Source organism: Tinamus guttatus, unplaced genomic scaffold (assembly GCF_059628265.1).
Source record: "Tinamus guttatus ecotype Peru unplaced genomic scaffold, ASM5962826v1 Tinamus_guttatus_pri_ptg000115l, whole genome shotgun sequence".
Taxonomy (NCBI): Eukaryota; Metazoa; Chordata; class Aves; order Tinamiformes; family Tinamidae; genus Tinamus; species Tinamus guttatus.
The window spans coordinates 178,021-319,820 of NW_028288649.1; the positions used below are offsets into that span (position 1 = coordinate 178,021).

The following is a 141,800-nucleotide window of genomic DNA, read 5'->3' on the forward strand; positions in this document are numbered from 1 at the left end:
TTTCCAGCTGTACAGATACAGAGCTAGAGATAACATTTGCAAATGAGAAAATACCTCATAATTCCAAACATTATAGCCTTAAAAACATTTCAAAGGCTTTTCAAGTCCAACTCTCAAGTTATATCTGAAAGAGCTTTTGCAATTATGCACTTAGCACCAGTGTTGTGAAAAGTACCACCACGTAACTGACACACGTGCTGAAAGAGGGAGCTGGCCTAATCAAATCCTAGAAGAAATCTAGCCTAATATCAGTGGAACAGACATGCATTAGCAGTGACAAGTATTTGAAGAATTTACCCACCATACCATGTCTTACATATCTCCTCTTTCTCTCCCACCCCTTTATTCTGCAGGGTACTCCCTATCTCCAAAAGAAACAAACAAACAAACAAAAGAAAAAACAACCACCAGCACTTTCACAGAAGTCCTGACACATTTTCTCCTTGCAATAATCTGCAGATTCACAGTAACTCTGCAAACACAAGAGCTACATATATTGGCTGATTCCACTCCTCCTCAACTACCCCCAGTATGGTCATTTTACTAGAAGGATTTATGGCTACTCTGAGAATTAGAAAAGGCACATAGACCATTTGGCAGGTTTTCTGTTTGTTTTTAAACCAAATTCATACTTTTGTTTATGATTAAATACACAACTTTAAACAACGCGTAATTAATGTGCCACACATAGAATGAAACTACTTTGCTTATACTGAAGAACAATTTTCTATGTTCTTCCCCATTCTCTGAAACTTTTAGCATGAACCAAAATTACGGAAGGCCTTGACATTTATAACCAAGAAACTTGTTTCAAAACAATCAGCAGAATCAGATGAAAAGTTTCAGAAACCACATTTTGGGGTCCTGAGATTGCTTCTGTGGAGATTAATTAAACTATGATAAGTATGAAAAAAAAAATCCTAATAATATTATTCAAAATAAGGGAATAGGTAGAGCTGTCTTGCTTGCCTACTTGCAACACAAGGTCTTGCATGGGCAAATTCAGATTCTTTTCTTGCAGTATCTTATACAGAAACTTCCCTCTCTCTCCCATATAATTAAATATCATCTCCAAAACTATTCAAGTATCTATCTCACAGATAAGAAAGGGCTAGATTAAACTGACCCCTCAGAGCAGACTACTCCATAGCCCTATGTAATGCAACTGAGCTTCCTACGTAAGCACAGAAGCAAAGGTGAACTGTGAACACTGTATATCACACTGAGACAGGGATCTTAATGGGGGAAGAAGAGGTCTTAAAACTATAGTCCTCCCTATGCAACAGAAATACCCAACTGCACTGCAGGAATTATCACTTGGAACTCAGAGTTGAAAGCCAACCTGGAATTCTGGGGCAGGCGTTAAATGCAGATGGAAGAAGAGGTGATATATGCGAAAACAGATTAACTTGCACATACCCTAAGGTATTCAACTCATCCTCTGCCAGAAAAGCTTCCCTACCACACCTTCTGCCTCAAGGAGCAATATGCTCCCTGCTATACTGAAATGCTCCAGTGGGATGGAAACAGTTGTAATTTTCTTTTTATTAAGAGGAGAATGGCCCATTTTCAGAGGCAAAGTCATACAATGATTCTATAACCTGAAGCTAAGAGCTCATAGTTGAGATATGATCTAGAAACCATCTTTCCTAAGTCAAAAGTCACATTTAAGTTGAGAAATAATTTCATTAAGCTTCCCCCCCCCCATTTTTTCAAGCGATAGTCCTTCTGAATGCTTGATCCAAGTTAACTATGCTCAGAATATTATTAAGGACACCAAATCTAACCTTATCCAGCAATCTCCTCTGTATCCATAGATGTCTCTGAGCTATCCTTAGTTTCAGTGACAGGACAGCTACTGTTTTGGTTACCAAGTCTGTCTGCTACTCTCCCACAGGCATTAGAAATGTAAACAACAACAGCTGGTTAGAACTATGCATGGTACTAAAAGAAGTGAAAAACAGCAAGTTTTTAAGTTGACATTTATGGGCATAATCGATGCATTGATTAATGCAAGATCTGCCTAACTGAGACACACAGATCGATTTTCAAGGTTTTCTTAAAAAAAAAAAGTTAGGACAGTTGATTTTAATGCCAAGCTTAGCTAATGTCCACAAAACCATTTAGTATCAATTTAAACCCACCTAGTTTGTTCAGTGACTTTGTAGAGTAACTACATCAACATTAGTAATTATTAAGCAGATTTAAATGTACCTTTGACTGGAGTTTATGCATATTTAGCTAAATCATTTTTTACATGTTAATCCGGTAAAAACACACACAACTACCTCAAAGCATAACTGCTCATCTGTGTACTTTAACTGGCTCCTTTTCTCAAGGCATGTTCTTAAAAGTTGGTAAATCCAAATACAGCATTTAGAGCTATCCTGAATTTATTTATTGAGAAAAATACTACCTTAACAGAAGTGCATAGCAAAACATAGCAGCTGCGAGTTGACATACGCTGGCACTTTTAAAATAGCACAGTAACAGAAGGTATTTCCAGGACTTACTGCATTCAGGGAGCGTAGCAATTTGGCTGACGAGCCTCTGACACTGTTCTGGTTTTTAAAAAAAGGCTCCTAACAGCACAAAAATTTAAACAGACTTGGAAAGAACAGTAAGACTCTGGTCAAAAATAAAGTCAAATCAAGCCAAAAATAAGCTTTTCAGTTCTATCACATATATAAAACACTACTTCCCTTCCAACATTATTACTCACTTTTAACTTGAGAGATTCTACAAAACAAAATACTGTGCTTAAATCCAATTAAAGGACAATAAACACAAATTAAATCTGAATTAGTGACAGAACTTACCCATCTTTAATGCAAAACCCAAATAATTTTGAGGATTCTGAACTACCAAGGTATGTTTTAATCATGACAAACTTATGGAGGAATAGATCAATTTCCAACAGAAGGAAGTTGTATCAGAAAATTGAAGTCTAACATCAATTGGTTGTTTAAAACCTACAATGAAACATAAAAGTCTCTCATTCATTAATAATTCTTTCTGAAACAAAACTTGGGCAAGATAACAGGATAAGTCAGAAAACTAGCAGTTAAATACATGCAGGCATTTTTCTGGAGGAAATTCTAGGGAAGAATAAGTGAAATTGTGTATTTGTTTATTTTAAAGTGGACAGGCTCCCTGAAGACAGAATTACTGACAGCAGTAATTAAATCCACAAGTTCTTAAATACTACAGGTTAACAGACCTCCAGTGTATCCAGAGACTGTTTTTTCCTGATCTCTCTGAAATGAATCCCTTCCAAACACAGAGCTACTTATTATTTATCTATGAAGTGTTTTTCAAAAGGAAATAACAATGCTAATTCTTCCATAGAACTGGGTGAACGTTTAGCGTTTACAATACAAATGCAACCTTTGCTTGATGTTTTCTAAAGCAAGGTTCAAGCCTCACATCATACTGCAACGTGAAAGCAAAGTTACTGCCTCCCTTGTAGTTTCCTGGAACAAATTCTCCTTAAAGCAAACAAATATACTGTTCTGTTCAACTGCCACTCCAAAGAGGTACGTTCTGATTTTTCTACAGCAGTATGTTTCTTTCATAGCCTTTTTAATCCTCAACTTTAGAGCTGAAAGAGCTTAGAAATGAAGCTTACTTTCCGCAGTGAAGAAACAGAGTAGATTTCTGCATTAACAGAGTTTCCAAACTTGAAACTGTCAGAGAAGTATGCAAAAAACTGACAGCATAGCAGTTTTCAGCACAACCTCGACAAACAGGCTTCCCAAGGAAAAGATTTTTGCAGAGCTTATTCAACCTCAGGTTTCAAATAATACTAAGAATAATCTATCTGTTCCATGCTCAGTGAGCTCATTAAAGTCACCTTATTTTCAGTAGTATCACATAAGCACCGTGATTATTTTAGACAGAATCCTTGCATTTACAGAAATCAGTAGTAAATTCAGGTAAGATACTTAAAATCCAGTTCTTAAGGAAAACTAACATAGCATCTAATAAGTGTTTGCAGCATTACCACCCTTCAGGATATTAAACCATGTTCTTTCTAAAGTATATGAAAGAGGTGGCTACTGGTACTTCCTGATTGAGTGGGTACACAAAACCATTACCTCCACAGACACAGTTCTTCAGAAGTAGAAGATCTTCTTTATTTATTTTCAGGAGTACATAGCACTAATACAGTTGGCCGGCCCAGAAATTACCGCAACGCCAGCCCTCACAACAAGCCCGACAACTCACCGGCTTGCTGGGGTAGACCTTGGAGAGGTGACACTTGAGCTTGCCCACCGTCCAGTGCAGGAAGCAGTTGATGGTCTGGTCCGTGTATTTCTGGTTGGGAGCCCTGATGACGAGGGTCACCGGGTGCTCCACGACGCTCTGGTCCATGCTGCTGGCGCGGGTGGCCTGTGCCCCACTGCGGCTCCCCGGGGGACGTGGAGCCTCTGGGCACTGGTGGCAGCCTCAGGCCGCGGGCACAACCTCCCCGGCCGCGCTGGGGGAGCCCATGGCGGCGCTCGCTCCTGCGGCCTCCCTCAGGGCGACGCGCAGAGAGATGGGGGGCGCCTTAGCTCGTCGCACACGGGCACCCCCCAGCCCAACAGCCGCGGCCACCGGCCCGCAGCAACGGACGAGGAGCAGGAAAGAAGAAAAGAGAAGAGGCTCAGCGCGGTACCGAGAACGAGCCCGCCCGAGTCGCGACCACCACCGCAACCGCGACCTCCACCCGCCGAGCCGCTTCGCGTAAAATGGAGACCGGAAGCGGCGGCTCCCTCCCCCGCGCGGCGGCTCCCGCGTGCGCCGCTGGGGGGCGCCGCGGGGCGCGGCGCGGGGCGCATGCGCCTCGCGGCGGGGCGGGGCTGCCGCGACCGTTGGTGGTGGGGAGGCTGCGGCCATTGGTAGTGGAGGTGCCTGTTGGGGGTTGTGCGCTGTTCCGTGGCGTTTTGCTTGGTGAACGCTGAAGAAAGGGAAGGGAAATAAACAAATCTGTAGTCAGAAACGGTTTCCGGCGTTTTGAAATGTGTGGGTTTTTTTGGTTTTTTTTGTTTGTTTGTTTGTTTGTTTTTTGTTTTTGTTTTCTTCTGTGTCTCGTGATGATAGCGTAGGGAGGGTGCCAGGGAAAATGGCCCCCAGAAAGGCAGTGCCGCCTATGCAAGGCACTGGGGGTGGTGGTGTGCCATAGAGGATGGGGGATTTTGGCAAAATGCTTGCCTTGAGGTGTTGATTCCACTGCTAGTCTTGAGAACAGAAGTGCTAAGGTCTTTAATCAGCAGCCTGGAGTGTTAACTGTGTGTTGCATGGGAACATTTCAGAGCCCCAGCTGTTACCTTTCCGAGACCTTCTTGTGAGGTCAGAAAGTGCACTTTTACCACAAGGGAATTGAGAAGCTGGTGCCCTGTGACGTGGGAGACCGGTCTCACATGGCAACAGGAGCTTCTCGAGTCCCAGGTTGTAAAATTAACATTCAGTGTGTGTGTGTTTCAGTTCCTGGGAAGAGAACCCTTAAATTTAAAAGCTAAACCTGAATCTTTACAGGCTAAAATTGGCAATGAGGCAGGGGAAATGCTCCTGGTCATAACACAGCTGCTGAAGATCCCTTCAGTAGAGGTCAGCCTAATTAATTAGATGAGAAAACAATAAATCACTAATGAACAAAACCACTTGCTCTGTTGAAAAGATGCAAGAAACAGTACTTTTTTTCTGTTGGCTACCATGCTCAAATGGTGCTTGTAAAGACGACAGGCACAACAGGAGGTTTCAGAAAGGTTTGACTTCCCAAGTCATCAGTGTTCCTGTAATGCCAAGGAATCCCTCCTGCCTGCTAACTGTAGGTGGTGAGACATAGAGAAGGCTGCTGATGGAGAGGTGACCCTGAGCAACTTCCCTGTTTGAAGGGAAGGATAAAAAGAAGAGTCTGAAGGAGTATCTCATAAGCACCAGGGACTTCATTCTGTTAAATAAAACCAGCGTACAGACAGCAGCTGATGTGAGAATGTGCAAAAGTAGAGAAAAAAAGCCTTAATTTTGCTCTATATTCACTTCCAATTATTTGCTTCTGTAACTATTCCTTCACAAGCCTTATGTTCTAGGTGGGTTGTGTGGCCTCAGTTTTCCTACAGCACCTACTAGCCTTGCTGTAGCTTATCAGCTGTATTACCAAGTGATAATGTGGACAACTGGTACTTGACAACACCTTCAAATGTAATATTTAACCTGCTTGTATCAGTTTCCCAGTTCCTTCCCATATATAAACACTTGAAATTCTGGACATGCTGTCCAAAGCGCGTCACCTGGATGCACAGGAATTTCCAAGAATAGAACAGAATTCCCAAGCACTAGACAAATATTTGTAGACAGGGTGATGCATCAAAATGAATCAGCTGGAGGAGCACCCACAAGGATTCATACACAAAAAGCAAAACAAATGATAAGATTTAAACTTTGCATTTAGAATGGTTGCAAATTTCTTGTTTGACAAATTGTCACTCTACGTATGTGCAATATTTCTTGAATACCCATATTAGCTGCTGTAAGATACTCTAGAGGTGGGATGACCAAGAAATCTCCTGAGAGGTATAGAATCTCTATGTGAGATCATTTTCGAAACTGCATGTTAAGGCCCACTGCTAGAGCTGCTGCCTGAGCTATGCACAGGCCCACAGGATCAGAAGTACACTTGGGGGCTTCTCACTGTGGCACCAAAATCTGTAACAAAACCAGATTAACGCTGATTCACATTCCATGCAACAGTATTGAGCATTATGTGCTATTATAAACTATCACATCAAAAGGCCATTTGGTATATTGTTAATACTTGTGTGACTTGACATAGTTTTGTGTTTTGTATTTCCTTTTGAAATAAATGAATTTATACTTTAAAATGTTGTGATCGTCTTCTGACCTAAAGTGTCTAAAGGAGGTACCTGACTTGAGAGTTCAGGCCTCTTATAGAAAGACAGTTCAAAGGACAGTTCAGTGCATCTAAGATCCTACATTTTTAGGCTCTTAAATAAGCTAGGTGCAGAAGATAGATTGTATGAATAGTCCATGCTGCTATCCCTTTATCAAGTTGGAATAGATCTAAATCTCAGGCTATTATCCGTTGGTTCTTTCCACCCACCCACTCCCCCCCCCCTTTTTTTTTTTCTGATAATGTGAAATCTTAAAAACTCAGCACTACCTCGTCCCTTCATTCTGCACAAACCCAGGAGCTGTATCACCAAGACTATAGTAGTTACAAGCTAGGTTTTGAGTGAGATAAATTCAGTGTGTTGTGTTCCTTGTACTAGTATTTGGGGTCATGTGAAAATAGTGACCTATTAAGTGGGATCCCACCAGAAGGAACTTGAGAATCTGTAGCCTCAGAAACAGTCTTCCTCTAAGACTTTTCAAAAACGCTGCTTTACCATGGAAAGATTACAGAGATTCCTACATTCTTCCTTTAGAATAAGTGGCTTTGGGAAAATCAATATTTTAGACGCCTCCAAGATTTTCTGTTCTGAAACACAGGATATACATTTTGTTTAATAACTTAAAGAGGACCTGCATGGAGGAAGGCGTGGGTGTGAGCTGTTTTGACTTCTTTCAGTTGCGTTTGTGAAGCTGGAGAGGTTTATTCCTTAAGAAAGCTAAGGGAAAGGTCACGTTCACATGGGTGTTTACACATGTTTACACGGAAGGCTATAGCATCTCCTCTGTGCTAGAAATTTTGCAAATTCCTAGCTATAAGGATTTCCTCCTGGAAATTTCCATGAGTAAAAATGGATCCGAAAACCCTTTTTTGTTGTTGCCTACTAGCAACACTGACTGGCAGGCTTGAGTGCATATCCAAGTCTTCCAACAGAGCCGTGCAAGTTGTTGGTCTTGATATTTCTGTAAGCAGGCAAGATGAAATGTATATGTATTTAAATACAACGGCTTCTCAGATGATAGTCAGGAGAGGACTCACACAATGATGGTCTCTGTACCTGCCAGTTTCTATATCTACCAGTCAATCCTCCCATTAACCTTGAAGCTCAGTGGCTCACTTCAGTCAAGTTTCCGAAGGGGCGTCAGGCTGCAGCACTGCGGCCTCCGCCAACGGGGTGGCCAGGGAGACACCTTGCAAGTGTCTCTGCTGAGGAGAAAGCTCGGAGGCTTTCTCCTTTCTAGCCGGCAGAGAATCCAAATGAGGGAAACACAAAACAACTTGCTTTCACTTGCAAATCATCCTCCCTTAAAGAACATCATAGTTGGAGGCCCCGGGAGGCCCCGGGAGCCAGAGCCTGCTGGCTGACAAGGCTCCATGGAAGTGCGCTACCAATGAGTTAAGCCGTCACCTTCTGGAATGAAGTGCTGCCAGACCAGCTATCCAGTTTCTAATAGGACAAGGGGATGTTTTTGCTGACAAATCCTGAAAACATGTACTACTGGGTGCAATGTTTCTAGCTCTGGTAGTCCAGCTGCCAACAAGTACGTAAGGAATACCTTCTTGAAGTGGTTGGATGAAATTGCGATTCATCTGCAAATATTTTTGCACTGGTGGTAGCTCCAAGGCGAGAGAAGAGCAACATTCAGCCATATCTTTGCCATCTTACACATGAGGTGCTCCAAGAGAGACATACAGGTAAGAGAGTATTTTTATATCTTTTTGTTTCAAGGAAAAACAAGCAGTAAATATGCTGGTTAAACACTGCAGAGCTAGAAAAGATTTAAGTGAGCAACAGCTTTCTGAGATAGAAATTGAATGGACTCTCCTTTATCCTGTAAAATTCCAGCATGTAAGCAAGCTATACTGCTGTGTTTCATGCTCTCAGATCACATCTCCAGTTTGATCTCAAGACATGGAGTGGTGCTATTTGAAAAGCTGTGAGATTTATTAAAATCATTATTAAAATGGCTACTTATGTAACGCTGAAGAAACACCATTTCAATTCAAAAACAAGTTGCTAAAATGGCCACAAGAAATTTAGCAAAACAAACCACTATGGCAATTTTTTCAAAAAGCATATTCATCTGTAAAAATGAGCATTTTCCACTTAGCAAATTCTTCATGTTTTTAAATTTCAAGTAGTCCTAAGTCTCTAACAAGAAAAACTGGAGACAAATCAACACCCCTGTAAAAGAAGATCTCTTCCGCAGAGCAGTGAACAAAAAAGAAAATCTATTAATATAATTCATCTTAACTTTCAAAAAGTGCCTGACTATTGCCCACAAGAGGCTACTAAGGAGATCATGCTCTGATCCGACTTGTTGCATCCACAGCATTCCTTATTCACCTGATTTTCTCTCATGGTTGGTTATAATGCCTTTGGGCAGAGACGCTTCCGCACTCTGTAACCAGCCCTGTTCTCCTTTGTGGAGCTGTGTGAACTCAGGTACGTGTGTACCTGACTTACCTGTCTGCAGAATCGGGGCTGTTTGTGCGTTGTGTCTTGGCACCGTGTATGGCAAGGCAGGCGGAGGCACTGGCTGCCAGGCTAATCCCTTCCACCTGCAGAAGCAGCCAGGGACTCGCCTGGATCAGTGGAAACACAAAATTTACTACGATTGGGAGGATCGCGCCTCCCTGTCATCTGACTGTGCTCAGTATGGAAAAGTTGGGAAAGAAAATGAGCAATTTGATGATAGCCAACACTCTTACCCTCAAAGCAACAGCCTGTCTGAAACCTGATCAGTTGTTGATTTATATCACAAGGACTCTGTCAGATATTTAAAAAGCATTATATCTTATTTTGTGTAAATTTTGTGCCAGCATCTCTAGTTTCAACTTAGGACATCCAGGCCAAAATGCAGATACAGGCATCTCCTGGCACATACTCAGAACTAGCACCTGCGCACTAGGCATGAAAACTGCAGATGTCTCGGATTTATTTTCCTTGGAAATGCAGTAGATCTGTAAATGCACAGCTGTCATTTATCAGGACAGGCAGCATCTGATTTGCGCTCTTGGGGATCCAGGCAGGCTGCTGCCCCCAATCCCAGACACGAGGCCAAATTCCTGTTTTTCTGTTTGAACCAAATTTAGGAGGTGGGGGGAGGAAAGGACGTGCATGGGAAGAAGTAAGATAAGTGAGTAAATGCTCAGCTTTCTTGTTACAGGAAGAACAGCTCTTCCATTAAAGCTCCAGCACTGTGGAGCTCCCTGGAAGCCTCCCCGCGGCTTCCTGCCAGGAGGACATGTCTTCCCAGCCCTGTCATGAGCACGTCACTCTCTGCTGCTGCTGTATGTCCTGTGTCAGTGCTTCTCTGGTAGCAAATTGTCACATAAATAACCTGCAAACCGGGGAGAAAGCATGCGAAGGAGAGCATGCGCCTTGGAGAGGGGCAAGTGGAAGAGCTTCAAGAACTGCCAAACTAATGGTTATGAAATGTCAAACCTTTCCTCAACCTCTGCTTTTATAGCTTTCCGTGTCCTGCTTATCGTTATTTATAACCAGATGCTTGCAGACCATGGAAGAGAAAGCATGCCACTTCAGAAGACTTTATCACTTTAATGTCCCGATCCTACAGGTTTGAAAATGTCATTTCACATGACTGGAGACTTATGGACTCTAACTAATAGCTTCACATATGAACAGTCCTAATAAACTCAATGCATCCACTCATGTGCATCACTAGGTACAGAATTGAGATCCAGCCGTTCTGAAAATCACTACACCTTGTATGTGTATTTACATACATTTTCTTCTGTCTGAGGCATTGTCTCACATCTGCTGTGTTGACACTCATTTATTTTTGAGTGGAAACAAGTTGTTTAAAGTTTTGCTTCCAAATGCTTCGAAATATTTTGCTTCCAAATGCTTCTATGTTTTTCTATCTTTTTAGGTGTCTTCCTCTCATCTTTACCCCGGTAAATATAAACTCAGCCGGAAAACCTATCCCTGCAGCTGTAAGATTTTACAGTAGCATAATGTTTATCTCTGTCCATTAAGTATCATGCTTGTATAAAGAAAATTTTACAGGTTCCTGAATATCATAAGCAGAGAGTCAAGTTTGATTTTAAAGGTAACAATACTATTTGCTGACATATGTGGAATGTTATCTGTAGTAGCATATTGCCTTATCTACAAGATAGAAAAAAAATAGGCCAGAAGTGAAATCTTGCCTGTAGTTCTTGATGACTTGGCTTTTGGCTGTTTTAAAATTTACCAAAGGTGTTTTCAACTTATATATTGTGTAGGCAGTAGGTAGGGGCACAGTTAAAATAAAACACAAGCCACGCTGAAACAGTTTCAGAAAGAAGAAAGGTCCAGTTTCCTCACAGTGACACTTCAAATAAAATTATAAACCTGGATGTTCTGGTTCCAGGAAGGGTGGATACCATGCTGTATTTTTTTGGTTGTATAGACAATCACCTAATTCCAATAGGTGCAAACAGAAGATTCCCTCTTTTGTCTATGGAGTGTTTAGTACTTTTACAGCAACTGTGCAGGTTTCCCAGTTCCTCCTAAATCTGAGGGGGATTAATGGGGCCTCACCTTATGTAGCAAACATGATTCCGTAAACTGCTGTAAGGCTCATCCTGCACAGTCGTGTGCTCTGGACAGTCTTGATCCTCACAGTCATAATGACATAAGACATTTTATGCTTGCCAGTAGCGTGCTGCATCGTGGTGTTTTCATGAGTGCCTTTTAGAGTGCTCAACCAGGTACAGGCACACCAAGCATGCCAGGCATTTCTCTGAGTTTGCTGCCACTGGCACAGTTCCTGCTGCATCTTATGTCTTCTTTTATTAAGCAAAGCTCCATTTGGTGAAAGAGGGAACTTACTGATATCCATCGAGGATCTAGGTGTTTCTGTAATACAAGACATGTTTAAAAGCAGTAGTTCATCAGTGAAACAAAGTATACTCTGATCCCACTTTCATGTCTTTCATTATAGCTGTGTGAACCAGAAATGTTGCATATTTGTTTTAATAAGAGAGTCTGCGGCAAGATGTGGACTTCCTGCAAGACTCTATGGTCTTAGAGCATACGGGCTCTCAAATCACATAGCACGCAGGGTATTGCTCGCCAGCCTGCATTTCCAAATACCTGCATCATCACAAAGCCCACAAGCAGCCCTCAGACAAACACAGTTAAATTCCGGAGTCCGGTACTCCCACCCCCTTTATTTTGCAAGGTTGCTCTATCAGCGTTATGTTGGTTTTGTCCCCCTACAAAGGAAAGCTGGAGTCTTTCTCTGACATCCACAAGAGGATTGGTGCTCAGCAACCATCACCCTGAGAAGTCGAAACAGGAACAACTGAGCCACATGCAGGTAACCTTGTTCCGATTTTGCACCAAAATGTTTTGGGGTTGCTGTTTCCTCCTAGCCTGACACAGCAGTGCAGACTGTGGGAATGGAGCCCTTGCAGCTCCACTGCATGACGTGGTGCCAAGTTACACTTTGAAAAATAGATTGCACATGTAGAGGTGATTATAGACACAGCCACCTAACCAGATGTCAAACCAGTGAGTAATACAAAGAGTCAGCAGTTACTGTGAAATATTAATTATGTGCCTCAGTAATTAGCTTCTGCCAAAAACCAGTTTTCCACAGGCCCTGGTTTCAGGACGGAAGTGGAGACGAGCACATAGACACGCTGTGGTTGACTGTGTCAGTCGGTAGGTGGCTGTATTGCTTCTAGCCATCTCAGGGAAGAAATTTCCATTTCTATAGCCAAGAAAATGAGGGCTTTTTGCCATAGATATACGAAACCACCAACAAGCCATGGAGACTTTTGCATTTTGATGTTCTATAATGTCTCCATTTGCATACAGTATTATTCCTCTGTTTTTGTCTAAGTATTTGTTAACTGCACAGAATTTTTTAACAGTGCTTGACCAGTCCCTCTGCCATTTCTTTTACCTTACCTGAAGTAAGATGATCTGCTTTTGACATCACCTTCATTTCACAACCATGGGCTGCAAAATCACAAGGAAACCCTTATGACGAAACTGGGCATTTCAGCTGTTAAAAATGGCCTGTGAGGTTTCCATGCCATGTGTTGTGGGCCCAGATCTAGTTCATCTTTATAATCTCTGTCCTGGTTTCTTCTGATTCTTACCCGCCGGCTCTGCAATAATACATTTGAGTCTCCTGTCAGTTTGTAATATACCAAAGAAACAATTGCTTCATTGATCAACCCCAGCAACAAGAGTGGATAAGTACTGAGTTGTAGCTGTTCCTTTCCAAAAAGCAGTCACACCAGATTGGAATTGCAGGGGACTGCCAGGGCAGCAGGAGGAAGCTTGCAGTGTTAGGGCCCCTCTATTCTGCAGCTAAAAAAACAACATTTCAGTTACCAAGAAAGCCTATTCATAGGTTTGCTCATGCATTAAATGACCACACAAAAAAACTTTCCCCTCTGCCCTAAAAGTAAAAGCCAGCAGGATGCCCGAAGAGTTCGGTGGTAGAGCAACTTATAAGAGGCACAAGGAAATTGTATTGACTAGAATGGAAAGAAATGGAAAAAGAGACAAATTTGTGTTTTTTTTTTGCCAATTGCAGGCAAGTACTTGAGAGTAAGCAACAGATGCAGAAAGGTCAGGAAAGAAAGAGTAAATACTTAAGAGATGCAGGTTCATAAAATAGTAACAATTCTTGGAGTGGTGTCCCCATACAGGGAAGGCAGCCGGTAGGAGGGATCTGTATTCCCCTGAAGGCGCTTGGGAATGTTTTCCTTGGTTTCAATTGTCTGTGAGAGCCACAGAGCTGCCAGTCCTGGAGCCAGCGGGACCTTCTCACGCCGGCCTGGCTCTCAGCTAGTTCCTCAGGCCGGCGCAGGGAAGCGCCACCGGCTGCTCCTGCTTGTAGTTCTGCCCTGGGGCTGCTAGGGGCCCCTGTGGCGCTTTTCTTTGGACAAGTGACCACATCCAGCCTTTAACTGGACTGCGTCCAGAAGCAGTAGACCTGATCCAGGCCAAAGGGAGCAGGATAGAGGTTCCCACGCTGGCATGTCAGGAGCCAGTTCCGACAGGACCCCCCAGCAAACATTTTACTTTATCTCTCTATATATTCTTATTCCAGGAGCCAGAGCATCCACTGACCTCCCCAGACAACTAACTACTCTTTAACCATCCAACAACTCCAGCCACTGAAATCACCTGCATATGTGGGTTCAATGCCCCTCTGCTTCCCCCCAGATAGCACCATCCTCTGCTGCAACCATCTCTCCCCATCAATCCCCTTGTTAGTTCCCAGCAGCACCCAGTGAAGAGCACCTTTGCTCTGCCACGGCTCAGACCAGGGTTTGTTGCTCATTAACCTAAAATTTGTTTACAAACGTGCACATGAGCACAATAAGCTATTTGCATACAAAGTACACAGGCACTGAGGCAGGTTTGGAAGCTCCGCTTCGGTCCCAGGCTGGGCCAATATAATGAGGAGAGCAATACTGGGCCTCCCCCCCCCCCCAAAAAAAAAATAAAAGGAATCAAAGAAATTGTAGTATATGAGGCACATCAAACATTTCAGCTTGTGGAAAATGCCTACAGCACAGTGACTGCACATTGTGTGGAAGTGAACAACCAAAATCTGGAACAAGATGATATGATTTGTATTAGAATCAGTTTCACACTGCATGGCAAAAAACTACAGGTTGAAATAGCAAGGAGATTTACCTAGAAAACGTGCCTTACAGAGCTATGAGAACATGGAACATTAAAAATTAACACAATTGTGAATTTTTGTGAAAAAAATGTGGAAATTGTGTTAGATCGTTACAGGTTTGAAAGAAAGCTGAGCCATTTTGCTGTTTAAAACAGTCTGCAAGCTCCCATACAGACTTATCTGAAGCCACCTATATATAATGACCTAGATTTTAAAAAAACAGTTGGGAAGCTGACGTCTGGAAATCTGCTGTGAATTTTAACATTTTCCATACAAGGATCGAGTGTAAAGTTACAGCTTATTCTCACTTAGGAAAGACTGGCATGCTTTTAGGACTGCTAAATTATATAATTAGAATCATCTTTTTGGGAACATGACCATGAAGTGACAGCAGAATCATCCTCTCATGGCCAAACTCCTGTCCTAGAGGATACCCGGGTAAGCAAAAGGTCTAAAGTTGTTACTACCTGATAACTGTACAATTGTCTATGATATATTTTTAAAATGTTTATTAGTAAATGGCTGTCAGCAAAGTGCACTGGCATCATTAGTGCCTGCGGGCTGGCTGAATTACCACAATGTCCAGCCAATTAAGATGCAAAGAGAATGAGTAGTTTTGTCAAGAGAAAACTTCACTCAAAGAGACACTTTTGATTATTAGGATGAAACAATTTAGAGGATGTTTCCCTCTGCCCTCAGATTAACAGACTTCAGCCTATAGGTTTGTCCTTCCAGCTGTATTCTGGAACCCATTCACCCATCTACAGCATGGACTATGTGAAGTGGCATTTCTGGAGTTCAGGAGGCAGGCTGCCAGAATCATCTCCCCTCGCGCTATTTTAACTTGAATTTTTAGGAGCTGAGGAAAGAAAATTAAGCAATGATATAAAAGGAGATTATTGGCTGAAAATATTTGGTGACAAAAAGATATGTATATACGTATATATGAAATGGAAATACATTGTTTGAGGTTTTAAATTAGGTAAAATAGCCCAGGGCCTCCTAGGTTCAGGGATCCGAAGGTCAGTAGAAACAATAAGGAGCAGTAAGCCTTACAAAATAAATAGATATTCTAGTAGGGAAAAAAAGGGAAATTTGTAAAAAAAAACAAAAGCAAGTTAAAGGCTAATTAGTGAGATAATAACACTGAATTCAAATTTTTTAAAAAAATGCAGCTGACAGCAGAGAGACACAAATATGTTTTTTGTGGAAACCAACTGAAGATAACTAAAAATTGGTCCATGGGAGCATAATTGACTTGACTGTCACAGCTATTTAAAGAAGAGTTTTGAGATGATGAAAACAGTTGTGTGATACTGCTGAAAGGGCGTATTAAAATAAACCCAGCATTTCTGTAGGCTGCTAACGAAGGTATCCTAGCAAAAGGTTTGATTTTAGTCTCTTCTTGAAAACTTCTGTACAGAGCTGCTGGAGCCCAGTGCGTACCCACAACCAGAGGACAGTGGAATTAACTATCTACACTCTTCTCCTGCAGTTTCATCGAAACTCTAGTTAATCCCAGTCTCTTTGTAAAATCAGCCCTTGCTCGAATTGCCGTCAAGGCTCACCAGTGCAATCACTGTTAGACAAACAAACCTGACTGCAGACACAACAGTTATGGCTTGAGAAATATCAAGCCAGATCATCTTTCACCAGGACAAATAAAGAACAGAAAAGATAAAAGACCATCAAAGTGTATAGTTTTAGCAAGTATCTAGGAATGATTTGCATTATAATGATAAAACTGAAGTAAGTCAGGACTGATCTTGACATGGTTATTGCAATGCAGACCGCTGCATGAGCAGACATGAATCCGAACGTACCAGAGGAGCCTTGAGGTGCATCTTTGCAAAAATGAAGCCTAGGACAATAAATAAATTGCACTGCTTCAGTGTCTCAGGAGAACATGCATTGAACTACTGCCCATAAATATTTGAGAGTTGCTCTTGCATCTCTTGTATCAAGGGCATTTGAGTGGCAAATGGGAGGACCAGATGGGAGCGCTTGGCACAGGCCGGCCTGCTGCGGCGCGGCATATGCCCAGCGAAAGGGAGACGGCAGCAGAGGCCAGGCCTGGGCAGGACAAAAATGCTGCTGGGCCCGATGCCGTAACGTCAGCCGAGCGCTCCAGCAACCTTCACTGCTTCGGCAACCTTCACTTGCTTCACTGCAACATAAAAAACCTTTGGCCAAAGCCTCAAATTCTTAAGGGCACTTTCGCAGTAGAGAATTTAAAATTCATGACAGTCAAGGTGCAATTGTACTGGTAGCAGATTTTTTTTTTAGCTGATTTTTTAAATTGAAAATGGAACTACTTTTTTGTTGTCGTTGTTTGTTAGTGTGCATTATAATTTCTACATGTGACTAGTTATTGCCAATCATACATTCCAGCTTTGTTTGAGGGGAAAAAAAAAATCAGGTGCTAAAAAGCGTATACACACTTTCCTGGCAAGAAAGAAAAAGACTTAACCATCTGATAGCTTACTAGCAACGATTTATAGTTCATTTCTTCCACAAACATGACAAGAGTCAATCCCCACAAGTTAAATGAACTACATCCTCTGTGAATATACCAGCTCCCAGCCATCTGCAAAAAAACCCTGAGAAAATCGAGGGAATAGGGTAACCCTGAAGGTCAGTAACCTCTAGCTATTTCAGACCTGCGCTATTTTGGAGCTGGAGAGATAAGCAAGGAACTCCATGACGTGAGCTTTCGGAGGCAGCTACTTCTCTATCTATAACTCTGCATAATCTATGCAAAGACAATTCAGGGCTATGTTAAGTCTTCAGCTTTTCACACTTATTTGATATTTCCTAACTAGAGTTCCAGTCAGTGACAAGCAGATTGAAATTCCTATGATCCCTGCCGTAGCTGTTTTGCAAACTTCCTTTATCTACATAAACATTTCCTGCTCTGCTTTCTCATTCTCCCCCAGTGTCTTATAATGGCTTCCTATTATCTGCTTTTTTACCATTTCTTTTGCTTGAGTCCAGATTGTTTTTGACTGGTGACAACCCATCTGTGAAATTTCTTGATCAGAAATATGTCATCATACTTGCCAGGTGGAAGTTTTCCTTTGAGCTACTAAGTTATTGTTTGAAATAAAATCTATAGCTTAATATCCAAAATTCTTGACTGCATCTTAATTTGATGAAATCTCACATCTGGTTAATTGAATTATTGGGAAGGTACCACGCTCTTTGGCGTGATTATGATATTTAGAGTCTTACTGTTGCGCAAGAGATTCAGAATTAAAATTAACTTTTTCATTATGCCTCTTTTCTCTCAAAACTGCTGTGCAGCTATTTCAGCTTGGGGGAAGTGCTGTTCAACAGGTAGACTTTTACGTCCTATCCATTTATATTTATGCGATTCATTTGTCCAGCTTGGTAGGTTATTACTCACAGAATATCATAGTTAGGCTTCAGATAATGTTTAGGTATGTTAGTAGTCTGTGCTTTATACTTTGTCACTGTAATGGTTTAGGCAACACAGTGGAAAGAGCGAGCTGTAAGACTTCAGAGAGAGCCTTGAGCACACTGTGGAGCTCACAGTCTGGCTGAGAAAACTATAGACCAAACAGCACAAAAATAAAAAAAAAATAAAGAAAAAAGTGGAAGAACAAGACTGTATAGGGGCAATATGAATGTTAGTTTGTTGAAGTTAAGTCAAAGTCAAGCCATAAAAGGAGGAATCTTGAGGAAGAAACTCTTTGTTATGTCAACCAAGGGAGGCCCTTCTTCTTAAGAAGGCTCTGGGAAGGAAGTCTGGGGATTTTTCTCTCTAAGTTTATCCTCACTGTTGTGCTCCAACACAAATGCATCCAACAGTGACCAGTTCATTCGATCCTGCCTGCCCTGTAGTACCCCTAAGCCTTATTAGGCACTTTTACAGGCTGCTCTTATTTTTATCTCCCTTTCTACCTATAAAATTTAGGAACACCCCAGACTACCACCACTGGCCCTGTTGTCCTCCTTCCCAATTCTCCCAGTCTCTCCTTCTTTTTTTTTTTTTTTTTTCCTCTGCTTTTCATGTTAGGTATCATAATATGTGCTACTAGAGTGCAATATGTTTTGTTGCCAGTCACCTAAAGTACACCAACACAACAGCTGGAGCAGTTCCAGTACGTAAACAGTGCTTTGGGCGCTCTTTTGTGCTTTTCTTTGCAAAAAGCATGAACAAGCCTGGTCTTTTCTTCTTCCCTGAAGGTCTCTCATGAAATCCTAGTTTAGAGCACCCAGTTGCATCCTTCCCTGCAGTGGAGACAAACTCCGTCCCACAGACTTGCAGACACTTCTCTTGGCAGGTCTCAGTGCTCACCATTAACTGGAATGTATTATTATCACAACTGTCATTACTGGGTAGAGCTACTACATAAAAGTAACATTTGTTTGCATCACTGTAGCAATACAAGAGCCTGATTTACCTCAGATGGGAGAGTAGATGGGATGTGGGCACTCAGGAGGCTTTTTTTAGGGCTGGCCATTTGAGTGTCATTTGAGAGGAACGTGGTGTCATTGTGCTCTGAGGGCTATTAGTCCAGCCTCAGCTGGAATGTTGATACTATAGCTCTTGTCTTCGGAAGAATTAGTGGATATAATGATGTACCTAAAGTAGGAGATGAAGGAGGTGATTTAGCAGACACGTCTCTGCTTCTGTTGAAGGAAGGCATGAGTAAACAATATGTATCTTGCAATCTTTTTTTATAAAGGAAACAAGCAATGAGCTTCTCTATTTTTAATCTTTCCTTTTTTCACTTTGCCATATGAAAGAAGCAAAGTGTTCTTCACACCCATTCTCCTCAACTTATCTGAGCTGCATTTCAATTGTGGCAGTTACATCATCTCCTCTCAGCAAATATCCCTGGAGTGGTGGGGAGGGAAATAGAGTCATTAATGGCGTTGAACCCTATGCTGTGGGAAGCTGGGGAAAAAAAATCACAGTTTTGCTTTAGAACAGTTACTGAATGTGGAGTCTCTGGGCTGTGGGGAGATATGTTCTGACATGTTGTCATTTGTCTTTGCAAGCTCAAGAGATGCACAACTGCATGTTGGATTGGTTAGTGCTTGTGAGCAGCTTCCTGTTCACTTTAAAATACAGAGCATTCCTATCACCCATCTTGGAAATAAAGAACCACAGTGAGGAATGCTGACCTCCCCACCCCAGAAGCAGATCTGATTAAGAGGGAAGAGGGTAAGGTGGCTTCCTGGATGAGCAGACACTGGTCAGTGTTAAGTATCACTTGACTGTGGTATTACTGACACTCTCATATATAATCTCTCCATAGCAACTGATGGAAGGAGGGGAAAGTCATGATTTCTTGAATGTGCTGCACCATCTGTCAGCTCTACTCATCTTTTATTCAAACTTCATTTGAGTTGGCTTGTTTTCTCCTTCTGACATTTACTGTTCGCAGACCTGGCAAAGCTGGGTGAATGTGATGACCAGTACAACTTATGATGATATAATTAAGGCATCTCATCAAATGACATCCTATTGCCACCAACATTGACAACAGACTTCCCATGAGGGGATATGAGGTAAGGAAGATATCCTTATACATGTGACTATCATCTCAGATATTTTTCCCAGGAATGCAGAGAGTTTTCATTTTTAGAATGACCCTACTGATTTCAGATAACTTCTGTGGAAAAGCGACGTGTCCAATGCTGCTGCTGCAGCCTTGCAGGCTTTCATCAGAGCTAAGAGGATCATATTCCAAAATGGCTTTAAACTATGCTAAGAAAGATTTGAGATTCTTCTGAAAGGTGTGCATTACTGGAAGTGTGTATTTTATATTCTTCTTACTTGAAAAATCCAGTGATTATACAACACAATGAATATGATTCTTTTCTATTTTAATGCAGCTCTTTTATTAAGTAACATGTGGATTATATCTGAGGAAAAAATGCAATTTTTATACCATGCCTGCTTAATTAATTTCATTATATGTGTATATTTTTTTGCTTTTTAATTTTTCTTTGATGCTATTATGACTGTTTTAGGATGTTAATGTTTGGACTTCCATTCTGCCCACTCTGTCTTCAACACAGCACTAATCACCAAGAGGTTAAAAAGACAAAAAAGGCACATCCGCATACTATCAGTATGCTCAACCCAGCCAAGCAGAGCAAAGCAGATTCAAAGACAGAAATAAACTCATACAGAAAAGAATAAAGAAGGCACTATGACAAACAGGGACGAGATCTAAACAAACACATTCAAAACACAGCCTATGAGGGAAGCAAACACACACCAAGTATAATGAAAAAAGGAAAAGTCAGGCTATGGCCATCCCAGCTCATTGGCAATACATGAAGAGAGTTAGCAAATGCAAACTGCAAACTGAAAAAAGAAAAAAAAAAGATTTGATTTTCAGAAGCATTTTTTTAGGATGGAATTTTTCTCTTTTCCCTTTAAAAAGCAGATTTTTTTAAAAAAAGTCAATTTATCCAGAAAGTTAAGGTGAGTACTGGAATGCCATTCAGTGTTTTGTCTTGTGAGAAAATGTTTATCCCCAGTAACTGGAGGTAATTAGGAAGAAAACCTTATAAATTGCTAGTGGACCTTGGAAACTTTTCTGTCGTCTTGTATTGTGTGCTGCCATGAAAGCCGGAAGTAACTTAGTGTTGGGAGTTCAGAGGGAGAAAGTTGGGACAGGAAACATCGCTAGGAGCTAGGGCGGCGAAGAGATTCCTGGGCAAAGCGGAGCTCCCGAAACGTGGGTGTCTCCGACATATGTGGAGCACCAGGTGCCCCCGATGGCATGTGGGCATGTGTGCTCCCAGCTTCTCCATGTGGACGCTGAGGCAAGAGCCAGGGATGCCACAGAGGTCCACAGAGAAGTGCCCTGGGCCTGTGTCCGCACGGCGAGGCCTCTGCCCCAAGCCCACCCACGCAGAGCCCTTTGTGTCCATTTTGCTACTCTTGAAAAATCACATTGCACCGAGCCCTGGGATTTGTGGAAAAAAACAGCGGTTTGCTAAAGCTCTTGGGGGTTGGACCACATTTTTAATCCGTTGTTAAATGTGTTTGGAGCCTAGAATAAATGTTTGTATGTGTATATCGCAAACTGAAATTAAAATAAATAAGTAGCTAAAAGGACTTCACTGGCAGATTTTCATTATCTATGTGCTGTTAGAAAGCCACTAGCAAATGAAGATTTTTTTCCCGAGGAGAGCAGACGGGATTCAGGGCTTGGAGGCACACAGGAATAAGAAGGCAAGGAGCTGCTTCCAACGTCACTAGCCCAACACCTACCAGTAAGATTTTCATACAGAAGCAACAAGTGACATGTTTGAGCTCAGGACAAAAGTCTTTCATATTTTTGTATTTTATAATCAGAACTAGATTTCAGATAATACATGACCCATAGAATGTTGTATATGCATTCTTCCATATTCCAGAAAACCAAGAAATATTCAGAAACCTGAATAAACCTACCTCTCCACCTAGTTTCAATTCTTCCAAAGTTTTTACAACCAGAATAATTTAATGGGAAATTATCACAAGTCACCAGTGCAGCAAAAGGCTGAGTGTCAGATGGTGAGAAAAAAGAAGACTAAAACCATCCAGTGGCTCTACTATCAAGTGAGCCAGAGGCGTGCGCTTCCCTGAAGCAAATGCTGTCTATGAGCAGCTCTCCCAGCATTTGAAATAGGGGAACTGATTATGTAAACAAGGCAAAGCAAAATGAAGTTCAAGCAGAGCCCGACTGCCGAGGAGTAGAAAGGTTTAAGCACAACAAACGCTCAAGCTCGACAATGTAAATTCTGCAAAGGCTCAAAGAGAAAGGGGCAATTACTGCCTTATGTTCCAATTCTAATCTTAAATTATAGGAGAGGTTTCTAATGAGGGGGAACATTCTTGGAGAATGTGGTGGATGGAAGGGAACATTCTTGTAATTAGAGATCCTTACACACTGGTGACAGAAGTTCCCAAACTCCAAGAGGAAACACCTTCATAATGTTTGTTTTCACAGAATCAAATAACACTCTCAATTTGCAATGGAATGGAAACATTCAAGTATGTGAGCGTTTAAACCAGGCTGCAGCGCTGCCTGGTACACGTCAGGAGCTAGACTGAAGCATCAGAGGTGACCTGGTGCACTGGGATCCTAATTCTGACTGGTATTTAGGGATACAAATTATTTCTAATACAAATCATCAACTATAGCAAATGCCAGCTATCTCTGTAATAGCTGTCTTAAAGAAGAGGGAGAGAAGTCAAATAAAGAGAACAAGAAGACACAGTCTTAGGCAGAACATCTGATAGGGCAAAGTCTAAACAAACTTGTTCTTTTCTTTCAAGATTACTGCTAGCAGCAAGGGCGTTGAATGTTTCATTCACTTTCTTACTACACAGAGCCTGTTACTGGAAAGACCAAGAAAATGATGCTTGATTTAACAGTGTTTTTGCCTCTGTGAGCGATCCAGCCGGAGGCAGTGGCTTACAGCACGCGCCTGCAGCCTCCTAGGGACCGGCGCCTGGCTCCTGAGGAGTGCGTGAGGTAACTGAGGAACAAACCAACTCTCCTGTCCCGATCCAAGGGTCTGCAACTCTCCCACAAAGTTTTTAAGGATCTACAAATGAAGAAAAGTGGAAAACCACTGCTCTTACACTATTGCTACTACATGAAAGGAAATTAATGGTATTTTTCCAATTAGTACCTCCATGAATATACTGTGACTCAGCTCCTGGTGACATCCTACACTATTATTTTTTTTCTGGAGTAACTCTGCCTCAGACACCTCAGACAGTGTGTTCAGCCAGAGTGTGGTGTGGCCGCTCTGCCACACCAGAGGTGCTCACATAATGAGCAGCTAGTCCACAATTCGTGTTCTCCCGGTTCTTTAATGTGGCTTCAGACTTTACTCTTCTGTATTCTTTTATTTTGCTCTAAAGACAGAACTGTTAATTCCTCAAGTGTTTTTTTATGGCATGTAACATTTTAAAACTAGTATTTCACAAATATTAATTATTTTTTCTCACAGTGCTCTGAAGTGAGTAAATGAAAAAAAAGGCTAAATTAAGTATTGTCATCCAATCTGAATTATTAAAACTTCTTCCTTTCAAGTACTTAACATTTTAGGGATATTACAGACTAAAAGCACAGCCCCTCTGACTTCACTTACAGCTCTGAGGACTCAGCACTTCTTCACGTCAGGTACCATGTTGCCCACCAAGGAAATGAGGACCACCCAGATAACCATGTGTAGAGTTGGTCCAGCACACCAGGACTTCTGGAGCAGTAGGACAACATTCAAGGCAAGACCCAGAGGAAGCTGTTGCTCTCGGTTCATACTGGAGCATCCAGCATGAGACGGTCTCTCATAAATGCTGCATGAAAAATCTTAAATTTGGGCCCAGGTGTGCTCAGAGCAGACAAAACCACTGGGGAGGTTAGCTGCTAACATGTGAGAAGTTTCTGCTGAACACATGCGAGCTGCAAACTTCCAAATGCTTCTCTCTTTGCTAGCCATGGCTGAACTTGCTCAAGGATGGCCTGACAGAGCTCTTTAAGAACAACCACCTCCTTCCTCTGGCCCCTCTCCGCACCTCCCAACACCCAGCGCCAAATAGTCATTCCAACAGCCTTCGGCCTGGGCAAGACACCCTTCGCTTACACCGTTCATCCAAGAGGTACATTCACATGTACCTGTGCATGAACACGTGTGTGCCTCACACGGCCCATCGGCTTCAAATTCTTCCATTGCAGCAGCTAAACCTAGAAAAAGATACAAGCTACAGAGACCAGGGCCTTATAATGAGATGTGTAGACAACTTTAATAACACATGGAGCTACCAGCCTCACCTACAGCAACTGATTTAATTTGGAGAAATCTATACCAAAACTGTTTTGCAGAAGCCTACAGTAAACAAGTCTTTGTTTTATCCTCCTCCTCCCCATTTTAATTGTGACAGATACAGCCTGACATCATTGTAATCTGGGAACCAGATACTTAGGAGCAGAATTACAACCACACCGGCACCTAACTTTTATCTGACATATTTTTTTTCTCTTTGATCTCTTTAGGTGGCTAATTAAGCAGTTTGAATCAGCACCCTGTCAAAATAGGTTTTGCCTTTTTCTATGCCTGTGATCCTCAGAAAGAGCATCCACTGTACTCTCAGGCGGTAAGAAATGTATCGCCCTTGATGCTTTCAGATCGGTTTAGTTGACTGTATAAATGTGTGCTGCCTCTGTTAGAAACCTTACTCTCTCTGAGTTTCCTATTTTAAGATGAATTGAGAAAAAAATCTATAAACCTTGACTCACATTTTACAAAGGAAGCAAATGCACTCCTCCCTAAACGCTAAATGAATGGCCTTTTAAGGTGACTGCTGAATTAAATTCCTGACTGATGAAATCAACTGGCATGAGAAGGTTCTTATTTCCGAAAAAGAAAAAAAAAAAAAAAAGCTGCAGAAAAAAAAAAGAAAGAAAAAGCTCAATAGTGTAATTGCAGAGTTGAGAGTTATAGAGGACCTTTTTTACAGTGACTCAGTAAAAATAATTTACTCAGCTTTAGTAGTAATGCAGCTTCACAGGCCAAAGGGAAATAGGGATATACATATTCTGATCCTGATAAGCTTTTCTGGTCAGACATGTGCATTTAGTTCAAGTCCCAAAATACCTCACTAGGAAGAAAGACATTAGAAACTCCAAGCAAATTTTGTGCTTATCATATATTACATATTTCTGAAATGTTTCATGCAATACTGTATGGAGCTAACATCCGCCTTTGCAAATAAAAGCATAAATAATATTCTTGCATAGTATGCAACTAAAACCCGGTGAAGACCTAAAATACCCTTAAGACAAAGTAAAAATAATCTCATTAGGGGTTTGGAGCACGTCTGGACATCCTCAGGAAAGAAGCTCGACTGCAGCACAGCCCACTCCTCGGGGGTGGTGGTGGGAAAGCGCAGCTAATCAAAGCATCATGAAGCACAGACACGAAACAATATCCCTGTGATCTGGGAAAAAAGAGCCAGAGAGCTACACGAGAGCTGTGTGTTCCCTAGTGCTAGGGCGCTGATAGTCGGTGAAGAATACCTAAGTGCTTTTCTATCATTTCCACATGAATATTACAGAAAGATAAGACAAGTAAGCATGAAATCTAGTTCCACTTTTTCTCTGCTATCCCACTGTCCCTCTAAAACCTTCCTCCACAAGATTTTGTGTTGTTGCGACTTCCCTTGTGGCTGGATTGTCAAGAGCAATAACATGAGCTTTAGGGGAGGAGAGGTACTGTTAGGAGCTGGTATTTTTCTTCATCATCACATTGGCCAGACTTGCTCTGAGCAGGGTAAGACCACACGGTGATAAAATTCTGATGTCTTATCTTAGTCGTGCTCCGTGCTGCTAGAGGCAGCGGTGCTACCCCAGAGATAACCAACCATGTGTGAGGGAGGATGGCTATTTCAGACAAGCCTCCATCTGCAGGAGGGAAGGGAATGTGACACTTCTGTGGGATTTTGTTTTAAGAAAAACAAAGAATAATCTGGGTGGTTTTCTTCTTAAGATCAATTCCTCCTAATATTACAAAATTACAGGTAGCAAGTGAATTACTTGGACAGTGGAAATAGGGACTAAAGAGGGAGCTGAATGATGACTTGGAGACCTTCCATACTTTAGTCACTTTGATGGAGCAGAAGGACATGAGGATCAGGAATCATGACAAGCAGGAGAATACTGCAGTCAGAGCTACTTTCCATGAGATGATAACCTGGAACTGACCCTGAACTGGATACCTCGGTGGGACATGACAGCACCAACTCATAATTTCCTCTGCTTTCCTTGCTGTTCATCTATTAAAAAAGTGGATTCTAAGTTTTGGACTCTGAATATATTTTATCCTCAACAACTGCAACAATTGCCTGCGATTGCTAAAACACACATCTTCAGTTTAGAAGCGCGAAGATGGATCTTCCTGCTGATATTCTACTTCTGAGTTTAACTGAAACCTGGAAGTCAGCATCCTTGTTAGATCAACACTTTCAGATGACCCTTCCCATCTTAGAGTGTCAAACCACTGGCCAAGGAACCCATGACCTTTGCTAGCAGTCACTGGGAAAGCACTGAGGAAAAATTTCTGAGTGATGACTCATTCTGCCACAGTTTGGTTGCTTTAGCATTTTCTAATGCTGCTGATGGGAAGATTTCTTGTGTGAGAGGCTTGTTTTCCTGCTCCATAGGAACAACCATCCATAAGTATTTCCTGAGGAGTGATTTTTCCTGACAGAGTGTGAGGGTTCTTGTCTCCTAGCTCCTGGAAGGCTAATTTAATAAATCGGCAGCTGGCTACTTATTGCCTTCCTGTTCCCTCTTGCCTTTTCAACACCTACTTTAACGCAGAGCTCTCCTCGCCACACATACACTGGGAAGCAGAGTGCGACTAATGAAAAGCCATCATAAATAAGCAGTGAAGGAGGAAGTGTGTAGAAGAAGGTGACAGCAATCAGAGGCCCCACGTAGACAGCAGTGTGGGCATTGCAGATGGGAGAAAGCACTACTGAGCTTCTGTGTTAACTTCAGTTTGGAGTGGAAGTGGCTGGAAATTGGGATCACAGCAGTGAGCCTCCTTCTTCTCCAGTCAGAAACAGCAGTCGGGTCCTCTTATAGCAGTAAAGGAGCCATAGGAGCTAAGGTTTGCGTGCTTGGTCAGTAGGCCTCAAGTCACTGCCCTCTTCTCTTAGTTACAGTCTTCTGCGAGGACCCCTCTCCCCTGATTGTTCCAGGTTTTAACATTTTATTGCAACGACACTGGGCTATTTTGGGTTGCCTGCAGACATTGGTGTTCCTGGTAGACTCGATGCTTAAAAAAGTGGTGTTTGGATAGATACAGTAATATTGCTCAGTGATTGACTGTACAGCCAAAAGGAGCTGTTGTGACCATCCTGTATGACCTTCTGCCCATACAGGAATTCCACAGTCTGATTCTGTCACGAACCTATTTGCTCCTGGTTGGGTGACAGAAAGTCCTTCAAGATGATAGTAAAAAAATAGAGCAGAAATTACTCTGCTCTGATGGCAGATATGGGTAATTATATGTGAATGCTTCTAGGGTGATGGGGTAGAAGAGATGTTCCTCACACTGCATAGCCTGCTATTGTCCCTTTCCCGGCTCCCAGGAGTCTGGGAGAAACAGCTGTACTGCAGGGATGCCAGCCACCAGCAAAATGCAGCAATTGTTTTATGAGTTTAATGCTCTTTATCTCCTAATTTATTTACCAGGGGCATGTGTAATGCTCAGTGAAAGCCAGTTTGCTGAGGAGATGTCTTTAAAAGTCCTTTTTGTTTTACATAAAGTGTTTTGTTTTAGAATAGCTTTTTTTATTTTCCTCCCTCCCAAAAAAACTGAGGGAAAGGGAAGGGACAGACAGGCAAATTCAAAAATATCAAAATACCTTCTCAGCTCACACTGATAGCAACAGGTAGAATACAAAGCCTGCTGGCCCAGTACCACCTTCTTTTTATAACTACTTGCTACATGAAACACCCCAGTGAGGACGGGGACCCCGTTTCGCCGGGCGTGATGCAGTGCAGCCCTCGCCCTGAAGGTTAAATGGTGGCTTGTGTAATCGGATCTGAGCAAGGTCAATCTATCTCCCTCCTCATGTGAGAGAAAGCTGCCAGCTGGTATTGGTAGCTCAGGTATTGCTATCCCCTTTGTGTTTGTGTAAAGATATCTGCAGCGGCTGGGGCTCCAGGCTGAGCTCTGCCGACCAGGAGGAATTAACTGCAGGACAGGAACCCACTATTAAGCAGATAAGGGAGGAAAGATCTAGAAAAGTGTTGGAGCTCAGACAGAGTTAGATAAATGGTGGTGAGAAAGCCTGCATTAACAGCCCTAACGCAGCTGTGTGTTTGCTGGAAGAGAGCAAGAAATTCCCTAGTGTAGGCATACTTATTGTTGGCCAAAAAGCATGCTGAATTCCTCAATAATCAGGCAGGAAGTGGTAAAATCCGTCAGATAAAATAAGCAATATGCTATTTTTCCTATATCAAAAATATATTTTAGGTCATTAGTATTAGAGAAAAATATTTTGTAGCCAGTCTGATTTCTTTTTTCTTTTTCACTTTTGTCCATGATATACAAGAAATGGAATTTCTGTACACAAAAAATGTCCTTTGTTTCAATTTAAGTCAGATTTTCATTATTTTATAGGTTCATTATTATTGATTAGCACTGTTTCAAAGATATGCACAAATGGAAATTATATTTTAGTATTTTTCCAGTCAAATAATCGGAGAGAAAAGTGTAACTATAAGAACTGTAAGTTTTGTGATGCCTATAAACAGGTGTATTTTCTTATCGCAAGCCAATGCAAAAGGTGAGTCTGATTCAGTTTGTCACATCTATGTGATCGCTCTTGTTTAGTTTCCCTTGTGACTAAAGTCAAAGTGAGGATGCCCTCCTATCAAAACAGGTCAGCAATCTCATGCCTAGCTTGCTTTGGCCACTCCAAGAACGTTTCCTGCTCTCTCCACTTTGGATTTGCTCTGCCCATTCCCTCATGAATGGTCTTTACTCTGAGGAGGGCTGGGCAGGAAGACCCACCTGGTGTTGCAGCCTGAGGGAGTCAGCAGCTCTGCACTGCGATTCCTCCCAGCTGGATACGCTTCCTTGCGCGTAGATAAAGGAGACTGCTGCCTTAATAACTTTTCCTCATCGTGTCCCAGAGGTTAGGCACCTTGCCATGTACAGATGTTATCAAAAAAATGAATCATTTTATAAATAAACTGTGAGTTAACAGCAGTCTGGTTAAATGTATTCTGTAGTTTGAGACTGATGTATTCCATTCCCTAAGAATGTTCTCTAAATAAACTGCATGTTTTCATTTTGTAGTTTGTTATGATTTATCACGTTGTGGTTTAGTTAAGTCTTTGAATGCTCTCTCTTCCATTTGCTGAACTTTGAATATGGAATTAAAAGTCCCTTGACTGCACAGACTCCTCTCTGGGTTTTGAAGAAGCCACGTAGCTATCAAAATGGATTAAGCTTTCCTGCATTAAAAACCTGTGTCACTTGTGCAACGGTGTGCATTTATGCATTGAGACATCAGTAGCTAATGGGACCATCTAAGACATTAAGTTGAATGGACACTTTTTCAGAACTGTGATAATTATGAATACACTGAGAAAGGTGTCTGCCAACTGTGGCCCCAGAAAACTGAATATTGTTCTCTTGCAAAAAAATGCGAGTATTCACAGAACCACAGAGTGGCTGAGGTTGGAAGGGATCTCTAGAGATCTCAGCCACCTTGTTCTGTTACTTGGCATTACAAAAAATACAGTGACTAGTTTACTCATTGGAAGCTAAATGTATGTACAGTAAATCTTTTGAAGGCACATAATTCTGCTTTCATCTGCAGCACGTCAAAGGCATGGCCTCAAACTGAGGACCTTTTTGGAGCGTTACTACCTGCTATGAACAGCATACCTGCATTAATGGATCACGAGTCTTCAAAATTCAATGATCCCAGACAGATCCCTTCAAAGAGATTTCCGACAGCCACTTTTTCTCTCTGGACTTTTCCACTACAGAGTTGCAGAGTGATCTACCTCTTCAACAAGGAAAGGTTTCCATTCCCCTTCATGACCAAGGAAAGATCCCCAAAATATCAGGACCAAACGCTCAAGTTTGCCCAGACCAGTATTTTCTAAAACTTGGGTTTTCCAGGAATTAATATATTCACAGTAAACACCTTGTGCTGTTACCAAATATATCACCTTCCTTTTGGCATTTGGTTATGCCTTAAACCACTTATTTACTGTCTAGTTGTGATTCATATAACTATACATTGCTGCCAAGAGAATTTTATTACCATGGGGATATTTGCAGACATTTTAAATAGTGGAGATAAATACAATAAGCTAGTAAAATGCCAAGAAATAAATTGATATGAAATGGGCGTTCACTACCTTGGAAACTTGAATTAAATACACTGACTTTTTGGACCAGCAATAGTAATCAAGCCAAGAGTAACTACGTCAGCTGTACAATCATAAACTACAGGTAGAACAATACTACGATTCTTCTTGCAATAAAAGGAGTCAGAACACTTTTTCAAGAAAGGTTAAGTTAGGCAAATATCTACTTCCTACCCAATTGAACCTTCTTTCAGTAAGAATCAATTTTTCGGCAAGAAATTTCAAGGAAATAGAGAGCGTGCTGCAACTAGACTGTGAGTACATGTCATATCCAGTAGACTACTTCTATCGCGGTGTCTTTGATGAAGAGAAATAATATCTGAAAAAAAGACATCACTATCACAAATATTGGTATGGTATGCCACATGGTATGAGTGAATATGGTATACTCACAAAGCAGAAAGTCAGGCAACTAGGCTTTCCAAGTATATATATAAAAGCTTTTTTTGTTGTTATTGTTTTTTTGCTTAGCATATTGTATAATGGAGGTGCTTCATATATTCAATCACAGTTTTTACAGAACACTGGGCATCACATTAACAACTGTTAAAAAAAAGAAGAAATATGGGCAAAGAACTTAGAAATATCCTGTGTAGGGAAAGTTCTGTTACTACCAGTTACTCCTAATGGAAGGGAAAAAAAAGCTTTTCCATAAAATGCATCTCTTACATTATGCAAATAACCCCAATGCTATTTTTTTTTCTGTACTAACACAGATTATATAATTTGTATTAAAATATACACATTTACAAGAATGTAGCATGAAGTTCAGCTCTAGAAAAGTTACATGATTTCTTTCAAAAACTCTCTAACACTATAACTTTCTGATGTAAGGATTTTTTCTTTCTAATCAAGAAGACCAAGGAGATGTCTTGGGTTATGCTAATGGATGGATTGAAACAAGCTCTTGAAATATTCTTGGCTGATATAGTGGATTCATCATCAAAAAGACCATTATCTGCCATTATGAATCCCAAATGTCTACATAACTGATTCCTTGAGAACTAAGCTTTATTTCTAGTATTGCTCAGTCATCATAGCAAGATCACTAAGTACTATTCTACTTATGCCAAAGAGCAGTTCAGCATTTTGCAATACAGAGCACAAAAAAACGAAAAGTAATCTGAATTAAATTTTAGTATCCTCTTTGATCTACATTTCAGGTTTTTTTTTTCCATGTTATGCACCGATTCTTTGATTAACTGGGATGAACTAGCAGGTGCTTCTAGTACTTCTACACTTTTATATTCAGATTTTAGATGCTTATTGTTTTCTTAAAACATGGTTTGAATAAATGTTTTCTGGTAATAGATATTTGACTATAAGAGATAGACAGTATAATCCTCAAAACCAATTAGAAAATTCTCACTGACATCAGTGGAAGCAAGATTCAGTCCCAAGTGCAAACAAAAAGACACTGACCCTTACATATGGTTTAGAGAAAATGACTTTTGCTTTTTAGATATGCATAAGTATTTCATATCACATTTTATTGCAAGGAATAGGTAGTGAGTAGTATATGGGGTTAACTGGAGGTGTGTGTTCAGTTTAATAGCTGCTGCTAGATAAACTATCAGCAAAGCTCAAACAGCATGTACAAATAAGCCATCTTTTGACAAAAGCAGGCGATAACGCCAAACAATGTCCTGTAAAGAACATACTTGATGATTGTAGTCAAGGGCTCAACAACTATCTTACCAACCTAAAGAACAAAAGTATATTGAAAATTAAAGAAGTGAAATTGAGTATTTGAGAAGCGGCTTTTGAGATGTGGAAGGTAGATGTTCTCGTGCCAAGGTAGCGATCATTTTGCTCAGGAAAAGCAGGTGGTCAGAAAACCAGCAAAGATGCTAGTACTGCATTGGATGAGTTACCAAAGTGTAATACACATGTGTATACCTGCTGGAGTAGTGTGATGGTTCAGGTTCGGGTCCCTCCTCGGGCAGTGCCGTGATCCTTCTGTGATGGGAAGAGAAGCAACACGTCCTCACTGCTAGGTGCTGGGGGGCCAAGGCACACGTGGGGGTCAAGGCACACACACATCTGAAGGGTAAATAGCCATAGGCTCCGCAGGGTGCAGCCTGGTCTGATCTGAGATACGAAGGAAGAGACTCTTCCCTTTGGGAGAGAGCTTGGAGAGACCTCAGAGAGCATCCGGATTGCAGCTAGCCCAGTAACCGTGGCAGAAGGTAGAGTCACATTTTAATAGATAAACTGAATGGGATAAAGTGAGAAAGTGAAGCAAATGACTTTGCTTCATTTGCTCCAAATTTGTGCCTAAGGCCTTGATTTCCCATACTGCTACATAAAAGTCCCATTTCGAGTACCTGCCATACTACCGCTTCAGTGTGTGCGAGGACGAAGCTTGATTCAATATTCCTGGTGTGATGTAGCTGTTCTTTAATCAAAAAGGTAAAGTTGGGAAAACACAAAGGCAGAATACTGGAATAGTAATGGTACAGAGTACACAGCGCTACTTTCCTATCAGAACCAATCATTTGCTACTTTCATAGAAACAATGTTCAGAAATGACTAAAGAGCATAAGGAGGTGATTACTGTGCATCGAGAATTCATCTGTTTTCATTCTGTAATATCTTTCTTTTAAAGGGAGAAAACTGTACCAAAAACTGTATTTTGCACAGGCAATTATTTTCAAGCTCAGAAATGCTACTTTTCTTGCATAGAGCACAACTACTTTCTTAAATAAAAACTACATAATAAAATGCCAAAATCCATTTTTTTTTTCCTACTGTAACATGCAAAGAATGACAGCAATATCTCATACTGCACTTCCTTGCTAGTGAAAACAGGCAGTAAGTCTAAACTCTCCCAAGACCTCGCTCCTACAGTGGCATCAGCCTATGCAGACCCTTTAGGTCTATGGGACTTGGCTCAACACAACAGTTCATGGCTACAGGTTCAGCCGCAGGATCGGCTATACAAAAAGCCTAACGATTTACAGAGACTTGCCCAACCCCACCAGGGTTTACTTATTAACAAATAAACAAACAGAAACTGGAATTACAGGACGTGCACTGCACATGTTCGCATTGCTTCTGGTCATCCTGAACAGTCTCTCCGTTTGCTTGCATAGAGGCAAGCGGAGGGGCGGTAGAGGAAAAGGAACCTTTGTTTAAGGTTACTACAGGTACTAAATGTATCTTCAAGTTCCCTGACTTGAGTACTGTGAATGTTGTATGAACAACATACTAGATGGAGCTTTCTTTCAAATAGCTTACAATAAATCTTTTCTATTTCCCAGGACACTCAAGTCCCTCACACGGAACAAAACAGTGCAGAGTACCAGATAAACTTCCAAGAAGGTTGTATCTCACCTCATTGAATTAAGCAATCGTGACCGATAAGAATACATGAGTAAGAAGTGGCTGCCTTCCTGCTTTTACTGATCCATATTCTCCAGTGCCCAAGCATAACTGCACAAAGCAACCATTTTCTACCTTAAACAATAAGTGCATGTGTGTGCCTCTCACAACCATCATCACATCACTGGGCTGTAATCTATCAAAGCCTCTTTCTTTAGATAACTGAAGTAATGCATGTATACCAGCACGATACAGTAAACACACTACAAAACAAGAGATGCTGTATTTTTCCCATAGCAATTGTTCAATGGAAGCCTCTGTTCATAACTTTCACGGAATTTTATAAGCATTTGCTGATGAATATGGCTCTTTCTTACTGTTACGAAGCATTTTTTTAAAAAACAACACATTGTAAGATTTAAAACAGGTCCCAAGAGGTTTACATTTGATGTTATTCCATTTGCATATTCCTAGAGTAATGCTATAGGTAGCATCCCAGGACAACAGCTGACAGCGAGGGCAGTAACACCAGTTTATAGAATAGCTAGTTGTTGTGCTGCTTGTGGGTTTGCAAGGGTTTTCTAGTTCACGGCAGCCCTGTCAACACTGCAGCACAAAAGAACAGCTTTTGTCAACACAGAAAAGCTATGCAAACATTGGCACAATACTGGGAACCTTTATTCAAAGAAGTGGTCCTACGGACTCAGAATAAGGAATAGGAAAAGGCTGATGGACAAGAAAGACAGGAGAAGACAATTAGATGTCACAGCAGGTGCCTCATGCTATAGTTAGCATTTGTATTACCATCGTGTTAGACTGTTAGGAAATGTACAAAGCAAAATGGCAATTTTTATACACAGTCTGTCAAAGGTAAAAGGCAAAAGATGGTCAGGGAGACAGCAAAGGACAAGAGACACTATCAGTCAACATGAGAAGCATTGCCCCAAGAGCGGTCACTGCATTCATGGGTATTACAGCAACACTGATGTCTAAGGATGGATTTGAAGGAAGATGCTTAGTATTTACTGATGAGCACCCCCAGCTTCATGTGTTGCAAGAACTAGATTGCTTATGAGAGTGGGAGTTCAGGATTTCACTCAGCTGGCGTAAGGAAACCGGCCATCTTGGCACATGAGCACTTTCAGTGGGGTGCAATTCAGTCTGGAGATGAACCGCCTACCCAGTAGCTATTAAAGGTGCAATGGAATGGCAAGCCAAGGTGATACAAGCACAGTCATTCCACCACATCCCATGATGGAGCTAACGCTGTGTGCAAATTCACCTAGTGACTCATGTCAGCTCACATGAAAAAAACAATCCCAACAGTGATCCCATGTCTCACTGGCAAGAGGACACCGAAACTGGCCAGGCTGGTTGGAAACCAACCTGACAGCAACTCTACTTAGTAAAACTTGTAAATAAGGCGAGTGGGGTTTATTTCTTACATCTTAATGTCTTAGGATATTAACAGGTTCAGAGTTATGGCAAGTAGTATTCTATATTTACCTTTTCAGTGTTGTGTTAACATCACCGAAAGTAGCCAAAAAACTGAACCTTGTTTTCTTTTGACTTAATCCATATAACAGAATCTGGAGAGGTTTGAAATTTACTGGGGTTTTTTTTCCCCCCCAAGTTTTGTGACAGGCCTAGTTATTAAGTGCTTTCTTTTGGCAAGAACATCAGACTTCTACTAAGCTGGAAAAGGATGGATTCATTATAATTTACACAGAATGCAGTATTCTTTAAACTTTGGGGATCCATTGGCATTTGCTTTATTTCTTCTTAAAATGCACACAATTTTGCAGAATCTTCCTAGCCCCATAAATTACTGTATGAAAGGAGGAAAACCTCTCTTATTCACAACACAGAAAAATGGGACGTTAACCTCACATAAAACCCACTAGCTTGAATCTTGCTTCCTCATTAAGTCTGTGCTAGTTTTGCACAGGATTTCAAAGGCACAAACGTACTTTTTTTTTCTCCATTATCAATCCATGTTGTAATGTCTTACTTAAAAGAAAATTACTTAAAAAAACATCCCACACTTTTTAAAGACATCTCCATCAGTTAAATAGCTAGTCTTTCTCAAGATAACATATCCAAAGACCAAGATAAATGTTTCTGGACAATCTGAAGGCCTTAATACAAGACAAGTGCTTTTTTGTATTGTTTATTTTCCTGCACTGCACTGCAATAACTGTTGGGTGTATATTTTGTATTCAGCGAACAACTTCTGTGGTATAAAATGTCTTTTTTGGTATTCAAATAACCACAACAGCAATGTAGCTATACCTCATTGCCATGGACATTACCACGTAAAATAACCAGAATGAGAAAAGGTTATTTCTTACCTCATCCATTGTGAAAGACACAGATTTATGAGATAACATTTGTCAGTTCTGTGACCAAAGATAATAAAAAACTCTTTCCCTTGGGCATTTGAGAACCACAGTATATTGTAACACTTCCAATCCTTAAGCAGCTCTGAACCACACTGCGCAGTGCCGCATACCTTTCTGAAAAGATGACGCGTTTTCACTGTTGTCATAAAAAGTATTTGCTTGTCAAATGCACACGAAAAAGGAAAGCAGGGCACATTTTTATCCAGAATTGGAAAGAAACAAGGACAGTCTTAATGTCTTTGTTGTTGCTCAACTCAACCTACGGGAATAGTGCATTACTAAATCTCCACTTTTGCTGCTGGAATGGAACTTGCTCTCTACATCCTTCTAGTACCAGGTTATCCTCTAGAAATGTGTTATTAATAACCGCAAGCACACATTATATATATAAATACTATAAATTCATATGCTTTTCCCTTTTTGCCAAATACCAGTCCCCGCTAGAGAAATGTACTGGGCCTCGTGTGAAAGGAAAGACAAGGGACGGACCATACTCTATGAAATCCTTAACACAAAAGAAAGTATGTTAGGTTTCAAATCACACATCATAAATATAGATATACAGTATTTTAGTTTGGGCATGAAAGAAAAAAAAATCAATGGGATTTTTAAAGGCTCCAAAAACAATCTGTCACAAATACAACAAAGATATGTAATATTGAAATCTGTGTTTCAGTAAGAAAGGCAAAAGCCTTTCTATTTCTCACAGTGTTCACCCTTCTTGAATATTGCTTCCTCACCAGAGATAAAGTACACGCTGACTCAAAATATTATTTCTAAGGATGGGAATTTTTAGTCTCAGGAATGGGGCTAGACCAAGGCAAATGGTAGGTCTTAGCAAAATGATTCTTTGGGGATATGGGCATCCTTTTGTCCTCTAGAAAGATTGCATCTGCCATCTGCAAACAGCTGCATTCAAACAGCAATCTAGTTTTTGCTTTTTTAGTAAGTTTTCATTCATTGGCAGGTTGCATGCACCAAATCATGACTTGCCACTGGCCCTCGTCTTCAGACCCACATACGGGATCCGGACGTGAAAAGTGAGCGACTTAACGGCCCAAATCTTTGCTTCTTTACTTTCCTCAGTGGCTTCAGCATGCTCTGCGAGTTCAAAAGAGCTCCTGCCCTATGAATAAAATAAACTATTTGACAAAAAGGTGAATACTCCAGCAGCGCAGGGCCGCACGGGGGCGGACAGGCGTGTTGCTCCGCGCCGAGGCGGGCATGGCGAGCGGGGCTGGGGTGCCTCGGTCCGGCCCGGGCTGCACGGCCGGGGCGCGCAGCAGCCGGAGGGGGGAAGAGGTGCCCCCAAAACGGGCCTGGGGCCTCCCTGAGGCGGGGCGGGCGACTAGCGGGAAACGGCTTCCCGCCTCGCCGCTTCCCGGTTGGGGAATAAGAATAAAATAATAAGTTAATAAAATATCGATTCAAAAATACGGGCAGGTAGCCCGTATCCTGGCGTTTGCCACCCAAACGCGGCTAAAGAGCAGCGCCCGAATCTCCCCGCCGGAGCCTAACGGCTGTGAGCTACCCCTCTCCACCCGTCCGCCGTTTCCAGCCGCTGCCGCGCGCTTTCCCCTACGCCAACTGCGTAAGCGGCGAGCGCGCGGCCCCGGAGCGCGCAATGGGCTCCACAAGCCGCACAGACTAAGGGCGCTCTGAGAATAGCCCGAGCGGAGTGGCGCGGAGCGGCGGGGGGATTGTAACCGCCTCGCTCAGCCCCGGCAGCCATCTTTGTTGCGGGCGCGCCCCGCGGCCGGCGGCACTTTCCCGCTGCGGAGCGTGCCCGGCCTCAAGATGGCGGCCGCGAGGCCTGCCCGCCTCTGACGCGGCGCGGGGCGGAGGCGGCGGCGGGCGGAGCGGCCGCGGCGCGCGCGGCGGGCGGCGGGGGAGGGGGCAGACGCGGCAGAGGCAGCGGGCGCTTTGCGAGCGCCGCGCCGGGCGCACGGGCCGAGCCGGAAGCCGCCGCTGTCGCCGCCGCGCGCTGGGGAGGCAGGCAGGGCCGCGAGCGCGTGCGGAGCGCGGCGCGGCGGGGCCGCTACGTGCGCGCGTGGGCGCCGCGGGAGAGGCCGGCGGGCGTTGGGGAGGCGCCGAGCGGGCCGGGCACGGAGCGCAGCGTCGGCGGCGGCCGCCACAGCAGCACCGGCGCCATGGGTGAGTCTCCAGCCCGCGGCCGCGCCGTGACAGCCGCCGGGGGCGCCGTGCGGGGGCGGCGGTGCCGGCGCGGGGCGGTTCATTTTTTTGGTGGGGGGAAATTCGCGGGCCGGGGCCGCGGCCCCATCGCGGGGCCCCCATCCCCACGGCCGCCCCCCGCCTTCCTGCGCCGCGGCGCTGCCTCTGGCCTCCCCGCCACTTCCTGCCGCGCCGAAATCGTGTAAGGCGCTAATTTAGCTGGGAGGGGGGGACGAAAATGCCGCGGATATTTCCTCTCTCTCTTCAATTTTTTTTTCCCCTCTTTCTCCTTTTCCCTCCTCTTCGCTACCCCGCCATCCCTCTCTTCCTTCCCTCCTCCCCCGCCCCCCCCCCCCCCTTTCCTCCTTTTGCGCCCAAATTTGGGAGGGAGGAATTTGCTGCAGGAATTAAAGCAGCCTTGAAAATATGCAGGAGCGGGGCGGGGGGGATCGGGATCGCGGCGCGGGGAGGAGGGAGGAAGGGCGGGAGGGGGCGGCTCGCGGGGCGCCGTGTGCGCGGGCGGCGGCAGCCCGGGAGCCCCTCGCCTATTTGATCCGCTTCTTTATTTATTTTTTTGCGCTATTTTCTTAGGCGGGGAGCGGCGCCAGGGCCGCGCCCGCGCAACCGCCTCCCCCCAGCGCCTCCAGAAAGAAAGAAAAGGCTCATAAGTGCCTGTATCCACCCCCCCCCAAAAAAAAATCCTTCTGAAATGCCCTGTGACCGTTTTCTGCGCGCCTTTCTCCTTCAAGAAATCCCTTCTCCCGCCTTCCTCCCATCCCACCCCTCCTGCAAGGAAATGGGAAGGGCGCTTTATGTGTGGGGCTGAGCCGTACCAGGGAAATGGTAGCCGGCAACTCGAGGCAAAGCAGCCAAAAGTTACCTTGCGCGGAGGCGTGCGGCTCCCTTGAACGCATCCTTCAGGAATCTTCCACGCGCGGAAGCGCAGGGAGCCGCCGGCTGTCACGCGCGGCCGGCACGGCCCCAGGAACATCCCGCTGCTTCTAGGCGAGGTTCCGCGGAAGAAACGCTTCCTTATGTAGGAGTGCTTAACATCCCTGTTAATACTGAAACCAAAAATATGTCAGCCCGGGTGTATGTGCAGGCGCAGCTCCTTGGGAAGCTGGATGGGCTGCTCCTGTGTGCCCAAGGGAAAAGGTGGACTATGGCTTCTGTGCAAGGTTTTTGTAGTGGTGACTCTTGCCTAGTAGGTGCTAATTTACTTGCTGATGGCAACTCTCGCTGAGATATCAAACTAGTGCTGTTGTAAAAATATTTCTTCTTTATCCGTTCTTCCTATGTGTATCTTGAAGTCCTTACCTTCTCAGACATTAGGAAATTTGAAGGGGAAAAATGTGTTTATGTGTTTATTAAACATCTCATATTTGATACCTGCTTAATTTACAATGTTTTGCATTGTTTGGTTCTGTCAGATTACTGGCGTCATTGACTTTTGAGCATAAGAGCATTATTTCCTTCTGGCTTTAGATGACTCTGTTTTTAGCTGACACGTGGACTACAAAACCCAATAAATAAAAATTCTACTTAGGAAAGCAGATTTTGAGAAGACTTGTTATAAAGGTCACTAACTGCCTTGTCCCATGCTGAAATCCAAATTGAAAGCGAAGCTGCTCACCTGTTCTGCGGTTCCTGCTGTGGAAGAGGGGCTGCTACTTAGTCCTTTTGAAAATGAAGCAAACGCCCCCAGAATGGTGCTCGTCAGCCTGCGCTCTGATAACAGCGTCTGGCACTTCCTTTGCTTCAGCCACAAGGATGAGTGACCTGTCTCAGCCAAAATTGTGCTTGAGACGTGTCCACAATATGACAGGCAGACCTGTTTGTACGCCCCTGTGTGCATATTTACTTATAAAAACGTAGTTGATTGTTTATCTTCACACCAGAAATAAAGGATCCAGTTTGTGATCTTTGTAAGACAAAATTCAATAGATCTTGCTTTTTTTTTTTTTTCTTTCTGCATATGAACTATGTCTTGACAAGCACAGGTTTTTCTGTAGCAGATTGGCAACCTGATGGTACTTTGTTTAATCTGCTCTTTTTTTTTTTTTTTTTTTTTTTTTGTTAGTATGTTTGAGTATACATTAAGACCACAAATTATGTTTAAAATGAAGTTTTGGACCTGTAGCTGTTGCACTTCATAACTTAGTCAGTGGAGGAACTTTTCCTTTGGAAAAGTGTGTAGGAGAATGCTATCCTCAGAAGTGCATCCTGACATACATTTTTCACTTAATCTATTGCGAGCCTCTTCACTTAGCCCATTTAGACTGGAGATGTGTATGTATGAGCGATGCTCTGCTCTCCGTGACTTGGTACTGCAGCTCCTGCAATAAGCTACTTAATTACAAATGTGTCCTCTGTAATTAGGAGGGCATTTAGTCACCATTTAAGTAGTTTAGTTAGGCCTTGTTTAAATTATTAATTCAGATTCTGGTAGTGTTAGACTGTAGGCAAACACCAACTATTCTGAGAGAGAGTTTGAGAGTCCTGGAGCCAAGAGGGCTGAGCCGGTGACACAGGTGAGATGAGGATGTTTCCCAGTTGCAAGGGCAAGAAACTCAGTTTGTAGAAACCACCGGCTTCCTGCTCACCTCACAAGAGAGAGTTTCACAGGTTCAAGCGCTGAGTCAAGCCAGTGCTTTTATTTCAGTCCCTTACTTTAATCTTCCTCTTAGGATAACTCCATAATGTCATCTCTCAAGTAGCTTTTATAGGCAACTCATTTAAGTTATTTTTATTTGGAAAAAACAATTTATTAGTTATTTCTGCAATTTGTAGCTTTATCTTCTGCTTTAATCTAATGCAGCTATTCTGGGTGCTGCCTTGAAAGAGTGTGAGGCTGCTGTAAGTTATGACACTTTGTGTTACATTAAAAGCAAAAAAGTAGCGATGGGCTGATGAGCATGTTGGAAAACAACATGTATCCACATTCCTCTTGAGAGAGTTCTGAGCTGGAGACACATGAAATGGGAGTTTGACTAAACGTTGTTCTAAGGGGTGTGCTAGACTTCCTTTCTGAAAAAGCTACTTGATGTTACTTCTGCTTTTGGTGCAGCGGCACTTTCCTGCGCTATAACGGTGATCTCAGGTACCAGTACAGTACCAGTAACAGTGATCTCAGGTACCAGTATCCAGATCCCAGGCCAGATGCAGTCGCACAGATCAGTACGTTGCGTTGCAGCCATTTTTCAAAGCCGCCTGAGGAGATCTTCTCCACTGGCTCTAGTGCTATATCCTTACAAATTGCTCTTTATATTGTCATTTTTATGCCAGTGTTCAGAGCTATGATAGTTCAGAATGTGTTTGCCAATAATTTTGGAAACAATATTACTGAACAGTAACACTGAGTGTTAGAAGATATGTTTTATTTCAGAAGCTAGTAATTGTCAGCAACCAAACATAAATTGAGTAGTTTCTCAGTAGCCTAGCAGATTAAAAAAAAAAAAAAAAAAAAAAAAAAAAAAAAAACAGGACAGTATCTACACTCAAGATCCCATTTCAAGGTTTAGATATTTTAATTTATACATATAAAAATTTACCTGCATAATATAGATGAATAGGCAATGGAGTACTAGGACTTACAGGCAGGGAGAGGAAAGATTAATGCATTAGGGAGATTTCTGCCTTCCCAACCCCCACAGCTTTAGAAGGATCGATGTTAAGAGGTAGCACCTAGTTTTAGTGTCAGCATTTTTCGAGTTTGTAAATGGAAAAAGGGCATCACAATCACAAGAGAGGTGAAACCTGGAGGGAGTTTGAAAAGGAATCTGACTTCAGGCTCTTCTGGCATTTATTTGAAGAAAGAAAGAAAGAAAAAAAAGAAACCCAAACCAAGAAAACCCTCAAGCCCCAAGGGTTGATAGTGGTCTAGAAGCCTGCTCTCGAGAGAGAGAAAATATCCCATGCAAAGCTTTTTTTCAGTGTTTTCAGTTAAAGCGTGACAAGAACAGTGACCAGAAAAGAGAAATGCAAGCTGGCTGTACTGCGTCTCTTTAGCAATGCTGGTGATTACCAGGGTGTTGACCTACAAAGTAGTAGTTTATCGAATTCCGATCAAGATAGCCTTATTGTATGTAGAAATCGGTCTGCCATGCAGTGATATAATTGCAACAGCGATGGATCTGAAAGATGAAATTGTGGATGGCAGAGTTGTTGCTGTGACATTTGTGTGAAGAAGCACTGCAGGTCTCTGCACTTGACACAGAGGAAAATTAAGCTGGCATGAACGTTTGGCATTGGTGCCAGTGGTTGTCACTAGAGGGTGGACAGCAGTTTATTAGAAGCTATTACTTCTTCTATATTTCCTGCATTAAAATAGTACTTATATAATGATTTAAGTTTTTTAAAAAATTCTGGTTAGATGGTCAGAAGTGAAGTGGGTTTGCTCTTCTGGTCGGCTGGGATAGGGTCTTTTCAGCTGGATCTCTGAGCAGATCAGGCTTGCTCCCTGGCAGTGCAGTTGCCAGAACGGATACAGCGAAGCCCCCATGGCGCAATTTCTTGCAACCCCTTTGCTGTGCAGCTGGATCAGCTGCCTGCAAGGAGACAGCTCTGCTGCCCACCCTGCCCTTGTCTTGGTGCCTGGCTGGTCTCACAACATGCCAGATCACGGAGCTCACGTGGAAAACCAAACAGGAAACTTCTGCCAGCTTGGTTGGCTTGTGCATTTTCCCCCATCACTTGAGTTCCCTGCATCTTTCTCACTGTAGGGTCACAGAAGCTCTGACACGAGAAGGAAGGTATGGCGGAGAAGTGGGGTATGGACGAGCCCTTTCCGCAGCAGCCGGCCAAGTGCACCCTCAGTTTGGTGCCTGTTTCAGAGAGGTGTGAGCCAGCCCTGCTGCCGAGAGAAGCAAGCTTGGCTTTCTGTTCTGTTCCCAGCTTTCTGTTTCTCACTTTTCCTGTCCCTCTCTGTGCAGTCCTAGCGTGGGCTGAGCTGGGAGGGTGACCCCAGGCCTCAGAAATACCTGGTAGTTAATCTGGTCGCTCAGCTTGTCTGTTTCCACTCTAGCAGAGGTGAAGATAGGGAGAGAGGAAAACCCTCTCCACCTGGAGGAATTGAGGCTTGTGGTTGCTCATCTCCCAAGGCTCAGTTGGTGACCGCGTTGAGGATAAAGAAGGGAGAGCAAATCTCACCAGCTTTGGTTTTGGGCACCGTATCCTGTCAGTCGTGAATGGCTGAGGTGACCGGCTTCATATTCTCTGCCGCTCTATCGTTACCTACCACGCTCATGGTAGCACTAACGTTAGTACGAGGGCTTTCTTGAGGAGGTGCAAAGCTAACAAATGCAGAAATCCTGCTGTGCAGAGAGTCTTACAGTGAAGACCAGGTTTTAATTCTGGTGCTAACTTCTTGTGAAAAACAAAGCAATTTTGAAGTGTTAAACAGCTGCTGCTACAGAAATTGAAATTCTTGGGGAAACTTTCTGACAGCAAAGACTTTTTGTTTGTTTGTTTCCTTTTTCCCTGGATGTACAGTCTTTTCAGTGCTCGCTATAGCTTTCAAAAACAAGAATGTAAAGCCTGGAATATAATGCTGAAGATCTGAGTTCCAGATGCTGGCTGAAATGTAGCTGAATGGGAAAGTTTGGGACATTAAATATTTCTGAAGGAGAACAAATCCAAGAAACCCATCTCAGTTTATTTATCTTTCTCTCACTGTGCCTCCCTTCCCCACCCCCTCCCAAAAAAGAAAAAAACCCACAAGCAAATGGCACTTCCTAATTAGAATTACTGAATGCATACTACTAAACCAAGGGAATCAAGATTAAATTAGTTTCTTATTTTCCCATTATTATTCCGATTAGTTTGCCAGATGGTGTGAAATCAAAGTCAGAGAAATCCCTTTATCACCAGTAAAATGTAGACAAACTACTGCCATGCTTAGTGTTCTTTATATTTTTAGCTTTTAGCTGAGAGACAACCTGGATAGTTCCAAGGAGAGGATGCTTTGAGGGGAAGACTGTAGGAGGATAGTTTGTGAGCTGCTGCTGGGCTATTTACTGAAGTTCACGGACATCTCCGGTTCTGCTGTGCCAAGTCCTGACGTTCGGGGCGGCTCTTTGGGATTCTGTGTGTATCTGCGAACCTGCGAGTTTTCAGAGCAGTGAGAGGAACCTGCAGTTCCTAAGAAACAGACAGAAGGAACAAGACCTCAAAGGGACAAGGACAAAAATCAGAGGAAATAGTTATTCAGTCCTCTTGCTGATGTTGGGAAATGTGGGAGAACATACAGGGAATCTCCTTTGAATCAGTTAAAGGAGAAACATATTGAAGACTAGATGCTCTAAAGGAGGAAAAGTAGGGATGGGGAACCTCCATCCTACAAAAATTTGGCAAGGTAAATTGGGAATTCCAGCAGGCAGTCGTTCCTTGCTTGTGTTTATTTTAAATTTAGTTTACTTTCAAAGTGTCTTGTATCTGTCCCTTTGAAGTGTTTTAAAGCCTTTACGTATATGTCCCCCTTAGATTTGTTGTGTTCTGATTCATTTAACAGTTTAGATTTTTAGCATACGACTTCAAAATGATAATAAATAATGTTAAGTGATCTATATGGGCCACGTTATTTCAGTCCTGACAGCTTAGTAATGAAAATACACTGACATCTTGTTTGTCCACGTCTATGGCAAGAGCTGATTTTGGAGAAGACTTGGAGAGTGATTAAGGTCTGGCCTCTCCAAGGAAATGTCTGGTGAGAGACTGCAGTCCTGGATGCTGAAGGAATTTCACTTGGCCCTCACTTTGTGCCGCTGGCTTCTTGGCCAGCAGTTTGTCTGCCAGGGTCCAGTATTCCCATGGGTGAATCACGGCTCCTTTCTCAGCAGTGTGTCCAGCTCCTCGTCACTCCGGTAATGAGGACGGACCCGACTTCCTTCTCGCTTTGGCGTTCCTGCCTGTGAGTTTTGGCCATTGAGTGTTTCGGCGTGTCAGCCAACAGGGAGCTGGGCTTGATTGCGAGGAGTTGCTGATATGCTGGTTAATGCAGTATTTGACCGTATAATGCAGCCAGCCTCTGAAGAGTGAGAGTTGGCATTAGATCCTGCCTTTTCAGCCTGCTTCTCGCAGCTGGCTTTGTTCTTAATGCCAAAAATAAAAGTACTTGGAAAGAGTCTGGAAGAGGAAGAAAGTTGACAGAGGTACAGATCTGGTGCTCTGGATCCTTTAGGGCTGTGACATTAGTTCTCGCAGTCTTCGGCTTCGCCATCTAGAGCAACCAGGCGCTGGGCTCTTGTGTGCGGTTTTTGTGCGGCGGGTCGTCTTCTGCCTTGAAAAAATGTGTGCAGGAACTGCCAACTCAAAAATGAATTCTTGCATGCGGAATAAATGATGTAAAAGCTTAGGTTCTAACTACTGCCAATTTATCTTATAGATTAATGGGAATTATGCCAACCATATATTGCACTTGTCCAACATTAAACCTGGATGGTAAATTTTGTTATTGGTGTGGACCATTCTTTGGTGTAAGATTGTTTCCCCGCTGGTTACTGTGGTATGAGATCTTGATGCAGCTCTGTTTTCCCTACACAGTAATTACAATGGGAACCATCTTCCTGCGGTATCTCTCCAGCTTAAAAATAAAGACAGTCTAAAAAGACTGCAGACAACCAGCTGTGCTTCAGAGCTTGCGAGGCCCAAAGTCTAGCACACTCAGGGTTTTTTATTAATTGGCATCACTCTTTAAGTAGCAGCTGAATCACTTTTTTTTTTTCATCTTTCAGACCAGAAATTATTGTTTTTTATATTGTAAATATAGAACTCCTCAGGCAGTGAGGAACTAGTTTGGAAAAGTCTTTTCACTTCATTGTTGTAATATATGTAAAATCCTCTAAATATTATGAATTTAGTAATCTCCTGAAGTGCTTTTCCTGAGACTTTGATGCGCCTGCTAGAAGAAGTATTGAGGCATAAACATGATTTCAGAGTTCCCCTGGAAATTCAGTTTATGAGGGTGACTTCTTCCTTTTAGTATCATTAAAGGATGGGGATTAAAGGCTCCTGTGGGGAGAAATTAATGCTCGTGAAAAACTTTTAACCTGCTGCAAGTGAACAAAAAGACAATAATTTAACTTTGAACTGCAGACTGCTATTGCTATGCCCTTTTCAAAAGAAAAGAAGGAGAAAAAAAAAAAAAGAATGATTGGCTGGTATCTTGTTAATCACAAGCTATTCTTGTGGTTTATGTTTGGTTGCCAGAGGAGTTGCTCGTCTGAGACAAAGGGACTGGTGCTTTCACAGAAAAATCAGGTTTTCACTTTTCGGAGGTGCAGAAAGTACCACAGTGCAAAAATGTAATAAGCGTGAAAGGAAAAATGTCAGGGATGTGTCTCTTAAAAAGTTTAGCTCCAAGTGACTTCCTTGGTGAAACCTCAAGTACTGATGTCTTCTGTAAGTCAGAACATAGGGTATTAGTATAGAAACTAGTATAGGAAAATAAGAGACAATACAGAAAAACAGATGGCTTCCATATGGGAACAAGTTGTATCCCCTATTCAGAAGTTTGTGTGTGTAATGTGAAGCCTGCTCTTCCAAGCTATTTTAAATGAGAATTTTCCATGTTAGCAGGCACACCACAGGTAGCTGTTGCAACTTTCACCCAGGCTGAAGGGGACATCCTTCAGAGTGAGTCTGGAAGGTAGTGGAGTATTTCTGAACTCTCACTAGCTTTTCTTCAGCTACATGCCCAATAACTTGTAATAGCTGAAATAGTATTGTTGCATTCTCTACTCTCATTGACTACTGTATATTATATATATATATATATAATGTGTCAACGTTATAGCTTCTCAGCAGGAAAATGGGGTGCACTGCTAGTCAAGTAACTTTTGTGCGCGTACAAGCTCAGACCAGAAGTGAGCACAGAGAGCACATCTGAAAATGCCTCTTTCTAAACACCTCAGCCCAGGTATGGTGAGATGGATTGCAAGAACCTGCTGCACTTGAAAACCTCCCTCCTGTGTTTAGGCTGCCGAAACCTGTCCTTGCTGTTGCTGCCACTCTGCTCAGAGATGTGACATTGGCGCAGAGGGAATCGATACTTTTTTAAATAAAAGTTTAAACCTATAAACTCTCCTTATCCCCACCTGCTGCCGCTCTGTTAACTGAATGATCCGTACGCAACTTAGGAAGTAAATGAGCTGTTTCTTGGAATATTTGAACAGGAGGATCTGAAAAAAAGGCTCAGTGGTGGCTTACATTAAAGTAAATGTTGAAGGAACAGAACTGATACAAAATTTATACTTGATAATGTCACCCTTAGAAAATGCCTTCTGGTTTGTTGCATCTTCTTTCTGTGTTTCTAGGGCCAACAAGACTTCTGAAATGGTTGGTGTTCAGGTTGAGGTATTAACCTTGCGGAGAATTTCTGTCTTCTTAAAAAAGGTTCTGCTATAAAATCAACTGAATTGTGGGTTTGAGGAGTTTAAAGTAATGAGGTGAAATTGTCTGAAAATTCCCACTGTTTTTAGTAGGGTTTTTTTTGTATTTTTCTTTTTATTATTTACATCTCTCTGAGAAACTTTCAGAAACTAAATATGCAATGGAAATGTCAAATAGGAAGCTGAATAGAGGTTTTTTGTTATGGAGTTTTTATGCAGGAGCATCATTCACAGATCTTCATTTCAGCGTATTTTTCCTTTTCATCTTTCCTCTTCAGCCCTTGGATCAGTGATTGCATCAAAATAGCTTTGCAGTGATGGCGCAGCTGAGGAGAAGGAAGGATAAAACTGTGGTGATAGATACACCAAGTGACGTGTGATTTGATGCTTGGTCTGCCTCGGTTATTCCTGCTGGCTCCCCAGGCCCCCCTTCAGATGGGCCTTTTCTGTAGCCTTCCCTGTGTCCTTTTTGACTACCCTGCTTTATGGAGCAGAAGATAAGCGGTCACTTTATTGTCATGTTTAATTTAGAATTGTCATTTTAGTTGCTCTTAATTCTAGGTGCAAGTTGCTAGTCTAGTGTTTTGTGTGTCCGTATTGTCTGGGGGGGGGGTATTTTTTTCTTTTTTATCGTTTTGTTTTTAATAAGGACCTTTCTTTTGCTTGCAGGAAAAAAAGTGGAAAAACACATCAAGTGCAAGAAGCTTGAAACGGACATCTGTGTGTTATCTAAATCGGTTAATGGCAGTGGCAGTTTTGATGCACTGGAGCATCAAAATGTTTGATATAAGCATGAGCGTTTTACAGTATCTGCTAACTAGCAGACAAATGCCTTTGAATATGATAGTTGCTTTTCAGATAGATTATTAACTTAGATAATATTGGTAGTGAGGTATTACTAAAAACTCGCACAGAAATAGCTTACTGCTCCTTCAAGGAGCAGTTCTTGTGGATTTCTTCCTGGGTCCTTCAAGGACCCAGTTCTTGTGGATTCCAGTGAAGGCTGGAGTACGGCATGAGACCTGTCGGTAGGGGCAGCAGCTCTGAATGTTTCGTAGAATCACCAGGTGTAGAGGAACAACTTTTGATCTTGTCCTCTGCAGCTTTACAGGCTGGGCTTCCATGCTTTGGCAACATTCATTTTTCACCAGTCCATGATTAGTTTTGGTTTTCTAATCCCTTCCATGACTCCGTTTTTCTGCAGTTGTCTGCTTTCTTGCACTTGTATGGCGGTTCCAAGAGCCGAAGCACTGTCCATGTTCACTCTAGCTGCCGCAGCGTGTTTGTAGTTTTCTCATGAAAACACATAGTGCATGAGCTCCTGAGCTTGACGGGGGGTTTTGTTTGTTTGCTTTGACAGGCAAGCTATCGTTTAGTGACGCACCTGTTGCATCCCTTAGTTTTTTCTTCCAGCTTTTCCATTCTCCTTAAGGACAGACTGCCCCAGAGCTCAACATGGGTTGTGCTGTCTGCTCTTTCTGGTCTCTGCAGTGCCAAAGCCTTCCGGCAGGATCTTCTTGCTCTTAGAAATTGCAGGTGTTTCAGTGCTATCTGCTAATAAACTCTAGATGATGGTATCTGGCACAGGAAAAGAGAGCAAGAGAGAGCACCTGGAGCTAAGTTTAGCCTGATGCCTATTCAGACACCCATTCAGGTGAAATTCTGATGAAGAGTAGATTTGAAACTGCATTCATTGGTTGAATGTTATTGAGCATTGACTTAATCAGCTTATTTCTAGGGACTGAACGAGAGCTTGATTTCAAGGGTTTTATAGGAAATCATTTCTGAGAATTACTTCCCCCCCCCCCCCCCAAATGCAAGCAAGACCTGAAGTTCTCACTTGCATGACAGGTTATCTTGCTGTAAAGGAAGGTTTGTAATGGGCTTCTGCAGTTGATGGCTGTCTGTGAGAATAAAAGTGGATATTTCCTTTGCAGAGGTGCTAGACTTGTGGCTTGTAAATTAAAATTAACCTTGTTGACTCAGTAGATGCTCTTAATTTACTCTGAGTAGTGAAAGGAAAAACATGCTTGTAGATGTTTGGCATAAATTTAATTGTAATATTTAGAACTGAGGGGTTTCTTTTTCTGTGCTGTTATTTCCATGCTCCTAAAAAGAAGGTGTTAGGAGCTGTATTGAAAGCAACGTGCAGAGCAAGTGCAGAATGTTTTGGAAACTCTGAGATCTTTTCAAAGTAAACGTGGGAAAAGGGAACTTGCCCGATATCTAGGTATCTAACAAGAAGAAATTGACTGTGTGGCATCCTAAATTTGTGGAGAAGCACTGTGTTCAGAAGGTGCTCCCTGTTCCCAAACTTGTGCAAGATAAGTTAAAATGACGAGCTCTTGTTTGCACTGCTGATGACAGATACCATTGCTATCGAGTACCTAATTACAGAGAGAGTAGCTGCTGTTTCTAAGACAGTTTTATGTTGCTTATAGTATGTTCATTGTCAACAGTCCTGGTTAATCTCTATTGCTTCTTGAGAATTTTTAAAATAATGGTAGTTGGAATGAGGCTAAGGAAAAATCTATTGCATCCATTATTTTTGGAATAAATTTGACTAGGAAGCTCCAAAACCTCTATTTAAAGGAGAAACTTTGTTTGCAATGGACAGTGACTCAGCCAATGTCCAAGGTTTTTTGCTTTGTTTTGCCTTTCTTCCTCTCCAACAGTCTTCACGAATACTTGCCGCTGATTGCCTAAGTCATAAATCTTTGAAAAGTTTTGCTAACATCTTGTAACAAACTGCCAGTTCCTAGCAGAGCACCTCGCCTTGCAGGCTGCGAGCTGAGCTCTCTAGGTGCGTGCAGGAGGGACATAGAATAGCCTTGGGGTTTGCAGTTGGGAGCCTGGCTTGGTGTTGAACCCCCTGTTTTTTCAGGTAGCGGACCTGATGCCAGAAAGGGCCCAGATAGTTTAGGTTTAGATTTGGTTTAGATTTAGGTTTCTAGTTTCTGGACACAGTCTGTACAGGTGAGAGAGCTGTAAATTACAAGGACTGGACAGCAGCAGAAGCGGCGAGCAGACTTGAGGGGACACTAGGAAATGAGGATGTTTGAATGTTAATAATCTTCCTAAAACTTTCTTGGGCAATCATTGATGATACTTCTTTCATTCATCTGCACAAATGTAGCTGCTTGCTGCTGGCTTTTAGTCATCAGTTCAGATGATGGATTGAAAATACCAGCACGGCTGCTGGCTTATGTGGGCTTTGACGTTTTGCTTGGGGGTTACCTATATTAGAATAGTACTGAGTGAACAAAGCGGATGCAAAAGAAGGCAGCTAATGCCAGAATTGTAATTCCCTGCATGACTTCCAGTTATTTGTGCCAAGTTATTCAGAGTAGTAGAGGTGATGGACAGTAGTAGAACTGTGAGGACTTGTAGAAAAACAGTAGAAGGCTGATACAAAATGATAGTTCAAAAGGTCAGTGTAAAGTGATGCACACATGGTAGTGTAAGAAGGGGCTGCTCTAATTCTGTACACCAATAAGCTGTGAAATTCTGCTAAGGCTCAGGAGCAAGATCTTGGCCTGTGATGCAGTTCCATGGAAACTCGATACTCAGTTGGGGTCAGAAAAGCCGGTTTTACTTTTGGGAACTGAAGAATTTGGGGAATCGCTGAGAAGGGAGCCGAGGACAAGAATAAGAACGTGATGCTGCTACATAGATCTGTGACTGACGTGCCTTTTGGATGCTGTGTAGCGTTCTCATCCTCGCTACTGCAGAGGATGGCAGAACTAGAAGAGCTTTGCAGGAGAGCAGAAAGGGTGATTGGCGGCAGGAGATGGCCTCACGGCAGGCTCTTGTGCTGTGCTCCTAAGCCTGTCTTCCAATGCAGATCATACCAGGCACCCGGGAAGCTCCCCGGTGGTGATATTGAAATGTGAGACTGGTTTTAGCATCGAGTAGGTAATTAGAGGGAGCCCTCGCCAAGGGCTTTTCGTGGATACTGAATTTACATGGCTCTCAGGAGGGAGTATACGAGCCCATGGAAGAGGGATTAGCCAAATACTGTTCAGGTGTGAAAATATTCCCATTTTAGGCGATGCCTGAAAGGTAAAGATTTTGGTGGCTTGTACGGTGTTACTGCCTGTGATCAGGAGCTCTGAGGTGACCTGTGTGGGTGTTCTTAGTGGAGTTACTGGTTTCCACCGGGCTTTGAGGCCTCCTCTCTCCTAGCTGAGCCGGTGTGGAAGTTTTCTTTTCTCAACAAGGCTGCCCTGATGCTGCAAAGCTGAAAGCAGCAATGAGCAACGTGCTAAATGGCCATGATAAGGTAATGCCTAACGCACTTGCTATGGAAATCTGTGGGCGTTTTGCTGCAGGGGCAGTTTGCGTCCCAGCCTGCGCAGCTCGCCCTGGTTCTGCTGCCTGCGCATCTGGCCCTGCGTTTTGCGCCGCCTCCTCGTTGAGCAGGACATGGGGAAGAGCACTGGGGCCTGTGTGCAGGGCTCTCCTGAGCTCCTGGGGCCCTGGGCACTAATACAGAGTAAGAAGTCTTGAATCCTGCTAGTTAGTAGAAGCGGAAAAGGGTCTCGTTGCTGCTTTGAACTACAGTCTGCCATCACAGCGTGTATTTTTAACAGGCTCTGGGAGTGTGGGACTTACTGAAAGATCTGATACGAGGGCTCAGGAGTACCGCTGGTTGCTGGCCTAGAACTTGGTGTTGGTTTGGGGTGGGGTTTTTTTGTTCATTTGCTTGTTTTGGTATCAGTATAGCAAAATCCTTGTGTTGGAGGATTTCTGGTAAGAATCAAGTTTAAAGGGTCTCCGCGATGGCTTTGAGGTTACTGTATGTAAGTGCTGTTGGAGAACTCGCTGCGGGTCCCTCATCATCCACAAATGGAGGCAATGCCAGCATCAGGCACTTACCTCGTACCTTCTTTGCTATCTGGTTGTTCAGCTGAGACAGCTCTACCAAAATCTGCAGCAGTGCTTTTAATTCTTAATTTTTCAAATGAAATGAAATGTTCATTGAGTGTAGAAAGTCATACAAAAATATAAAATTATCTAGGAGATGTTTACAGTGGTGAGATCTTTCTTTTCTTCTCTTTATTTTGTTGTGTCTTTTCCACTGTAAAATGAGAATAATATTCAGTACTGTAATAGAATGAGATTATATGTTCTGGAGAACATCTCAGAGGAAAATAAATACCTTTAAATATATTGCAGGCCTGGCTGGTAAACAAATGGTAAACAAAAGCTCTCTGAACAAACAGAATAAGAAGAAATATTGAATAACTCTGTGTGTTGGGCACTAAATGGCATGAAGGTCGTATAGTGAATCATGAAATGAAGCCCTCTCGTACAAGAGTGCATAAATCGATGTTGCATTAAACATTGTATACTAGATTAAAAATATAGCGGGCAACTTTGTTGATCAATGTAAGTAACTTTTCCTTTCCCTGTCTTTCTCCCCTCACCATCACCCCGTGCTGTTGTACCTGCATGAATTCATTGCTGCAATGGTGCAAACTCATCATCTTGCCTGGACTGCTTTTGGATATTTCCCACGTGTTCCACGCTGGAAATGATGGAAATATGTTGTTTACAAAGTAGCTGTAAGTATCATTTTCTAATAGCTATACCACAAGTGCTGCAGGGCTGAAAGAAACATTGAGGTTTTGGTAGCTGAGCTGCAACTGAGCTTAGGTAGCAGAGAGCCAAAGCCAGACAGGGATAAAAGTCAAGGAGGAGCTAATGTTAAGTGTTAGAAACACGATATCTCACCTGGCACAATGATCAGTGGAATCAGTAGAAGTTAACACTTCAAAAGAAAGAGTAATAAGTTACTTCTAACGGCTGTTGTAGGGTTTTAGGAAGCTTAATTCCTAGTTCACATAAGTAGGAACTCTGTGAACAAAGGCGATCTTTTAAAAATCACTATTTCAGAAGTTTCAGTTTTGATTGGTATTGGCGTGCCAGAAATCTGCATCTAGTAACTGATTTCAGTTTTTTAAAAGGTAGTTTCCTATTGATAAGGAATAAGTGCTGATGTTAATACAGCATTGTTGCCACATATGGCACTTTATACATCTTTCTGATTAGTAGCTTTTCTATTTCATTAAAATAAATTAAACTATAGATGAAAATATGTTTTAGACTTCTTGTAGACTTGTAGAGTTGCTTGACAAATTTTAAAAAGTTGTTATCTGTTCTTATTCAACATTAAGTAGTCAGTGTTTTTTAAAGCTCTTAGTAGTAAATTATCCTAAATGTGAAATATGTGTGAAGGGGAGTGTAGAGAAAGAAAAATAACTTAATCAAAACAACAATTACATTTCAAAACAATCTTTTAAGCAAAAGTATTACCTACAACTAATGAGGGGGGTGAGCTGATTCTGGTAAACATGACATACTTTAAAAGGTATGTAGGTATTAAAGATGCAGCTGATTGACAAGTAAAACTCTAAGGAGTGTCTGAGTATGACTACCCCGACACCAGTTTATACCTGGTAGCAATTGCAGTCTTAATATGTGTGAAGGATAAAGAACGTGTCAGGTAATTTGCCTGAAGCATTGGCTCCTGTTTAGGGCTTTAGAATATGCTTGTATTTTTTGTACATAGTTGTAGTAATAGGAAAATGAAACAGACTTTCTGGACTTACAAATTCCTAGCTGACTTTCTAAACATTTTGAAGCCTTTCAGATGAGGCTGTTGCTAAACATCTGGGTATTTGAAAGGAAAAGCATCTTAGAATAAGAGATTTCCTTGATGAAGCAAGGCCAGCATTCATGTTCTGGAAAAGATTAACATTTGTTGTTAGCTGGTTGTCTTTAGATGTTCCTCATTTGATATCTATGTGAGTTGAGGAATTAAGTGATCCTCAGACTGCTGTGACATCAAATGCATTTCCAGGAATCTACTAGATGGATAGTTAAGAAGTAGCATGACTGATCTCTGGAGGATTGCAAGATACGGTATGGAGAGGGAGAGGCATTTTGAGCTCTGGCAACATTTTTGCTGATGTGAGGATAAGGAGAGGTGAAATGTTGCAGTAATGGCTAATATTCAAACTTCTCAGCTCTTTCCACAGTAGGAAACTTTTGAATAACTATTTCAAAGGAATTGAAGTTTTGTCTTTGAGAAGAGGTTGTTGAAGTGTGTGCTGCATTACCAGAGGTTTAGATTTAGATTTACCATGAAGGCCTTACTAAAAGCCTCCAAATATGTGACTCAGGAGGAAGAGGGTGTCAAGTTAGTCACCACAATATTGCAGTGGTGCCACTCTCAGGAATATAGAAAAGCTACAGAGATGCTACTTGTCTGAGTTTTAGATGCCAGTTGGAACAAAGTTGATTGTTTTAATCTGTTTGCACTTGTACACTGCTTTTGTTGTCCAGGCATAACATAGTGATTGTACTTACTCACAACACTGTTGGCATAGCTAGCCTTCTGTGTCAGACTGCATAGCTAGTCAAAAAACCACAATTTTTTTCTGCTCGTTTTTTCTTGCTAAAGTTCATTATATTGTCTGATATAGGCAGCTTAGGATGTTGGTAAGTAGTAGGAATAAATAACATCTTTCTGTAAGTGTAAGAATGAGGTTAACACTTATATAACTGAGCCAAAAATTAATGCAAGCAGAGGAATAAGTTACCAACTTGTCTTTTTCTCCCTAAAATGTTTTCTGCTTTAGCAACAGAAGAACCTTGAAGGATATGTGGGGTTTGCAAATCTTCCGAATCAAGTATACAGGAAGTCTGTGAAGAGAGGATTTGAATTCACACTCATGGTAGTAGGTAAGTTGCTTTCTGTGTCCATTTCGAGTAGTGATCATTGGAAGTGTTTTGGAATAGCTTTTAGAATTTACCCCAACAGAGTATATATTTGCTTTGCACGGTCTTATTAACAAAGACGCATATTTTCTAGAATGTTTTTAAAGTCCCGAATGTTTAAAAATAGCATGTCATCTGTTATGCAAGTAGACAAAGAGCAGGAGGAGAATAATAGCTGTATAGCTCATATAGCCTAAGGAAAAAACAGATTGGTGTAGATCTAGTCTAAAAATTGACTGCCTATATGACATAATAGAGGTAATTTGAACTCATTCTCATTAAAATAATAATAAAAAAGAATACTTTTTTATTACTGCAAGCACAACATGGCAGTTCAGGACTCAAGTGTAAAGTTAATCTTTCCTTGCACATTACCAGTCACCATGATCAGGCATATCCTGCATTTCTGTGGCCACAAAACTGTGTTGCAAGGTCAAAGCTTTAATTTAAACAAACCTTTGTAGTTTGTATGGTTGCAAAGAAAACCAAATGTAAACATGGAGTTTCATATGGACTACAGAGAATTTGAACAGCAGTTAGTATGGATGAATAGTGCTGCTCATAAATTTGTGTGCTTCTTATTCCCAATCTGTTATCTGCCCTTCTTGGGCATCAGGTTTTCCTCTTTCTCTTCTCCTGATTACTTTTCTGATATGTATATGTGATGGTCAAACAGTTAAAGCATCTTAAGCTCTGGGGATAATGAAATTAAAATAATAAAAATACAAATCACGCTATCAATATATGTGTAGTTTGGATAGATAGATAATGCTTCAATGTTTTATTATCGATAGAATTGATGTTCTGTGCAGCCATTATGCCCACGTAATAGGTTATACAATGGTACTATTGGCGGAGTTAAAAATCTGGGTTCAAAATGATAAAAACTCTCAATAGATCATTAAGTTATTAATTTGCTTTGCAATGACGAAAATAATAATTTTTGAGGGTTTCCTTTATTCTCAAACATTCAGTTACATAATTCGTCATTTGTTGCAAAACTGTTTAGTCTTAACAATAAAATTTTGATTTCTGCTATTTGCCATGGAGGGAGAAAGGAGTTTCATAACTGAAGAAGGTGAAAACAGCCTAAGTGTTTTACCAGAATGGGTTAAAATTTGCACTTTTGTGTTTCATTCTCATGACAAACAGGTTAGTTAAGGCACAAAGAGATGCCATATTAGAGCTGTAGAAAGTGTATAATTTTACCCTAGTGTTCTTACCGTCTGTAGTAAAGTGCAATCACATTAGACTGATGTGAACTGTAGAAAATAGTGGCCCTTAAGAGGAAAAGTTGGCCTGGACAGGAAATAAGATGTTGATCAGAAAGCTTTGGTACTAGTCCTATTTTTAGTACCTCTTTTATTACTTACTACTAAGACTATTTCATCTGTAAGCATATTTGTGCCCTTGTCAGGAAGTTTACAGGGAGAATTGTCAATAATCTATAGAAGAGTGCTTTTCAACATGCCCTCCCACACCCCATGGCCCTTCTTGGGGAGTGTAGAAGTGTCGGGTATTTGTCTTGGACAATGCCAGCGCTTCTAGGTATCAAAATCAGCAGGACAATTGCAGGATACATGCTCAATGGCTCTGTGCAGTGTTACTCGCTCTGATTTTCCACTTTGCTTTAGTTGAGTTAACAGGAAACAATGCCCCTCAGAGTGCTTTAAAGTGAGTGTTTAACGTCTTGGGGAAAAATAATTTTGTTCTGTGACTTCAAATTGATGCTTCTGTCAGTAGTATGCCCTGGTAAGGGACATCTGTTTTAAATATGAAGATAAAAAAGTTTGTGTTTTACTGAACACTTTTTATTGCTGAATGCTGGAGTTTTAGGAATGACCTTATCAGTTGCTGCATTCATGCTTTGTGGAGGTGTGTTCTGGCTTGAATTGAGGCCCGTAGGTGATGCTACAATATAGTTCTGTAATAGTGAAGGGAGTTATCCATAAACCTGAAATATTCCTCTCTTTCGACTACTCAAATTCATGTTTGCATCGCTTCCTGTTTACTGGAGGCTTCACATTGCTGGTCTGCTGGCTGTGCTTTATTTGTAGATACTTCAATATGCTGCATTGCCCATTTGTTCTGAAGAGAGAAATGAGAAGAAATGCATGTGGTGCTAAACAGATACAAGGAAGAAAACAGGTCGTGTTTGGGATCTGTGATTTCAGTGTCTGGCTTTTCAGATGGTTGTGAGGCTTGACACTGCAGCTAGTGTATTTCTTTTAAAGTTGTTTCCCAGTTGTTCAGTTAGTCTGGAATGGTCATTTAAACTTCAATGGACTTGTATAGTAAGATAACTGGTTTCTCAGTCTTAAAACATTTGCTGTGTCAGTATTTTGAGTGACATGCCAATATAGTTGTGTAACCACACTGACTTGCAGAAGCAATGCATTTTTCAGTGTAACTGTGTATGGCATTCACCTCTTGTCACTAAGTAGTAAGTACAGACTCCAACAAAATCTAAAATTCTTTTTCTTCTGGTAAGAATTTTTAGAGGGAAATCAGTTTTACACTCTTCCCGTTTTTTTCCTGTATGTGCAAAACATGAACGTATTTGTCAGGCGTGTGTTCCTCAGGCTGCTGAGTTCCTGTTCGTGCCCTGTAGAAGACAGGCCTGTCCATAGCAGCATGTAGTAAAATCACCCGACTTCACCCACTTGGTTTGTGCAAGGGAAGTTGGAGAGCTTCAAACCTGGCTGTCCACAAGATCTACTGATCTTTAATAGCCTGGGGTAAAGTTGTGGGCCCAGGTCCTGCTCTCTGTTGGTTTGACCTAAGCTGGTTGGGGTGCAGCTTTGGAAGCGGCTGCATTTCAGCCATGTGGACAGATCACTGGCCTGGAGGTTGATCGGTGGGCAGGATTATATTCAAGCCTTACGTTGCTAATGAAACGTTTGTGGTCAATATTGTTGCTAATTGCTAAGTGTTCTGGTGTTTACATTAATTCTAACTAAAATGAGAAATATTTGTGAAATATGCATGTAGATAAAAACATAAATGATTGATGTTCAAGTATCGTTTTTTTGTACTTTAATATTTTATTAACCATTAAAAAATTATTCCTAGCAGAAGCTGGGGCTCCTATATAATTGTCCATAGTACCCATTTCGTACGACTCCTTGAACATCTGTACTTGCTTTCTTTTCTAAACTGCCTTGTTTGCTTTTGTAATATTTTTTAAACTTTTCTTGAGAAAATGAAGTCTGAGAAGCAGTTTGTTTTCATACGTGATCCGTTGTAATTTACTTGGCATATAGAACTTCACAGGACCAAAAATTTAATGTTACTCCTATTCTGAAAGGCTAATCAGTAGTTTAAATTACACTTTTTTTTTTTTTTTAATATTACTTGGTTTTGTAGAGTAAGAGCTAGGAGGCGGTTCCTCTGGGGACAAAATATGAATTGCAGTAGGCTCAGCCTATGATTTGATTCTTGATGCTTTCAACAGCAGAGCTCCGAGTAGCAGTCCCAAGCAGCTAATTCTGCATCTCACCAGCATGGGGGAAGAAGATCAACGTTGTCTCTGCCAGCTGTTTTCCTTGCAATCTTGTGTCATTTCTTCAAGTATAAGATACTTGTTAAAACACTTGAGAACCCAGTGTAAATATTTAGTCTGTTTAAAATCAAAATTGGAGTCTCTGTATTTCTCTGCCGTGTAGCTTTTTTGGAGGAAAGTGCCTGCCCAAGTCAAACTCTTAAGAAAAGCAAACTTCAAAAGCAATCCTGTCATGATTAGTAGCTCATGGCTAAAGGAAACTCCAATTATGAAATGGAAGTTAAGTCTGTTTATTAGTCTGGTTATACTGATATAAGTAGTAGGTGTGGTTTCTCCTTTTTGTTTTAATGTGATGAGACATGGAAAAAAAGCAGTTACTTTTCACTGAGTTGTTTTTCTAAATACTGAATCAGGAAATCCCTCTTCTGTTCTAACTGTTGTTCTGAAATTAATACTGGTAACATCCAATTTTAACAAGAGCCAAAGTAGATGCAAAGTCATAATTACTAATTTTTTTCCTCTCTCAGACTCTACCTTCTGAAGAATAGCTAGTTGGGGTGGGTTTGCATAGAGTTGCTTGCTTTAAGATGCTGATGAGCTTCCTGAGCCTTACGAGAATTTGAATTGCTGTGTGTTTTTTTTTGTTTTTTTTTTTTTTTTTCTTCTGACTTGAAGAGCAGCATCCATGCAGCCAGGTAACTTTCCAGAAGCCCCTTCCATGTTTTCCTGTTTTCTCGAGTGGCTCTTTGGTAACTTGCTCTGTCTCCGACAGCAGTTTGGAAACCTCTGCTGTAGTAAAGTGTCTGTTTAGTTTTCTAAGTGTTGCTTTAGCCTTGTAGGTCACCAGCAGATTACAGCTTAAAGGAAAGTGTCAGACAGAACTGCTTTTGTGTTTCATTGGTAATTATATAGCCACACTAAAATGCTTTGGTTTAAGCATGACTTTTTGGCCTGGACACCGGGGAAAGGACTGTATTTTGCAGGCCTTGGAGTGAACACCATTTTTGAGAAAAAGAACACACTGACTTTAAAATGGCTTTATTGGTCACAGAAGAAAGTAGAAATTGGTTTGATGTTAGTATCTTCCAGTGATTGATCATGTTCTGATTAGAATTACCCTCTTAATTTGTTCACTTTCTGGTACAGTTTATTCAACTGGCCAACAAGTGTATGGCCCATTTTGGATGCTTATATTTACCTTTTACTTCCCCTAGTCTAATAGCTTTTTTTTTCTTGCCCACACAACTGTATTTTAAAGGCAGAAACAAAACTATTAAACATACGGGGTCGGACAGGGTTCTAATTATGTGTAAAATAGCCTGTAGACAGGCAGTACAATCAGTGCATAGTGTTTTGGGATGTTCCCAGTCCTTGCTGACCTGCTGTGGTTTGAAAACTCAGTGCCCCTCTTAAGGTTTCTCTAATGCACTTACTATCACAGTATCTGAATATGTGTTTGTCCTTTGGTGTGTCCTTTATTTCAAATCCATGGAGAAACCACTGAATATTCAGTGCCAAACTCAGCCCTTATCTTCAAGGCCTCTAGGCTCTGCTGCAGTACAGATAAAGCATAAATTAAATCACACTTTAAACCTTGTGGAGAAAAAAAAAAGAAAAAAAAGTTCTGATCTTTACAGTCAATTCTTAGCTTCTCTAGGCTATATTATTTCATTTTCAGTTTTTTGGCTTTTTCTTGTAGCCAGAGGTGTATACACTGGTGTCATAATTTGGAAATGAAAAGCTTCCTAAGGAAAGGAACTAGCAGAGACTGTTTTGACTGTTCTGTCTCCCTGCTCCCTTTCTCCATGTAACTTCACTTCCTCAAAGCACCTCAATTCCTCTAATTTCTTCACATCCTCCACAAAGGTCATGTTTTCTTCCATCACCATGAGCTACTTGCAAGATAGCTGACTGTCCAGTACTGCCACTTGCAAGACAGCTGAGTGTCCCCATGGCACATTGGGCCACAGCCCAACCCTTCTGTGGAGGAAACTGCTTGCTCACATTCATGTGTTGTACAGACAGCTTTTTTTTTTTTTTTTTTTCCTTTTTAATGATCATTGTAGAAACTTGCAGATGAAACTTTCCCTCAGGAAACTAGATTAAAAAATTAGGATTTGAAGCTACAAGCATTTCATTCACAGGATTATGAGCTGTCAGCAAAGTGCAGAAATATAAAGGTTCTGTGAAGATTTTTTTAAATGAAAAAAGAAGTGCATATATATTACACTTCAGGTGCTGGCTCTGTGGATACAGCCCGTTCTGGCAGTGACCACAGGATGTTAGTATTGACAGTCGTGAGGATGACAGAGCACTGAAGGGAGCTTAATGGAGTTTCCTTCTCTGGGGATACTCGGAACCCACCTGCATGTGGGTTTGTCTGTAACAATTTAACTGAAATGAAATTGATTTTTTGCTAGTAGAGTAAAAATGCTTCACCACTGCATGTTACTGCAAATGCTGATAGATAATGGTGGTTAACATATAAATCGAAACTCTTTTTAAAGGAGGTACTTACCCACTAGGTGTGTTTGCTGCTTACGTTGCTTATCACTTGGAGAATGGTTGTTTGACCCTGAAAGTCACCGCTTGTCCTTGGTTTTGGTGGCACAGAGTAACACAACGTTGCACCTCTTGTAAGTCGAGAGGTGCAAGGAAGTCTTGGAGTCAGTGTCACCTCTGCCGCCTGTCGCTCCGTAGCCTGGGTAGTCGGGTGCTGCCTGCTGGGCTGCTCCCGGGACCTCCTCTGCCTCAGGTCTGGAGGGAGATCCAGGCTTGTGTTGATTTATTCTTGGCCAGTTCGGTGCATTTCAACAGTGCCGCTTCTCTCGCCACTGCACAGGGGTTTCTTCTGTAGTTTACGGGGTCTGCCTTGCCTATTTCTTATCAGTAAAGGGTTGGAAGTCAGAATTTTGTATAGGTGAGTGTACTGGTATGAGTTGAAAATCGTTTGTCTTGCTGTTGGCTGAAAATGCTACTCCTACTTGTTGTATCAGGAAATGCCAACAATTTCAGGAATGAATAGGTTAATCTTGTAACTAAAGTGGTGTTTTTGGATAGAGTGTTTGTGGGTTTAACTTCCCATTGTAGTAAAGCCACAGTGACCCACTGAACATGACTTTTCTGGTTCAATATATGTGTTTTCCCTCTGACTTGGCAATAGCCAACATAGGTCCTCGCTCACAATCCATTTGAAGCTGCTGAATTTTTGTTTCTCCTGTGTTTGTCTGAATATAGTGTGGCTGTTTTGAGCAGCTGTTTCATTTGGGGTTTTTGATGCTTTTGTCTTGAACTTCTGAGCACTATTGCTGATAAGTTACATATTATACTGTATCCTTTTCTGGATTTTTTTAAGGGAACAATTATATTCTTAGAACCTTTTTCTTTAGCTTTGGTTTCTTTTTATAATAAACCATTCAGAATTTTTTCTCCTTATCTGTATTTTGCGATGTTATAGTCATTTGCCAGAATCAAATACTTTAGGCAGAATATTTAGATTGTATGACTGGCTGGGGAGGGAGCAGGAAGGAAGGTTGCTGGAGTCAACTGTTGTATCAGATCAGTTTTTCTGTTTGGATTGTTGTCATCTCCTACTTCCCAGCCCGCCTTCTCACTCCATGGAGCTGTTGCAAAGCCATCTCCAGGAGGGCGGCAGGAGCCGGTGCTCTCAGGGCATTCAGCTCCTGGCCTTCGTCGGCGTGAGCGGTGGCCCAGCTGAAGGGTGGCGCAAACAGAACGGGGCAAGGGCAATGGGGCAGAGTCCTGCTCGTGGGGTTTATCTCTGGGGCTGCGGGGAACAGTGCTGCTTTCTGTGGTGGGAGGCAGCTTGGTTATTTGGGAAGAAGCTGAAGCATTTCCAGATGAGCTCTCTAGTTACGAACAGCAGGGTTTTTTGTTGTTTTGTTTCTGCGTTTTTTTTTTTATCGTAATTTTGCAATCTAAAATCATTGTATGTTAGATTGCATTTTGAATGTAGGGACTGGTTGCTTTACCCTGAATTCTGGGCACTTTTTCTATTGCTAGCTTTAGTCACTTGACCTGGCAAATTCATGGTCTGAAGGCAGTTCTTGGAACATCTATAGAGCAATTTCTAGAGGTAATTTTGTCCAGAGGTAATTTACATTTTCTTTTTTTGATGAAAAACTGTAAAACAAACCACTGTTGAAAAATATAATGATCAGATAAGTAGTTGGTGACACTTGATAACATGAATTTAAGCAACAAATAAGTGAATGGAAAATAATTTTACACATGCACTGATAGTATTGCTGCTTTCATCCACATTGCCTTTGTTTTCAATGTAGAAATAATACACTTTGTATTCAAAACCACACCAGTGTTTTGCTCAAACACTGTGATTTTGTCTAGGCTATTAGCAGGTGAAACTTAAGTGGAACCTGGCTTACATGTCCTAAGCCTTTTTAAAGAGTGAAATAAGCCTTTTCAAGTTCAACGTGTGGAAGTGAGCAATTGTCTTGCTTCACGTTCATCTGAAAGAGCAGTTGTGTTAGAGTTAGTATTTCTTGTAGTTGGGATCACACTTGATACTGAAATTTTCTCAAAGGTCTTTCGTATTTCACCTATGGCTACGTAATACTCATCAGAACAGTGTGTGTTTTAGGTGGAGGAGATCAGGGAAAGAGCCAAAACTTGCGTTTGGGCACTATGGCAATTCACTTTTCTGTAGGTTGTTTTAGTATTATGTGCCACTGTTCGGAAAGTCGGTAGTCAAATCTGTTTTACCAGTGCTCACAAGCCAGCCATATTCTAGTGCTTACGTAAGTGTGCTATAGGGCGTATTTTGTCCAATATTTGCATGTGTTTCACTGTGTGCATTAATGGGTGCTGCTGTCTGGTATGTGTTACATGCTTGAACTTCTTTCTGATGAAGCAGAGGTGCCTCAGTCTAGTCAAAAATATTTGTCAAATATTTTCATGTCAGATCAGTTAGTGATGTTTGCTTTGTAGTTCAACCAGTTCCAGAGACAGATAGATAAGGCCGAGGTATTCATCATATGCTCAGCATACTGCATCTGACTCATTACAGTTCAGCTTTTATATTTTACCATTTAGTCTTTTTTTTTGTTTTGTTTTAAAATGTTGTCTCAGGGAATAATGAACTAAAAAAGCCCTTTATACCATTTGAACCAAAGTAGATTTGGGAAGACAGAAAAAGTTGTTCAGAGACCTTTCAAACTATGTAATCTTTATGAATCTAAAATCCTTTACAATGTTTCTCTGATGAAATTTGTGTCCTGACATGCTATGAGGTGGCAAATCAGGTGACGTTAGGCCACTTTTCTTAGTGATTGATTTTTATTTGTTGCAGCTATTTGGTTCAGCGGCTCATTTCCCATTTTATTAGAATTATATTTTAGCTAAAAGTAAAATAGAATTGTTTCAGATGGAAGCTAGAATTCAATTAAATCACACCTTATGGCAATTCTTATTTGAATGGCACTAATTTGCATATGTTAAGAGATTTATCAATGTATATTTTTAAAGCATTCTAGTGTTAAAGATCTTGCAGTTAATAAATAAAATTGATCTTGTTTCTTTAGCATTTTTCAACGGATATGCTTTGTGGTGTATCTTTCCCGACTAATGTTTTTGCGTTCCCTTGTTGCATTATCTTCCTCTGAGAGCATTTTTGGGGCCGGCATTTCATACTTTGCCCTGTGCTGTTCGTTCTTGTGCTTCATGGAATGCTCAACCTGAAGAAATCCCTTCATCTTCTGAGGGGAATGATTAAAAACTTAAACCGCTTTTCTCATCCATATCCTTGGCTGTAAAACCTTAGTTCTCCAGAATCACCTTTGCTGTCCATTCAGGCAGTGTGGGGTCGTTTTTGTGAAGTGAGCCTTTAGTTTCTAGGAAAACGCTACACATTCTACATATTCTAAAATGCTCTTTTTAATTTTCTTCATATAGTTGTATGTGCGACACCAACTGTCAACCTGTTTTTGATCACAGTTGAGACTAGCTCTTAGCATTGCTAAGAGCTTAAGAGCCTCCAGCACTTTGAACTCTATGGAAAAGATAGGAAATTGCCTCCGACACAATTAGAAATACTGCAAACTCTGGTGCCTTTTGAAGCATTGGATGTTAAATTTAGATTGGCCGTGATTACTATATAATTTCTGTGCATTTTGCAATGAAACGTCTGTCTTTGAAAACATGTTCTTCCATGTGAGATATATTTTGGTCTATGTGCTAACATTAACATCGTTCTTCCTATGACCTAAATGCTTCAGTGAGTGTTACCAATTCCTCCTCGTTTGCATTTGCTCTGGAGATGCTTCAATACACAGCTTCTCTGCTTCCAGGGAACTCAATTTTCTTTGTAAGATTTTCTTTTTTTTTCTTTTCTTTTTTTTTTTTTTTTTTTTTGGCTCTTTACCTGAATCCAGATATTGTTGTGGCTGAAGCTGTCTGTTAGTCTCTGTTACCTACAGAACAGAAGTATTTCACAAATTCAACTGGCTTTTTTACGATGTAAAGCTTTTAAGTGGCTTAAAAATATAATAAATAAGAAATTGTGGAATATTTTCATTGTCCATTTAAGAAAACAGTACTATAATACAACTATCTTTGTTTCTGTGGATATTTATGCCTGGTTTTGTTTAGCATGTGCCCTGGTGATGTTAAAAACGCCCCTGAGAATGGGAGTGCGAGGACCCTGTCCTCACCTGCATTTTTGCCTGTTTTGTTCCCGATGCTGTGTCATAGTGCTGCTACAGAGCACATTTAGCACCGTTTCTTGTCCTGTAAGATGCAGAGATCCCGTTTCTGATGTCTCTGGCTCTTTTGTGGATGCTTTGGACCTTTTCTGGAAGGCTTCCTGTTGCTTGCTGTTCAGAAAGGCCCTTTAGCTCTTTCTGCATGTTCTAACAGAGCAACTGCTATGTCAGAGCAGATGTAGAGCTTCAAATTTATCTGCCTCCAGAAGACAGCAGAGGCCGGAAAGGCTTGAAACTATTGTGGGTGAAAGTAAGGACCCTAGGGTGCTTGGTTGTAAGGCGAGAACATTAAGGTTAAGGTGAAGCCAGAAGGCAAAGGTAGCTTACTTGTTTTACTACTTAATTTTGAAACAGTATATTCAGTTTGGATTTGCAAAAATAATTAGTGTTTGACTTTATGGATAAGATGATGGAAAAATCAGGAAGATTGCCTGGGACAGGTGTTGCAGCCATGTGTTGCCTTCTTGGTTAGGGCTGCACAATTTGGGTGATTTGATGCTGCGCGCAGCTGAGGAAGCCTCTGGCTGGGGATATGGTAGAGTGGGACTGCAAGGAGCTGTGGCTCGTGGGGAAGCAGCCCTCAGATTTGCTCGTGAAGGACAATTTCTGTTGAGTCTCTTGCAGTCCGCCCCAAGAGGCTCTTGGGCAGCACATCACTTACTGCCAGAGTTTCTGAGCTTCCACATTTTTCTGGTTTTCAGAGCTATTTGTGACCTCTTTTGAGTTGTCTGAAGCCCTTGCAATAAGGGACAGGGTGCACTGGAATCATGCAGTGAAAGGGTGGTAGTGTGAAATATTTCCTTAAGGATAAGTTCAGTTGCTGATTGCTACTGCTTAAGCTTTTGGGATTGATCTGAATATCATGGATGCCTTTTTACAAGCCTATTTTCTGGTCCTTAACTCTTTGATTAGAGGTTTCTCCTTTTCCAGCCTACATGTTAGCTCACTGGGTGTTTCCTCTTGAAGACTTGAATGTGTTTTGGTCCCTCCCTTTCTTTAGTCAAAGTATTACTATAAAAATTTTGTAATCTCCTGAGTAGCTCTTCTTTCTTTCTGGCTTGTCTTATGTGACGCATATCTAACAAAGATTGGCACCTTAGAGGGTAAGTACGAAATTAGTGCTTGCAGAGGCATGATACTCCATCCACTATAAATCAATCTGTAGATAAACTGAATATTGTCGTTCTGAAGATAAACAGAATCTGACCAGATAAACCTGAATTCAGGCTCTGTTTAAAATGACGGATCACAGTATATTAGCCATGTCCAGAAGAGCAGAACATTCCTTCTTTTTTTTTCTCCTCAGAGCCCAGGATTGCTGAGAAAAATGCTGGGCTGTGATACCGAAGTATCCCAGTATTCCCAGGCTCTTTGCCATGGTCAGCTAGTCTGAGAGACTTAATGTCACTCTAGAGCTATAAAAACCTTCAGTAGAGGAAAATGGAGCTTGTACGCTTTCCTGAACAAAACCTGGATATGGAAATTATGGTTGTATATTTTGGCAATTTTTGTAAGTATCCTGTAAAATAACAAGGAGAGCTTTGAGTACTTAAACAGAGTACAACATTCACTAAAATGCAGTAAAATATTACCTCTTTTATTGCAGTTAAGTTTTGCTGCATTATGTTAATTTTGAAAGACAGTATTTTTGAGCATTTCCGGTATTTTTGGCAGCTGTTTTTTACTGTCTATTGTGTTTTGACAGTATATGATTTTATGCATTGTAACCAACTTAGTTTCAACAAGTTTGAGGAGTTATTCTGGCTTGCCCTTCAGAACAGACTTCTTAAAATCTCAGGTCTAAGCCTGCTAATGAGTAGTTAGCATTGGTCATAAATCGGTACTAAAGACTATTTGTGTATGCTGTGAATAGTATAGATTAGTAGAGCTTTCTGACTTGCTATAGGAATATTTTTCTTGGCACTTGTTGTTGGAGGATTTATGAAATGTAATATTTGCTTAACACTGATACTGCTCTGTTAAATTCACTGAAGTTCTAAAATAGTATTTGGTGTGTGCTTTGGCTTGAATAATGAGTTATTTATTTTAGAAGGAGCAAGTAAGAAAAAGATGAGGACAATTTTCAAGTTAGATTATTGATTTTCTAATAGTGATTTTTATATAATTTGACATAAAATGCATACAAAAAGATTCTCAGGTGTGTTGACTTCTTAGGAAGCCTTGCAATAGGAGATCTTGTGGCGCACGGTGCCATGCGACAGGGATGACAGCTGTGACAGGCCTGTGACAGCAGTGTGTTGCTGTCCTTCCTGCTTGGAGGTGGGAGGACAGAGACTGCACTGAGTTTCCTCCTGGATGATCCAGAAGTGCTAAATGCCTCTTCTTGGCAAGCATCAGTGTTCATCTTGCAAAGTAGTATTCAGAAGAGTGTTGCCCTTGTCTGCAGCTTATTGCTGTCTGGTTTAATGGACTAATGACAGAATTGTAGATACAACATGCTCAGTGGGTTATAATGTCTCTGAGATCTGAGAGTAGGAGTCTGATTACTGAATTGCGTAGTTTTACATAGGCTACTTCAGATTTGTTTTCTTGGGCAGGGTTCGTGAGTAGGAAGGAACTATTTTTTTGTCCCTGTTTGAGTAGTTGCTCCCGATACTTTTGCTTTGCACTTTAAAAGGCACCCCTCTCCCGGGAACGTTGCAGCGCTGAGCCTGTGCGGGCAGCATCTCTGCTCTCCCGCGCGGGTCTGGCTGCGTGGCCGCCACGTGGGCTTGGGGTGGCCCTGGGAGCGCTGCCCTCGAGCGCGGACTGGGTGAACAGAGAGGCTCTGTGTGAGGAAATGGGAGGCCAGAAGCAATTAGCACAAATGCGTCTGAAATACGACATCAGGAAAAACTGTTATGGGTGTGTTCCTCTCTTGGCTGAATTGGTGCTTACTTGCTCAAAAGCTTTCTGCACTCCCGTCCCTGTGGGTGGGACGAGAGAATCTTAGGCTTTGAGGAGAGGGAAATTTACGGTTCAACCCTCAAAGGAAACACGAGCCTTACCTGTACGGTTGGATCTTCTATCTAGGAAACATCTTGCAGACAGCTAAGGCCAGAGGTGATTGGGCAGAAGAGAGTGAGAGGGAAAAGAGAAGTATGTAATGTTTAGGTTTGAGGATTAGCGCTTTTAGTTCTTAACTCAGAATTACAGATGTCTGTAAAACATCAATGCTGTTTTGTCCCATGCCTCTTGTCCGGCATCAGAAAACATGTTCTCCCTCCTTATGGGTGGGGGACTCTGATCAATCACCTTTTGAGACATCTTGACCAGTTTGAAGTGGTGCCAGAGTTTAGAAATCTCAGATAATTACTCAGACACTGTTTTTATAGAACTTAAATAGGATTATTTGACTTTCTCTCACGGGGCATAAATAAGCTTTTATATTTAACAGTTGCTGTTGGTTGGCTGATGTTACAGGCTGACAAGAGACGCTTCTGGTCTGGCCACATCACATGTTACATGGTTACATCTGCAGTGGAGTTTTAGTTTGGATCTAAATTTCGCTTTGGAAGTGAATCTCCATGTTGTTCCTGTTTACTGTGCTCCCATCACAGAGCAGCCTTGCAGCATGTGAAGCAGCTTCTTTCAGATAAAGCTGGAGCTGAAGATGCTGTCTCTGAATCCATGTGGTAGACCTCACTGTCAGTAGGCATTTGGTCTGCCTGGCTGGAAGCTTGCATAGGAGACCATGTTCTGAGGAAGAGAAGAAACTGAGGCAAGAGGCATGAAAGAGGAACTGAGGTAATTAATTGCCTGGGAGGAAATGACAGGCGCCAGTGTCTAGAAAACCCAGTGTGGTTCTGCTAGTTATGGAACAAATGGTTCCACACACCAAACTCTATAAAAGCAGTATTGTCAGTTAATGCTGCTCTGGAGCATTCAGCCCTCCAGCACTGGTGCGTGTGTGCAGACCGGCCTTGATGCACCTCATTGCTGAGTGATGAAGAAGGGGCAGTAGAAGGTGGTGGGCTTGCAGGTTGGGAAGGTGAGGAAGTTGGTTTTGGGTTTGGTGATTTTGGGGTCTCTCTCTGCCCAGTGAAATTCACTGAAGGAAAAAGAAATGCTCTGTCTCCCAGCAATGCAGGCAGCTTTGCATAGGGGCCATTAAACCAGAAGAGCTGCGAGCGCTTTGCTGATGGGCTGCCTTGTCAGCTGAGGCAAACTTGGCACCGGCAGGAGCCGCAGACCTGCCGATCTGAACGCGGTAAATGCCTAGCCTTGATGTTCAGCACAGACAGATAAGAAGCCCTCAGCAGGTCCCGAGGGCTACCTTTGCTTTTCCTAATGAGGAAGTTGGCAGTTAACTCTTCCTTCTCTCTCATGGAATGTGTGTGGGTTTTTTTGTTTTTTATGACTTTCTTGCCTGATGGTTCCCGTTCCTGACATTTGAAGATGGCCAGTTAAGCATTAAAAAATAGGTGCGCAGGGAGGTATGGTGTATCTTCTACAGTAGACTTGACATTGTTCAAAATGCACACGGAGTAAAGGCCATCAGAGCGATATAGGCAGTGGCAATGAGCTTTAAGAAAGGATCCTAGCAGAAGAATGAAAGAGATACAAATCTCTTTAAAATCTGGTCTGTAGGAAAGATGTGACCACTTTTTTTTTTTTTTTTTTTTTTTCTTCTGGGAAAACGACCCAACTTTGAACACATTTGGGCAGATTTGAAATATCAAATTTAATGATAGAGTATCATACATCTGCCATGGGAGGCAGGGAGGCTGAAAAGGTCCTTTGTATTTCTTCCTGTGCTGCAGCTAGCGCTCTTGTCTAACTGCCTTAAAGATCTGAATGTAGCTCTCTCTGGGCTATTTATATTTCCGAATGCTTCTAGGTAAAGCTTCAGCTTTAAAATATCTACCTTTGCTTTGGACTGGAAGAAGCCATGCAGGACACACGTGCAGCCTCTTTCTTCCTTGCAGGCAGTTTCATGGTAGCCAGAGTTTTTCTTTATTTGCTCTTTACCAAGTACAACTGGTATATGAGGAGCATCAGGTTAAAACCGATTATTTTTAAAGAGGTGTTTTAACTCAAATTTTCAGCTGACTACACTTTCAGTGGATTACCTTTCAGAAGCATAGATGGGCACATGTGTGGAAATGTTTTGACCCAGGAACGTGTGGGCTTTGTTTAGGCTTTCAGGTGTGTGTCAAGCTGTAACAATGACAGTTTTGGATCGTGATGGCAGGGGGAGAAGGGGAAGCCATCAAATTGAAGAAGAGAAAAGAGAATATATCTCCTGCTCCTCAACAGGAGAGGTCTCCCTTCCCAATAACTAGAACATTAGCCAAAGGATCCCCTCCTCCCTCTGAATTTTCTGTACGATCTACATATAAAATCTGAGTTTTCTGTATGGCAGAGGAGCACCCTGCTTGCAGTGTTGCCTAGCAGACTGAGGGGAGATAGACTCTTATAGGGAACTCTGATAGGAAAAGTGGCAAGATATTTCAATTATGATCAGGTACTGAGATGGCACTAATAGATCTAAACTCTCTGGAGCAATCTAGACCCATAATTTTAGTTAAGTTACTATTAGGATGACAGATTTTTCCTGGAAATGTAGAAGGAAATAAATTGTTTTGGAGAGTGATAGCGATCACTTTGATCTTGCTTTCCAGTATAGCTGATTTTGGAGCAAACACTAACAGTTTAGCCTGAAATACGTAACGTAAAGATGATGTATGTTGCAGTAGTTTCTGATGAGTTTATTTTGGGAATGAATATTCCAGGGAGAGTACGCATTTATTGACGTATTTTCTAATACAATTCACTGTAGCCGGGAGACAATTTTATTTTATTTTTATTCTGAAATCTTAATCTTGCCTGCAGCTATTTTCCACAGATTGGATTGATTTTTCTGTGGGACTATTTAACTTCAATGCAATTACATGCAGAGGTGGCTAGTGCTGCTTTCCCTCTATGATACCCAGTTTACACTCTGTTCATTTGCCTGTCCTTGTTTTACCTCTTCCTGGTCCGCCCATGTTTTCAGTGCTGAGATGTTACATTCACTAGCAGTGTAGGTCAGGCCTGTCCCATATCTATCTGCTGTTTCCAGAGAGAAACTTTTTTATTATTCCAACTTCCTTGCACTTTTTAGGAAGCTTTTGAGTTTGAGATTTTGATGTTTAAGACCTCTTGCAGTCAACATGATTGTTAACTATTTTTTTGTTTGTTTGGGGGTTTTTTTGGTTTGTTTTTGTTTTTTTTTTGTTTTTTTTGTTTGTTTTTGGTTTGATTGCATTGTGGTAAGCTAGAATAACAACCGTTTTACTAAAATTGTAAATATTTTCATCATACAAGGGGGTTGACTACAATGTCTTATATTAACCATAGCATTTGAATATAGGATTTGAATATAGGAAGAATCCAGATTTGCATTACTTTGTTTGTATTCAAATTTATTAGAACGGCAGTTTCTTACCTTGTCTGGTTGTTTTTTTCGTACTGATATTAGTGGATTTCCTGGACACGGCTGCCCTTCCACTAACCAGTCTAATGTGGCAAACTGTCTTTTCTGGTCCTCCTTGAGCATTTTTATGCTGGTAGGCCTGTAATGTGACTAGCATGAAATCCACTGACAAATACCTAGAGCTGCTGTGTCTAAGATCTCGGGTGCATTTCAGAGATTTTTGCATCAGAACATGGCAAGGACAATTAGTGTTGCCGAGATGAATGGATAAAACACCCCACAGAAAAACACTTTGTGATGTGGCATTACAGTCGGCGTTAGACTTGTTTATTCCAAGATTTCTGCTTTTTTTCTAGCCCTTTTGTTACTTACACACCTTCAAAAAAATAAATAAAATCAAGTTTCAGGACAATACTTGAGTATTTTTCATTGCAAAAATTTTGAAGAGGTTTTTTCTCTTTTAATGCAAAAGAAAATTAAGTGAAGAGGAAAAATAAATTATGCATTCCATATATGTGTATCTTTTGTTGTCTCTGGAGAGCTTTTTCATTTTTATTTACAGATACTGGAATTCCCTTTCTCACACAGTGTTTTTTAGGGTAGTGGGCAACCTTTTGAAGATGCTTCGATGAGAAAGCTCGGTTGACTCAAAGGGTGTCAGTTGCATAAATAAGACTATGGATACGATTGTCCATAATTTTAAAGTATTTAAAGAGATAAATCGGCATCAGAGGTATTTATGAAGTGTTGCTGTGGTTTAATTATGGAAAAAAAAAAAGTGATCTAACCCTAGTAACTCTTCCCTTAGGCTGTAGCTCCGACTTTAACCTGCAGCCTCTGCTGTTTTGAAAGAGCTAATGGTGCTGGGTGCAAATGGGATTAGTCTATGAATCCAGCTGGAGATTCCCTGGGAGCAGTAAGAAAGATTAGTCTTCAGTCAGGTTGCAGCACGACAAGAGAGAAAGACTAAGGGTGGCATGGAAGCTGAGATTTCATTTTTCTAGTGGCAGTATTGGCTGGTAGGAGTTAGGGTTTGGGTCAGCTGTTACAGAAACTTGTGAGAATGAACTTCAGTTCTGTTGGATTTGCATGCTTGATTTCTTCAGCTATACTACAGTGGTTGAAATGAAAAGTCCATTTTTGAGGTACTCTTTTCTTATAAGAGAAACTCTATAAGAGTTTAAGTCTTCTGTAATGGGAAGAACAGCTTATCCTATTAATTGGATATTCATCCTATTCATTCAAAAAATTTGTATTAAAAATACTCAATAAGTTGGTTCTCTAGGATATCATTAAAAGCTATTCCTAAGTAGCTGTTTAAAAATTATATGTTTTAGACTCAGTAGTCAGCTGCCTAAAATTTTTGAGAGCCCAAGGGAGGAGAACAGACTGTAGCACTGTCCTGCTCAAGTCATGCATCAGATGGCTGCTGCCAAGGAATGCACGTATAACTCCAATGTTTAGGTAACGTGCCCCTGAGGTTAACCTCATGCAGTTCAACAAAAACAAAGTGCAAAGACGTGCACCTGAGGAGGAATAACCTCAAGTACCAGAACAGGCTGCAGATCCACCAGCCCAGGGGAGCTTTTCAGAGAAGGACCTGGGTGGGCAACAAGGAGAACATGAGCCAGCAAGGCTCCCTTGTGACAGAGAAGGCCAGTGATGCCCTGGGCTGCATTAGGAAGAGCGTTGCCAGCTGGTGGACGGGGGTGACCTTCCCCTCTGCTCAGCACCGGCGAGGACATGTCTGGCATCTGGGCTCCCGGTACATGAAGGACATGGACCTCCCAGAGCAAATCCAACAAAGGGCCACAGACATGATTAAGGAGCTGGAGCACCTTTCACGTGAGATGATGCTGAGGGAGCTGGGGGTATTCAGCTTGGAGAAGAGAAAGCTTGGGGAGATTTTATCAATGGGTACAAATATCTGATGAGAGAGTGTCAAGACACCAAAGCCGAATTCTGCTCGGTGGTTCCAGTGACAGGATGAGAGACTCTGGGCACAGACTGAAACACAGGAAGGTGCTGAATGCAAAACACTGCCTCACCGTGAGGACGGCTGGACACTGGAGCGGGTTGCTCCAAGGGGTGGTGGAGTCTCTGTCCTGGGGATGCTCAGAATCCATCCGCACCCTGCTGTAGGGGACTCTGCTGAGCAAGCAGGCTTGCACCAGATGGTATCTAGAGGTCCTTTCCAGCCCCAGCTGGTCTCGGAGATGGCACCTCGAGCTGAAGCACTGATTCGTGTAGTTGCCTGTTTTTTGTTTAATAAATAAACTATCAATTTTATAAATAACATCTCATCAGGCACAGTCTTGGGTGTAAATCAATTATTTAGGGTGCACATTTCAAACTTGAGACATTCTTTTGGGAATGGAAATCTTGCTCATGTGTTTTTCAAGTGACTCTTCAAGCCTTCATCAAGTGGAGGGCTTTTACATGTTTTAAATTGTAAACCGCTTTGGTATTAACCAAATGTGCCTTTCTTTGGACTTGCCACACATCACTAAAGCTTTTGTTATTATTATTATTTTGGGCATCAGGGGAAGGCTCAATAATCAAAGTCTAGTGTCTGAAAATTGCCCATGGGGGAATGGGAAACTTTCTGCTCTGGGAGAACAAGATAAGACTCTACCTTTCAGTGTGGACTTTGCAGTTCAAATGACTTGAAAATCTATACTACTGCAAAGCTGCTATCCTAATATTCTGGCTAGAATATAGAGATTACGGGAATATTTTTTGCGCTCCTAGCCGTACAAAAGCAAACAGCTTCAAAATCCTCAGTGAAACCCACAGCCTTAGAATAGTACAAACATTGAAATAGGAGATTCATCCAGAATTTTGTTACATTTTATGTTATAAAAACTGTAAGGGATGCCATGACACTGTAGCAGAGGAGAAATAGCAAGAGTTTTCCTTTTTTTGGGTCTTGGAGGCACATGTTGCCGACAAATGCGGAATGTTTCCAAGGTTGCCAATTTAGAGGGAAGTGACTATTGGCAAGTATTGACTCCCTACTTTATTTTAGTGTCACATTAGCGCCAGGCATAGCAGAGACCAAGTGCTGAGCGCTCCAGCAGGCACCGAGAGGGAAGAGAAGGTGTCAAACCTTCACTAACTTGTCAACTCAGTATTTTTTTGCATGTTGCATTTGACTAAACGATGTAAGAATTTACATGAGAACACGCTCTAAAATGTGTTTTTATTTTTTCATTTGTCTGAACTTGCTGTATTACATCTTCACCTGTAGCGAAGTACAAGCCCAGGTGACTTCCTTGGTTCTGCTTTCTTGGCTCGGGGCTGCATCCTCCCTCGCTGTCGGGAATTCCAAGAGGAATGCTGGGCTGCTTCCCAGATCTGTCTTTCACATTCGTCTATTGCAAAACATACCCAGTGCTCTAGGTGGTTCTGAGGGTGTTGTCTTATTAAGAGACCTCTCCACTTTCCTCTCGGCTTGCTAAGTGTACGCTCCTGTTGTTGCCCACAGAATGGCTCAGTTTTCCCCTAAATATTTAGTGGAAAGCTAAATAGTGCTGGAGACCAGCTGCAAGTAATGGCTTAGCATTTAAGCAAAATAAACTTTTCTCACCATATTGAAAATAACATAATCTTGATGACAGAAGCTTGTCCCAACCTCTTTCAGCTTCCTTGCACCTTCATTAGAGAAGAGTCACTCACTTTATGGACTGGCTTGCCTATGGAAACAACATAAAACCACTCACAAGTATTTGAAATATCAAATTTATGTATTTTGCCAAGATGACTTAGAATTGTTGGCATCATTTCCAGCAGAACACATCTCTGCTCGTTTTGATCATTTAGTAAGACAAGACAAAACTAAATACTGAATAGTATTATTAGCCCACAGATCCTAACACACCTTTATTTCTTAAGCTGGCGGATTCTAGAAATTGTTGGAAAGCATTTCTAGTCTGTACGATTAGTCATCAATAGTAATGTTCAGATTTGACTGTAGTCATTGCTCTGTCTTTCCGGAGAACAGGTCTAACGCTGCAGCTTTGTCTCTAGGTGCGTGGTTCTTCCAGCCCCACAACTGTGTTCTCAGGTATGTGCTTCCTTAGCCTTAAAGACAGCAGTCTCCGTTCAGTGCTTTTCACATCATTCCTCCTGCATTTCTGCATCTTCAATTGAATCCTAAAGCGCAGTTATTTCACAAATCAGTTGTGTGCTCAGGTTTTCATGTAGGTCGTTTTTGACAACTCTTTGTTGGTTGCGGTATCTTTGCAGCTGCGTTGCAGGAGGACTGTGGCTTGCTTGGCCGTAGGAATTAGCCTTCTTTCAATTTGCATAGAGAAAAAAGCAAGTCTCGTGTTCGGTTAAATATTTCATCCTAGTTGAATGTCTCCTTTGCGGAGATGCTGTTTTTATCAGGATCAAAGCTTATATGGATTAGAGCAAAAGTGGCTCTTAGTTAAGGGCCACAGGCTTTCTAACTTACGAATTGTCACTGCTTGCTCTGTTGCAGAAAAGAGGTCTGGTTTTACATACAGATCTTGTATTTAATCCCTCCTTTCTTTAGAAGCTTGTAGATTTGACTTACCTCATCAGTCTGGTGTTGACTTTCCCTCCTTAATGCCCTAGTTAGCTGGGCCACTTCTTGCCTCACCATGTTGCATTAGAGAGCCTGGTGCAAGCAGTGGGTTGGGGCTGGGAAGCCGTCTTGTTTGGCTGGAGACAAATTCTAACCTGTTAAACTGCTGTTTCACAGCTGCTTTAATCTGTCATAGAGCGCTAGAATCACTTCTTTGAAAATAATACTGCTTTTAAGGCACTGCCTTGAATCTGTTAGAATATTCTTATGCAATCTTTTCCTTCTTTTAATGCGTTTTCTGAATTATTTAAATGGCATCTCTGATCAGAATAATACACCAACAGTCTCTTTCCAGTGCACTTCAGTTTAAACTGTGCTCACGAAAAACTGATGAAGCTGTGCTGTTTTGTACTGTTGATTGTCTCCAGTATTCTTCCTTACTGCTGTGCTCCTTTGGGATCAGCTTTGAGAACCTAACAGATGTTACTTGATTTTGGAGCAGAAATTATGAAACGGTGGAGCTTTGGCTTTCTTCCCTATAAAAACAACATAAAACCCAAGTTAAATGTGTTGCAACGCTGCCCCGTGTGGGATGGTAGATCTGTGGGAGGATCTGTGGAACGCGGTGCTGTTCCCACTCCTCATCGCAATAGTTTTTATTCTACATCCTTGTATGTTTATCAAAGCGTGTTCGTATTTTGCAGAGTGAGGAAGACAAGAAATGGCTTTTATGAATGCTTTTATAATGAGACTTAAAAAGCATCTTGTAGTCTCTGTTTTGTGGCCATCATCTGTAATGACATGGCAGAGCATCTCTCCCACTTTGAGAGCTCTGCTCTGTCTCGTTGTGCCATGTTTTTCAGGATTCTGGGCATTTCTCTTGCTTTTTCTTATCTGTTCTCAGCATTTATGTTAATCAGTGGTCTCCTATGCAACTTGGATTATTTCTGTAGCTTTCCTTTTATATAAAAGCTAACAAGTACCTGCTGCAGCAGCATCCACGTCGCTGCGCGCGTGCGTAACACTGCGGGTGCCGGTGCGCGCGTGTGCCACGAGCTGTGCAGCAGGGAGGGTGAAATGCTTTATTTTTATGTCTTCTGACAAGCTTTCCCCAGCCAGCTTTAAATCCCCATTATGAAACTAATGGGATTATTTCTTAAGCAAAAATGATCAAAATCATTAAAGCTTATGAAAAGGGAGGGCGCTGGGAGGGGAGAATGCACCCAAAAACTAACCCACATGCGGGAAATAAAATATATATACAGAATGTTTACATCAAAACCTATACAAGCTATAAGAGGAAAACCAGTTTTATATTGGAGTTGATCTATTCACAATAACTTTGTCATGATACGTTTGTATACAGGATTATCAAATGTACTGAAAGTCTCAGCCTTCTCAAATCTGAAAAGAAGTGTGCGGCTGGGTATCTTCCTAATGATAAAGCAGTAAATCATCTTGAGACTGCACTTTTGCTATTAATGTTTTAAGTAACTCTAAATACTGGCTTCTGTTCTGTAATGGAAACTTTGAGAAACAGTGTAGTTGGCAGGAAGTGTATTTACGTTTGCATGGCAGATTTGGGGGACTCGTCTCCAGAAAGCTGCTAGCCACAGTAGAGTCACTTTTGTTCTTGGTCACCACAGCTGTTAGGCTCAGAAGAGATGAGTTAACTGCTAAAGCTCAAACGATTCTGAATTAATAGGTAGAATGACTAGGACTGGGTGGCAATACATGAAGCAGACTTAGAGCAGCTTAACTGAGGTCTTAGTTTACAAGGCTGGGATGGCCAGAAGCCTGTTCCTCGCAGGTGGGTGCTTCCTAGGCATTCCTGTGGTCCCACTTTCGTAAGTGCGAGTAGCCTGTGCGGGCACGTTCCCACCCGTGTAACTGTCACAGGGCAGGAACATAAAATACTATGTGGCTGGTAGACAGACGAGGAATGGAGTTGTTTTTGGTGAAGAGTCTGCAAATAAACTTCTGGTGAGATGAGCAAGAGTAATTTTTTTATTCTTTAATGAAGAGGTTGAAAATGCTGTAACTTGCAGATAGTGCGCTGAGATGGCCAAATAACAGTTAAGTTATTTAGATCATGATATGTTCAAGGAGCTCTCATATGAGGTCGTAAGTCTAAGAACATTTGTCATGTTTACATGTTCTGTGGTTGGATTTCAGAAAACAAGATCCTAAAAATACTAGGGGTCATGATGGAAAACTGGTCCTGGCTTTCCAGAGCAGCATGGCAGCCAGAAAATGTGTTGTTTCATCAGGAAATAACATAAATCATAACATATCCAATGGATAGAAGTTGAACTGAAGCACTTCAGCCTGAGCACTTCCAGTTTTGCTGTGGGTAAAGTCTGTACCTGGTTGTCCCAGAATGGGCTTTTTTAACAACTAGTTATCCTTTTGCTTAGGAAGAGCGAAGTACTTGATCAGGGTTTCCTTCAATGAAGGAGAAAAAAATTCAGTTATCCAAGATCACGTTTAAGTGACATGTGATGTGCTGTCTGAATAAAAATGCTGTTTGCTAACAAAAGTTAACCAAAGTATGAGAAGTTCTAGTATTTGTCCAGCCATTTAGATGTTCACAGTCCTGAAGAGCTGGAGCTTTTGGTTCCAGTGCCAGTTGTTCCGCTCGGACAAAGACCTGTATTTGGTGAAGCCAACAGGAGTATGTTGATAAAAGAACATGCTTATTTCTACCAACAGATGTGGCTAACTGTGTAATTGGATATGTCTACAGAGAAAAACAGCATAAGAAAATGTTGCAAATTTGAAACATTAATTTGCAGTTGGACACAAGGCATGAAGTAATGAAGGAAAAGAAGCTTCTATTTGTTTGGGAGAGGGCTGAAAAGCTTAGTGGGAGAGTGAGGGCATGGTAAAGGCACTCAGCAGCAGTCGGGAACTGCAAATAAAGCTCTTGGGTTCAGAATTACTCTGCAAAGTAACCCTGCATTTTTAATTTGTTTGTTTGCTCCCGAAAACCCCATGTGCTCCCATTCACATTTTGTTCTGAAACCAGAAAACTCAGGATATCTCTGAAAGTCACTCGCTCTGAGCTAGGAACTAGATCTAACAGTGTTATGCTGAGAATGTTTGATTGCAAGCTACTACTGAATAAGTGGTTTTATCATGCAGTCTTTTGCTATCTCTTACAATGATGAAGTAACCAGAAATGGGTACTAAGACTGGCAGGGTGCATTTTTTTTTGTAAATCTAGCTTTTTGTCATGATAGGCAAAGTAAGTTCAGTTTGTTTTCCCTGTAACTTCAAAGCTCAGGCACTCAAGCTGCTTTTCAAGCTTTTCCAGGAGGGAGAATTTAGGTTGAGCAAACTTCTACATAAAGAACAAACACTGCTTTTCCTAACGTATTTTTTCTACGATCAGAATATTTTAAATATTTTATGTGCAAAAAGGTGGCCAGGTTTGGTCAAGTACACCTGGAGTTTCTCCAATTCTGCTTCCGCTGTAGTCAGCAGAGGAAATTCTCTTTTGAGTACAGTGGAAGAGTTGCTCTTGTTCAGTACTGAACTTTTGTTCAGTATTGAAAGTTTCAGGTGTGCTTTCTTGTGGTTTCAGTGTAACTGTTTTGTTTGATATTCTAGCTATAGCCTTTTGCTACCATCATAGGTGTTGAGTAAATTGTTATCTAAGGCACATTAGTGGCCGGAATAGGCTAACTCTTAAGTGTAATATTCCAACTGGGAACAGGTAAGCAGTCTGTCCTGACTGATGGCAGTTAGTATGGGCACACGCATCTCGGAGCCCGGGTGCCTCTGAGAAGGGAATGGGAATGAAGTCGGCACATTTGACCTTTCAGGGACATGAGCTCAAAACTGCCATCCCATCCTCACTGTAGTAAGGGAGGGGGAAAAACCTAGGTATGCCAGAGCTTCACTGCTGCACTGATTTGGGAGCAGCTCTGTATGGACAATTATAGCTGTGGCTACCAGCTGGGCTGAGCAACTAGGTTTTTTTTCCATCAGATGCCCTTGAAATTTCAAAATCTTATTTCCTCATGTTGAATTTCAATGGCAACTTCGCCAGCAGTGTAATCTTTGGGCAAAGTGGCTGTTCTCTGTGTGAGATCCGCTATGAAGCTTGTAAAGTTTTGTGGCCTGCAATAGGTGCAATAAGTGGGAGGAGGAACACGGCCAACCTTTGGTGTATTGAAGTCCTTCCAGAATCTGATGCACAAATGTTCTGCCGCGGCCCATAAATCTTCTTTACTAATGCAGAAGAAAACCTTTTGAGAGGTTTTGGTCAACTAAAAACGTGCTCTTCACAGAAAGAGTGTGAACTGTACCTTGCAAAGTTGGGGGGCTGGTAGGGTGGGCCCAACAGCTCTGGTTTAACTGGAACGATGCGTGTACCCCGAGCAGAGCTGTGAGCTCAAGACTGAGCTTCCCAGTGGCTGCAGCTGTGGAGCCGGGAGCTTCTCTGGGGAGCTGCTTCCTTCTGCTGTAAATTTAGCAGGGAAACATCTGAACTGCAGCTGACCTTGCCCTCAAGCGCTTACCCAGTTAAGAGGAGAATACGTGCATCTCTTGCACTCCCATTCCAGGAGGCGTTGCATTGACCAAATAGTTCAGAAACGCGCAAATCTGACTGCAGAAAAAGGCCACGTCTGTAGTGGTGGCAATGAAATGCTCACCAGCAAACCTGTCTGCTCCTGCTCACCCAGAGCTGTGGTTCTGGGAGCTGTTCCCAGCTGGAGGTTATAATAGGAGTGAGGCTTCCCCTGGCCGTAGCCAGGGCCCGGCTCCTCGGTGCGGCAGGAGGCCTGGGAAGCGCTCCCAGCCGCGGGCGCTCCGTGAGCCGCTAGTCCCCGTAGCGGGGCGCGAGCCCTCGCTGGTAACCGAGAGGGCTCCGCCGCGACACCCAGCCGGCTGCTACACCAGAGATAAGGTCTGGGCCGCTCAGGTTCGCGGCCACGCGCGCTAATAGGAGCTGCTTGTTTCGTAACTCCTGCTTACTCGTGTTTCTGCGGCGCGTGGGTCTCCAGGCACTCTCGTTCAGCCTTTGAATTAGCCATAGCAGCCTAAGGATGGGCGAAGCAGCATGTTTTCCTTGCAGGGGCGGCGGCGGTGCGGCTTGCTCTCCTCCTTTAGGAGAACGATTCTCAGCAGTTGTTTGTGTCCAAATCCACTTGCCCGTGAGCACCTTTCTCCAGCCCTGTCTCTGTTTAGGCTTAACAGCACATTAAAATGGGAGACGTGGTTATTATACACCTTCATGGTTTCTTTCTTGTGCCACTGTGAATTGGTGTGCTGAAACAGTTTCTTTAGAAAATTGTGGAAAAGCAGCTAAAAGATTTGTCATTTAAAATATTGCAATAAGTATTGTATTTGGAATTCTTCTCATTTCATCTATGTAGAGCTAGAAATGGATGATATCTTTTGCTGTGGGATTCATAGCTATATTCATTTGGATTGTCATGGAAATAACATGTCACGGGCTTTTAATAAGGCTGCCTTCTTTTAGTAAAATCTTTTAGTAAGGATGTTTATGAACAAGTTACCAAAAAAAAAAGAAAGAAAACGCTCATGCGGAGAAAATTGCAACTCCTTCTGCCCCAATAAAAATAATAATAATATTAATAATTTCCATGCAAACCACAAAGTTTTGGAAATTCATTTTAACTCTTTGGATTTCATAATTGGACCAAAATAATCTTGATCTTTCTCCCCATGTGCCCCTTACAGAAAGACTCTCAAATGATCCATGAAATAAAGGAGACCGTCATGATAGAAAGTTTTACTAGGAAAGTAGCTAGTTTATAAAAGTTTCACATGGGTAATATCTTCTTGGTGTGCCTTAGAGGCAGGAGGAAAAACCCTAATTGCATTCAATATTTAGCAGCTTCCTAAATTCTGATCTGAAAAACAAATGTCTTGAGAATCAATCAGTGACGGTTAGATTTTTTTCTGTATAATATATTCAGATTTTTTTCCTTGGAATTGAAAAAGATTACAGGTTCTGGAAACCTCAGAAAGTAGAGAATGTCTTCAAGTGCTATATTTTAAGACTATTTGAAATATAGACTTTAAATGCTTACAGTATGCATGATGCTTCCAGTTTTACTGAAACTATTTTGTTTTCTTCCAGGTGAATCTGGATTGGGAAAATCAACATTAATCAACTCACTATTCTTAACAGAATTGTATTCCCCGGAGTATCCAGGTCCTTCACACAGAATTAAAAAGACTGTACAGGTATGTGGAGGGGGAGAATTGCAACTTTAACAATGTAACTTGCAATTTAGTGACATAGGCAATACATTATGTAAGTACATTTGTTTAAATGAGATCAGCCATAATTTGGAACTCTAGGAAATATATAATAAGCGTCATTCAGTGTATGTTAGCTACACAAAACTTAGCGTTGTGGAACTTGTAGCCCACTGAAGTGCAGGATCCCTTGTATGCTGCCTGTATTCTGGAAAAATCAACATGGATGCAGTCCCATTAGAAAATGTAAGGTTTTAAAGTGGTCAAATGGTTGCAAACTTCTATAGAAATACTAAAATGTGCACTAAAACTTGAGTGCTTAAGGCAGGCTTGCAGAAAGTTTTCTTTTAAAGGGCGTGAGACAAGTGCAAAGATCTATTTTATAAAGGTAGGCAACAGTCTTCTGCAACCTGGATCCACTGTTACCTCCTAAAAATAGTTACTCTGAAACTTAACTGGGTCTGGGGTAAAAATGGCAGATCTCAAGTGCTAAACTTACTTAGGCAAAGAAAATGTTACCACAAGTACATGACAAACTGTAATATTAAAGCCAAAGCCTGAAAAATTAACACAATCCATTAATTTGTATAATATTTTGCTGCTAGCTTTATTTCTCAAGAGAAGCAGCGTGCTTTTTGTATTACAGAAAGATCGCTTTTGTAATCTATAGTTAAATAACCTCTTGATGTTGTGACTAGTATAGGAAATGACTACTTTTCAGTGGGGTATTTTTCTACCTACGCAGCTGAACAACTGAGTAAGATGATGTGAGCTCTGTTCATCTTTCTTGGTGCAAGTCTGACTTGCTTTTCTTTAAGTGCTTTTCTTTAAGCACTTAGCCTTCAATTAATCTAATTTTATACTGATATGGACCAGGGGGTGCTCACGACTGCTGCCCTTGTCCTGCAGTCCTTCCTCTGACTGTGAAACATGGCAGGGTCTCAGATCACCTCAACTGTTGGAAGTAATTATGTCCTTATAAAGTTGTTATAAAGTGATTAGGCATTAAGTTTGAATTAGTAAGTACTCTGGACATTAAGTAATAGCTTTCAAACTTGATGCGTTTTTTTTCAATCTCAATTTCATTGAATAACTGCTTCAGTGCTGTGATCTCCTGGCTTCAGTGTTGGGGCGGGGAAAAAGGGGATTATTTTATTATGCAGTCTTAGCTCCTTCGGTAATTACCAAAGAGCCAAGAAGTTAGTTATGCTGTTATTTAAGATGGCTGAACTAAATTGCTTGTCAGTTAGTTAAAGATCAGCCTTGAGAATCCTAATACAAAATGTTTGTTGCAGAATATCAGGGTTTGGGTGTTTGTTTTTTGAAGAAAAGTTTTGGAAATCCTTATTTGACTATATATTTAAATTTGTCTAAGGTTTGATCATGTGTGTATTAGCCTAGTTTATCATTTTGATAGAAAACCACAATAAAATTGACTCAAAATTATTAAAAGAGGTATTTGACTTATTTGAATTGAGTGTTACATTTATGTACCTTTTTCAGAGAGATGTGTAGAGGGATGCAAATAGTTAAGCTCTGACTTACCACACTTTAACGCAAGATAGTGAAGCTCTGTGAACACTGGAAGAACTTTGTAAAAGAATAACTTGTTCTTTTTAGTGGAAGAGAGATTTACTGTGATTTCATTATTGTTGATTAAACACTGGTGGTTGAAGCTAAACCAATTCAGGTTATAGTCACCTAAACTTTGGCTTAAGGAACTGAAGGGGATCTTGGATTCCCTGCTATTGGAAAATTTCTAATTGGGAAAAATCATAGGAAGAAATTGAATAAAAATGAGCAGCAAAAGTTGCAGGACACTTTTTAAAGATAACACCATCCAGCCAACTCTGACTAGTAGTAGTTTGTTGAGAGGAAAGCTAAAGTTAAGCTGTGTATATGCTGATTTGGGAATCTGAATTAAATTCTTCCATTGGGTAGGTAGCAGGATTAGATGATGGGGAGGGGTTGTTTGTTTTCTTCTTTGTTTGTTTTCCTCTTTCCTCCCCTTCCGTTGTGTAGACAAAAGCCTTGGAGGGTCATGGAGAGTTAGCTGAAATTGTTTACAGTAGTGATTTAGAGTCTATTAGGATTTAGCAAATAACTGACTGGCTTACAGAATGTGTAAAGGCAACCCCTGTCTTGGGGACCGTTGCTTACTTTATATAGCAAGGGCATTTAATATTCTGATCAAATAAACTTGTAGTGCAACTTTGCTTTGCTTTACTTGCAGCAACTTCTTGTGATGACTGAAAAATCAGTAAGCATAGCATGTGTATTGAAAAATAAAACTGTCTTTCAGTGTGAGTATTTAAGTGAGCATAAAACTATTTCCTACCACAACCTTAGCAATTGCCTGTGCCAGCAACTGTGGCTGATGTGCATGTGATTCTAGTCAAATATTAAGTCAAAGAATTAACGGTGAGAACCACTGTTAGTATTCAGGGGTTTTGTACTGTGTGCCAGATCTTTCTAAGCTGAAATTCAGGACATTAAGGTTTTTCTACAGTTATTTACCCTTAGGTACCAGGTACCGAGTTGCTCAATGTTTAGGTGGATTAGAACAACCCTTGGTTGAAGAGGACAAGAAGAAGAAAATTTTTTTTTGCTCTCAGTGACCTAAATTTTGGTAGACCCTTGGGTGAAACTGTAGTGATACTAAAAGATACAGTGGTGACCTATTGATTTGTTTTGTAGAACACAAATGAGACAGGCCGCCAGAGCACCCTAAAATCTTGGTGGTAATAATTCCCTACTCTTAATGAAATGGGAACCACTTATTGATGGATAAATACATTCCATTCCACTTGGATAATTACAATCTGTGGTTTGGACAGTGCTTGAAAGCAACAGTTTAATGTTGTTTTATGATCCTATTCATTTCATGGAAAAAATAGCAAAAACAGTTGATAGTAGCTGACCTGATGTCAGATGAATTCAAAGGAAACTCCTTCAGAAATGATGAGGTATGAAATGTTTTCTCTGAACATCATTTAACTATCTGAAATGGGAGCACGGTAAAGGATCGTTTAATCCGTTCAAAGTGGTCAAGCTCCAACTATGCAACTGCACAGAATTCTGTGCAGTGCTGCGAAACAGGCAGGGTGACCCAGTTAACTGGAGTGCATGGGAAAATGGCCATTTGGAATAGATTTTTTTAAATAAAAGTTTTAAATTCCAAGACTCGAACTAATGTTTTCCATGAATCCCTTGGGGATACTTGTAAAGCCAGATGATAGGATGCATTTGGAGTCTTAAGCATGAATGACACTAGTTTACAGTGATTTTTCTGGATCTTTTCCAGATGTTGCTGCTTTCTGTGTCTTTGACCATATATGGACATATTAATTTAGGTCACAACAAAAAATAACTTTACAGAGACTTTGAGGGCAGGTTTTCCTTAAGTTTCTTATCAACTCTCTCTTATAGTATATAGTGGATACAGTCTAACCATCCATAACCCAGGTGTAGGGCACTGAATTTGACCCATTAATCTTTCTTGTTCTGTAAGTAATAGAAAGCCCTGCTCTGATAGCAAGATACCCACCTGAGTTTATGAAAATCTTTATTTTTGTGGGGATGAAGATAAAATCCTCATCTAGATGCCCTACGTAAGAGATGAGGACTGTCTGCAGAGATACACAGAGATACAGTTGACTTCACAGATTTACTCACCCTGAAATTTTACAAGCATACAGAATCAGGAAAAACACTTGATCTGGCATTTCTAAAAATCTCCTTGCTTTCCTTTGTCTTTGTTATAAATACGCATTCAAGATACATATTTTTTTCCTTTGCAAACGCATGCTACTGTGAGCGCCTAGTTACTTAATGGGTTTGTTTTTGGGGTAAGTCTGTGATGAATAAGACTGAGATCTTGTAGTGCTGGGCAAAAGTAGAAACATGAACATTATCTGTAGTATTTTGAAAGTGTTACGGCCTTGTATACTTTAAGAGAGCTTGATTATATTGAGGATTGTGTGTTTACTGTATACAAGATAGCAAGAAAAATTCAAGGGATCAGAAGTTAATCTCCTTCATGCTAAAGTTTATGAGTAGTAACCTCTTGGCTGGGTTGCCTGCGTGGCTGGGGATTACGGCCCCGAGTTCTGGCAAAAACTTTGTGCAAAAACTTTTGTCTGTAGAACTCCTGAAGGAAAAAATACATTCACCAAGCAATGACAATTTAAGTTTAAAAAAGTTTCATACACTCCCAGGTTCTCACTTCCAGCTTTGGGCTGGATGCTTGTGGAAGGCTAGGTGTTTTACAGACAGTGGAAGGGTGACTTGGTGTTGTCTAAGCCTGGTTGCTTAAGGGCTTTTTAACTTTGCAGCTAGGTCTGCTTGGGTAGAAGGTTGGACTAGCTGGTCTCTAGCTGGTCTGTAGCAGTGACTGCCATCCCGATAGCGCGGTGCTGGGGATCCTTGTTCCATCAGTATGTTTGTTTATGAAGCTCGTGCCACAGCTTGTGCTGTAGACACCCATGGTAGCACTGAATTCATTTGCTGAGACCCAGGAGCAAAATGGATTGATCTGGCTTGGCACATAGGGCCAGCAGAACTGCTACTGCTGAGTAGCAGAAAATAGCAGATGGATTCTACATACCCAGAGGTTAAATATGTCCAGTTCTGGGCTCCACAGTACAAGAGGGATGTGCAGCTGCTGGAGAGAGTCTACCGCAGAGCTATGAGATTGATCAGAGGCCTGGACATCTGCCCTATGAGGAGAGACTGAGGGAGCTGGGCCTGTTCAGCCTGGAGAAGAGAAGGCTGAGAGGGGATCTCGTCAGTGTCTATAAGGACCTCAAGGGAGGCAGTGAGGAGGATGGTGCTGGCCTCTTTTCAGTGGTGGCCACCGACAGAACTAGAGGAAACGGCCAGAAACTGAAGCATCAAAAGTTCCACAGGAACCTAAGGAAAAATTTATTAGCACTGAGGGTGACAGCACTGGAACAGGCTGCCCAGGGAGGTTGTGGAGTCTCCTTCTCTGGAGATCTTCAAAACCCGCTTGGACGCAGTCCTGTGCCACGTGCTTTAGGTGACCCTACGTGTGCAGGGGGGTTGGACTAGATGACCTCTAGAGGTCCCTTCCAATCCTAAGCATTCTATGATTCTATTCTGTGAAACAGGGAGCTTTTTCAGCAGTGATTTCTGTTTTTTTCTGTATCCTCTTTTGAACTTTGGTCAGTGTTTTACTTGTGCAGGAGCTGGATTCAGCTTTCCACAGCGGTGTTCACCTTGCAGATTTAGGCAGCACTCGCAACGTGTTTTCAGGTGTGCTTGTGAGCTCGTCCTTCTAGGCTGTTTAATGTCAGGAGTGAGTGCAAGCAGCTGGGTGACATTGGCACCATCTCTGTGAAACCTCCAGGAGCTGGTCCAGAGGCCCTCCAGACAGGACTGGCTGCCGAGTTTCTGCTCTCCATAACTTAACTAGTGGGTGGTGTTATTGCAGAGGTTCACTCCAAGTTATTTGCTATATATTTCTTTTCTCCCCCTAGCTGGGGATTGAGGGGGTAAGACTGACAATTGATAGTTTGCCATAAATGTCTCCCTACTCAGTCGTGTAGGGCCACTTCCAATCACAAACAAGTGCCTAGCTCGGTTGATACCAGTATTCACAACCTCTTAATGCTGGGGTGTGTTTTTGATTAGATATCTGGAAAAGTGTCACTAATAATTTAATAGAAATTGTTTTAGCATCAGAAGAACCACGATTAAATGCATGAGCACTTTGGAAAGAGTCAAAATTCTGATATGAACTTGTCATTTCCTATGGTCAGGGATCCACACGGAAAACACTGTGGTTAGAATTGGTTGTTGTTGTGGGTTGTTTTTTTGTGATGAGGTTGGAAGGCATCACAGGAAGGCATCACTTTCTAGGATTTCCAAAATGTTGTTATGTAATTTTGACAAGTATTATGTCTAGAATTAGAATTATCAGAATATCGGAATATATCATAATACTTGCTTGCATACTAGTGTGAATTTTTGTTCAGGATTTTCCTCTTTCAACAAGAGATAAAATCTTAAGGCACACTATATACCTAGACAAGTTCCTTTATCACTAATATATATTTAAAGAATGACCCATTTTTAAATGTAAAAATATAATTAATATCAAAATAATTGGGATTTCTTCCCCAAAGAAGCAATCAGAACCCCTGCGAAGCGGAAGGGTTGGCTCTTCTGTGTAAGAATTCTAATTCATTGAATGCTTTTCCTAGTGTTAAAATGAAGTGGCTAAATTGCTAAATACTTAATCTTATTCATTTTGCAGGTCGAGCAGTCGAAAGTTTTAATCAAAGAAGGTGGTGTGCAGTTACTACTTACAATAGTTGACACACCAGGGTTTGGCGATGCTGTGGATAATAGTAATTGGTAAGAATTTTTTTGTGTGTGTTTGCTTAAAAAATATTTTGAATTATGTTTTTTATATATATATATATATATATATATATGTATTTCCTGGTGGTGTTTTTAAAATGCACACTTCAATCTTCAGTTTAAGTGTTGATGCCTTTAAATTTGTGTAATTCCATTAGCTTAAAACTTTGAGTACTGTAGTTCTGATCATATTTTAATCAAATTACAATAGCAATTGGCTTCTCTCTAACTGCATTTAAAGTAAACAGAATATCTAGTTCTTTGGAATATTGGATTCAGTACTCACAATATACTGAGCCTGCTTGCATCCTTCACAAGAATTGTCCAGTAAAGCATATTCCTGTGGTTGCTGTTCTTAAGTGTTCTGTTTAATGCTATTACAGTAAAAGTAATTGTGTTTGAAAGTTTTTTTTTGTTGGTTGTTTGGTTGTGAACTCACAGATAGTAGCTCAGAACTAGATGATTTGATTGTCTGTTGAGGAGACTTAAACTAGACCTAGCTGAATATCTTAATTTAAAAAAAAAAAAAAAAAAGAGTCTCAGGAAAATAGTGTGCATCTATTTCTTTGCAAAGTTGGACTTTTTCACCTAAGTGATCTAACATTTTTATTCATGTAATCTCTGCAGTTGGCAGCCTGTTATCGACTACATTGACAGTAAATTTGAGGACTACCTGAATGCAGAATCCCGAGTGAACAGACGGCAGATGCCAGATAATAGAGTGCAGTGTTGTTTATATTTCATTGCTCCTTCAGGACATGGGTTAGTATCCGGGTGTTTCATGTTCCCTCCCTCTGGCTTTATCTCGGAAGAACATCCAGACTTTGGCATTCTTAATTACGCAAAGTCCCAGATAGGATTTTCTTAATGGCCTGCAGACCATGTTTAAGTTTGAAGACGAGTTTACTTTGGTTTGTCAAACATAAGCAAGGCAAGCTAGTAATAAGTTAGAATACCAGAGAACATGATCACACTTTAATTACATAGCAAGAAAAATGGTCCTGGCACTTGTGAGTAGTTGTGTATTTTTAACTGCTCCAGTACTCCTTGTGTGATGTATTTCTCTTTTGTCCAAAAGACAATTTTGTCCAGTTTATTTATATTGAAGTGTAGAAGCTGGTTTGCAGCATTTTTTTTCCAGGGATTTCCAGCATTTTTGCATGGATTTTTCCTTTTGATCGTCAAACCCTTCCTCCGAGTTTAATGATAAATCGAATATGGGAAGTTTCATGCATCTTTGGCACTAAAGGATGCTTTAATTCGGCTGGCACTTAATTCTGTGTCTAGTGAGTTGAAAATTCCAGTATAGATGTTCTGCATTTTTTTTCCTGCTATTATGCAATCTGCTACCCACTTTATGTTTTTAACTTGATCAGGCCTCTATCTAGTGGTAGAGCAAGAGAACTGCATTTCCAGTGCATGCTGGATACAGGTTGTATTATATCTGCAGTTGGTTGCTTAGCGTTTGGTCATGGTATTATAATTAGTTACATTTGTCAGAGACATTTTAATGTATATCTTGATAACTAGAAAGAGGATGAGTAGCCTTATGCAAACTCTTCTATCATGTGTATCAAAAGCAGCAAAACCTACTTGAAGAAAATAATGAACTTTTAAGGAATATTCCTGAAGCAGTAGAAAATGCCAGCCATTACATTCAGTTTTTGTAGCTGACATCACAATGCTTTCACTCCTTCTCACCTTCAGAATCTGGAAAGAAATCAACTTTGGAGGGTGATAGAAAAAGTTTCTTATGTGAACACGTCTTAATCATTTGACATTTTGGTCACAAGTAATAAATAGCACTTTTTGGCTACTTACATATAGGATAGCCAGTTTTAAATGCAAACATCTGAGTTCTCGGTAGATACTGTTTTATTACTTGTGCCAAATTATAATATTGTTTAAGTACGGAGAAAACGGTGCATTTTTTGTTTTTCTCATTTTTGGAGGGAGTGTAGCTTTCAGATGTTTTTCCAGAAAAAAAAAAGTCTTTCAATTCCTGTAGTAAATGATAGGAATTGTCATGTAATTGAGGAACTAAGCTGGGCACCGAGGACATTGGTGCCTCTGTTGCCCTCCATTTGCTCCTGAACTAGCAGTTTAGCTGTGAGGCTTTTAGTTTTGGGGCTTTTGGGGGAGCAAGGAGAGACACCTGCGTGTAGGTGGCTTTCCGAGCGCGGGCACAGGGGAAAGCACATCAAGGTAAAAACATGGCCAGACCTGCCTTTTTAAACTCTACGTGCATTATTGTTAGCAATTGAATGGAAATATTTTGTGAAGCCGAAAAACTCGGTGGCCCACAGAAAATGTTGAAGTGCAGCTAAATACGTTTTCCTTAACAGGGAAAAGAGGTTAGACTCTTTGAGTACTTATATATCTTTGAGGAGTTCCAATTCCTGCTACGAACTCAGAATGCTGTAGTCATTGTTAGCACATCTGGCTTTCATAACACTGGAAAACTTGGTATTTGTTTGTGGGAAGAAACAACTTTTCCTTTTCACAGACAAAGGTTACAAGGTGATTGGGAATGTGTAATCATTCTGTTGCAAGAATCAAGCTTCTTGCATTGTATGAAGCAAATTGTGTAAATTGGGTCTTGGAGGAGCTATTTAAGTGCCTGCCAGTCTTGCTTAGTTGTCTTGCAAAACCTTAGCGTGAAAGTTAAACGTGCAGGAATCCTGCACATTTATCTTGAGGGAATGGGGAAGCCTGCGTGGCCTTTGCTAGTGTATCCTCCCCACGGCCTGACAGTCCCCGAAATAGGCCTGCCTGAACCTATTTTTAACAGATTTTTTTTCTTAACCAGTACAAGACTTGAAGTGTTTTTGTTCGGTTTTTGATAGGGCCTGAAGAATACGGTGGGAAAATGAGGAATGTCAGAGTGTCTTTTTTTTAGTGACACTAATATTACTGTGGAACTTGTTTTAAGACGACTGTCTCTTTTGCTTAGCAGTAATTTGCTGCATCTCCCTATTGCCATTTGCAGTCACATATTGTGTGTGTGCCTGTTTAATGGGTGATAAATGGATCTGTCCTTAGTGTTCAAGGTAACATGCCATTAACTTGTTTGGTTACTCATCAATCCTTTTCTTTCTTTCTTTTTTTTTTTTTTTTTTTTTTTTCAATGTGTGAAATAATCTTGCTTAAATTCTTTAATGACTCCCTTAGGGCCAAAAATATGCTGTAATTCTAGAGCATTATTATATTAAAACCAGTGGCTTTACTTTAGCAAGCAGAGGAAGTTGACCGCTTGGTACATATTAGTGGTGTTTGCGTATGTGTTAGGTGTTTTTTTGCTGTATTTGGGTTTTTTTAGATAATATGCTTGACTCTTGTCATCCACTTTTCTAATTTTTTTTTTTTTTTTGCTGTGCACGGTGAATTAGAGGTGAGGTGATACATGTATGTGCAGGCTACAGTGTTAGTTCTCTCCGTCAGTTTAAAGAATAAAAAAAAAACCCTTGCAGCTTGCTTTCAGAAAAGAGCATATCAATAAACGTGTTTTTCAGAAAATGAAACCCATGTATGTGAACAGAGAACGATTCAGAATCATAAACTCATACCAGGCAGGTGTTAGATGAGAACATCCTCCATTTGGGGACATAAGGACTCTCTATGAAGCTAGTAACCTTAGCTCTTTCTTAAATGAATATAATTTCAGCTAGCAAAGATCTCGTGACTGCTAGTATCTTTAATTTATTACTCTCTAATAGTGTGTAGTGCTTGAAGATTTCCTATACGAATTGCAAGTAGCCTTTTAAATTTTATTCAACCATTTATAACTCATAAATCAGTGTCTTAAAACTAGTTCTCAAGACAAACCTTGGCTCATTTGTATATTCTTGATTAATATTAACTGCAAGGCTTTAATACTGTCTTTCAGACTTAAGCCTTTGGATATAGAGTTTATGAAGCGCCTGCATGAAAAAGTGAATATCATTCCACTTATTGCCAAAGCAGACACACTTACACCTGAGGAATGCCAACAGTTTAAAAAACAGGTAAGTTAAAAGATCAATATTTACAGCATGAGATAGTTCAGCAAGTTGGTCCCTATGGAAATGGTGAGATTTAACTTCTCCTATGCTAAGTTTAAACCCTGAAGCAACAACTTGAGACAGCAAAGCTAAGTAATTTATATCTCTAGACTTAATTACACTTCTTGGCGAAATAATCTTGCTCCTTTTCCTTAGGGGAAGAGGTTTTAAGTGTAGTACGATTCTTGGCAATGGAAGTATTTCATTGTTGAAGATAAAAATCAGTAAGGTAGAAGAGAACATTCAACATCTAGGAGCTTAACAAAAATGTTTAAAAAAAAGTAGAAAAAGGGGGTTTTGTTCATTGTATTAAAGCATTCACTTCCAGGTTGGTGTGCTATATATATTAAAAAAAAAAAAAACACATCAGGCACCAGATGAATAACAGTATATTGTGCTGTAAAACAACTCTTGCAATGCATTTTAAAGATACTGAGAGAATATTAACATTGATGCAACTGAAATAGTTTATTCTCTGTATTTGTAGAATAAACTTGGTATGGATTTTTTCCAAGTGGTTTATATTTATTTCAGTTATGTGATCAGAGTAGAACACTTAGTTCTTTCCTGTGTTTTAGGATGAGGAGGAGGAGGACACACAGCAGGACAAGACAAGGCATGAAGCTCTCTTTATTAAACTGTGTCCAGTTCTAGTTTAAAAGCACAGGGTTTCTGAAAAGAAATTGGCGTGAGGACATGATGTGTGCAAAGCTGTTAAAGTCTGAAAATGAAATGATATTTTCTCCCTGGGAGAAATATAGGCCAGATGCTATAGACATAAAGTTCTCTTTGGTTGCATTCCATGTTTTTGATATAATTTAATATGGAGGAAAGAGGAGAGAAAGCAAATATTTATTAATGCATATTGTTGCTTTATAAACAAGTTGAAATTATGTAGGACAGACTAACTTAAATCAAAGTTTTAAAATAAATCATTGCATACTTTGCAAACTTACCTTCTTTCCAGGTTTGCAAATGCATGAACCAAAAATAACCCCCAAGGCACCGCCATGTAACTGTCAGCTAAATTGTCTTTTTTTTTTTTTTTTTCCATTTTAAAATTCTGGCAAACTAATCAGACCTGTTTTAAAAATAACCTTCAGACAAGTCAGAAACCAAAACAGTAACAGGCTTATTTTTGGTGGCACTGTCAGTTATTCTTAAATTTTCTTTGGTGCTTAGAAATATTAGAAAAAAAAGTAGCTAGAGCCAGTTCATCCATCACAAGCTCTACTGAAATAGGCAGGTGATCCTGCTTCAAGCAGTTGATGCTCAGGTGAGCCAGAAGCAGAAAAGAACAGCAGTGACAGCAGTAGCTATTACGGCAATTCAAAGAGCTGAGGTATGCCTGCAGTTACTTATTAAAAATCTTTTTTTTTTATTCATTTTTCTTAAGAGAAAAAAAAGCATTCAATTGCTATATTAATTTGGAGATCTGAGTTGTGTTGTTTTAGTTTTTACATGCGCCAGTGAAATGTCATGAGTGTCAAACTCCGTGTGCTGAGACATAGGAAAATAATTCAGTTTTGCTGCCTTGTATAGGTGGGTAGTCCTTTGAATGTGGATCAGCCTGAAGTATTCTGTGAGCTGTGAGGTGCCTGGCTCTCATGCTGTTGTGCTGGCCAAGGAGTGGTGGTTATGCTAATAATCCCCTGAAATAGCCAGATGGTGTTAACCATGTGAGCAAGTTCTGTGATGCAATTTAGTTACCTTAAAAGGCAAAGAGTTTACAAGTGAAACAGAAGAAGTAACAGATTGCAGAAAAAAGCAGTCACTGCAAAGTATGAATTTCTCAGACAATTGAATAATGTTCTTTTTTTTCTTTAGATAATGAAAGAAATCCAAGAACACAAAATTAAAATATATGAATTTCCAGAAACAGACGATGAAGAAGAAAATAAGATTGTTAAAAAGATAAAGGTAAAGAATTTTGTCTTGAAAAGCTGTTTGTTCCAGGACAATACCCCTTTGACTTGGGACAGGGGGGAAGTGAAAAGCATTGTCTTTATTGAAGAATCCATCCAATTTTTTTTAAGATCAAGCCAAATGTCAGGCTGTTCTAAGAATAAGTTTCACAGCTGAGGAAATGAAGGACTATCTTCTCAGCATTAATGACTAAAATTCAGAATGAAAGCACTGCACCATGTACCCGTTAATAAACTCTTAAGTGTGTTCACTTTACTCCTGTTCTTCTGTTCCATCCCTATTTTACATCTATCCACCTGCCACGTCTTGATTGTGAACTTGGAAGGAAACTGGGTTGTCTTTCATACAGAGGTGTGTAGTGGCACAACATACACGCACTGGAGTTGATAGAAGTACTGTCTGGCTAAATGATGCACTGAAACGGAGAGGAATGACTAAATAAAACCAAGTGGGCTGTCAGGTTATTGAAACATTGTTCTGTTTACTCTTGCTTTTGGTTTATTCTTTCTCATGCTCTTCTTGAGCCTTGCTTCTTTCTGCTCCCTGGTTTTAACAGCTTGTAAAAGCTTTTATGTTTTTGTTTCTGTGGGAATCACCTAGGATAGATAAAATACACATAGCACAAATGGAAGTTATTCTGGAACTAATGCTTGCTAGCCTAAAGGAGAGGAACAGAATAAAAGCAAGGAGGAAAGTGCAAAATACTTAGCTTTGTAAGCTGTTCCTTTCAGCTATTTAAAGATGTTCTTGGCTACTTTGTTGCTTCAGCTGAAAACAAGAGCTTACAGTACAAGTTCTTTGGCAAATCCTTGAGAACTTGGATGCAAGATCCTGTCAAAGTAATAATCCTTGTAGTCAATTGGAATATGAATTGAAATTACATTACTGAGCAAGTTTATTAGGAAAAAAATAGGAAAGAGTTGCCCGTTTAGTTTACTAAGTAGCAAAAATATCTTTTTAAATCATTTACAAAATACATCTGAATGTAGAGAATTTAAAAGGTGATTAAATAAAAAAATAAATAAAATTGTATATAAATAAACTATATGTCATATATATAATAACATCATTAACCTAGTTAAAAATGAGTAAATATGTATCTGTGCTTGCACTTCGGGCAAGCTGATTGCCGTGCGATATCATCTAGGTCACGTTACTCCTCGGGCATGGTTTCCTTATCCTCTGGCAGTAGGAATGTTTGATTTTTTGAAGCAATCCTTTACCTTGCAGGACCGTTTGCCTCTTGCTGTGGTAGGTAGTAATACGATCATTGAAGTCAATGGCAAGAGAGTGAGAGGAAGGCAGTACCCATGGGGCGTTGCAGAAGGTAAGGCTTTCTCGTTGTCCGTGTCCTTATTAAAGGTGTTAGGGCATGAGACTTTATCTGAAATGTTTAAAATACTTAGTTTGAATGTACTTTCGTCTGGAAGTTTGCTACATGTAACATTTTTGTTATTCTGACATATTTGGAAGAGCAGTAAAAGTTTCAGCAGCGGGTAATTTTATGTGCAGATTCCTGCTGGAACTTCACTGAGGAATTGTCAAACCTGTTGTAATTTACTATAATTGCTGCACAAAATGATGAGGCTTAAATTGCAACTCTTCGCTAGTGTTCTTATTTTATTTTGTATAAAAAAATTCATTTCTTAAATTCTTGTTTTCAGGGAATTCGTATTAGAAATGGTAACGTGATCTGCTTGACTAGCATAAAATAATTTAAAGTATCTGGGAAAATGTATTTTTTCTCCAAGAATATATTTGCCTTAATTGCTGGTGTGCAGCAACAGGAAGGTATCTTGTATTGAACTGAATACTTGTTCCCTTTCTGTGGTTATTTAAAACTTATTTTCTCCTGTCGTAGAGATTAGAAGGTAATTGGGTATTCTTCTGGCAATAATTGTTTATGCTTTAACACTCTTCACCTATTACAAATGCCACATGAAAAGTAGAGCTTGCACCATACCATATTTTGAAGCAAGCACTACAAACTTGCAATGTTTTTTCCATAATGACTGCCCTTTTTCCCAGTAGTTATGTAGAATAAAGAGAAGATTCTTGCTTACTTTTCCCTACCAAGGGAGCAACTGTCTAAGTTTACAGTGCAAAACGGAGTGTGTGTGCTGGTGGGGAGAGCCCAGTATGGATAAATGCTTTAAAGAGAAATGCTGTAGTTCTTTGAAGTGCATGTCTGGCAGGAAATGAGGTTTGGCACAAAGTAAAAACCAGCTGCACTAGAAAATCAAACTTTATTTTAAGGCTCTTGCGTTAGCATTTTGAAATGTACAAAATGGTGCTGTTCTGAATTTTTAAAACAAACCTTACAAATGTTTCACACTTGTGTGATTGTAACTTTTGTAAGGGCGAAAACTACCACCTAACTAAAAGGAACTGCCTGAATTGCTTTGTGAGGTTGTCACCTATGGATAGAATATAGAGGACTTAGAAATAACGCTTTTCTGAGGATAGGACTTGATACACTATGAGCCATACCCACCTTCTGTAAAACTGTGAAATAAAATAACTGCAGGAGAGTAGACATGGCAAGATATTACATGCTGCCTCTTTTTTTTTTTTTTTTTTTTTTTGAGATCACTTAGGTTATTTGTAATTCCTTTTTATTCTCTTCTTTTCTCCCTATTTCTCCCCACCTTGCCTCCCTCAAAAAAAGCCTGTCCCCCTTCCCAGGGCGCTTTGGCATCAGCCTCCTGCCTTCCTTTTGTGTGCCAGGTGCTTTGTGCTCTCCCTCAGCAGTCTGTGCACCAGAGGATTGAGTGTGGCATGCAGTTCCTTTAGTAATATTTCATTATCTGTCAGCAAAACACCATTTGCAGCACCGTCTTCTATGACAAAAACAAGATGATGGGCACAGCAAAATAGGTGGAAATCTTATGACAACTTCCAGACGTCCCTTATGATCTGTAGACAACTGCATCAACATGAATATACAGCCTTCCTTTATTTAGTGAATGAATATTTGAGTCCACACTAAAATGAAGACTTTTGTTGAGGAGGTGGGAGATGGGCTGTGTCTTTTAAAGGTCTTGGATGTAACTGGATCAAGATTGAAGTCTTTAGTATCTGAACCTTAATTACACAGTTGTGCTGACAGGGCCTCCCAAGGAGCATCTAGCTCAACAGGCAAAACTGTTTCTGCTGCTGCAGCTTATTCTGCCTTATTGGCTCAGGGTGCAGTTTACTAGTGGGGCTTGCAAAGCGTAAGAATTTTGCCAGTGAGATGCAGTGACCCAGGTGCATAAACACAAAGTAAAGAAAGGTCGAGAAGGGTCTGTTGTTGGAATGAATGTAGTGGTTGGGTGATGTCCGAAAGTCTTGCCTTGGTGTAAGGTGTGTATTTTCATGGGTGGCTGTCATGTAAATCTGTTTCCTTTTGCAGTTGAAAATGGTGAGCACTGTGACTTCACGATTCTGAGGAACATGTTGATAAGGTGAGCAGCTTACAGGTGACATTGGGCTTGCTAGTGTGACTAACCGATTGGAAGGTCTTGCATTGGAGGAAAGGAGACTTCACCAGTTCATATTAATCACCCTATTTTTAATTATAAACAGTATCTTACTCCTTATGATAACATCTCATTCAAGCACGTAACTAGTGAGTCATGGCAGTGATGGTCATTTTGTAATAGTTCTTAATGATTATTTGTTTTTGAAAATTGTGGAACCTGAGTTGTCTGTCGGTGTCACGTGTACTTGATTGTAGGTATGCTTTAATTTTCAAAGCCAGCAGTTTGTTCAAGCAAGACTGCATTTGCTTTTCTGTGTCAGGTACTGATCTTTAGTTATTCTTCCTATGTTCGTGGCAGTTTAGCAAGTTGCATCTGCTGCAACAGTTTGAATTCTAAGTTGTGCTTTGCTTCAAGCCCATAGTGAGAGAGGACTGCAGCTAATGTTTGTACATTAGTCTGGAACTTTACATTTACTTTTGGCAGATTTCAAATGCAGAACCTGGGAAGTTTTGACATATATTTGTTGCTTCTTGCTCGACAAACTTCAGTGCATCTGCTCCAGTATAATATACAACTTTTATATGTGTTCTCTAAATATTTACATATTTTTCTACAAAACTTTCTGGAATTTTCTGAATGTTGGTCCTTTAAACTAGTGCTAAAAATACTGCAAACTTGAAATAGTTCATTTCCAAATAGTAAATTATTTCTGTTGTCTCTTGACCACTCTGATTTAAATGGGCAAATGACAACCTTGTGGGGAACAGAACACGAATGGAGCGAGAGAGATGATTAAGTAAACCTGCAAAACAAACACAGACTCATATTTTTGAGATGGTATTTAATATCCATGCACTAAGCTTATAAATTGCCTTTATTGACAGAACTCACATGCAGGACCTGAAGGATGTCACTAACAATGTACATTACGAGAACTACAGAAGCAGAAAACTGGCAGCTGTTACGTACAACGGTGTTGACAACAACAAAAATAAAGGGCAGCTAACAAAGTAAGTTCTAATTAAGGTTATATTGCTCTCTGTTCATTCCATTTTGTTTGTTTTGGTTGGTTGGGATTTATTTTGGTGGTTTTGGTGTCTTGGCGTGTTGGGTGTTTTTATTTTTTTATCTATTCATTTTTATTTCCTCCACCCCACTCCCTTCTCCTCCTTCTTGGTCCACTGCCTGAGTTCTGGTCTGAATACTATGTCTGGTTTAATTATGATTTCCTTGGTCTTTTTCTTTACACTTTTATTAAGCTTTGCACTAGCGTAACTGAATAGGTTAAATAATTGGTTTTCATTGGATTTAATTCTCAAGAGAATCCATAAGCTTAGAGTTTCTGTTTATAAGTTTTGTTTCAGTGGTTCTTTTTGTGAAGTTTTTCTGTGTTAGCTTTTCTGTTTTGGTATATATGTTACTCTTGACCTTATTGTCTCCTTTGGTTTCTCTTCTGTGATCTCAATAGTCAGTGTTGGGGGCGTTTTCGAGAGCAATAGGTACATATTTGGTTAGAAACTTCCAAAGTAAAAATCCAGATATGCTATTGTCCTTATTGAAAGGCTGCCCTGGCATCTTCTAAGCTGCTTATGTGAGGGAAATTATAGTAAAGCATGATGGTCTGTCTGTCCCCGTCTCATGGGAGGAAAGTTGGCACTGCAGGGTTGTTTTAAGCTTAGTATGATACTCCAGCTACCTTTGACAGCAAGTTGTTTGCCAGCTTGGTGAAATTATTGGAAACTTTAAAAGTAGACTCTGTGGTATTCCCATTGTACAATGATGTTTGAAATACCGTATCTAAATAAAATCCTTCTACGTCTAAATACAATTTTCTCAACCAAAACATAGGATGGCTTTTGGTTAGTTTACTGACACACCAAGTTACACTCGTTTCTCCAGAAATATCTCTGAAATTAGACAATAACCGCTATTTCTGTTTGTTTGAGAGCTGCAAAGCTATTTTTTCATGAAAGCAAGTGTCAGTTCTGCAATATCCTCTTGCTTTGAAAGTGCCTATGACAGAACGATTAAAGGGGGCTTGATTTACTCTCGGCATGAAACTGCGCGAAGTTTCCTTGCTCAGCAGTGACAGAAAATGTAACAGGATGTGTCAGGTCAATCAACTCTTCAAACGAGCGCTCAGATTTAGGCTAGATTAGCAGTGAGGTCAGGTGCTGGAGAGAGCAGGCTCCAACGCGGCCTCCCGAACGCCGCGGTTTGCGCTCGCGCCATCGCGCGGCCTCGCGCGCCAAGGGCCCTGGAGGGGCCAGGAGGAGCGTTCGGAGCAGTGCCAAGGCCGTGCTCACCCTCCTGACAGCACCGTGCCCTTGGCCGGCCACTTTGAAGAAGTAAAATCGCTTCGTGGGGTAGAAACTGTGGGCGAGGAAGGAAAAAAAAAGAAAATTTGCAAGCTTGCAAAAAGATTGCATGTTGGAGAACAAAACAGTTTGGAAATGGGGAGCAGATGGGCAGGTGAGAGACAAAAATGTCGCTGTCCTCTAACAGACCAATCTGCAGGATTCGTCTAACCTGCTGTTGCTGTCCTTGTAAAAATGAAACTTTGTTTCTGTCACCACAGAAAGTTGTGTTGCTTTTGTTTTGTGGTGCTTCATAGCAATTTTTTCTTCTTTTCGAAATCTTACTATGTTTTACTTAGATTTGGAAAAATCTAAATTTTAACATTTCTGTAACTGCATGCTTTGTGTTTGCTTACATTTGTGTTGCTTTGCACCTGCAAACTGAATCTGTTACCTAATCCGAGGACTCTGTATACTATTAAAAAAAGAATAATGCAGTGATTTTAATTTTCCTATTGCAAACATGACAAGAGATTCCTATGTAAATACCTATACCAGGAGGTTCCCAAAGCGCGTGTTTCCTCTGTCCCCATCCATTGCTGCTGATATTGCTGAGATATTGATTTTCAGGAAAACCTATGCCCTGAGTGCCCAGAATGGCTCTGCTTTTAGGCGCCTGCTTGCTTGTGCTGCCTCCTGTCCTCCTGTCCCGCTTGGGAATTTAAAGATAAAAATATCTTTTGGGACAGTTTGCTTTGTGTGAGACTTGCTGTTCAGAACATTTTAGGACTGGATCACAGGGTGAACAAACTCAGCCGGGGCACTTAGCTGTCTCCTCCCTTCAGGAGAGGACATGAACTATCACAGCTCGGGATTCAGCCCTTTGGAAGACAGGGATGTCCGTGGGGAATATTTTGAGCCTTTCTTTAGTGAACGTCTGACTTTGTGACTTACTCAAGATTGATTATTTTATATTGGCCATGAAGCAGCTGATGCTTTTCTTCTCTTACCTTTCTGCGTGCTGAGCTGCGGCATTTTATTTAAACTTTATGCTTTTTTCTTGCCTTTATTACTTAAATATATTTTTAGTTTTGAATCTAGGATAATTGAAGCAGCATAGAGAATTTTCATAGTAACTATGCATATCTTTGTAGAAATTAGTTGCAAGGTCGGGAAGAATAAATATTAACACTTTAGCTGTGCATTCCCTTGGGAATCTGATGCCGGCCTGGTTCCTGCAGGGCTCTGAGAATGGTGCAGTAGGAGTTGATCCCTGGAAATGGGAGTCGTTAGTGGGAGGCAGCCCCTTAGAGAGGCTGGGGATGTGCTCTGGTGCTCCCTGGCGCTGCTACGAGCGCTTTGCTGCGCACAGACACAGCCTCTGGCTGGGGGAAGCTGGCACAAGTTTTAAAAATACCGTACAGATGAATTGAAGCAATTCCTTCTCGGCAGTGATTAATTCCCTGAGATTTCTTCTCTGTGGCAAAACAGATAACAAGCTGCCCTATGGGAAATACAAGACACATTTGCCATGAATATGTAGCCTAGTTTCTGGCTTAGGTTTCATGTCACAGTTCTTCAAACTTTCAACACCAACCCGTCTCTTAATTAAAATACATATAAATATATATATATATATATATATAAAGGTAACTTTTAATTCTAGGGCTCATTTCTCTTCAGACTATGCAGTAAATGTAGCTCAATATAAGCATTATCGCATGTGCTAAAACCGATGTTTGTTCCGAAATTTGAAATTAAGTGAAAACTAAATTTCTTTTAATTTTTATATTTGAAATTGATATTTTCAGTGAGCTTAAAACTTTTATTAAAAGATAGATCTTGATGATGGTAGAGATGAGTCTTGCCTGCCAGTATGTTCCATAAACTGTCGCAAGGGTGACAAAACATGAAATATCTAGGTCCTGCTGCGCTGAGGCCCTTTCTCGCTCCTCTTTACTGCATTCTTCCTATTTCAGTAGCTTTCCCTAACCCGAGATTCGCCGCTTCCTTTTCAGCAGAACAGGGACTCGGATGCAGCCCTTCTGAGAGTATTAAAGCCCTTCAAGTTCAATATCAGAGTCTCACCGGGCTCATGTTGCACGTGTGCTCAGTTCGGGCCTTGGTCATGCAGCGTGTGCTCAGGCGGAGGTGCCCGCTGGCCAGGAGGCCTCCTGCAGCCCCGCGGCACCGCTGCCGCCCACCGACACCCGGGCTCTTCTTGCTGCGCAGGCCCGCGTGGAACTTAGCAATGTAATGTCCTTTCTGAGGTGACAGCCTTGGTTTTAATGAGCAGAGAAGCGTAGAGATGGCTTGGGTTTCAGAAAACTGGCTTCTGAGGAAAGCTTAGAGTCCCTCACGTACCTCGAATCACTTAAAAAGCAGGCGTATTTTAAGTACACTTTAGGTAAAACTGTTCCTGGAAATGCATTTGCACCTCATTAATATTCACACGGTGTAGTGATTTACTAACTAGATTTGAAATAAAAATAACCGGCTCTAACTAACAGTCTATCATTCTACTGTGAAAAATTTTCTTTTGGGAGCATATAATTAGCTTTAGGAATCTATTTATAATGAATTTGCTTTTTTAATTATTGCTTCTTGCTTTTGTGGTTTTATTTAAGCATGTTAAGCTAAGCCTCTGTATTTTTTGTTTTTTAGATTTGACACAGTTGAAGGCATGTAAGTGGTCATTTAAATTTTTCCAAAAATTTAAGAAAAAAATTCTTTTAACACAGAAAGAGTTTTACTGTGTAACGTATCAAATTTAAAACAGTTCCCTGTTATCCAACTCTTGGCATTGTTTCCCCACCCTGTCCCCCTCTTCCTGTGTTTTTTTTTTTCCCCTAAAGCTGTGCTGACATAAACTTGAACAAGTTCCAAATATTTTCAGTGACAAAAAACTTTCACTATTCAAAATGCTTTGGTCAAACCTTAAGACACATTTGTTTAAATTTCAACAATGAGAAGATAGCTTCAGCATATAAATTACGAAATTCCCCCAGTTTGGATCTGCAGCCTCTTAGTAGTTCCATGGTACATATATATAGATGCTTTAAAAATCAGTCAAATTATACTTATCTGTAAATTTAAAAACCTTGAATTGGAAAACTAGGTATTTTAATCTTTTTTGGACATGGTTTTATTCTGTTGTTGGCTTGCAGATGTTCTAGTTGTGTCTGTCTAGAATAATTTTAACTTTTGCAAATCTTAGAGGTCAGTTTTAACATACATCCTATTAAACCAGATAAGTATTTTTTTTTCTTTTGTGGATTTGTGTGTGTATGTGTGGTGGTCCTTTTGTTGTTGTTTTCCTTCCTTGAGCTTTTCATCCTGTTGAAGTCCTTTGCATTATTTTATCCTGGAGCAAGGGATAATGTGCACTTACCAATGCCAAATACTTGCATGATGATAACTACGGGGTCATCCACAGGAGGACAGTCGTGCTCCCTTTCAAGTCTGTAGAAACTGTAGCAATGATTCATTGGCATTTAGATCTACTCCCTAGGTTAAATTTGAAGGGCAGACACATCTGAGTACTTTAAAAACTTCTAAAAGGTAGACTGGCAATGAAAAAATAAAACAGGCTTTGGATGGTTTGCCTACTCCAATCCTCTCACTTGTTTCTTACCTGAGTTGGTTGTGTGCATTACAGTACTCGACCCAAGCTCAACCAATTTTGTTTTCTTGATAAAAGTTGCTTGCAGTTGGCATTTTCAACACTTAAACATTACCCCGATGAGCAGTTTCAGTCCAATGAGTAGTACTGAAGCATTTTACTAGCCAATTCAAGCTTTGCAGCTATTAGTTCAGGCTCATTTAATTTACTTTTTGTGTGTGTGGAAATGCCATCCTCTTTACCACATCCAGTTGTCACCTTTAAAGCACATTTCAAACTACTGTTTTCAGAAAACTTGAAAAATTGTTCATGTGGCCTTGAGTTCATATGACTTTGCTTTCACTGATTAACTCTTGCAGTGCACAAGCAAGAGGATAAAAAGAAGCCGTTAATGGTCAAAATGATTCTTAACTATGTTTGACGTATAAACGCTTTCAAGAATGAGTTGCAAATTCTGAATGAAAATGGATGTTTTTTACTATTCTGATGTTTTAATCTTTTCTAAAATCTAGTCAATTCATTTTCCTTCTAGAATACTTTTTCTGCCTGAATTTAATCAGAACAGTTTTTGCATACATTCTAAAGAATAAAAAAACCCCTTTGGACAAGGCTTAGACTTGCCACCTTTAATTTATTTTTAGGTCTGACCTTGAATATATTAGAGTAGATATTCTCTGCTTGTTGATTTTTATTCTCTTTTTAGGGTCTTCTGCATATTCAACTCATTTCTTTATCTATCTATTTATTTATTTATTACCAAAAAGGTAGTTGAAAATGAATCCCTTCTAAAAACCATGCATATTCATCCTGAAACAAGAAGACAGTAATTTTTGATTATTCTTTTAAAAGTCTTATGGTAGACTGTGTGCAGAAATCATCACTAGATTAAAATTATCCTGTTTTGTCAACGATGCTTAATGTGAAACTTGCTTTTTAAAGACAGTATCACTTTAACATGGATAGCAGGCTAATAGAATTTTCCAAATTTTGTGGAATTTAGCAAATCAGTTAAAGGGTACGAAAGTTAAGAATCATGTAGGTTTTTTAAATTAAGTTTATTAATACTTCTAAGTCTTCCAACTAATACTTTCATGAACAACTGATGTTCCGCTGCCCATATTTTTTTCCAAAATTACCTGTTCAGAAGAATGACCACTGTTATTCAACCGACTTCTAATGTTAGTTTATATTTAGCATGCTCTTGAACCATAAGGGTTTAGAGTTCTTTTGCCAGAAACATTTTGAATGATCAGTTTTAAATAAAGGTTCTGTCTGGTAGTTTTTCTATCTGTGTTTTCTATCTGTTTATATTTGAAGGAAAACAGTGCCTGAAGGTCATTTGAAATACAGTGATTAAAAAAAAATGCTTATTACATATGTATATATAGTTGCAAGTAACTTTGATTTCCTCTTTTCCCATGATCAGGTTTTACTAAAGATAGAAAGTAAAGAGTTTCATAAACAGTTTCTGTAATAACCTAAATATAATATAAATCTAATGGGAGGAGGGGCATTGTATGAAATATCTTTTTGTAAAATGCTTATGTAGTAAGCAATGTAGTAAGACAAATTGAATTTAAGCTAGTAGTACATGCAGCTATATTATTCATTCTAATGTTTAGGTGCTTTTATCCTGTTTTCTGCAGATGTCCTAATGCAACAATATTTTTTTTTAAAAAAAGACTTCTTAGCTAACTTTTTCTTCTGGATTCATGGCAGGAGCCCATTGGCACAGATGGAGGAGGAAAGGAGAGAGCATGTAGCCAAAATGAAGAAAATGGAAATGGAAATGGAACAGGTGTTTGAGATGAAAGTCAAAGAAAAAGTTCAGAAACTGAAGGACTCAGAAGCTGAGGTGAACAAATTTTCTCAAATGTCATGGGGTTGTTACAGAACCAGTGTAGAGATGGCTCTTTTTCCAAGATTTGGCAACATAACATCTGTTTAAAAATTGGTTCTGTAGTTGGGTCTTAGATTTAAAGAAAATCATGTTACTTTTTCCCCAACTTCTGCTTTATTAGTGAAATAAATTTAAAATGTAATTTTCATGTCCACATGCTTAGAGCAACTCTTGAAGTCATGTTTTTAACAGACTAGGATAAAATTATATTTAAAAAGAAAAAAGACTTTTAAGTTTTAGAAAGGCAGCTTCGCTCAGGATCTATACCCAATAGAGAAGTTCCAAATCACAAACAACGATTTGGCTCCCAATCGGAGAGCAAGTGCGAAGAGTTGGCAAGGCAGGTGCCAGGCCTGCCAGCCTAGGCAGTATGAGGAGCCAAGCAGCAGGTAGCAAAGGAGAATTCAGGTACTGGCTTACAGGAAAAAAAAAATGAACCTGATTTTCAAAGTAGTCAAAAATAGGTAGATACAGAAAAGAATATAAATGCTAGCTATTCCAGTCAGTTGTGTCAAGTGATTTCTAAGCTAGAAGTTGTATTTGGATCATAGTGTTTAATTACAGATGAATTTATCTTTTCTGTTTATCTGTCTCATATCTTCTTTAGCCTATTTATACTTCTGGCCTCTACCATGCCTTGTGCAATAAGTCTCTAGTTAAAGAAAAATAAACAAACAGGAATATTCCATCTTGTTTTATTTCTGCTACCTCATGATGGTTTCACTGAGTGCACTCTGCTAATTAATGTTTTAGTTGTCCATGCAGTTCATTTTGTGTTTTTTCTATTTTGTTTTTCCCTTCACCATTCAAGACTTCAGTAACTTCTCTTGGATTTTCCCATTTGCAGAAAGTAGATGGCAGTGTTGAGTATAAAATCTGTAAAGGGAAAATATCTTCTGAAGGAGTTTCTGAAGAGAAGGATATGGGGGAGAGAAAGGGCAGAGAGTTTTCTAACTCGGGTTTTAAAAATCCTGTTACACAGCACAAATGAAATCACTTTTCCCAACACTGTCTCCATTCCCATGTCCAACATATTTGATTGTTTTTCAGTCTGTCCCATCAACAAAAGCTTGCAAGAGAGACTCCTTATACTGGTCTGTCAGTGCAGGCAATTGATTTCAATAATAGTGATTCTTTTAGTAAGCGAATAAATCCATTTAATAATAATGCTTTCCTGAATAAATTTTTAGTAAGATAGGCTGAAATCTATGGTGTTTTCCTTTTCGTTCTTTCAGAAATGTTGCCAATTCAGGCATTATTGATCCAGATGTTTTACAATTTGCAAAACATTTACATCAAATGTCAAAGTATTCTTGAATTTCCTTTTGTTTGCAGTACGTACCTGCATACGGCCCCTAGTTGTACTCATGCTTTACTTTGGGCGGGCTTTAATAAAAGTGGGATTATGGAATTAATAAATTCTTTGTTAAATAAAGAAACCTTGTAAATGATAGAACTTTGGGTCTAATTAGCTTTATCACTCTAGTACAGTAGCTGAAGAGATGTTTGGTGACTCTTTTGGTAACTTTCTATAGCTGCAACGACGCCATGAACAGATGAAAAAGAATTTAGAGGCACAACACAAAGAATTAGAGGAAAAGCGTCGCCAGTTTGAGGATGAAAAAGCAAACTGGGAAGCTCAACAACGTATTTTGGAACAACAGAATTCTTCCAGGTAAACTGAATTCTTGCTTTGCAATTATATGTTGCAAATAATGTTCTTTGGCTTTCTGTAAAAGGAAATTTCTCTGATAATAGCTATTAATAGTGCCTGGCCATTTTGAAAACCTAATTTAAAATTAAGGAAAATCTTAAACTGCTTTATGTTACAGATGAGCATAAATCAGAGATATTTGGCATGTTACCATACTCTTAAGCAAGCTTTATTATGGGAAAACTTGTAACCATACATGGCTAGATCTATCTAGAAAAACTGTGTTTGATTTTGAAAGCTGGATAACATTAGATGCTGCAGGATAATGATAAAAGCTTTTATAAAATGTGAAAGGCTTTATGTGTCCCAGGCCTCAAAAAGGAGCATAGCTATAAAAGCAGTGATTGACTCTGCATACTAGTACTGCATATATAGTAAGTTTTTATACATTGTATTGCAACCAGTAAGACTTTATAAATGCATATTTAGAACACATACATAGGCTTTTTTTAATTGGATCATGCTTTCTTTTACTATTTAACAAAACTCTTTTTTATCATTTCAGAACCTTGGAAAAGAATAAGAAGAAAGGGAAGATATTTTAAATGCATCATTTTGACCACCAGTTACGTATTAGTTGCCAATATGCCAGCCTGGACATCAGTGTTTGTTGGATCCGTTTGACCAATTTTGCACCAGTTGTATCCATAGCCATGGATTTAACAGCATGACAAATTTTTGTTAATTTTGATGGAGAATGAGATGCCTTGAATTGTCTAGGGTGTTGTGTACTTGGAAAAAAAACAGCTCTAAGTACCTTTTTTTTTTCCTTTTTTTTTAAACAGATGTCATTTTAATGCAAAAGAAAACATTTTACTGTTGTACAATCATGTTCTGGTGGTTTGACAGTTTACAGGATATTCAAGAATGCAAGGACTCTAGACGGTTTTTAGTGAGGATAAATTGCCATAATATGATGCAAACAATGCTTCTCTATTATTATAATACAAGAACTCCATTCAGTGCAGCATATACAATAATGTAATTTAGTCTAACACAGTTGACCCTATTTTTGACACTTCCATTGTTTAAAAGTACACATGGAAAAACAGAAGTTGTAGGCTTACAGTGCACCTAAGCTTTTTATAACAGCCCTTTTATGTTTTGGATTCTTTAAATATATGCTATTCTCATTTAGTAACTTCTTTAGCCAGAAGGATCTCATTACTGCTTCATTTTTGTAATAACATTTAATTTAGATATTTTTCCATATATTGGCCCTTCTAAATAGAATATAGCTTCTTTCATATGGTAGGAACCAGTGAGTAAAACTTTCCTTTAACTCCCTTTTTACATTTTATGGTAAGTAGCAGGAAAATGCATTTATAGGTCATTTCTAGGCAAAATTGTGGAGTTAACTACCAACCTGTTTCTACCTGTGTGCAGTCTCTTTATTTTACTAGAAATGGGAATATGGCCTCAAGAAAAACATCACCGTTTCGCATTTAGCTGTATTCATATACTGCATTTCTGTATTTTTGTTTGTATTGTAAAAAGTCACATAATAAACAATGTTGTGATGTAACGTGCTGCTGCGTGAGGAACCTGGGAGGAGTTCTGTAGCCAGGTACTTCTTGGGAAATATTTGAAGTTTTCCTTCCGCCTGCACTTGATAAACCTACGTCTTTGAAAGAGAGACTTTTTCTAGCAATTTAGAGGTGTTTTCTGTCTTGCCGTGCCCGAGAGCTGCTGCCACGAGCTGTGCTCCAAAACAGGGCCCTGACTTGCCCGGGAGAGGGCCCCGGCTCTCCGGGCCCTCCCTCCCTCCTGGCAGCGCCGCTCAGACGGGGAAGACGTTCCCTATGGATCTGTGCAAGGGGGTGGCTGTGCTGCAAGTTTGCCCTGCTCCCAGGACTGCTGTTGGGCTCCCTGGCACGGGGGATTGTGAATCCAAGTGCGTTATAATAAAGGTAAGAGGAACTTGTGGCTGAAAGAACCGTCTGTAACTTGGTAAAAATGTGGTGGAAAGTTTTTAGGTATTTATTTGTGAAACAATGAAGACTTTTTGCTCCCTGCTTCGGACAGTCTCAGCCACTGCGCACTCCGTAACTTGTATTGGCCTGAAGCGCTCCTCTAGGCTTGATAAAAAGGTTACTTAAGATGAAAATACCAACACATGCTTTGATAGGGTGGCTACACTTCCTAAATGGCAAGTTTGCAAGTTGCACTGAAGTTTTCAGACCTTCCCTTTGCCACCAAATGTTTCTGAAAACCTCACCTGAACTGTAGCTTTCTTCAGGTTTCAATCAGAAATTCCTGTCTCCATGCAGAATCACATTAAGAGCAGAGATATCAGGATAGAGGGGCTACTTCACAGAACTGCTGATTTCCACTGCCTCCCCAGTGGGAAGAAGTTCAGGCCCTGTGAAGATGGCTGCAACTAATAGATCCTTCCTCAAAGAGAGCTCACTAGGAAAAGCAATTCGGCATTGTAGGCTCTATTAGTACTGCCTGCAAAACAAAAACATCCTGGGAAGATATTTTTTTTTCTGCTTTTCTCTCTTTCTTTCTAGGTGCTGGATCCGCAGACTCACAGAACTGCTGGCCTTTTTTCTTTAATCCTGCCCTAAGTGTGCACGCTCTAATCTTCCCACTATGACCCGGTTCTTTGGAATACGCTACCTAAACATTGCATGTTTAGGTTAGATACTTACTTTTTGTAGTTCTTAATAATTTTGAATTTGCTTTTACAACCCCCGGAACAGCTCCAGGCACAAAATACCCAAGATCTGTCCCACCTGGATCCTCATTTTCCCCGTAGACTTGCACCTTGAACTAACAGGTACTAGGGAAGAAGTGACGCCAAGCAGGTACCTCTGCTCTTCTGCAGTTCTTCCCTGCTCCGTGCCTCATCCTATTCCCATCAACCAGGCTCGCCAGTCTGCAAAAGAACTTGGAAACAAACAAGCAGAAAAGCACTGACCCAAAGCCCAGTGGGACTAATGTCCGTCTGGTTTTGAACAGTAGGTGGCAACATCCTCTACCTTGTGAAATCCTGTTTGCATGTTCACGACAGGTTTATCTGTGAGCAGAAGCTTCAGGCTCTGCTTGCAGCCTCCACACTTCTGAGGAGCACCGTGTCACCAGCTTCAAAACCAGCCTTGTGGAAGTGCAGCTGGGAAAGATCTTGGGCTAAAGCCACAGCTGCCCCTTAGGGAAGCTGTTTTGTTCTGGGGGGGCACATAGAGGGCAACCCGAAATGCGTCGAGGTGCGTGGGCCGGCAGGGCCAGATCTCTCTATTTACTGACAGGAGTTTTCTCCATATCGCAGCTTTGCTAGGTTTGGAGGAAGATTCAGGGAAAAATAGTCATTGAATGCAAGGATGAGTTTGTGCTTTTGTGGCTTCCCCAGCAAGCTATCTGGGAAAACATCTGCACTTCCTCCTGCATTTCCTCAGTGTTCTGCTCTCCTGCCACCCCCCCTTCCTCCCCGTCACTGTGCCGGGCTTTCCAGGCCCGGCCTTTGCCACCTCCGTGGTGCTCGGAGACGGGCTGAGCTCCAGCCTGGGCCAGCTGAGGCAGGAGCCCTCAGGAAACCCTCCCTTCCCCATCTCCCTGCCACGTGGTCAGGGCTGTTCCTCACGGGGTTCGGTTCCCTGCGTGTTTTTCCAGTGCTCAGGCACCGGGACTGCTCCAACGAGGCCGACTGCCCTACCAGGTGGCGCTTCCTGATGCCTCCTGCTCAAGCTTGGGAATCAGAAGTGTGGGAATCCTCAAGTGAATCACAAGCAATTAATTTAAAATAGGAATTCAACCACTTAATTGAAATATCCTGTCATCATGTTGACATCACTAGGGTTAGACCAGTGATACAGTGACTTCATCAGCATTGGCTGTGTCATGCTTACCTTTCATCACCACCCTCGGGACCATAAACTCAAAATTAATTCCGAGTTGATAATTCAGGCATGATTTAACTCCTGTTAACTCCTGGAAGAGCTGCTGCATACCAGCAGAGCCATCGCCCTGCCTGTTTGCACATGCTCTATCCACCATAGGTGTGGATGGCAGAAGTCTTCTTTGGACATTGCTCGTCCTTGGATTGGTGTGACTGGGAAGAACATTTAGGCCTACACCCAAAAAGGAGAAAGCCTCCTCTTAATTTTTATATGGGAGCTGTTTGACATTCCTGGCAAAGAAGGATACAGGCAAAGGTTTCAACATCCAGATAGAATGGTTTCATAGTGTTATCTCCAATTAATCAAAGAGGAGACCTTCAAAGAGAAGGTAGCACCTCTGTGGTGCTACCTTCGCGTTACCGCTGGTGGCTTCTCCGGAGCATACTCATTTTCTGCCATCCAGCTCTTCCGTGACTCCAGCTCACAAAAGCAGAAGGTTTGTGGATATAAAGGGCAAGGAGTCTGGTGACATCCAAAGATGTAGTGATTAAAATAATAATGATAATAACACTAAAAGGCCAATGTGAAAAAAGATATATCCTTCTCTAAAGTCAGTATAATTTGGTGTAGTGTTCTTAGATTTCAGATCTGTTGGTGCCTGCTTATGGTGAAGAAGAGGAGTCACTTACCAGAATGGTGCAAAACCTACATAGTAAGGTTGAACCCTGAGAAAGATTAGAAGTAGTGCTTAGAAGAAGCAGAAAATTGAAAAATCAAAAGAAGTAGGAAAACGGTCTGCAGAAGTCATCTTTTTGGGGCATTGACATTCTTGAGGAAGGATCACGTTTTATTTTAAACAGAGAAGAACTGAAAATGCAAGTGAGCCTATTGGGGAGAAGATAGCCAGAAAAATCAGGTTGCAGGATTTTGGTACAACAACAGGTCTGCTCAGTAGCTGTGCAAACAATAAATGCTGGCACTGAAATTCCTGGAAATTACAGGAGAGGCTCATCAAGAACTGATTTAAAAAATACCAATATACTACTTTAAAAAGGTGGAGAGTTAACTGACAGCTGGAAGACTGCAGATTTCATTTGATACAGGTGAGGAGGCCAGTTTAATATGTGAAAAAGCGATTTTAACTAGTCGAGTTCAGTATATTTATCAGAAATAAAAATGCTTCTGCTTTCCATTTAATCTTGTGTTCCTATAAGGGTCATAGTTCTGGGATATGATTCATGTTAATCTTTGATTAATTTTCCGTTTCCTCAATCTTTTGCCTTAAAACATGCTCTTACCATTAACATTGTTTTCCTAAATACCAGGTTTATATGTCTTCCTGTCTTTTGATCTGCAAGGACAATCCCCAACCATGTAAAGCTATGGAAATATGATTGCATGGAGAAAGTATGCAAACAAATGGCCCCATTTACTTGGAAAATTAATTTCCCACGACAAGAAGAGACACATGCTTAGCACCTGCTGCTTTTTACTTGAATTCAGTTCCTCTCTTACATGCTCTTCCTGCACCAGAACACAGAATCAATAGTCACAGCAAGACCACAGTTCGGTCTGGGTTGATGTAGTCACGTTTTCTGAGAGTCCAGAAGAGCTGGATTTGTTGGTGCTTTTCTTTTTTTGCCATTAGGAAGGTAGAATTAACAGAGGATGTGGGAATCAATAGCAAGCTTGGCTGGAGTGACCGCGGAAGAGCAGAGTTCAAGATCCTGGGGAGAGTGCGGAGGAGGCGTGTGAGATACAGGTGCTGGTCTTTGGGGGAGCAGGGTGCCGCTTATGCAGGAAGCTGGTAGGTGGGAGCCTGCAGGAGGCAGCTCGGCAGTGCAGAGGAGAGCTATCTCGGGAAAGCTGGCAAGTCTTTAAAGACCAACTCTGCTGAGCACAAGAATTGTTCATCCCAGTACTCAGGAAAGCAAACAGAGGTATCAGGAGACTGGCTTTTGGCCAAGCAGGGAACTCATGATTGAGCTATGCTCCTAAAAAAAAGGTAGTATACAGAAGGTGGAAGCAAGGGTGGGACACAAAGGAGCAATTTGGAATTACAGCCCAAACATGTGGGGGTGGTGTCAGGAAAGCCAGTGCTCAAATGGAGTCAAGACTTGGAAGGGATGTGTGAGGCAATGAGAAGAGTGTTCACCACAAAAGGCTCCACAAGCAAAATGTGCTGGCAGGTGAGTTAGTGGCAGTGAGCAGAGACCAGGCTGAGGTACTCTGTGTCTTCACTAGCAAGGTCCTCTGGGCTTAGTAAAAGGGTTCAAGGCAGAGGAGAAAGATTGGGATTGCTTAGAGAACCCGACCCATGCAAGTCCACGTGTCCCAGATGGCCTGATCCAAGGTTGCTGAGAACAGTGGCTGGACACTCTCCTTTGGAAGGTCAGAGAGGTCTCAGTGACTGTAGAGACGCACGGGTCGTGTCCGTCTTCAAAAATGGCCAAAAGGACAACCCTAGAAACTACAAGCTGGTCAACCTCAGTTTAGCTCCTGGGAAAACCATGAAGAAAGTCCTCTTATAACTCATTTCTATGCACATCAAGGTAAAAAGGGGGACATCAAGGGAGCAATCAGCATGGATTCCTCAAGAAAAAGCCGTATCTGACCAACCTGATTGCCTCTGTGACAGTGAAGGGATCTGTGGATGAAGGGACAGCAGTGGATGCTACTTGCCTGTACTTAACCAGGCCTTTTGATTCCAGCTTCTCACAATATCTTTGGATCTAAGTGATAGTCTGGATGGGTGGACAACTACATAGATAGGAAATTGGTTGAAGGGTTGAGCTCAGAGGGCCCTGGTTAACGGGTCACACTCTACTTGGAGGCCAGTGACAAGCAGGGTGTTTTTGATGCTGCCACTAGTCGGGGACTCATCCCTTGCTCCAAGGACCCAGGGTAAATCTCATCCGTTTTAGGTAATTGGCTCATTAGTAGCAATTTCTGTCAGTCGTCCTGGAGAAAACTTGCTTTTTGCCTTTTCTGTAATTTCTTCCAGGCTGTGGCAATGCCTTATTGAATCTGCCACAAAAATCTTTGGGAAAGGCAATGCACCTTGGGGAGAGGCCTGGGAAATGTCTGGAGGAGAGCTGAAAAGTGCCAGGGAAGCTCTTTTGTCCAGGCCGGGGAGCGTAGCTGGGGACACAGCGGGACACAGGCGGGTGGGATGGAGCAGGAGCTCAGGACTTTGTCCATCCCTGGTACAGGAGGACCACTGGCATCTACAGCAGTCAGAGCTAGCAGTGCATTTGGTGCTTCTGCTTTTATTCCATATACTTTTATTCCATGTTCCACCAAATCCTGCCTGACAAAGGTCTCCGATGATAACAACAACCGATGAGTGTGAAATGAGGAATTACAGCGTGTGCTCCGTAAGCCGGGAGGGATCACAGCACAGATGTCCGGCCCCACCAACATCCGCAGGCGGCATCTCAGGGTATTTACGTAACAGCATCCGAGCAGCCTTTGCACCTAATCCCCCCCGAAAGACAGCGACACTGCCAGATGTCACAGCCCCACTGACCTGATTGGGACGGCGGGCTCTGGGCTCCGAGATGCGTCGATGAGCGGTGCGAGGAAGGGCACGATATTTCTGCACCATTCAAGTTTCTGGGTGGCAGCTCCCAGAACTGCCCGTTGCCCCATCCTGGGATCTTCCTCTTGGCCTTGACCTGAGATTGGAGCTCTGCTCTGAGCTTCCTGCTCGGGAGCAGAAGGACAGAAACCCGGGATGCTGGGGGGTTTCTTTCCCTTTGAGTAAACAGTCTTCCATAAACCGTGAGCACCATCAATCCTCATTTCCGTTTTAAGGAATTTTTAACAATGAAATCCACTTAGAATAGAGCAAGTGAAGGAAAACCAGCCAAAAAGCATAAAGAAAAATTCACATGATCTGACTCTGATTAATTGCAGGAGTCGGTGTAGCCAAAGAGGCCATCTCCAGAAAGCTCAAAGCAATGCTCATGTGACAGGGATTTACTCCTGGAGATTTCTGAGACGCTGTGGAGCAATGAGCAGGGGTGGGTGTTGCACCCTTCCACAGCACACCCTTACAATAAGAAAAAGTGACCTGGTATCTCTCCACCCCTCAGAAAGCAGCAGGCTCCTTAGGTTTCTTCTTGACAGGTGATAGACTTTAATGTTTCCAGTCAATGAGAAAGAAACAACAAAAATATTCTGTGCTTGAGAAGAGGGTGAGGAGCATAGGTGGAACCTTCTCAACTGATGAAAAGGGAAACACTAAATGACCTGGCTGTGGTGGCACCTGGGCCCACGGTGTCCCAGGCTGCACTGGGATGTTGGAGCTTGGCAGAGCCAGGATGCTCCAGCCTTTGCTTTGCTGCTGGCATTTGGGGTTGGAGCTGGGACACTGCAGAGAGGTCAGGCTGGCTTGTGCTCAGCAGGATGAGTCCTGTAAATAGAGCAGAAACCTCCGGGTGGCCTTGGCTTTGCTTCGCTCTGGCTTCCTGCATATTCCTTCAGCAGCTACTCAGAGCCTGAAATCGGGCGGTTTTCTGGCCACAATGCAAAGTCCTTTTTTGCTAGGTCCTCAGTGCTTAGCAACCTGGACTAGAGGGCTTGGAAACTCCACCCTTTTCATGTGATCTGCCCTGGGTTTAGCATGTATAGGGTTTCCAGCCGAAAGGCAGCCTTCTGAAATGCAGCAGGCTCAGCTGGTGCATCTTCCTCTCAGGTGCATGTGAGAGTAATTGCAGATGACAGGGCCTATGTCCCTCCAAGACCCTCCAAGTCTGGGTTTGGAGTCTGCAAGGGTATCACACTTTAGCAGACATCTCATGTATTGATTCATGAAACCTGAAGATTTTGGAGTCAGCAGGAGGTTTTCGTGCAAATAAAACTGTTGGGGAACAATTCCCATGCAACCTGTCTCTTCGCTCCTGCTCTGGGTCACATTTATCTGGTGTCAGCATCAGCTTCCAACACTTCTCCTGAAATAACATCCAATTCTGGCCAGCCCTTGCCAGAGAAGCACCGAAACGAGCAGGTGTTTGTTGCCTGCCATCATTTGTATTAAATCTCTGTAAGTGATAGATTCCCGTGGCAGGTGTTGAATGACCAGCCAATTCGGATGAAGAAGACCTGCTAGGATGACTAGTCGGTTTTATGCCTTTACCACTGGTATAATAAGGATAAAGGCAGCAGCATATTTACTTGACAAACCTCCTTGGCTTCCCCTTTGGCCATCAGTGGGTGGTGGTATTTCTTGAATGCAGTTACTGCCAGAAACGAGCAGTAACACAAAGAGCATGAATGCCAATACATAAGTTTTTATGGTTGCTTCTCTAGCCCCAAAAAAGAACAAGCAGCAGCTCACTGAAAGGAGTGTTGTGAGGCTGATTTATTAGCGCTGGACTTCTCATTAACCTTCTCAAAAAATAGGTTGGCCCCTTTCCAAGCAGGGGAAGGTAACGGGGCCCAAGCAAAGAAAACAACAGGATGAACTCTGTGTTCTTGGCAGCTGGGGATTTTGAGTGTCTACCTTGGGGAGGCATCAGCTCATGCAAAATACACGTGAAATTCAGTCACCAGGTAATCATCAGGCAAAGCAAGTAATGTCTTGGGTCACCTGCCTTTAGGCTCAGTAATAGGTTTTCTTTCCACAGCTGAAACTCCCAACACACATGTGACGGTCCCCTCCTGCAGAGTGACTCCAAGCATGAGGTCCATTAAAAGAAAAATACGTATTTTTTTCTGTTTTAGATGGACTCTTGCAAGCAGGTGTTGATCTGGGCCCAAAACCAAGTACTATTTCAGTGGCTGTTGCATCCGGTGGGATGTGGGTGTCTCAGTTCCCTTGGGCCTGACTCTAAAACCGCATCCAGCCCCGCTCAGGTGCTGCATGAGCGAGGGAGAGCCGAGACGCCGTCCTGCGGGATGCCTGTGTGTGAGCTGGGGCCTCGCTTTCCCTCTGCGCTTCAGCACATGGTGTTTTATAGCGGCACTAATCTACCTCATCTTAACGAACATGCAAAGACAAAATAATCCGGGTAAGTTTACATATGTATATATATATATATGTATATATATGTATATGTGTGTGCGTGTGTCATGTGATGTCAGTTTGCTGAACTCTGGGAATAACTGCTACCTAAGAGTCCTTCCCCAGAGCACAGGCGTGCGCCAGGAGATGCAAAATCTCAGGAAGGAACACTAAATTAGGAAACAGTGCCCTTCCAATCTAATTTTAGCAGTAGCCAGTGGTGTTTACGGGAATTTCTCTTCTTCCTACTCCTTCCTGTTGATTTCCTTCTGGGTGACATTATGGCTTTGGTCAGTGTGACCTGCAGGCAGATGAAAAGCCCACAGTGAATGAGTCTTTTCCCCTTGCTATGGCAGGACTTGGGATGGGGAGATCTGAAGTGGTGAGGGCTGTGGGATGCCTAGGCCACCTTGTGCCCACACTTATCCCAAAGGGTTTAGTTCTCAGGGCAGCTGATCACAGTTTTCTTCAAATCAGGCCTTGTAAGGAATTCAAATTAGACATCCAACGTTGTAAATATCCCCACATTGTTGTCCACACCTGCCCACAAGAGCCAGTGATGGCCCAGGAGAGTATCCCCATCAAGTGGCACCCACACCGGCATTGGATGCAGGAGCTCCTTGTGTCTGAGCTTTCAGCCACCGCCACAGGGCACTTTGGCAAAGATGCATTCCCTCCATACACATGTGGAAAAACACATGTGATTTCTTGATCTGCTCTCATGCTGCTGCAGTTGGTGCAACTTCACTGCTGCTCAGTGACACAGCATGTCCAATAGCACCCTGCTAAGCCATGAGAAAGGCCCACACCATGTTTCTCAAGGCCACTACCAAACACCACCCAAACCTCCTCAGCCTGTGCCCTAGCAGCCATAGGAGACCAACCCCCCGCTCAGGTGCTAGTTGTTGGTCATAGTTATATCCATCTGCCTGGACCTGGGTGCCAGGGCTTAATTGCCAACACCTGCCTGTTCTGGGAGTTGGGTGGCAGAAGAGGCTGTCTACCACCTAGAGGGTGAGTTGGGTTGTTGTGATATTGTGTTTTTCCAGTCTGTCTGGGGTGTTGTTGGATTGGTGACCTCCCAAGGGTTTTTTTTTTTTTTTCCCCCAATGTTTGAGAGCTTGTGGATAACCAGTAAGTGACCCTGAAGCAAGCTAGCGATGAGGAGGCTGGGTGGGGGAAGATGGAGTGTTTTAGAATTTTTTGTTTATTTCTTAAAGATGAAAATGTAGTATTCTAGCTGCTAAAGTTGTTGCTCAAAACACTTCTCTGGATAAGTTTTTTGGGTATAAGCTCTTCCAGGCAGCCTCATTTGCTCCCTGGGTATGTCTAGGAGTAACTACCCCTGAAACGGAAACCAAAGCACAAGCAGGTTATGTCCTTAAAACTACGGGATGGGTTGCTGGCAAAATGAGAAACGGAGGTTTCAAATGCGCCTCTCGGGAGCAGTCTGATCTGCGATGGGTGCAGTGTGGCTGGGGTGACTCTGCTCCCATGCCTGAGGATAGTGCAGAAGAGGGGCAGCTGCTGGGTAAGGGAGGTGCTAAGGTGCTTTATGAAAAACCATTTCAGATAGATACAGAGAGTAACAATTTTCTGACTGTAAGAGGAGCAGAAAGCAGTTATTCAGCCTTTGGGGATGGATGGGAGGTTTTTGCGTACGCCAAACCACTCGTAGGAGCATGCTTTGGCCTCAAAACCCTTTGAAGTGGGTTTGGCAGCGCTCCTGGCTAGGATGTGTAAGAAGTTGCATACCTGGATGTGTATTTCTGTGCAGATGAACTCTGAAAGCCACCAGTCCACCTGCTCAAATGACCTGGTCTAACTGGGTCATGCAGCCACACAAACTTTCCCTGCACTGTGGAAAACCTTCTACTTGATCGGTGGATTTTTTTTTCTTTTTTGCTTTCCTTTTCCCTCTGTCTTTTCTCTTATAAAACAGTAAAAGTGCAGCTTCAAGCACAGCCATGTCAATGTGAACCTTATGAGTAGGCTCTAGGGCAGAAGTGGTCTACACTTCAATCCCTTTGTCCCCTCTGGACACATTGTAAAGGGAGGACAGAGTCATGTCTTCAGGTAGTGAATTATGTGGCCTATTTGTATAATTCCTGATGCATTTCTGCTTGGTCCAGTGCAAAAGATTCTCTGACAGGTGTGGGTCTTTGAATGCAAGTAATCATGTTATTAATGGCTGTGTCCCCTTGACTGCGGAGATTTTCATTTGCTAGGCTTATGTACAGCACCTAGAAGCCAGTTCTGGGTGATGGTTTTAGGTTGCCTTTGTAATAGCAACAATGAACAGCCTCCTCTGCTATTGCACAGAGTGAAAAATGATCCTCTATCAAAAGCTTCAAGGGCGGAAAATGGAGCAGCATTTCTCTTATTCAGATATCACAATGGCAAAGCACGTTCTTCGGGAAGGTGATGTTCACGCGCCTTCCCCCACACGGTGGAGGAAAGGGACATGCTCCCTGTGGCTGTCCCTGTGCTTGGGGCATCCCAGTGTTAGTCTGAACTAGCAAAGACGTTACACCAGCCGGGCAGGAACGTACATCGTGAGCAGTTTCTCAGGGGTAGGGTATTAAGAGTTGCTCTGGTGAAAGAGGCTGGCCAGGTTATTCCCTTTTCCAAAAGTGGTTTTGGCTCATCATGTGAGAAGTCACCGTCAATATGAGGGCGAGGGGCTTGAAAGGCAGCCATGCCGGGGTGACTCGGTGCTTGACCGAGCAGGCGAAGCAACGAGCTGCCCCGTGCTCAGCCGTGGGCGGACGAGACCAAACATTGCCTCAGCCGCTGGCCCCGCAGCGCTGCTCCGCGCAGGCCTCTGCTGAGCCCTCTGTGCCAGCAAGAGCAGGGCTCTGGGTGACCTTGTGTCTCTTCATGGGAACAAAACTAGCGTCAAAAAAAGGAGAAAAAGAAAAAAAATCTTGTCTGGGCAATAACCCTGCAGTTTTTCCTCATTTGCCCGTTCACAGGCTTTTGGCATCTGTATCTCTCTCACAAGTGAGCTGTGCTGACTTGTTTTTGAGAAAGCACCAGTGTTTTGTAATCTGCTTTGGCAAATGAGATAAGCTCTTTGCACTTGTCTGAACTTTGCTTTTGTTTAAGCAATTTACAGCTGTGTCCCTTGGAGGGGTCATTTGTCGAGACCTGTCAGCGCAGCGAATAGCAGCAGGGTAGACCACGGGCTTCCCTGCCCTCTCCATCCATGCATTGGATAACCGCAGATGATGCGAGATGAGCCTAGTGTCAAGCTGTTTGCTCAACAAGTCAACGAACCTAATATCTCTTGTGGCTTCTGCAATGACCTTTAAAATCAAGGCCATCCTTGCCTTGAGATGGAGCAAAGCCCCCTGCCTTAACTGTGCCATTAAAAAACAAATAAAAGGTTACTTTACAGTTAGGACATCAGACTCATTACCTCTGGCAAGGAACAGCAATTACACCTCAGGTATCTATTTTTTCACTCAAAATGCTCCTCGATATTAACCAATTGTTTGCCAATTGCTTCCTTTGTTGTTTTATTTTATTTTCTTTTTAATCCCACCATCTGGCACCTTTCTGCATGAAGCACTGCAACGGCTTAGTTCCCTATACATATGGCTTAGTGACATATACAAGTGGCCTACTGGAAATGGAGGAAGGAAACTGCACCATGCTACAGTAAACTCTTTTTTATTATTCATAAATTACGTTTTGGATGAGCTTCTCCAGCCTGGTAGAGCTGAGGGAGCTACAGGGCTTTGGCAATGGGAGATGGCCGTAGGCTGCCTTGACCTGTGAGGGGTCAGATGAGGGGTGGGCAGCACGGAGAGCCCAGCCTGGGCTCATTGGGTCTCTGAGCACTGCAGAGGCCAGGCTGGAGGCTACGCTTGAACTTGCCCAGGATGTTCACGATTGCAAAGCGAAGGACGGGCTGAGCTGACCAGTGCTGGGCTGCTCGGATGATCTGCATGCTGAGGAGACCTTGGGCTTCCCAAAAATACCTTCCGTGTGCCTTGCTGCTGCCGCTACAGGGAAATGAAACTGTTCTCAGACACCTATGCTATCACACATGTGTGTACGTGTCCATCTCCTGTGAGCTGTGGTAGCAGGGGCTGCCCTCGCTGTGTACAATGTGCGTTGAGGCCTCCTTCTCTGTCCTGACCTGAATTTCTGCTTCCCATCACGTCCAGTGGCACCGCTCTGCTGTCCTGTTTGAGGTCACAAAACCCGAACCCATGGGTGTGGTGCACAGAGCTACCACCCTGCGAGTGACCCGTGATGACTTTACTGTGAATGTGTTAAAACACAGCATAAGTGGTGTGCACACCTTTGCTCTCTAAACGCGCATGTGAGACGTCTGGGCTGGGTGAAGAAGAAAGCAGGATGTGCTGGAGGAGGGATTGGTCCTTGTGGGAGGGCAGCGAGGGCCTTGGGTCTGGTGGGGAAGAGTGCAGAGTGCCCTGCAGCAAGATCTGCCTTTTCTATGTGGTGCTGCAAAAACTGCACAAAGTTATGTCCAAGGCAATGCTCTAACTGGAGCACGTCTTTCTGTTATCCTGATGCAATAAGGAAACAGGGGCATTTATGTCATCAAAATCCCCACAAAAGTCCCAGATTTTTCTTTTTTTCCAACAGATCTGGAAACCTCCCAAACTCAGAGCACAGCCCCAGCCTCACGTAGGGCCCAAAGGTGTTTTTGTGTGCCCCCGGCTGAGCCGCTGCATTATGTCCTCAACTAAAGCCGCCTCTTCCCTCCTTCCTTGCCGCCCTGCCCGAGCCCTGTGAAGAATTTTGGCCACGCTGCCCTGCATGGCTTTGACTGGGGAAAAAAATCTCAGTTCCCCCTCTCACTCCCTGTTGCTCCCCGGTCCCGCTCCAGCACCCACCAGGGCACACAACCTCCTGGGCCATGTGCTGGCTGGGCAGGTAAGGTCTTCCAGGCATTTTCTCTGTTGTGGGATTTACTGGTGCTCCTGCCCAGCTGGCCTTGCTGAGGTAGCCTGACTAGAGCTGCTGCTGGTCACTGCTCCCAAGCAAAAGCCGCTGTCCTCTCTTATGGAGCAACACAGTGGGTCCATGTGTTGATGCTTCTTAATTAACAGAATTGTCTGTGTTTATTTGCTGCCACTAAAATGTATTCTTTACATAGCTGTCCTCTCTGCACTGTAAAATGATCACTTCTACTATTTTTAGATGTGTTTTCCTGACAGACTTTAATTTTCCTGTGCGTCTGCTGCTCACCTGATTGTGCTGAATGACCAGGAATGAGGACAAAACAAGCCAAGGGAAAATGCCCAAGTTTTCCATTTGGACAGCCATCTGGAGGCACCCCGGCAGGACTGTGTCTTTTCAGAAGGTTGGGCACCCACTGAAAGTCAGCCTCCATATTCTCAGGAGAAGCACTAGAGCTCTTCAGTCTTGGCAAAGCCTTGGTGGGAAGCACAAGCAGCGGGGCCATGGCACAGAGCGGAGCTGCTTGGTTCCTTGGCTCTACCACCATACACGGTGGTAGAGGTGTCGTTGCACAGATGTATGTGGCAATAAGGTCCTAAGAGAAATGGAGCTAGAGGCTAGTTGCGCAGCAGCAGCAGTTAACACCTGGAATTGTTTGTAGAACCTAGGAGAGCTGTGTTTTAAACAGCAGTGATGATACCTGGAGGGAAAGTATTGGGTGCTCTCCCTTGTAATTCTGTCCCCATCTCACATCTGATGGGAAGCTCTTTCTTTATCTAGCCTGTATGATCATGTAGACTGAGATTTCAAACTTAATTCTGAGCAAGAGGCAAACTAGGTAAAATACTGAGCAGTTCCACAGCATAAACTCCATCTTGGGTTAGTTCAGAGTGACTTTTTTCCTTCTGCTTTGACATTAAGGGCTTTTTTTGCACCCACTCTGGGCAAATCACCAGTGCATTAGAATTTGTCTTGAGTTGCCTTTTCAGGGAAGCTCACAAAGTCAGTTTTGTTCCTTCAGGACAAAAGGACAAAGAATCTAAAGTCCTTTACCCACATGCATATACAGTGCCTATAAATTTTAGCTTTTCTCCTGCTTGTATTTTGCTCACTGATTCTGAGCTGGTTCATGAGACAAAGGGTTTGATATAGACGTTGGTTCTGGAAGACCACTTGAACCTTTCTCGTGAGAGTAGAGAATAAAATCCTATCCTCTAGTGCTGTATCTGTGGAGCTCCTCATGCATGTCGCCATCTTCAGTACTATAAATCCCCTAGGGAACAGCACTGATTTTAGCATTTTCAGGTTAAAGGGGAGGGAGCAGGAAGGAGAAGACAGTATCTCCTGCCCCTGCCCTTGGAGGAAGCAGGTTTCTGAACTCAAGGAAAATGTTTGGAAAGCACAAAGTATTGGCTAGACTCTGGTCCTGGTAAAGCCAGGTGTAAAACTAGCTGACACCACTGGAAACGGGCCTATGGGCCAATGCTGAGCAGATCTGAAAACATCCTGCTCTGAAGAAGCAACAGACTCTCTTCTCCATAAGCATCTCTGGTTGCAGAGACTAGTTCCAGACAGAAAGTAATTCAAGTCTTTCCAGTCCTGCAAAGATAAGCATTTGAGATATCGCCTCTGGTCGCCTCATGGCAAGCCATCTGGCATGGGAAGTGATAAGGCCCTAAAAGACATTCAGCCTCTCTTTATCTGCAGTAGCAGGAAGCAGAGAAGTGCTTGGGGCTGGGATGCAAAGGGCAGCAGTACCCACACATGAGCAGCCTCTGCCAGAGCCTGTAAAGTTGGGCTCATCAGTCCATGGGGGTGACAGCTGATCCTTGTGGACCTGGTGTTCACGGGGCTTGTCCATGGGAAGCAGGACAGCACTGGACTCGGAGGACTTGGAGATGCTCTTCAGCTCCTCATGGAAGAGCACATGCTCTTCCATGTGGTGTTTTGGTGGTGGCAAGCCACCCCTACTCAGCAACGAAATGTCTAGAGCATGAGGGAGAGAGGGTAAGGCTGTGCCTCTTGGAAGCTGAAAGGGAGGGTGAGTTTCACCAGGGTTTATTTAATCAGAAATGATTACTCTTTCCCTGCTGGTGAAGCTCCTCTGGGGCTTTTCCTCCCAGCCTTTATTTTCATTTAGCCTCTTTAATGCACTCTTTATATATATCTGCTGTCTCTATCAGAGTGGCACCTGCCAACATGCAGCAAACAGAAAAACGAAACCCTGGTGAGGAGGAGGATGGCAAGGAACCAGCACAGATGCCTTTTCAGGCTGCAGTGCATGGGTGACACTGCTGGAGAGGACTGGGCAGTGCTGGGAAACTGGCGACAGCCTTTCTGCACCACACGTGTTGGAGGGCAGCGGGTGTTTTGCAATGTCCCTGCTGACATCTGGTGCAGGGAAGGGCTGGGGAAAAAAAGGCCATCTGTTTTCCTGGAGCTGGATGTAGCTTCTTGGCTCCCATAGCCTCACCAGCTCCCAGCTTCCAACATCGTGAGGCAGCCCACCCTTCCCCAAACCATGAGGCTGCTGTGAAAACACCCTCATCTCCACAGCAACAAGCAATAATAAATACTTGGCTCTTCCTGGTTGCTCTCTTGGATGAGGAGATGAGGGACCGTTTTCAAGGTTCACCCAGCACTGGGAAAGGCAGATTTCAGACAATATATCCCACTTTGGCCTCTGGACCCTACAAGATGCCCATGGGGTTCTTGTGGTTCAGTGAGTCGAAGCCAGAAGTCTGATGCAGTCGAACTCTGATGTTGTGCATAGAGTTTCTCCAAGCTGGGTTGAGTGGAGAAACGTGACCTCTCTTCCATGCTCAAACTAACACCCTGAGTCAAGCAAGTTGTGACTGCAATTTTGTGATTAAAATCTCTTTGCTCTACACAAAAACTAAAGGGGATATTCCAGCGGTGTTTGGACCTTGCATTCTGGCTCTGATATTTTGTCTCCAAGGGGTAAATACAATCCTTGGTCAAATGTTCCTGCCCATCCTCTCACTATCATCTTATGTTTCTGGCACCTGCCAGCTCAGCAAAATGCCCTGAGAGCAGAAGCCCGAGTGCACTTGCTGACCCACCAGCCTGCTCAAAACATCCTTGCCATCCCAGCTGCCTTTCCTCAGCTTTTGCCAGGGGCTTAGGGAAGGAGATACATCCCTCCCTGTCAGTGTCAGGGCCTGTGTAACTCCCCATATAATGCCTGTGACCCTTGTGTGGGCCTTAAAATGGAACGGTAAAAAATACACGTTGGCAGCTAGGTTTCCTCTCCTAATGGCTATTACGTTGTCACTGTTGTCACAGGTAACCATTGCTGAAAATGCTGTGGCCCTTCCTTGCGACTTGTGAATGAATTTGCCCCTTCAGCTCTTTACAGGTTCCTTCTGTTCACTGCACATGGATAATCTGACTAACACCAACCATTGCTTGAGACATCTGCACTATTTTGGATGATAAGGACACTACCCAGACATACGGATGGGCACGTGTATACATGTGCTTACTGTGGATGTTATACCTGCAGCACAGATATAAAAGGTGTCTTTTGCAGATACCCGTATGCCTGTAAAACTGCATCCTGGAGGACAAGGAAGCTTTTGAGAAGAGAGGTACCAAGAATACCTTAATAACTAACCCAAATTTGCAGTGGGTTTGCAGCTGCTCATAAAAGAATCAGCAGTAACTTTATATCTCCTACTGCTCTCTGGGCTGGAATGCTGAGAGCAAAGATTTGGTTCAAGGAACCATGATATTTTGAGTTCTTGGCCACATACTGAAAAACAAACATTTGGTCATTCATTAACCTGGAAGAAGCAAATAAAATAGAAGATTGTTCATTCAAGAGACAATTTATGCCCACTGAGTTGAAACAAATGTCTTTATTTCATTCTATGAAGTCATTTTCTAAGTAATTAGTTTCATCCTTAGCCCATACAGTTGTAATACGCTGGCAAATACTTTCCTGCAGCCCAAGTATTTATCACTGGCAAATGACTTCTTAACCTTCCAGTTGCCTTTCTGGAAATGTTGTTTTGTTGGTAGATAGCAGCTGAGTGAAATATGCTTCCTCAAACCATTTTTTACAGTTTTAGCTTGATTGGACACCATCATTTTGAGGCAATAAATTTGTTCATCAGACTTTTAAGAATCCCAGTAGGCTCACAAGCTTGTGGGATAATGAGGAATACAGTTTGAAGCTGCATCCAGCAGAGGTACCTGTGGCTATTTGCATCAGCGCTTTGGGGTACAGGGAAAGGTCCGGGCTTTGTTTATCAGCATATAAGTAATTCATGTGCTCAGTGGGGTACTGGAGTGATGAAGCACTTGAGCATGCTCATTCACCAGCTGTTTTAGCCCCAAAAATGTAAGGTCGTATTTACCACCCCACTGGGGTCTTGCAAGAAACTTTTACTTCTAAGAACTTTGCTTTGGAATTAAAGCTAAGCGGGTGCTCGAGTGCCTTGCTGGGCCAGGCCTCAAGCAAGCACAGAAGTGAGCATGTGTTTCCTGTCACAGGCTTGCTGCAGTGGCTCTTGCAGGGAATTCCTTACCCTGTGTGTTGTATAAAGCTCTTGTGTGTGGCTAAGGAAGCATTCAATACCAAAATGGTGCTCCTTAAGAGGGGCGGCCAGATTTCGGGCAGTTTGGTGAATGCTGGGGATACATAATGCTGGCTTCTGGTATGTCATACATGTCTTTCTCCTGAGAAGATTAAATGTGGGCAACTTCTGAAGGAGTAAGTAGAAAAGAAAGGGTTGGATCTATATGGCAGCTGGGAGTGGGTTTAGTGGCTGCTGGTGCTTGATGAAGGAGTTGTGTGCTCTAGGTGTCCCTGCTGGAGCAGGGGGGTTGGACTAGATGATCTCTAGAGGTCCCTTCTAACCTTAACCATTTTGTAATTCTGCGATTCTGTGATCCAGAACTAGCTGCATTTCACTGTTTAAATTGTGAATTACCTTATTTTGAGAAACTAGCTATGTCTTAGCTGTTGCCTAGGAGCTATAAAAGGGCAGGATTGTGCCTTTGGGGTTTGCATGACTCCGTTTTTTTTTTTTTTTCATTAAAAGAAAACTGAAACAAATAAGAGAGTCCCTAGCCCTTTCTTCAGTTCACATAGATACGGATGACAACCAAAGATAGATCTCTTATTCCCTGTGTGACTGTCATGGTAGAGAAGCCTCCAACAAGCAGCTTGGTGTGTCTCAGCTCATCTGCACAGGGGACTGGTTGGCAATAACTGCTGATAACTGGCCTGCCATGGGTTTAGTGGCACAGGGAGCTCACCCGGGCTCTAAACTGAGGAACGCAGTCCTATAAGGCTTGGCCTAGCCTATAAAATCCCCCAGATTTGGATCTGGCCCTTGCACTTATGTCTCTCAAACTGTGACCATCCTGTCTCTCTTCACCATGTTTCCTCATGCCTAAAAAGACTGAAAGCAGGCGGCGACTCTGCAAGGGTAACAGAGATCTATTTTGGGGAAGCTGGTTAGATTTATGAGTTCAAGTGTGTTAATTCCCTGTGTGTCTGCCATGGCAAACAAATACGATGCACTGAAATTTCAGTGCATCCTGTTTACACTGCAGCCCAGACAGTGGGAGAAGTATTTTTAAACAGGAATGCAGATCACATTGTAATCTCTATGTGTTTAGGAAACAAACATTTTTTGCCACAATGCAAAACAAACATTTGCTCAAAATTTAGGATTCCTTTCTCTTAAATTATCTACAAAACATAAGCTCTAACTTATTCCCTCCTTTCCCCATGGTTTCCTCACTGCAAGCCTGTGATACTTCCAATGAAGAAATGTTTGCCATAGGTAACTATTTCAGATTTTTACATTTTGCAGCCTGCCAGGAATTTGATTGCTGAACATATATTGTTTTGAAATATTAGGTGCATTTCTCTCAATTGATTGGCTGCTGCTTGAGTTGAAAGCAATGCCTGGATTTTGACAGTGTTTTTACACTGGAAGAGAAAAAAAGGAATGACTAAAAATGATCCTGTTTGCTAAAAATACTTCAGACAGGAATAGCAAATTCCACTGAACTATTTTATAGACTCACGTGTGCTTTCGGTTGTGTTAAGAGATTAGAGCTGCCAAACTACGCAGAAAGTTGTGGTTGGATTTCTATTATAGGTCTGCTTTTTGCTTCTCTCAAAAAAACAAAAACATAAAAGACTTCACAGATGCTGCAAAATTAGTAGGTAAGTAGATTTTAGGATCAGGGTGGGGGTGTGGGTAGGTGTTGCTTGCTTTTTTGTAGCTAAATTTTGAGGTGTGTTGAAGGGCACCTGGGTGGCGTGGCGATGCTGGTAGGGAAGCTTCCTGCACGAGGCTGTGCTCCCTACCCTGCGCCTAAGGGCTTGCTCTTGAATTTTCAAGGTTGTCATCCAGTTCCCAGGGGTTCCTAACTCTGAGCATTGCTCCTGGCTGCAAATTGAAGAAAAAAAAAATCTTATCTGGAGCTTGGTTTACCAGGCTCGTGATTGATTTTCTTCTGGACCTGTAGCACCTCCACTCTTCCCCTTGGGCCTGCGTGTCTGGAGCTCCTCTGGCCAGCCCTTATGCTGGGGGGTTACCAGGTGCCCAGGTTTCAATGCACCTGTGATTTTTGGAAGCAGTTGTCACAGTGCCACAGCAGTCATAGCTGTCTGCAAGGAGAAATGTGCCCTGGTGCGGGTGGCCTCCAGAGCAGGATCCTATCGGGATCATGGAGAAGCTCCTGGGGAGGAAGAGTGAAAAAACTGTTGTCGTAGCAACAAGCCTTGGGTTTTATCTTTCCCAAATTGCATCCTTAGCTATTTGTGCAGAGTCGTGACTTTTTCTTTCTTTTTTTTTTTTTTTGGTAGCTCAGCTGGAAGTTGGACTTTGGCCTGAAGTTTCTGATAGCTCCTAGTGCGAGTGGGGAGGATGAAGAGGCAGGAAGGCCAAGGACCCTTATGCAAAAGGCATGTGTTTCTCCAGGAAATGAGTAAGCAGCAGCCAGCGTGAGAGAATAGCTGGGCGGGAGAGCAGTAACTTGGCACGATGGCCCTCTGCTCAGTAATTCACCTTCTAATGGCCAGTGGAGCATGTGGTTTCTGGTCCCCCAGAGATGAAGGGCAGATCACTCCAGTGGATGAGATGATGGAGCAGCAGTTGGAGGCTCCTTGTGGTGGTCTCCAGCCAATACTTCCAGCCTTGTGGATGGTGCCGTGGCAGCAGCCGGCTCCGGCAGGGCTCTTCATGTCTCCTCCTTGCTTGTGTGGTAACTTCAAAGCAGGTGCCATAGGGCCCTGTAGGAGGATGCTATATATAGCTCATGATCGTCAAAGAAAACAGGCCATGTTAAATGTAAGGAAATGTTCTTCCTGCTGGTCAGTGGGTTCAGAAGTCAATGGAAGCATTAACATATAGAGCCAAGAAGGACATTGTTGCCTTTTTATGTGTTAAAAATTTGAAGGAGTAGAAGACTCAGGATGGCTTCCATCTTGGCATCCCTTGGAGAAGCGTGTTGGGTTGACACTGCCTCATCATCTTCCCAGCTTACTTTTCTCTATGTTGTTTTTTATCTTTTAATGTGCAGAAATGTTATTGTTTAATGTGCAGAATATGTTATTTTCTAAGAGCTTCCCCTATGGAAAGCAGCATGTACCTTGAACCCCAGCTCAGCTGGGACCAGCTTTGTCACTGTGAGTTAGCAAACAGCGTTTTCAGGGAGCAAGCCAAGACGGGAAGCAGAAATACCTGCCGGGACTAACCTAGATAATTTGAACATTGTCATGTTCATTAATAGCAATGAAGAAGAGCCACTGCAGGCCATTACTGTAACGAGCCACGCAGGCAGGCAGGTGTCTAAGCTTTCCTGGGGGAAAACTTAACAGAGAAGCCAAGTCATGACCCTCATTCCCATCATCGCGTCTCTTGGCCGGGATACATTTACACTGCAAAGTGATGCACGAGGGATTTGAAACACCTTGCAGCTGGCACTGACTCTAATAACACTAATAAATAGATCCTCTGCTTGCAAAATGATTATTTGTTCCAAAGCAGTCCTTATTAATAGCCCAGGGACAGCGGTGGCCATCTGGGAGCGCAGAGATGCAGGGCATGCCAAGAATGCACCCAGCCTTTGCCCCGGACTGTGGCCACCGCCTTCATCCCCGCTCAAGTGGGTGCTAAAATTGGTTGAATGTTTCCGTGGTGCAATCTATTTCCAGTCAAAACCTCTACTCGTTGCCATAAGTATTTCTTAACGCAGCTAAGAAAAGCATGAGGGATAAATTGACCCTTGGGTAACACCACTGACTCCAGAGGACTTACCCCTTCCTGAGTTTGGCCTGCTTTATTTTTATCATATGAATTTTCAGGGCTGATTAAAATCCTCCCGTACAGCAAAACAAAAATTAGAAAGAAAAGAAAGGAAGGAAAAATGAAACCAAACACCAAACCTCCCAGTAAAGGTCAGCGACCATCACAAATGTGATGAACACATCCGTTCGTCACCTCTCCCTGGGTAAGTGAGGCACAGCTGACCAGTCATGTTCCTTGGCTCTCTTGCCAAGGTCAAAGCTGTCTGCCAATAATAGATGAGATTTTCTTTCTTTATTTTTTTTTCTTTTGAGTTTGTCAGTGTGGCTTGATCCTGAAGTTTATTAAAAATCAGAGACACATTTCAAAGTTATAAAGACTGAAACAACCTACTTCCTTATGGCATGGTGTTTGAGGGATTTATTTTGTTTACCATACTTTTGGCTTGGCTTATGAGGTCTGTGCTCATCCTGGCAGGTTTTTTTTTTTTTTTCTTTCTGGGAATATACATTCAGTACGTGCAGGATTAATAGCAAGGAGAGCTACACAGTCTGGGATCTTCTGCCTTCAGGCAGATTTATTTAGAGAGCTATATATATGCTCCAGATGTGCACAGATAAATGTGTATCTTCGGTGGTTACAAATGATGATCGCAAAACACCGTGCAGACTCGTCACCTAATAATAGATGACTTATAAAATCAGTACTTGTCAGTGCTTATAGCAGTACTTATTTTTAAATCTGGCACAATAGATCCCTTGTTCTCTAAATAGCCTGTTGTTTGAACCCTGCATAATGCTTGCAAAAATTGGGAGACAAAAAGTAATGCAGGTAAATGAGGAAAATAGCAGAGATGAACAGTGCCCGGTATGGCATGTACTGGAGGGAGCTCAGTCCTCACAACCGTTTATTTCTAGACGTGCTGAAAATTTGGTCGCAATTGGGCAACCAAATTAGACATTTTGGGAAGGAAGTACTTATTGGGGAGCACGTTAGCTAGGCAGCACCCAGGGCACACAGGAACTTGGCCAGCAGTTCCAGTGAGCAGAACAGATCCAGTTTGTGTCTGTCCCTGCAGCTGCCTGGCCTCAGCATGGGAGATAAGGGGAGTGCAGCGCAGCAGCTGCATGGGCTTGCAGGGAGGAGGGAGACTGCATTAAAAGCAGCACGACTTTCTGCAGACGTTAACTTCCTGGCTGGGACAGGAGTTTGGGCTTGGAGGAAGAAATGCATTTAGATCCTTGCTCAGGACTTGTACATTTTTAAATGGTACGTGTCCAAAAAGATTTGTTTTTTTGCACTTGCTGGACTGTGGATACAAGGAGAGGTGTATCACCTGCAGCGGGACTTGCACTATGGTTTGGACCTATTTTGGTGTATGTCACTTGAAATGAATCATAGCACTTCCCTGGCAGGTTCATGGATTTTTTTCCAGCTTGCCACCATTTTTTTCTTGGCATAATGTCTCTGTGCGATACGTGACTGAAGGGACTTGGCATCTCCTTCCCCTCAGTGCCAGGTGGTAGCAGACTGCACATACCAGCACTGCAGTAGCTTTATCAGCTTTATCTTTATTCATAAAAACCATGTTGCAAGGCATCTTTCCCTTTTTTTTTCTTTTTTTATGTTATAAATGTGGGCTCTGATCCCATAGTCGCTTCTGCAGGATCGCGATGCCCGGCTGGCGCCCGTGCACGCACACACCGATGGAGACCGCGATCTCTTTATCAGCTGGAGACACTGAAGTGAGACTGGAAATTCCAGGGTCATCCTGGCCCAATGTCAGCCTACTGTGGTCACTGACATAATATGGGAGCATTTCAGTCAAACGTGAAAACCTGTGGTCTATTTAAGTCAGAGGCTTAAAGTTCTTTCTCTTCATTTATTTTTAATATATATATGTATATATACTTTTAATGCTTGTCCAAAACAGTGTCCCTCCCTGCCATGTTTTAGTCTTTTGGCTATAGGTCAGCATTTCCCGCCGGCTCACGAAGGGCTGATGAGATGTCAAAAGGTGGGATGCAGCCTGGTGAGAAGGTCACCTAGGCAAAATTCAGTCAAATGACTGTGGTTAGTGTCACTGAGGCCCAAACAGCCCCTGAAGCCACAGCTGCTTGGCAGGCCTTCTCCTAATGATGCTCTGTGGGTTGATCTATATACGATGTTTGCAACCATTTTAGCTATTTGTGCCTTTCTGCATGTGTTGAATGTGCCAGGTCTCTGCTACTCTGTCATCTCTGCAGAGAAATAGCCCCAAAGCAGCTGAGGATGGGACAGAGCCCAGCACCATCTCGGGCAGCTGTGTCCTGTGTGAGACCCATTGGCGTAACCGGCATCCTGGTTTCAGGCTCCTGGTCCCTGCACTCTGAAATATGAGGGAGATAGATTTTTTTTTTTTTTTTACATTGGGCACTTCTTAATATTTTATGACAAATAATGTATAAGCAACGATTTAATTGCAATATAAAATGGCATGAAAAGGACACAGATCTCAAACAGCCTTTGTTCATTTACACCCGCGAGTATTTTCTCAAACACAAGAACAGTAATCACTTGCTTTCCATTTCTGTAATGAGATAGCAATAAACCAAAAATATATTAGGATGCAGATATTTGGCAAGCTCTTGGAATTTTTTTTTTATCAGTTCTTTTGCTGGATTCGATAATTACGGCTGAATGGAATTTTTTACTCAGCATCTTGTTCTGTTCCTTAAAAAAAATCTTCCTTCAAAAATCAAAAAAAACACCAAAAATGAGACTATTTGTAAAAACACAAGGCATTTTAAAGTTCCTTGCCAATTTTTTTCGTGTAGTTTAAAATTGGATCTTCTCATAATTGAAAGCGTTACTCATGTTGGATTAAAACGTCTCCAGCATCTCTGGTTAAATGACAGGTACTGAGCCAGAGCAAAACAGAATTCATTCTGTATGGTCCATAATGCCGTCGTCCTCCTCCTCCTCTGATGCACTGCAATACAATAGATGGCCGGTGTCTGTTCACCGCAGCTGGAGCACCAGCCAGCCAGATACTTCCCCAAATTAATTCTCACAGTGCCCAGTGGTGAAAAGCAAAAATGGGGAGCGCGTGGTCAAAGGACATCTTTTGTGAGGCTTGACAAGCTCTCCACTGGAGAATGAAAGAAAAAAATAATAATAAAAAAAAAGGTAGCTGCTGGGATTCTCGAACCCTGTAGTTCCTACCAAGAGAAATAAATTCCCTGGGAAACTGAGCAGCTTTTCAGTTCTCAGTAGTTGCCAATATGCTTTTTCAGCTGACCCAACTGTCTCTGAAAATGCAGTGCAAACAGCAGCTTGAAGCCACCGAACTAGAACTGGCCGTGGACTCCCCGTCTGCCCACGCCAAAGATAAATGTAAATAGACCGTAGTTCCCAAAGTGCCTGAGCAAACAAGCCACAACATTTAATCTTCCCTTCCATGGCTTAAAATGCATCTGAAGCAGTATGGGTTAGTTATCCTCTTGGTTTTGACTCTTATTCAGGCTTTGAGTTCCGTCTGCCTCCTAAAAGATGTTGTTTAGATGAATTAAGCTGTCATTGCTCATCCTAACTGGCTGATGGTAGCAAAAGTTAACATGCTAATTATGTCTTTGGCACTTTCTTCTTATTTTTATCTCCTGCTGTTGCATGCAGCAGAGAAGCCATCGGCTGCATGTCCATCCATGTGGTAGATTTCTCTGCTGCTAAACTCTTTTCTGAATAGCTAGAAGATTAATAGAGAGCAATATTATTAGCTGTAAACACAAGTCTCCAGGGCAGCCCTGCTTAGAGTACGTGACTGAATGCTCCATGTTCAGAGCTCTGCAATTTCTGACTAATGCCACCCCACCCTTTATCTTTTTTTGGGTACTGGGCTGTAAATCAAGTCAGGTTTGACCCATGACTTACGGGCTAGGAAAGGTGGTGGGAGCCGTTGTGAGCTGTGCCTTCAGAGCACAAGCAGGAATGTTTCTTGGTTGTTCCTGAGGCTTGTGCTGCCAGCTGTAGTAGCCTCGTGACGTTTAGTTAATCATGGGCATCGCTGGAAGAGTGTTTGTGCACATGAACATATTGCGGCAGCCCCAAGGACTGTTTTGCTGAATGCTGTGTGCAGCCTGTATTGCTGTGAGAACCTGTGGTTCAAGCTGAGCGTGTTTCTCCTTTACCTGTTTCCCATCACCAACAGGATGTATTTTCAAAGGTCATGCATGCCGTGAGTTATGAGCGTCTTGCGTGCCTCAGCCTCGTGCTGCTCCCGGTGAGCTATGATTTATCTTGCGCTCGAGCAGGGAGAGGCTGCGGGGAGCAGGGGTGGGCTGCCAGCTTTCTCGCTAGAAACACCGCCCATCTGTGGAAAGGATGCAGGAGGAAGGTGAGGAAAATAGTTTAGCAGCACTGCAAGACGTCGCTGATCTTTAGAGGCCGTCATCGAGTGCTCAGCCTCGTTTGCTGGTGCATGTTATGAGTGCCTTCCTGGTGCAGCCTTCTGCACTCATATGCCATGCATTGCTTTACCATTTTTCTTCATAGTCTGGACTCAGAGGCAGTAAAAATTGAAATGCCTTTGCTAAGGTCGCTGAGCAGATGTGGGATTCAGGACCAGAAAGTGGTTTCTTGGATGTTTCCTCCTGTAATGCTGGGTTACCATGTATGCCTTGGAAAAAATGCTGCAGGGTTTGCTGGCCCTTAGACCAGTCAGGACATGGGAGTCACCTGTGTTCATCAAAATACTTTAATGAACAGATTATGGATGAAAGAGCTTGAAAATTTTGGCCTAATAACAGCAATAGCTTGCTTGATCCTTGAACTTGCTCTCCAGGTGTTCAGGGAGGTCCCTGTTTGGAGGAGGCCACACACAAGCCTGTGGCGAGGTCTGTTTGCTCACCAGGTTCAGGGACCAGGTGCATGGTGTTCGTCATGGGCGAGTGATCTCTGATAATGTGTTAGGGATCAGGGAAAGGTTTCAGGTTTGCTAGTGTGATAACAGAGCTATTGCAGGGTTTAATTAAAAGCAAAACCAGAAAACAGGCATTCTTTTTACAAAATCCTTTCAGAATTAAAAGTAGTCCTAGCCCTAAAGCCCAGAAGGGAAAGTTAAAAGACAGCAATGATGGAATTAATAAACACTGGATATACAGAAAATTTGAAAGGCTTTTGGGTGCTCTTTCCGGGGAAGAATCAGAGGAGTGTGCGGGATCATGCTCCTCCCAAGAGGCCCTGAAATGTCACTACTGTCCCCCATTGCTCTCGTGCAGCAAAAGACCAAACTAGAGTTCAAGTCCTTGCTCTTGAGTGCTGGAGGGAGGAAGAGGCTCCATGGTACATAGTCTTGACACGCTATAATTTGCTGAATCATGAAATACAACTTGATTTTTCTTTCACCTCAAAAATCATATATTGTTAAAATACTCATAAAAACGTGCTGGATCAAGTGTCTAGTGCACATGGCTGCTGCAATGTCAGTTCCCGGGGAGTTTTGCCAGCTTACATAAAAAAAGAATTGGGCTTGAAATGTGTGTTTATTGTGTCCCCTTGTCCCAAGTCCTTTATTACCCACAGGTTTGTTTACTCGTATTCCATAAGCTTTTCATTTTCCTACTAGACATTGTTTAGTACATTTCTTAGGTTTGGTTTTCCTAGGCAAACTATGCGCATACTTAAATATATACTTTCATAGGCTTAGTCTAATACATAATTGAGACTGCCTTTTTCCAGTTTGTGTCATGTTGGAAGGGGTTTAAGATAAACCATAGCCAGGCTGCTCTAAAACTTAGGAGTAAGTATGCTGCCGCAGACTAGCTTTTATCCGTTTACATGTAAGTGGCAAAACTTTCCCAAATAGCCTTTGAGGTGCTTTTTAATTGTTTTTTGCCTTATCTATTTTTTTTTCGAGGCTGCTAGACCTACCACTGCTCCTCACTTGTTTCTTTTTTAATTCAAAGAAGACACATGAATGTTTTAGGCTGCCAATGTCACTATGATGATGAAAAAGGAACATGAAGAAACCTTGTTATCAGTTCAGATTCCTTTTTCCTGGCAGAGACTGATCAAGACCAGAGCTTGGAGGGACTGACCCTGTGTTTGTGACCAGCTAACCTCAATGGCTTGAACCTAAGTGTTTGACACAAATTATGGGAGAAAACTTGAACACAGCTAGCTAGGGTAGCTAGCAGATGCTTTTTCACATCCTTAACAAGAAAGAGGCATCCAGATGCCTCATTAAGTGCAGGGATATTTTTATGTATTTTCTTTCAGCTATAGGGGAAATCTGTAAAATGTAGTCTGCGGATGTATGAAGCACTCCTCAGGAGATTAAAAGCTAAAAAGCATGGAGAAGGTCGCCTACACTGTACCTCTTGTAGCTATGACACAGTGCAAATAACAACAACTCCATGCAGGGCTATGGACATGGCCCCACTGTATTGAATCCATAGTATTGACATCACATGACTTGGGTTATTTTCACCCTTTCTTGTCCACCTGCCATAGGACAATGGGACTAATATCTTAATATCTGTCTTTGGAGGTTACTGTTTTGTGACTTCATAGGCAAAAAGAAAGGACTGGAAAGACAGCAATGGTGTAAGGATTTCCATCTTTTGGCTTGACTCTCTGAAGGAGACTGTGAATGAGGCAGCAATGTGCCCTCGTGGCCAAGAAGGCCAATGGGATCCTGGCTGCATCAGGAGGAGCGTTGCCAGCAGGTCGAGGCAGGGGATCCTGCCCCTCATCTCAGCTCTGGTGAGGCTGCACCTGGAGTATTGGGGGCAGTTCTGGGCTCCCCAGTGCAAGAGGGATGTGGAGCTTCTAGAGTGGGTCCAGTGTGGAGCCACAAAGATGATTAAGGGACTGGAGCATTTGTCATATGAGGAAAGACTGAGCGAGCTGGGCCTGTTTAGCCTGGAGAAGAGAAGATTGAGAGGGGATCTGATCAACCATGTACAAATACCTGAGGGGAGAATGTAAAGAGGATGGGGCCAAACTCTTCTCTGTGGTGGCCAGTGACAGGACAAGGGGTAATGGGTACAAACTGAAACATGGAAAGTTCCATGTGGGGAAGAACAACTTCACTGTGAGGGTGACAGAGCCCTGGAACAGACTTCGCAGTGAGATTGTCTCCTTCTCTGGAGATATTCCAAACCCGCCTGGATGCCACCCTGTGCCACGTGTTCTGGGTGTCCCTGTTGGAGCAGGGGGGTTGGACTTGATGATCCTCAGAGGTCCCCTCCAACCTCAGCCATTCTGTGATTCTGTCTGTAGGCCAAATGTCAATCTTAAATCAGCTGCAGTTTCATGGTTTGTAGAACAGGTTCCCTTTAAAACTGCGTAATTCACAAAGAGTTTTAAAAGAGAGAGATTCTGCCAGATCCAGGAAAACAAGCAAAGATTTATATTCCAGTGTTTTTCCAGGTTTTTTTTTTTCCTCTTTATTCCCTGTTAAACGCTTTTCCTTCCAGTGGTTTCTCCTGGACTCCTAACCTAAATGGGATCAGAGAACTTCAGAATAATAACCAGTGGTGGTTTAAATACTCTTTTCCCTTATTCGTGCTGGCTTTACAAAGCAACTTTCCATCATCGGCCTCCAGAGCCTTCGAGTCTGTTTTAGGAACTAACGTAAAGCTCAAAGAAGAATGCAGGCCTGGGAGATATAAAGAACACTGTGGAAAAACAGGAGCATGGTGGAAGCTATATGTAGAACGTATGCTTTCTATATTTGGAAGTCGGCATATAGGCGCTTTCAGCAGCTGTGAACAATAATATTTCTGAAGGAAAAAACTACCTAATAGGTTCCAGCCTGCCTGTGACTGCACCAGACTTTGGAAGAGCAGGGGCTCAGCAGCAGCTCCTAAATTTTGTTTGCAACTTGTGGGTCAGCTGGAAATTCCCAGATACTGACACTGTACTGCCATTTGCTGCCGGTGGTACTGGCAAGGATCTCTGTTTGCCTGGGGAGCAGTGATGTTCACGGCATTGGCAGCACTTACACTTCCAGACTGAGCTCATTCTCAGATATTGCAGTTCATGAATTTTAGCACAGCCTTAGTGTTCTCGGTTTCCATTTTTTCCTTTGGAAAGCAAGTTCTGGTCCCACAGAGCTGACCTGACCTTACCTTGAATGCTCAGAACACCAAAAGCTAACAGCAAAAGAAGCAATGAGCATTTGGGGGGAGCGTAAAGCCATCAGGTTCACGGGGCCAGGTCCCTGCTCATCTCTAGACTCCTCCCCCTCATGAGATCACTGTGATTTGGGCTACCAAGCGGCATGAGGAGGCCCAAGCCGCTGAGGAGCCAAACTCTAGTTAGGAATGAATGACTCGGGGGTGGGGGGAAAAAAAAGATCACACCCTAGTGCTGGTAGCCTAAGGGCTACAAACCAGGCTATGAGCTGGCATGGGAAAATAGGCTTAGCTGTTGGAGCAAGGTGGCCCCTTTCACTCCTGCTCTCGCCACGATCCTAAGCACTGCATGTGTTTTCCTCCCACTGAAATGCGGCCAATGCAGCTGAAATATTTGATACATATGAAAAAAAAAGAGCATTAGAAAAGCTGTATACGACTTTAAATGTGCTAGAGCACAAATGTACGGTTTAAAATTAAAAGATGCATTTTTATCTAGGAAAAGAATTTTCTTGGTGAAATGAAATGTGTGAAAAGGGAGGTATTTAGGACAATCGGTACTGAGAGGGGATCTGAAATGGGGAATATTCTACTTGGCTAAGGGAACTCTGCACACAGCTATGCACCCTGGAAGACTTATATTTTAGAGAAGTATTATAGCCCAGACAGTTCTCCGATTTAACTTCACTCCAATTTCTTTCATCAGTTGCACAAGGCTCTAATGAAATATAGTTTAGAGAAAAAGATCTCTGGCACCATGGCAGAACTGAAGCAAAATGACTTAAATTTTTTATGGCATACGTTTCTAAAAATATCAATGACTAATAGAAATCATAAAATATTCACAAAGTCAGTAATCCACGTTTACAGATAATGCTGAATTACCTCCAAAGAAATTCTTAAATGGGAATTTAATGGAACTCTTTAAACCGAATGAGCAGTTTTATTCTCCTCATCTTCAGTCCTCATAGGAGACACTTCAAAGAACTGCTAAGGTTTCCTTAAATACAAGTTTCCAAGCCCACCTTCCCCAAGGTGAATCCTCCTGTGTTTTCCTAGAGAACTGTGCTCCTGCTTAGTCCTCACTGACAGGAAATATTTTGGGATCAAACAGGAACCCGCTGCCTTTGGTGTTGCTCCTCAGCCTTGGGTGTTTGTGTTTGCTCCTGAGAGAGGTGAGCAGCAAAGGGCAGGGGCTGGGAGGACATGGAAGGGTTACTATTTGGGCATCCGTGCCTCCGAAGGCACGGGAGGATGGCCGTGTCTCCCGAGGCTACGATGGGAGCAAAGCGTCTTGGTGCTACCCCTAAGAAGAGCTGCATCTGCTTGTAATTGGCTGTAGATGTATAGAGGCATGGAGATATTAAATTAAAAAAAAATACTTTCCCCTAAAAAGGACCTAATTATCTTGGGCAGATTGCATAGACCAGACCAGGAAAATTTGCAAAATTATAGGAATTGTAGAAGAACCATAGAAGTGAGGGCTGTAGTAGGATTTAACTTAGCAAGTGGAAGAGACTTCCAAATCCATCCTGCCTCTAAGCTTGATTCAAGTATATTCATGTTCACAAAGTCTAACTTATCTTTATTGTCCCCAAATTAGATTGAAGATGGAGATGGAATTTGTCAAAACCATTCAAACGTTAGAAATCAGAAACCAGTGATGCTGCACTGGCAAGCCAGGAGGTAAAATGCAGGAATGTCAAGTGAGAGAGAGGAATTTTCAATTGGTGAAGCCCCAAATCTGCTCAGCTGTATCTGCTTCACTGTTTCTTTCCTATCAAAGGGAAGAGAGGGTTGAGAGAGTTTATATTCAACCTCAGATTTCTATCAAAAGAGCATTTAAAGTGATGTATCTTCTAGGGGTTTATGAGTGTTTGGGCTAATTTCAATCTAATCTGTACAGTTCTTACTGGCCTAAAGCCTATAGGCTATATTTCCCAAAATGTACAACATGTATTAGCAAAAGAATTTGAGCTATATTTTCCTCAATAATTTATTGTTGCTGCTTACACAGAAAAATGTACTTTTAACATTGCTGCATCTATGAAATGTTTAATTGTAAATCAGAGCATCAGAGCAGCACACCAGCTGTTCAAGGAATGACGAATTTCATAAAGTCATTTTATGAACACAAATAATGATAAAAATCGAAGGAGCTATCTCAGTTTATCCTCATAGGATAAATTTATTTCTCACTTAAATTATCATCACGTAACAGTACGTTTCCACAGGGGCGT

General features: G+C 41.9%; 2 protein-coding genes across 3 annotated transcripts in view; one reads left to right on the forward strand and one right to left on the reverse strand.

The window, feature by feature from the left end:
* The window catches only part of HERPUD2 (HERPUD family member 2), an 18,210-nt gene extending 13,749 nt beyond the window's left edge, over window positions 1–4,461 (reverse strand). The window contains 1 exon segment of the mRNA XM_010219178.2: window positions 4,228–4,461. Coding sequence (XP_010217480.2) covers window positions 4,228–4,374 — 147 coding nt within the window. The 5' untranslated portion in view covers window positions 4,375–4,461.
* A 50,969-nt stretch (window positions 4,462–55,430) lies between these two features.
* SEPTIN7 (septin 7) lies at window positions 55,431–109,890 on the forward strand. 2 transcript variants are annotated; one of them, XM_088521099.1, is made up of 13 exons: window positions 55,431–55,533; window positions 82,897–83,003; window positions 89,296–89,396; window positions 90,030–90,164; window positions 93,289–93,406; window positions 95,270–95,362; window positions 96,599–96,695; window positions 98,763–98,814; window positions 99,717–99,842; window positions 103,794–103,814; window positions 106,471–106,606; window positions 108,187–108,326; window positions 108,871–109,890. In XM_088521099.1, exons 1-13 carry the CDS (start codon window positions 55,524–55,526, stop codon window positions 108,908–108,910), a joined length of 1,176 nt encoding a protein of 391 aa, XP_088377225.1. In that variant the 5' UTR covers window positions 55,431–55,523; the 3' UTR covers window positions 108,911–109,890. The 2 variants fall into 2 exon arrangements, with proteins under 2 accessions (XP_088377225.1, XP_088377226.1); XM_088521100.1 differs by lacking the exon at window positions 103,794–103,814.
* The last annotated feature ends 31,910 nt before the right edge of the window (window positions 109,891–141,800 follow it).

Coding starts and splice junctions, on each gene's coding strand:
- SEPTIN7 (XM_088521099.1), top strand. Junction 89,397..90,029: donor GCTGTGGATAATAGTAATTG/GTAAGAATTTTT, acceptor TAATCTCTGCAG/TTGGCAGCCTGTTATCGACT. Junction 106,607..108,186: donor TGAAGGACTCAGAAGCTGAG/GTGAACAAATTT, acceptor AACTTTCTATAG/CTGCAACGACGCCATGAACA.